This window comes from Sciurus carolinensis, chromosome 9 (genome assembly GCF_902686445.1).
Source record: "Sciurus carolinensis chromosome 9, mSciCar1.2, whole genome shotgun sequence".
NCBI lineage: Eukaryota > Metazoa > Chordata > Mammalia > Rodentia > Sciuridae > Sciurus > Sciurus carolinensis.
Window position 1 is genome coordinate 14,313,869 of NC_062221.1, and position 144,179 is coordinate 14,458,047.

A 144,179-nucleotide genomic window follows, 5' to 3' on the forward strand; every position below is an offset into this window, starting at 1 on the left:
TGTGTTTTTAAAAGCAAATAATATGAGTCTTAATAAACTTTTAAAATCACATGGGAAGATCAATGTCTTTCTTATGAGTCTCAACAACAACAACAGAATGATCAGTGTTAGAAACCCAACTCTTCAGTAAGGATATGAACTCATCATCAGCTATAAACTAGGGAAAGAAAACACCATTGCATATTTTTGTTCAAATAGTTTTCTATCTATTTAGGCATGCTTAATACTTTGTGCTTTTTATTTTAAAATTCAAAAACTTTGTTTAGTCCTAAGAATGAAGTATTTTCTGGTTATGAAGACTCTAAACCATTACCCAAATTGAATTGCACAATATTTTCACTTTAGAATGTCAAACTATGACTTTTTAATAAACTATCATCTAAAACACTTAGGCTATTGGATAGCTTATTCTTGAAATGTGTGCAAGATAAACAATCATTTATTTTCCTCTTTGCTGGTCTAAAGAAAATTTTATTGAGTCGAGGGTGTAAGTTTTAGAATATAATGCAACTTGCCAAATTCTGTAATCCCTTCTTAAAAAAATGTAATACGGGGTGTGGTGCCTTTGGAGAACTCTTCAAAATTTGTAGTTTATGGTGTTTTTTTGCCTTCACTTTTTAAAAATGCTAAGATAATTTGAACTCTGCAGGGAAGTTCTGATTACTAGTGTAAGCTCTTGGGTTTTCCCATCATTAAAAGTCAGGTTACTTTCTGCAACCAGTTTTTAGCTATTTTTTTGTCCCAAGTGTTTATATTCTTAACATAATAAACTCATCTTTAGAAATGAAATCTTGACAAGTTTTACTCTAATGCTTACTTTTTTTCTTAAAGAGTGAAAATAATTTAGAGGGAACTGCCGAAATCAGGCATGAAAATTAAATTATATCTCCCATGGGTGATGTGATTGTTGAAAATCTCAATTCGTCCGTTCTGTTCTTGCTATTCTTTTATTAATTCCCGATTATTGGGAAGCACTTACCAAAAATAAAGGTTTAAATTTTTGGTGTGTGTAATTAAATAAAGGAAAGCCTCGATTCCACAAGGCTAGAATTGTTCTTGGACAAACAAGTTCTCTGTAAAGCTTAACTCATCGATACTAAAGAAAGAAACTGGAAAGCTTCTTTCCCAACTGTTGGATAAGCTCTTCTAAAAACAGAGAGATGCCAGCAGAGAAACACCATTTCCAGAACTTAACATGGGATGGTGAGATTAGATGATTGGGCTTCCGCCCTCGTTATTTGACATTTAATTCACTCGCAGATCGCTGGCTTGAAAAGGCATATTTAAATCCCCCCACAGAAGCCATCTCCCTCCTTATTTTCAAGACCAGGAAAAACAGAAGCATCTACTGAGCTTGTGTGTGTGTGTTTAAAGTAAAAGTCTGAGACCCGGAGTTGGAATTCGGTGGAGCGTCTTTACTGTCTCCTTGGATCTGGATGTTCGAAGGCGACAAAGCAGGGAACCCTAGATTTTGCAGCAACCAGCTAAGTCTAAAAATGATACTTTTTATTTAAAAGCAACTGTTGGGGGAACACTCCCCAAAGCAAACCACGACGCTCGCGCTGAGGCCGGTCCGTGGACGGGGGAGCCAGGCCCGCCTGGGTACCACTCGGTGCCCATCCTTGGGCCCGCGGTCCCGCGGTGGGTCCCGGGGCGCACGGGGCGGACGCCCGCCCGCCCGCGCGCCCCAGGGGAGGAGGCGGCTCTGCCCTCGGAGCCGCCCCTCCTGCCGCCGAGAACAAACGGGATATTCAGCAGTGGCCTGCGGCTGCCAGAGCAGCTCCTCAGGGGAAACGGAGCGTCGTCAGACGGCACCGCGAGCGCCTTTAAAAGCGCCCCGCCCGCCGGCCGCCGCGCACTCGGGGTACCTGGCCGCCCGCGGCGCGAGCGCGCAGCCGACACGGAGAGGGGCCGCGGGACGCCGGGGCGCGCGCGTGTCCATGCCCGCGGGGGTGTGAGCCCCGGCGGGTGCGAAGCGGGGTGCGCGCGGCGGGGTGGAGCCCGCGCGTCCACACCGGCCATGAGGGGCGCCGGCGCCTGGGCCCCGCTCTGCCTGCTGCTGGCCGCCGCCGCCCGGCCGGCCCGGCCGCAGCCCCCGGAGAGGTAACCTCCGCGCCCCCGCGCCCCCGCGCCGCGCTCGCCTCCCTGCGCCCGCCCTGCGCCCGCCCTGCGCCCAGGGGGCTCCGCAGCCGGCCCGCCACCACGTGGCGCGGGGCACCGACCTGCCTCTCCTCTCCGCGGGTGTCTGAGGGAGCGGAGGGAAGGACCAGGGCCCACTTAGGTGGCGTCTGCTTGACTGCTGTGTCCTTGCCCCGAGAGGCTTTGCCCAGAGATGGGAGCCCCAGGGGAAACCCGGGAGCCGCTCCCAACTGTTAACTCTTTGCCACCTTTTGGACGGCCCAGGACCCGAGCTGAGGGACCCAACCCACGCGTGGCCGGTGCTGGCACCTCCTCTTCCACCTCCATCAGCATCAGCCTTCCTTTTCAATGGGAGGCGCTGCCAAAGGTTTCCAGAAGAGGGGAGGAGACCTAGGCATGCCTCCAAATCTGGGAACGTCAAAACTTTCTTATTAACTAACTAAATAACTATTTAAATAATATTAACTGGCTATCCTTAAAACCTTGCACCTCACTCAACCTGGCTCTCACCACCTCTTCCACTCTCTCCAGTTTAGTTGATCCATTAACCATTTTCCTAGGAGACTTGCATGCACCCTGGAGGATCTGGTTTTATGTATGTACATATATTCCTAGGTAAATATATTCCTAGGTGATTCTGATGGAGACAGATGGCATTTGGACTGCGCGTTTGATCATGCTGTGATTTAAATATTCTGAGAGCTAGCAGCTTTCAGCTCTATTATCTAGTGCAAGCAAGTATTAAACAATATTAACTCTTGTCCATTTCTGTGCATCTTTCTGAGGTGGACTTTAGATTGTTAAACCATGTTTCAAATTAAGTGTTCTTTCCTCTTTTATTTTCACAGACCTGTTTTCACATGTGGCGGCATTCTTACTGGAGAGTCTGGATTTATTGGCAGTGAAGGTTTTCCTGGAGTGTACCCTCCAAATAGCAAATGTACTTGGAAAATCACAGTAAGCATTTTTAAAAAAGGTATTCTCTTGAAAGTGGGCATTGGAAGCAGAGCAAGGCAGTTGCTTTTTTCTTCTGGTGTGAGGATTTGGGTTAGAGGCAAATGCCTGAATAAATGAAATGCTGGATTTACTTCAACTATTTGGGAGATTTTTATTAAGAGATCTAGTGGTGTCCTGCATTAACGATTAGAAAGGGCTCAAGATAATGCTTGAAGGAATAAATTCTGAAAGCAGATGTGCTTCTGAGAACTTAGCCTGACTCAGTTGAGTTTTATGGATTCCTAATGAAGGCTATTTTCAGTCAAAGGTCTGTCTATTGACCTTTGGAAGTTAGTTATTCCTCATGCCTGCATAAACTCCCAGTGGGAAATAAAAGATCAAAGATAGTGCTATGACTACTTTATACCCACTAGGAAAAGAAAATAGAGGAGAAAAAAGAAAGAAAGAAAAAACACTTGATGTCCCTGGATCGAAGCCACCACTAAAAAGCAATTTAAGAGTAGAGAACAATAATAATTGGGGTTGGGGGGCTGGATAACAAGGCTGATATAATCATGGCTAGATTATGCTGAGTCAAGATAAGCAGCTGGATCTTAAGACAACTAGTGTTTTAAAAAGCGTATTTAGAGTCAGCTGGATTGTGTTACCTTTGTAGTCAGTGTGGCAGTGATTGCTATCTTCATTTTTGTTGTTGTTGGGGAGTTGTTTGGTAATTGAAAACACTGGTTCCCTGAGCGCTTCATTTAGTCAGGCTGTACTACCCACAGATTCTAATTGTAAGAAGTCGAGACCTCTGACTGTATAAGCTAGCATCTACTGGGCCAGGTAGTTAACAAGCATCATCTCACCGATCCTCAAAACCGCTCTAAGAAAGTATTATTATCCCCACTTTATAGATGGAGAAGCTGAGGCCTCAAACAATGATAGGAACTGACTTGAGCAAATGGCTTATGAGTCCTACTTTATGTAAAGTAAAACCTGTCCTGCAGTGAGGCATTCCCTCCAAGAAGGTCATTTGGCAGGCAGATCTGAGAGGTCCTCCTCCGGAATATAAAACTCAGCTCTTATGTGCATTCATGCCCTCCTATAAAATGTCAGCCATCTGATGAATTGGTACAGATTTCATTGTTTTTACAGCATATGGAGCCAGGAGAGAATAAGACATAAGATTAGCTTAGAAATATTGATGTTAGCATAAATATGAAATAAGTTTCTGAAACACTCATAAAAGTAACTTGTTTTTTTTTATTATAGCCTTGTTTTAATTGTAATTAAATGCTTGCAAGTTTAGAATGAACCAAGAAAATTAATAGCCCAGAGGCATCATGTGCCTAACAAGTCGAAATTCATGTTTGATCACGTGACTTGGGGAAGATTGCAGGACAGTGTTGGTGTGGCATGAAATGCTGACTGGGGGCGGTTGGAGGGCATCCAGGGAAGGTTTTCCTTGACAAAGGAGGGGTTTGCCTCTAGAAAGGCCCAGTGGCCTCCTTCTGTGTGGGGACACGGAAGTATATGGATGCTTCATTTGAATGTAATGCCAAGGTGAAAGCCATGAGCTTACTGGAGTCCTAGGCCAGAGGTCTGGCACTGGGGGTCCCCACAGATCAGGTACAAGCCACAAGCCACCTGGAGAGTCTAGTCGGAGAGATGAGTGATGATAAAGCAGGAAAGGAATTCATTCAGTATGGCCATGGGGGAGGAACAGGGGAGAGGGAGAGCATGCGTAGTCAAACAGACTTGGTTGACTGTGGCCTGGTGGGTCATTATCTCGGGTCTGGTTCTGTAGGGGTCTGTGGCACCAGGGAAATCTTTATTGCTTGAGGAGGCAATTTTGTTTCCTCGTGAGGTGATCTGCCTATGAGGCTGGCTCTTCCTGGAACCTGGGATAAGTCGAGGAGAAATGACTCAGGAAGAACAGGCCAGCCCAGCAAAGTGGAGTCAGTTAGGACTTCACTAAGGCCCCGATTTTAAAGGAGCCCATTTTACAAGCTCGGCATTGGCAGATCTCCCTGAATGCAGATTCTCCTCCCAGCCCTCATAAACCGTGTGACCAGCATTTCTCTTCTTTAATCTCAGGTTTATTGTAAAGACAGATCTATGCACCTAAATCCCTGAAACTCAGAGCCTGAGGCGGGGAAGATGTCTGATTTACCTCAAGAACAATGGAGGCGGTCCGTGTGGTGGGAACAGAAGGAAGAAGGGGGACAGTGGGAAGAGAAGAAGCAAAAAAATAAATATAAATAAATAAACAATAAAAGAGCAGAGCCCTGGAGACCAGAGTAGGGAGTTTGAATTTTGTTGTGAGTAGGAACCACGGGAGGACTTCAAGCAGAGGAATGAGATGATCTGATTGTAAAAGATCTTTCTGGTAGTTGTGTGGAGGTTGAATTACAGGGAGTTAAGAATGGAAACAGGGAGATGGATTGGGAAGGTGCCGAGGTGTCCAGGAGGAGGTGGTGGGGTGCATAGGATGGCGAGAAAGAAGATGAAGAAACTCGGAGACTTTTGCCTCCGTGCCTTCTCAGCAGATCTGCATGCTTGTTGGAGTGAGGCTGCAGCTGAGGGGCAGGTGCCCTGGTCGCAGCCCCCAGGGTGGCCGCCGTTCTGGACGTGGCTGGTGCTCTGCTAGGACCTGTCCAACCCAGTCTCTAGCTGAAGCTTCTAGTCCAGTCCATTTCCTGCCACTCCATCTACAAACCAAGAATAGAGTTCCCACTGGGTGAGTCAGTGTCACTTTTGTCAAAACGTCACAGAAGCCCTTCTGACACATTTCTAAGAGGTTTTTTTCCATCACACAGATGAGAAAATCTCAGAGTGGCCCTTGAACTTCGTGGCATGTGGTGGTGCACGCATGTAATCCCAGCTACTCAGGAGGCCGAGGCAGACGGATTGAGGCCAGTCTGGGCCATAGCAAGACCCTGCCTCAAAATAAAAAGCGTAAAGGGCTGGAGATGAAGCTCGGTGGTAGAGGGCGCCTGGGTTCAGTCCCTGGGACGGGAAAAGCACATACACACACGTGCACACACACCCAGAACCAGAATACTTCAGCTCCCGGAGGGGGAGAGACATAGGCTGTTTAAGCTCATCTGCCTCCCAAACATCTGCCTCCCTTTTGGTTCTTCCTGACGGTCCCTGTGTGCCAGCAGGTGGCCTTCCGCCACCAAGTGGTTTTCACTCTCCTGTGGTACCAGTGGAGAGTGTGGAAGTCTGATTTTAGCGTCTGCACTATGAGAAAAGTGAACCCCGGTGGTCACGGGCAGGCTTTCCAGCCACCATGTGGGGCTTTCTGGTGTGGAAGTGTAGCCTGCAGATTAGAAATTGAGATTTGCCCCCTTTTTTTAAAAAAACTTTTCCCCCTGTGAACCCAGGGCCTTGCACCCGCAAAACGCGTGCTCAGCCAGTGAGCTGCATCCCCAGCCCCTGGAATAGGACTTTAACGTTATTAGAGCAATTTCTTGGACAGCTGCACGATCGACATTGGCTGTTTAAAATTTAAATTAATGAAATAAAAGTTCATTTCCTCAATCCCACTCACTCAATTTCAAGTGCTCAGTAGCCACATGTGGATAGTGACCACCATCCTGGACCATATGTGATATGAATATCTCCATCATCCCCCGAAGTCACTTTGGGACAGTGCTAGAGGATTTTGAGGTTCCTTTTACCCACATAAATATCTGTTGAGCACGAAGTTGCTCCATGCCGTTCGGTTGTGCTTCTGCTTTGCAAATGGGGAAGCTGATACTTGCACTTTGTGGTTGTTGAAGTTGTGACTGAAACTTGTACCTGTTGACTCAGCTTTATGTTTCTGGTCACAAACTCTCAGTGACTTCGGTTAGTCTTGAGTTTCACTAATTAATTTTGCTGAGTGTATTCTTAAAAATGCATGACTATATATTTAATCAGAAAACATAAGAGTTAAGGAATAGTTAAGCATTTTGTAATCCATCGTGGGAGTGACATTTTGTAAGCTTCCTGTAGGCGCTGTCTTTTGGGACTGTAACCTAAAAGGCATTTGCATAATTTGTCCTTTATATATGAGGGAGTGGCAGGAAATGAGAGTGATGCGACAGCTAAAGTCCTTTGGAAAATGAGGACCCAGGCTTCTGAGAAAACTTGGAAGCCTGTAATCCCAGCGGCTCGGGAGGCTGGGGCAGGAGGATCACGAGTTCAAAACCAGCCTCAGCAAAGTGAGGTGCTAAGCAATTCAGTGAGAACTGTCTCTAAATAAAATACAAAATAGGGCTGGGGATGTGGCTCAATGGTTGAGTACCCCAGAGTTCAATCCCTGGTACCAAAAAAAAAAAAAAAAAAAAAAAAAGCAAGCAAGCTAGGGAAAGTCACCCTCACTGATTTAAAGATAAGAACTGCCAGAGCCGAGTCTTGCAGCAAGGCACGAAACTCCAAACGTGGACCTACCACCACCTGGACCCCTGTTGCCATGGTTCTCCTGCAAGATTGTGTGCCGAGGACAGTAAGAGATCCTAGGATCCTTAAAGGAAGCGGGCCGCTGGGCCCACGGCAACACAGGCCAGAAAGCTGTCCCTGAGCCTGCCAGCACAGTGCTGTAGACACAGGTGACAGATAGGAAGTGTGAGCCCACCCTGGGTGGGAGGTGAGAGAAAGCCCACCAGGCACCTTGCCTTCCTGGCTCCAGGCTCCCCGGGCGTCGAGAGCACCAGTCCATTATAGTTTCCTTACGGATCCACGCCAACTTGGCAGCTCACCAGGATTTCTGTTTCTTGATATTTTCATGTGTGACTTCTCCAATTTGTAGTTCCCATAGTAGAATTAGAGAGACATATTAATGATTTGACACAAATATGTTCCTTTAGAGAACACTAGACATTGACAATAACATATCTTTGTGGGCTCTATTTGGTATGGATGGCTAAGTGGCATGGGCTGAAATTTATTTACAGCAACTGCAAATTAGAGCAAATTTAAAGCCCAGAGCCTTCGAGGAACTCTGCTTGAACTGGTATATAGGAATTGTTATTTAAAGTTGGTTTCTGAACAATATAACAATAAATGTGTAAGGCAGTTGCTGTTATTATCTAACCAGAACAGCACCTGGTGTACAGAGATTAGTGAAAATAATTTCATTCTTAGATTTAAAGCTAAACATAGGGCTGGGAATATAGCTCAGTTGGCAGAGTGCTTGCCTTGCATGCACAAGGCCCTGGGTTCAATCCCCTGCACTGCAAAAAGAATAAAATAAAGCTGAGCATAATTTAAAAATCAGTTTTTAAAATGAGGTAAGCCATGTATGCAATTCTATTATTATATAGCATTACTGAAATTATAAGGTTTATATTTGTTATTTATAATCCCTTCTATATTTCCAAAAAGATTTTAAAAGTACTGAAATTAGCCAATTAATTCAGGTTTTCAAATTATTATTTTCAGCATAAACCTGACTTGAGAAAAATCAGCAAACACTTGAGCAATTTAAAATTTCATCTTGGGGCCCCACCTAGAAAACAAGTTTTCATCCTTTTGTCTCTGAAGTAAATAACTTGGGAGGATCAGGAAGTCTGACTAATCAGGGTTAAGAAGAAAGTTTGACAACGGATACAGTCTGTCCTGTTCAGGCCAAAAATACATCAATTCCTCCTTATTTAGCTACTGCAGGCAAAAGATGAAAAGCATAAACAGTCTTACATAGAAAGAACTTCAGATTCCCCAGTTATCATTTGATAACTACCTACTTTTTTATTCTGCTGGAATTTAATATACTTGTTATTATATAAAGCATAGTACTAAAATAATATTGTATGTTTTTTAGCATGCGTTCAAATACGTTGACTCAGTTAATTTCATTTGCATGCAATTCTCTGAGGTTGGCAAGACAAGCATTAATGTGCCCATGTCCCAGGTAGGGAAACTGAGGTCTCATACATTTGCATTTTGCCTAATATCATCATGTTTGTAAATAGTACGAAAAGACTTAGCCCAATATTTTCTGACTCAGTAATACAATTACATTTACACACTTATTTATCAAATATGTAGTCACCAAAATGTATTGAGTGCCTAGTATGTAGTAGGCATTGTGATGGGCCCTGAGATCAGGGAGCTTATAATTAATCTCCTAGGGAGTAAACAAGAATCAGTAACAACTGTGTGTGTGAATTATCTTGGTGTTCACCATAAGTAGTTTCATGTGTTGATTTGAAGTAGACCTTTGTAAGACTTTGTTCGACCTCACATGTGCCTTGGTATTTCTGAAAATGCCTGATAAACAATTATGTAAACCTGGCAGGGTGGCTCACACCTGTAATCCCAGCAGCTCAGGAGGCTGAGGCAGGAGGATCTGGAGTTCAGCGCCAGCCTCAGTGACTTAGCAAGGCCCTAAGCAGCTTAGCGAGACCTATCTCACAAAGTATAAAAAGGGCTGGGATGTGGCTCAGCGATTAAGTGCTTCTGGGTTCAATCCCCAGTACCAAAAAATAAAAGCAACTATAGAAAGGTATTTCTGTACCATTGCCCTGAGGGTAATTTTCTAACTTTATGTGTTAAAGTCATCATAGGAATCCATCCCCCAGAAGCCTGATTAAGTTTAAATGGCTTATTAAATTTAAATAGCATTCACATTTAATGGAAAGAACTCATAGATTAAAAATGGGAGTGGGATTTATGTCTTTGCAGTAACTTTGAACAGCTTCATGAGAAGAAAGCTAGCGGGGGGTGGCGGGGCGTGGGTTTGTGTCAAAATTGAAACAGTGACACCCTGGTAAGATCAGTGCTGGGTGTATAATTTGAGAAAACAAATAATGAATTGAGGCAGGAACTCAGCGTTTAAGTCACTTAATTATACCTGAGGGTATAGCAAGGGTTCTAAAATGACTGTAACTATGATTTGTCTGGTGTAACCATAGCAGGAGAGATAGGGGAATGGAATTTTGGCCTTAAACACGTATTTCCTGGCTTTAAACTGTACATAGGATTTAGAATTATATAGACTGAAATTCCTATCTTAACTTTTTTTTTTTTTAATAAATGAATGAATATATCTGTTTTATCAGCATGGTTATTTCAGCTGCCTGAATAGTAATTTGATCCAATGCTGAGTTGATGTCATTGATACTTAAGGAACATGACAATGAGTATAATTAACGTGTTGAGAATGTTTGCACATCCAAGCTTGAGAACCAGTATGAGTGGGACAAGAGCCTACAGCTCTTTTTTGTTTGTTTGTTTGAATGAGAGAATAAAGCCATGACCCTCAGGACCCATCAGCTACTCCTGTTAGGTTTCAGTGGAGAAGACACTGGAAGCATCCCTGCTCCCTGACTCCTCTGGGGAGCCTTGATCAGTAAGCAAGCAGGTGACATTTCCCCAGAGGGGCCTCTGTCCCCTTTTTCTCTTTGTTTACTTGTCTGCTTGCTTTTGAGGGCCTCTGGTCTTTGTTTTTGTTTTGTTTTCTTCTTGCTTTCTCATGTGGACCAAGTATGCTTTCATTGATTGAAAACCTGATGCTTTGTTAAGTATACTGATTTATGCTGCTTCCATTTTTAGTGCTGCATTCAGGCAGATAAACAAATAGATGAGAAAACTTGAAAATGAAGTCTTCCATTGGGGTTTTTTTTTTCCTTTACTTTTTTCTTTTTTTTCTGCAAGGGATTCTCTCTAACGATTATTCATGATCAAAAAACCCCCACTCTTTCCTGAAACACCACTGTCATGGCAGAATGCAAGGAGACACATCTTTAAAAGCAGTGTAAGTGGAGAAGGCATTTCATAGAGGTAAAGCCCTAGAAAGGATTTTCGTATGTATTATGAAAAAGGATGGCGAAATTACTTTCCCATTCCTTGCCTCACTCCAGAGTTGAGTTTACTGGGCACATTTGAATTGTTCCATACATCTGCAGTTTCCTTATAATCTTTCAGTAAAAAAAAAAAGGCAGTGTTCTCACTTGGTAGCTTTTTGCTGAAGACCAGTAAAATATTTAGAGGGGTCCTAATTCCAAGGCTGGGTTTTGTTCTGCTTAGACTTAGGAAGGGGTTCTGCTTAGTTAGGAAGGTGCCTCCGTGGACAACTGCTGTCCCAGGTTCCTTACACAGAGAAGCATTCTGGGTATGAAATCTTGTCCCTAGGTCCCGTGGAAAGGGGGATCATTACCCTCTACTTACACAGTCACATCTTGTCATTTCTCAGCTGTAAAAGCCGTGGCAAGGTTGCTCCTGGGTACCCTTGAATTTCTAACTCTAGGAACCTGGGAGGAGAGAAGGGGTTTCTTCAAATACATTATTTGTTAGCTCATGAGAGTTGGTGTGGCAGGTCTTGGAGAACCAACATAAACATCCAAAAATAAATGGAACACCCGCGGAGAGGTGGGGAGTTGGAATGAAAGCTGCCCAGAGCCCAAGCCCTGCCACTAAATACCCCTCGCTCTCACCGCCTCACCCCAAGGCACTCCCGGGCCCTGCACATAATCAGATAGTGTTTTCTAAAACGTGAAGGGAGGGAGAGACCCATGAGAAGAGGCACGTGGAAGCCAGAGGCAGTTTTACTGCCCAAGCTCCCAGGCGTGGTTGATAGGGACTTGATTGCTAGACACTGACCCAAAACCCCTGGTTTACTGTCACCTTCCTCTGAAGAAATCATAACTTATTAATTCACTACAACTGTAAAGTACCTACCTAAGATCAGGTGCCAGATTGAACCCAGAAACAGCAGTGATTGGAAACATCACAGCCCCAGATGATGGGGGAGGCGAGGAGCCTCTCAGTAGTCAGATATCCCAGAAATGACTCACGATGACCCAGGGGGACAGGGATCACCGTGGTGGAGGGTTGTACGTATGGCATTCCTTGGTGCTTAGAAGAATGGGCTTTGGAGAGTCACAGTGACATAAGTTTTAATCTCTGGCCACTTACTAAGTATGCGATGAAAGTTCTGGAACTTTCTGAAGTTGGTACCCTGGATATGGTGGTCCACCCTGCCCTGTGAGGTTGACGTGAGGATTGAAGTGAGCAGGAGGTGAAGGCCTCTGCACAGCGCTTGGTGGAGACAGGCACTCAGTAAATGGTGGTGCTGATGATTTTTTTAAACCTCTTTTCCAGGGCTGTAATGGGGACTGAGAGTGTGGCATTTGTGTAGAACTTGTCTGCGGGCCAGCTCGCTCAAGCCAGATGGTAATCCCTTTGGGGCATGGCGAGTTCCCCTTGAAAATACCCGTGGCTACTCACTGTGCCCTTTCTTCATTTAAACATGCGCTTTCATAAAGCTTTGTCCACAGAAGAGCTTCCAAACCCTCCCTGATGTACCCAGCCTCCTCCACCCCAGCACCTACGGAGGGCGCCTCTTGACTTTTGGAACCAGGGTGTTTAGAAGCAGACAAAGGATTTTTGGTTAAAAATTAGGGATCAGGCTGGGGATGTAGCTCACGGGTGGAGTGGTGCCGGGCATGCAGGAGGCCCTGGCTGCCATCCCCAGCACTGGAAAAGAAAGAAAAGAAAGAATGGAAATAACCTTATGGAGTTGGAGATTTTAATTCACCTTTGGAGTCCCAGATCCCCACAGTAGGCCCCTCTAGTGACACAGACTGAAGAACTTATGCATTCATTCCTGATGGAGACACGGCGGCTTGGTGGTTAAGAGTGCGGTTTCTGGAGTCGGCCTGCCTAGATCCAAATGCCAGCTCTACCTTGCGGGTGGTGAGTCTCTAAAGGTGACAGTCGGGGTGCCATATCTGGTTTTCTAGTGTCTCCCAGCGTTGACTCTAGGATGGCCCTGTGAAACAAACAGAATAAAGCAAAAAGGACAGTGGCTGACTCCCAGGACTAGAGCCTTCGAAAGCTTTCAGCGTCTGCCTTCGTTTCTCTGTTCCTTTTTTCTTTTCTTTTCTTTCTTTCTTTCTTTTTTTTTTTTTTATTCATTGCTGGGGATCAAACCCAGGTTCTTGCACTACACCTCCAGCCCTGCCTTAGTTTCTTAAAATGTGCGCTCTAGGGGAAGCCAGCTGCCATGGAGGGACTGCCATTCTGTGAGGAAGCTCAACTGGTTTCGTGGAGAGAGACGCCCAGGCAGCCGACAGCAGTTTCAGTCTTCTCAGCTGATTTGCAGACCTGTGAGTGAGGGAGTCATCTTGAAGGACCAGTACAGTTAGGCCTTCAGATGATGATGTCCTAGCTGCTAACAGAGAATCATTGTATGAGAGAAGTCCAGAACCCTCCAGCAAGGCCAGTGAACCATAAGAAATAAGAGTGCATCACTGTTTGAAGTCTCACAGATTGAGGTGTTTTGTTATGTGACTATTGCCAAGACAATTACTTCCTAGCAGTAGTACCTTGGGCTTTTTACTTTCCTTCTTGCTTCCTCGGTTTTCTCATCTATAAAATGTGGCTGACCCTACTCCCTACCTTCTAGGATTATGTTAGGTGTTACATTAGTTATTACAGGTATGTCATTAAGAGCAATACCTAGGGCATGGTAAATACTCAGAAAATAAATACTATCTATTCATGAAATATTCACAAGATACTTACTGTGCATCAGGCCCTGTTTTATATTCTGGGCATGTAGTTGTGTAGTCCCTCTGACAATGACATGAGCAAACAGAACCATGTTCAGATTTAATAGCAGTTTCTGAATGTTTACTTTCTAACGTGTAGAGGAGAACATTCTAGAACATTCTGAAGTGAAGTGCTCCTGTGCTTTCCGTGTTTATGTCCTGTTACTCAGTTGAGGTACAACTGTATATTATATTCCTTGCGTATGTAAGAGTTGGATGACTCAGTATTAATGTTGACTTTGAAACGTGATAATTTTATGTATAAAACCATTCGGGGTTGAACTTGCAAGTAGTTAAATAGCAAAATAAATCAACAGTTAATATTAATCAAAAGAGTATATTCTATTAACTTGTTAACTTTAGGAAAAATCTGATTTTCTTTTAGAGTCAACAAATGCTTATGATAGTGCAGCTGAATGATAGATATTATCATAATTTTGGTTTTTTTTTTTTTTTTTTTTCCTTTTTTGTGGTGCTGAGAATTGAACCCAGGGCCTTGTGCATGCAAGGCAAGCACTCTACCAGCTGAGCTATATCCCCAGCCCTATTATCATAATTTTAACATTTGTAGAATTGTTGAACCAGCATAGACCACTCAGTCATCTTTAGACTTGCATCTGTGTTTTAGATATTTCATTCCAAGCAGGTCATAAACCTTTTGGAAAAAGTACTCTTTTGAGGGGAATTTCTTACATTTTGTGAAGATGAATCAACAGTAGACTTCGTCATCATGTGGATGATGATGGTGGGCTCCGACTTGTGACTGTCCACCTTTGCCCAAGGTGCACATTCGGCGATCCTGGGTGAATGTGAAGGAGATGGCGTGGTAGCTTTGGGTTGTGGAGCTGGGCAACAAGAGCCAGGTTTTTTTTTTCTCTCCCTCTAGGGTTCTTCTGTAAACTGTGGTTAAGAAGAAGGTAGCACCCCTCCTGTGGGTGCACAGGAGGGACGTGGGCATGGAGACTGAGGGGATCAGGGGATGATATGTTTACCCGCACCAGCTCTTCTGGGCACATAGAAGACACTGGTGAACCAGGCAGACTCTTACCCTGGACGGGCCGCACATGCCTGGCTTGTACTCTGAGCAGCAAAGAGGAGCGAACCAGGGGAAAGCAGGAGAAGCTGAGGCCGCTGAGGGAAGAGTGGGCAGATCCCGCAGGGCCTTGCGGGCCATCGTGAGCGCAATAGAAAGTCTGTCCGTCACAGCCCCGTGGAAAACAGCACACTCAAAATACAGTGGTTCAAGGGTTAATCTGCAGAGCAACTTCCAAACAGGGCAGGAGGCCACAAGTGATTACATGGTGACAAGGGACTAATTGCAGCCAAGCTGTCAGCACTTCTGGCCCCCGAGGGAGATGGAGGGAGCTGTTACTAGAACCCAGGAGTCACCGCAAGGTGACCTCATAGGGAAAGAGCCTTGGCCTGACTTTCTGCCTGTTAGTGTCTTACTGGCGCTTCCGTGGCCGGAAGCAACTGGAAGACAGATGCTGATGCTGTTGTTCATTCATGGAGGTTAGCCCAGGAAGGGAGCAGGGTGGGATGGGAGGAGAGGGATCCAGAGGGACAATGGAATATAGAGGGCATGAGGAGGTTGTATCGGGGCCCTTCAGCAAAGTAGAACCAATAGTAGATACATACTCCTGTGCATAGCACACACGTGTATATTTAATATGCCCAAGTGTACATATATAATGAGCTTTATTTCAAGAAATTAATTCATGTGATTGTGGCGTTGTGGAGGCTGGGGTATGAAATGTGGAGGCCAGGCTGGGAACACTCAGTGAGAAGTGATGCTCAATTTCTTCTCCCTCAGGGAAACCCCAGGTTCCATTTGCCCCTCTGGACTCCCTTCCACCTGATTGGACAAGGCCCACCCACACTATTGAGGGTGATCACAGACGAATACCTGTGATTCCAGGGATTTGGGAAGCTGAGGCAGGAGGATCTCGGATTTGAGGCCAGTCTTAGCAACTTAACAAAACCCTGTCTCCAAATAAGGACTAAAAAGGGCTGGGAATGTAGCTCAGTGGTAAAGTATCTCTGGGTTTAGTCACTGGTTTCAAAAAAAAAAAAAAGTCAGTTGATGGAATACAAGATACCGTAGTCTACTTCAGGCTAGCCAAGTTCACATTTCAGATTTACCTGCACAACACTGGGTTTTAAGCAGAGGAGTGACATAATGTGGCTTGTATTTTAAAAGGATCACCCTGGATGCAGAGTTGAGAACAGATGATGGGGGGTAAGAGGGGATAGTAGTTGGGAGGCCATTGCTGTCACTGAGATGAGAGGGGATGGCGGGACCAGCACGGGAGCCGCGAAGGTGGTGAGGGGTGGTCAGTTGCTGGACATATTTTAAAATAGAGCCAATAAAAATTGTGGATGGGCAAAGTGCAGAGTGGAAGAGAATAAGAGGAGTCGGGGCTGCTGCAGAGCCTTGGGCCTGAGCAAACTGGAAGGATGGTCCTGTGGTCCCCTGTGCCCGGGGAGACCAGGGGCCTGGTTTGGGGTACAGGAAGCTGAGCAGTGCCCTGGACTGCAGGCGGTGATGTCGCCAGAGGGAAGAGGCAGCTGTAACTCTTTGCTTCTTTCTCTTGAGTCAGTGCTGTAGGAAATCACGAAAATCAGAAACGTGATCCAATGGCAGTTGATGAGTCTGTGACCCTAAGGTTCAAGAGCTGGGGGGCACTGTCCCACTGAGTTAGGTCTACTGACTGCTAAACAGGAAGTTTCTCGGGCAAGCTTTGCAATGAAGAATGATATATTGTGAGAAGAAAATGCTTCAATCATAGGTGACGTTAATGAAGACGTTTCTTCTGCTTCAAATGCACGCTCTAGTGTGTCACGGCAGGAAATCCTATTTCTTGTCCCACCTCTGTCTGTAATTCAGAGTCAAGATGTCACTACGTTCACCTTGAAAACAAGGAATTGGGCTTTTCTGAGGTTGAACAGAAAGGGCTTGGTGTGGAGGGTTTAGAGAGTTTCCAGCCTTGATGTTTTCTTCACTCCTCAGAGAAGTAAGTCAGTAACACCATGGGGATATTTTCAGACCACATCCAGATGTTGCAGCAAAATGTGAAAAATGCTTTCTAGAGATAACTCATACCAGAGACAGAATCAGGAATCCAAATACTGTTCTTGCCCAAACGGAAACTCACATCTTAAGATCTCAGTGTGACACATCCGTCAATCAGCCTGAAATTTCACAGAAGGTCGGAGTTCGTGAGGAAAAGGACCCACCACTTCTGGGTCCTTATTTGACTTGACTGTTCAGAACCCCGGAAGGAAGCCAGCAAACACTGCTGCCATTCTCCACATCTCATTACCGTGGGCTAGGACTTTTCGGCTTATAGCGGTGGAAAGTAAAAGATAAAACTGATTGCCTTTGAGACTGTTACCAAATGGATTGGCAAGTATGCCTCTTGCTCATGTGAACGTAGTACTGTGTTAATTTTAAGATAGTGTTGTGAATTTAATTTTGAATTTTAAAAATGGAGCCTAACATTGATGGACCGTGTATGTATCCATCCATGTCCATTAAGGGACCCCTGGAGGCTGAAAGTTTCAGAAACACTGTCTTAGACGATGCTGTTATAAAGGGGAGAAGCCCTGCTCAGCCTTTGGCCTTCCCTTAGAGCCCAGCATGTGACCTGACACATAGTAGGTACAGTACTTAATAAATATTAACTCATTAAAAAAATCGGTTAGCCTTCATGGGAGAAATGAGGAATACCACCGTTCCTTCTGTCCCCTGCCCTACCTTCAAGGGACTTGCATTCCTTTCAGAAGAGTTCACAGCCAGCTGTTGCATTTCTCAGGTTTATATACTTCGGTTTTCTCTGACATCTCAGGTACTTGTCTGTTTCTTTCTTTCTCTTTGGGGGGGTACTGGGACTGAACCTGGGGGTGCTCTACCACTGAGCTACGTCTCCAGCCCTTCCTGTCTTGCTCAGGGTCTTGCTTAGTTACAGAGGCTCCTCTCAAACTTGCCGATCTCCTACCCCAGCCTCCCTCATAACTGAGATTCAAGTGTCTGCCACCACATCAAGTACTTTTCTGAGCTGAAACCAAGGACACGAGTCGGGCCGGAGGTGTAGTCCATGATACAGTGCATGTTTAGCCTACCCAGGCCCTGGTTCCAACGCCAGTGTTGCACACATAAAGTCACCGTCCTCCATGACAGTGCTTTTGATCCTTTGTGAACCTATTGGATTAACTATTGGTCAATCCTTCCTTCCTTCCTTCCTTCCTTCCTTCCTTCCTTCCTTCCTTCCTTCCTCCCTCCCTCCCTCCCTCCCTCCCTTCATCCCTTCTTCCTTTCTTTCTTTGATGGGGATCAAACCCAGGGCCTTGTGCATGCTAGGCAAGTCCTCTGCACTGAGCTATATCCCCAGCCCAACCACATATGTTTTTTATATATGGAGTGACTGTTGATTAAGGAGGCAGTTGGTAAAACTAATAAGAATAAATTGGATGTGGCGTATAATAAATAACTGGGTTCTTATGATAGGTAACATGATAGACTATAACTGGAATTTTTTACAATTTGTTATACAGATGCATATACAGTTTCAAACTTCTCCTGACCAGTTTCAGGTTTGCAGTCATGTGAAGGGCACTTAACCAGTAGCTTTGCTGTGACAGGTAACACTTATAATTTTAACCGACAGTCATTGAGTGTTAATTAAGTGGCCGGCTCTGCTCTGAACTTGGTAGGCTGCTAGCTGTATGCTCATGCCCCCTGCACAGCACTGTTTTGACAGGCATACCTTCCTTACGTACAGTGGCATGCCCGGATCTTACATTTGCAGTTCACTGAGGCTGATGAGTGCATGCTCCAAACGGTGGAGAGCATTTCCAGAGCAGAATTGTCCCTTTTGCTCCTTCCCAACCCATTCATCCCTCCCTGTGAGGGGCAGACAGCGTAGATTAGTTTTTCCTGTTCTAGAACTTCCCAGAAGTGAGGTCCTCTAGAAAAGTATGTGCTACTTTATTTCTTGATCACTTTTATGCTCTGTGTTGCTTTTTGGTTTATCCATGTGCTTGCGGGTGCCAATAGTTTGTTCCTCCTGTCGCTGAGTACAATTCCATTGTGTGGCTGAGCCATAGATGGTTTAGGTGTTCTGTCGATAGGCATTTGTGTTTTTTCCAAATTTGAGCTGCTGTGAATAAATCTGCTATGAGCATTTTTTTGAAAGGTATTTTTATTCACACATACTTCTTTTTCTCCAGGAGTTTCTGAGTTGTGGGAAACATGCATGTTTTAACTTTTTGAGAAACTGCTGGTCCACGTGCCAAATTTATTGACCATTTTACACCCCCATCAGCAATGCCTGGAATTTCTGTTTGCTCCACATTCTGGAAATTTTTCTTGGTTCCCAGTGCCGGGGATGGAACCCAGGACCTTGTGCGTGCTAGGCGAGCACTCTACCGGTGCATTACACCCTGAACCTCATCAGACTTTTAAGTTTTAGCTGTTCTGATGGGTGTTTAGTGATATTGAATTGTGATCTTAGTTTGCATTTTCTTAATGATGGAGATTGGACTCTTTCATGTGCATATTATTCTTTGTGAAGTGCATGTTCTTTCATCTCTGTATTTATTGTCCTTTATCATTAATTGTAATTCATTTGTTCTGAATACAAGTTCCCTGTCAGATACACGTATAGCAAGTATTTTCTTCCCACCTGCAGTTTAGCTGTTCCTTTTCAATCATGTCTTTTGATTAGCAAAAGTTGAAAAAAAAAAAACCAAAAAACTTGGGGATTGAGCCTGGGGTACTTTATGACGCAGGCACAGCCCGAGTTCTTTCTTTCTTTATTTTTTTAATTTTGAGACAGGGTCTTACTAAATTGCCCAGGCTGATCTTGAACTTGCGATGCTCCTACCTCAGTCCCGTCACTGGGATTACAGGTGTGTGCCACCATCCCCAGCAAAATCTAAAATTTTTCGACATCAAGTTTACTAGTTTTTACCCGTGCAGTAGTGCTTTCTTGCCACCCAGGATTGCAAAGATATTCTTCTATGATCTTCTTCTAGAATATTTATCATTTCAGTTTTTCGATTATGTCTGTGATCCATCTCAAATTGACTTCCATATGGTATGAGAGAGTGACGTCACCATTCATATTTTTTATGTAGGTTTCCAGTTTTTTTATTTTTAACACTTTTTGGAAAGACTGTCCTTTCACCCATTGTCTTAGCCAGGGATCTCCAGGGAAACAGAGCCACTACTCCTACTAATTTATTATTATTGTAATTGATCCTATTTTATTTATTAATTGATTGATTGATCATGGGACCTGACTCACGCAGTTGTGTAGGCTGAGAAGTTCCACCCTTTTCTGCCTTCAGACTGGAGAACCAGGAAACCTGGGGGCCTAAGTCAGTCTGAACCTCAGGCCTGAGATCCAGGGGTTGCTGGTATAAGGCCCGGAGTTCCAGTGGAGAGCCAGGGCCCGTGTCCCAGTGCGGGAGAAAAGGAACGCTGTAGCCCACGGAGAGAGGCAGAATGTGCCCCGCTTGCCCCATTTTGTTCTGTTTGTATCCTTGCTGGGGTGGAGGATGCCAGCTTACGTGGGTGAGGGTGGATCTTCCAAACTCACTCTCCTGACTCAAATGCTGATCTTTTCCAGAACCACCCTAACAGTCACACCCAAAAATAATACTTTTCCAGCCCATGTGAGAATCCCTTAGCACCACCAAGCTGACACATAAAATGAACCATCACACTGGCTGAAGTGCTTTGATACGTTAGCCAAAAATTAATTGACCATATCAGTGTGTTTGGACTATTACATTCCATTGATCTATTCGCTTGTCCTATTTTTCTGCTGCTTACAGGGAGTCTTTTGGACATTGTTATTACAGTGATACTGAAGAACAAATTAAGTGAATCATATTCTTTAAAAGGGAAAAATTAAGCTGTAGATTAAAAGACCTGGGTTTATCTACATTTCCTTTCTTCCTACCCAGTCACATCAATTATTCAAAGCTCTTTGTACTTCCTTTGATTTTGCCAGCATAGTAATACAAGTTAACGTATTGACTACATAATATCTGTATTTGTAGTTCTTTATTAAGCTTCCCCATATATTTTTGGTGGTGGTGGTTTGTTTGGTTTTGTTTTTTCATGCAGGGATTGAGGCCAGGACCTCGTGCACACGAACATACACTCTACCACTGGGCTACGCCCCAGGCTCCAGGTGGTTTAGCTTTTGCTTTTTCATATTGTCCTCTGAGAAGCCCTCTGTCCTGATCAGGGTGTTGTTTCTTTTTATCTCTGTAGAAATTATGGCTGATCCAAAAATGAAAGTGAGAAGCAGTGTCCCTGGCTGGTGCAGTCTCTGGGAGATATTATCACCAGCTCGCTGCTGCTTTGTGTAGAGCACCTTCACTGAGCACACTGTTTGGGTGCCTGGCCTCATCCTCTGGCATAATTTGACTGTATAAAACCAGATTCGCAGTGTAGCTCAAATGCTCATCTTTATTACAAGTTAAGTTTTTTTTTTTTAATTTACTTTTATCTTTTAAGGACTTTCATTTCACTTGTGGTGCTGAGGATTGAACCCAGTGCCTCACATATGCCAGGCAAGCGCTCTACCACTGAGCCACGGCCCCAACCCCACAAGTTAAGTTTTGATGCTTTTCAATTTGTATTTGACAAGTGTGACAGGGTTGACAAAAAAAAAAAAAAAAAAAAAAAAAAAACTCAAGATTTGAACAGACATTTCACCAAAAATGATAAGTGAATGGGGAATAAGTGCATGAAGAGACGCTTAGCATTGTTAGTCAGTAGAGAAATGCAAACAAAGACCAGAGTGAGGTACCGTTTGACCCCACTAGATGACTATCATCAGAAAGACAGGTAATGGCAGGTGTTGGTTGTTGACTATGTGGAGGAATCGAAACTCTTGTTCACTGGGGGTAGGAATGTAAAATGACCCAGCCACTTTGGAAACGTTGCTTTCTTTTTTCTTTTCTTTTTCTTTTTCTTTTTTTTTTTTTTTTTGATTCATTGTATACAAATGGAGTACAACTATGGTTTCTCTGGTTGTACATGAAGTAGAGTCACACCATTTGCTTATTCATACATGTGCAGAGAGTAATGATATCTGTCTCATTCTGTTCTCTTTCCTTCCCCGCCCCCTCCCCACCCCTCATTCCCATCTACACAATCCATCCCTCTTCCATTCTTCCCTTACCTCCCCCGCCCCCATAATGTATCACCAACCACTTATCAGAGGAATCATTCGACTTTTGGCTTTTTGTGATTGGCTTATTTCACTTAGCATGGTACTCTCCAACTCCATCCATTTACCTGCTGGAGAAGTTTCTTTTGAAGTTAAACATTTACCATGTGAACCAAGAGTTGAGGGTGAGGTTAAGAACTGGAGTTATGCCTGAATGGCTTTGTAAGGGCAGATACCCTCCCAGGCTCCCTCCTCACCCCGGGCAGCAAGGAGCTGCCTTCCTTACGCCTCCCCTCTCTTCTTCCTCCATCCAGGTTATGCTTTCACTCTGGGAACCAGAGGGCTGTGGACTTGGGAAGTGCCAAGTCCAGAAGAGGCCAGGCCAGGGTGCAGCACTGAGGTTAGGGTAATTATATTAAAGTCTGTGTACGGGATGGCGAGAACCCTGTTCCTCCCGTGACAGCTGAAGCAAGGTCCGTGCCCTTCAGACAAGGCACCGAAGGATCTTAGAGAACGTGATCCATACCAGAGAAAGACCTCCATCCAGATACTGACATTTGGGAGGCCTTTTGTCTCCATCACACTGGTGACAAACCCTGCCCCAGAGATTCCTTAGCCTCCCTTCACTTCTGTCTAGGAATGGGCAGTTGGCAATTCCTAAACATTCAAGGAAAGCCTCTTACAGGCAGATCAGAGCCCTGAACAGACAGAAAACGAAAATTCCAAAGAAACAGAGAACTTTGCAAAGCAGAAGAAAATATCAAACGATTATCCTTCTTATCCTCAGAGAGATTTTAAAAAGGTATGATGTACATAAAACCAGGATGCTGAAGAAATAGACAGCAACATAGTAAACACTCTTGGAAATTCATAACTTGTTAGTAGCAACAAAAACTTAATAGACTAGAAGATAAATTTGAAGATGATAGAAAGTAGAAAAAAAGGAGAAGAATACTGAAGGGAAAAGATAAGAAAATTAGAGGATCTATCCAGGAAGTTCCAACTGAATTATGAGAGTTTCCAGAAAGAACAGAGATTATGGAAGGAGGGAATTACCAGAGAAATAACACTCAACCCAGTGAATGAAAAAAGACAAGGCATGTCTGTTAAATTTAAACAAGAAAATTCTACAAGCTTCTGGAGACTGGGAAATCATGTGGAAAGAACAGCATCAGCCTATGGGGAGCTAGAAGGGAGGAGAAAATGCCTTTGAAGTTCTGATGAAAAACATTTTAAATACAAAATTCTGTATCTCCCAAAGTGGCAGATTACTATGAGTACAGAAAAAGGCATTTTGAGATAACTCAAGATGGTAACATTTGATCTCCGTGCACCCTTTCCATGCACCCTTTGTAAGAAGACTGCAAGAGGATGAGCTCCAGCAAAATGAGGGAAGGAAGCAGGTTAAAAAAAAAAAAAAAGAAAGAAATAAGAGGCCCTGGTGGTTTCCTGAGTGAGTGATGAAGCCAAGTTCCAGCTTGCCAGTTGTGAGTAGCCAGTCCTGATGGGCAGGGACAGGGAAGGAAGATGGAGGGTGCCAGAGGCGATCTCCAAGGAGAACATGGAAACTGTAGGCCCGACCATAACTGAGAGGGGTGTTAGTGATGCATACACAGAAAACTAAGCAAACCTTAAAACGGGCAGTTATTAGCTCTAGGTAAAATGAAAAAAATTGTACAAGAAGCCCTAAGCAACTTAGCAAGACTTTGTCTCAAAAAATAAAAAGGACTGGGGATGTGACTTGGCAGTGGTTCAGACACCCCTGGGTTCAGTCCCTGGTTTAAAAAAAAAAGGGTACAAGAAATGTAACGGTTTAACTCAATAGTGAATGATATTTTTATGTGGTCATAGTAATGGAAATTCTAAATATTGATTTAACTAGAAATTTGATGAGGAAAAGGGGGAATAACAGGAAACACAAAGATCCAGATTAAAAAGGATAAATCCAGAAACGGCAGCACAGCCTATTATTAAGAAACAAAGAGATGGATTCCGGGGGGAATTAAAAAAACAACTGAAGAGTTAAATGGGTTGTCCTTGAGGAGTGGGTATCAGGAGTGGGAAGAGGGCGAGGACCATTATTTTCTAAGCCTTATGGTGCCGTTTAGGTTATACACTGTGGACGTTAACTTTTTATACGTAAGTTGGATTCTGAAGCAGGTTCAGTTCTCTCTTGTGGCAACCAGACGCCGCCCTGGAAACCCCACTTCTTTTGTTCAGGAGGACACGTGGGCTCACACGTGCCTCTTTCCTGTCACAAATGTGTTTATTACCTGACTGATTTCTCTCCTCCCAAAAGGGACAGGCTTTTTGTTTCTCATTCTTAGCAAAATATTAGTATGATCTTGTGCTCCTGATTCATTACAGATTTATCTGATGAAATTACAGATTACAGTATTAAGAATGCCAAGTTCAGTTTTTTTCCCTTGGGTCCTTGAATAGAAATCAGCCGTATCTTATAATAAAAGTTTTTGGAAGAAAAAAAATCAGACACACATCCTTAAGAAGACATGAGTGCTGCATGACAAAGTGACCCTTGCTAGCAAGAAGCTCCTGGCTTTGACTTTTGTTGCCTTAAGATTGCTGTCAGACAGCATGTACTAGTAGTTGAGGGTGGGGACACTTTTTCCCCAGAAATCTCTACAAGTCATGTTATTCTGTTCTGGATCAACTCATGTTGACAACTTTGGGAGAATTGAAGGAATGTCCTAAAATGACTTAAGGACTTTGTTCCAATTTTTTTTTTTTTTTTTTGGAAGATGTAGAGAAATTGGCTAGTTTTAATTTTTATGACCTATCTGCAGTCATGAAACACAACTAAAAGAAATTAGTATCCTTGCTTTAAAAAGATTACCATCCTGTATACATGGATTGAGGGACTGGCAAGGTTTTTGTTTGTTTGTTTTTTTGGTACAAGAGGTACTTAACCACTGAGCAACACCCCCAGCCCTTTTTATTTTTATTTTCTGAGACAGTATTTTGCTAAGTTGTTTAGAATCTTGCAAGGTTGCTGAGGCTGGCTTTGAACTCGAGATCCTCCTGCCTCAGCCTCCTGAGCCGCTGGGATTACAGGCATGCATCACCATGCCCAGGTGGAATTTAAGTTTTATCCTAGCTATGTTGGCAGCTGGTATTTAATGAATAATTGTTTACTGGAGGCCAGATAAGCGAATGACACAGAAAATCCTAAAATCGTTCATATCATACACCTGAGACCACAGTGTCTGAAACCAAGACAGGAAACTTCTTCATCTCCATCGTGGCCTTCCCTGCTCTTTCTGGATGCCTGGCCCCAGCTGCTTCAGTTACTCAGACACAGAGGAGTCCGCGGAACAGTCCCGCTACTGTGAGGCAGAGGACGAGCTGCAGGCCCCTGTGCCACCTGTGGGTGCCGGGGACTCTGGAGGAGCCAGAGGGAAGGAACGGTCTCCCCAGGTCTGGGCACTGGGAGGAGGGGTGGGGGAGGCCAGGTTCCTGACTTTGAAGTGGGGTTGAGAATCTGCGGTGGGAGAGTCCAGGCAAGGAGTGCAGGCGTGAGCTCACAGAGGTGGAAAGGAAGAGGGCCAGGCGCGCTTGGGTAGACAGTGGAGGGCCTCGGGCGATGAGACTCAGTGCCCGACTGGGGTGGGCGTTGAGCTCCGTTATCCTCAAGGGGTTGAAGCCTTTCTGTTACCCTTTTATCCTTTGTTCGTCCAGCAGTGATTCATTCATTTACCCGGGGGTGTTGGGATCCAGCTGGGCAGCTTCCAACAGTGGAGGAGAGGCCTAGATGCCCGAAGGCCTGGGCGGCCATATGTCCTCATTTGTCCTGGAACGTTCCAATATGTCCTTGCCATTTGGGCATCCCATGTGATTTTCCATTTGTCATGGATTTTTCATTGTTTTAAAGAGATATTACTCTGAGTAGTTGCGTTAGAATGACCCAGGATGTGTTGAGTGGAGCTTTACTTTGCATTTCCGTCTTCTGCATGGTCTCACTTCTGTCCTCTGCGTGGTCTCCTGTGGAAGTGTGGCAGGCATAGACGCAGTGCTGAGGGCTCTTTCCAACGTGGGGTTAAATGCAAAAGATAAGCAGTGAGAACTGGTCTCTCTCCCCACCCCTTCCTGACACAGGCAACACTTCTCAAGGACACGCAGCAGCTAGGCTTAGCTGCAAGGTGCAGCTAGTCCTTCTGGACTTGGGTGGCAGAGGGACAGTATTCAATGCTGCTGCTCCTGTTTGCCACTCGAGGTTCTAGCGCTGTGGCTGGAGCCGTGGCTGGTGAGACACATGAAGCCACCAGGGGACACTTGGCTGCTTTTGTGGGAAACATGGGAAAATATAGATTTGGCATAGATGCAGTGCATGCTGGAAAAAGGAAACTGTCCTGCTGGTGAACAGGTAGCCTGAATGCTCTCGCTAGAGTGTTTTCGAAATTTATTGCTTATTATAAACCGACAGCTCTTTATTTCATTCTTTGGCAGTGCTGTTTTATTTTGCAGGAAACCTTTTCAGGAGCAGGAGCTAAAAGGAAAGCTCATGTTGAATAACAAGTTAGGTAGTGAATTTCCTGCTCTCAAGAAAGTGCATGATGACTGTAGAACTTCCTCAAATCCACCACTTACATCCACGCGGATGTTCTAGTGACAATGTTAGGCCAAGCCCCTGTGGAAAGGAATGCTCCTCACTTCATGCCAGAACCCAGGCCCTAGCTCCTGGCTCGGCTGCCCATCTCCCCGGCCCGCCCGTGGTCGCCTGAGAGTTCCTGTTTCTCTGGTTCTGCTTTGTTCCTTCTCCTGTCCCATCTGAATTCCTCGTGGCAAACTTGAGATCAGTCGGCCTCACGGCCCTGCAAGGCCCGGCCACAGCTCGTCCCTCCTCTCTGACGCTTTCCTCTTTGCCCCGTGCAGCATTTGTAGGAGAGGCTCCTCTGTTTATTTCACGGCCTAGTCGGTCAAGACCCGTTTCTTAGCTCAGCTTAAGCAGCACTGGTGGCTGCTGGTTGCCTCTTGTCCAGCTCCCCAGACTCTGATAACAGTCGGGGTGATCCTGGTGGTGGTGTAGGGGTGAGTGTCTTTGCAGGAGCATCCGAAGTCCAGCATGGATGCTTTCGTTTGGATCTTGAATGTCCCCAAAGGCCATTGGACCCCAGCCCATGTGGCCATTGGAAGTGGTAGGACCTCGGGGAGATGCGGCCGAGTGTAAGGAAGTTAGGTCATTGGGAATGTGTCCTTGAAGGGAATGGTGAGACCCTCGCCTCTTCCCCGATCTCTCTTTCGTGTCCTGGTTGCCATGAGGTGTCCAGCTTTCTCTACCATGTACTCTCCACCGTGATGTAGTTTATTGTCAAGGGCCAAAAGCAATGGAGCCAGCCAACCATAGTCTGAAACCTCTGAAAACAGGAGCCCAAATAACTCTCCTCCTTTATCAGTTAACCATCTCAGGTATTTTGTCACAGTGGTGGAAAACTGACAAACACAGTGAACCTTGGTGATTGTGAATTTTCTCACCACTGTGATTGCTCCAAATTGTTTGTGTCCACTCTAAAGAGGTGCCTTGAACTGCATTCAGCTTGCCAAGTGTACTCCAGGCAGTCGAGGATTAGGCAAAGATGTCACCTCCCTGGCTGTTCACACCTTTTTTTAAAAAATATATATCTATATATATTTTTAGTTGTAGATGGACATAATAGCTTTATTTTATTTATTCATTTCAATGTGGTGCTGAGGATCGAACCCAGTGCCTCACACGTGCCAGGCAAGCCCTCTGCCACTGAGCCCCAGCCCCAGCCCTGTTCACACCTTTTTGATGGAACATCACATTGTTGATTTATATAAAACTTGTAGCACTGAAAATAGTAAAGTGACAGCTGTCTATCACAGAGGTGCTGGGTAAGAACAACTGGTGAACGTCACTCTCTGGGTCATTAACAGGGTACAAAGCTTCTCTAACAAACAAGCCCCTAACTCTCAGGGGCCTAACACAGTGCCTGCTTATTTCTTACTTACCTCACAGTCCTGTGCAGTCGGGTGCTGTCCAGGGCAGCTCTCCTTCCGTCAGAGCCCCTTCCCTGAGTGGCGCCTGCCGTCTCCTAGACCCTCCTGATGCTCCACCAAATCCTCTCCTTAGAGCAAACAGAGGACTCCGGAAGGACTGTTCTGTGGCTGTGCCTAGAGGTGGGACCTCCCTCCCTCCATTCTACCTTCTACTGACACAAACCCAGTCACGTGGCCCCAGCGAAGGAGGCAATGTTGACGTCTGTGGGCCCAGGAGAAGAAACGAGATTTGGGAGCATCTCCTTGGACTGCCACAGCCAGGTCACAGGAAACAGCCAGGTGCAAGTCCTGGGCTCTGCCACAGACTTGCTGGGTGGCCTTGGGCAAGTCACTGTAGCCGCTCTGAGCAGTTTCTTCTTCCCCATAAGAGTGCTAACAATGTTTGCCTGCACATTTAAGTGAGTTTACGTTCTTATATTAATGGATATACCAGCAGCAGGTGTGTGGCCTGCACCTTCTTTTTTTTAAGATTATAAAGATCCAGTCAATGAATAGTTTTCTGAGCATCTGTAACAGCCTCGCACTGGACCAGCTGGGGAAGTCTGCTCGCTGTAGCTTACATTCCAGTGATGAGATGACTAATAAGTTACTATAGAAACGACCTGTCTATGTGATGTGTGTGATAAGTGACTGAGTGACTCGTAGGCCTCTCTGAAGAGGTGACCCTTGAACTGAGACCTCGACAGTGAGGCAGAGCCATACACTTGAATATGAAGGAGAAGGGCGTACCAAGCGCAGGGACCAGACTGCAGAAGAACTGAGGCAGGAACCAGCGTGGTGGGTTCCTTAAACAGAGGAGTGGCCAGCTCGATAGCCGACTTGCTGAATGAGGGGGAAAGACGAGAGGTGGTCAGGGACCCCATCATGCGGGGCCTTCACTGCTCTGTGCCTCAGTTTCTGGGCTGATAATAACACCACCTGCCTACGGTTGCTAAAGTGAGTTCTATGAAGTATTGTGTGTATAGTGCTGAGAAAAATACCTGGCATCCGATCCACTGCATGTGAGCATTATAATTAAGATGGGAATCTTGTTCCAAGTGCCACGGGAAGGTCTTGGATGGTTTTCAGAAGGGCAGTATGACTGTATCTCCATGGGTGCCGGTGGCCTGGGCTTGACATGGATGAGGTTTCCTCCCTCCTTCCTGACATCAAACTGGTAAAAAAAAAAAAAAAAAAAAAAAAAAAATTCCTAACAATAAAAGAAAATGTTCATAATATTGTTTTTTTTCCCCTATTTTTCTTTTTGGTGCAGGGAATTGAACCCAGGGGTAGTTTTCCATTGAGGTACATTCCCAGCCCTTTTTATTTTTATTTTTTTATTTTGAGACAGGGTCTTGCAAAGTTGCTGAGGCTGGCCTTGAACTTGAGGTCCTCCTGCCTCAGCCTCCCAACTTGCTGGGATTACAGGTGTGCACCCCACACCTGGCTCATAATATCACATACTATTTCCACTAATTACATGTTTTGTTTTCTAAACATGTACAACATTTCTCTTAAATAGGCTAGTATTAAAGTGTACACATGAACAAGTCCTTGTAAGCTTCTGAGTGGCCCTCCTCTTGAAAGAAGCCAAATATTTATGCATAATCTGTATATAAATTTTTCTGGCTTACATTTGGGGGGCGATGCATACAAGGTGACCCTGAGCTTGGGGGCCTCTTTAGCATCCTATAAATAAACTGTGGGCTGTATTTTAGAGCATGAGTTACCAAAGTTCTGTTTGTAGAAAAGGGAAATCTTAGAAGATTAAAACAATGGCTTTTAAAAAAAAATTAGATGTGCTGCAAAAACAGATCTTTTTGCTCAAAGTAGTAACTAACAGGTTGGGAGAAGAAAAGCTACAGATCCAAGGAGCCTTCCCATTTCTGCAGCAAGTTCTTCCCCCTCAAAACAACGCTCGCCTCCTGTTTCCATTTAGCTCATAGTATCCTGGAAGTGCAAACCCTCAGCTTAAAACGCAGTTCCCCAGTTTGCTGGCAGGAGCCCCAGCCTGGAGAGACTTGGCACCTGGGTCGGTGACGGTCAGGTCATCCCAGGGGCCGTGGGTGAGCTGAGGTCACTGCTGCAGTGCTAGGCTTTGGCCTCCATGAGCCAGCTGTTGATAGGAAAGGACCTGACAGGAGACTGTTTTCCTACAGGCAGATATTGAATCCCCGGTCAATACCATCTCCCCAAACAGTCGCTTCATTTAATCGCCACCCAAAAAGGTTGCTCCTTGAGTTTTTGTGTTGAGTGTTAGCAGTTACAGAAGATTTGAAATATAAAGTTTCCAGGACGCTTTGTGTCTTGTTTTGGTGAAGAATGACAGAGAGGAGAGTGGCTTGCTGGAGCTGGGCTGTGGGCAGGGTAGGAAGGGCAAGAGCTGGGGAGCCGCGGGAGGGCCTGTCCAGGGTGGTACAGGGCAGCTGGGTTCGCTTGGTGCCTAGTGGAGTCGTTTGTGTAACGAGTGTCTTTGATGTTCAGTCTCTTCTTGGGGCTGTGCGCTGTGCCAGAGGTCAGGGTCGCCACAGGGAGCCATGCAGGGGGGCCCTTTGCCTCCTGGAGCGCCATCTTTATCACAGTGGGTGAGTGGGCTGGGCCTTCCCAGGCTCAGAGGCCTGGCAGGTGGGCTGCCAACTGGGCAGAGCCCACTTGAGGGGCTGAAGGGCGTCTGGGAATGTCTCCCAGAAGGCACGACCGTGGAACTGAGACCCTAAGCACAAGTGGGGGGAGGTGGGCACACCCTCCTGGTGAAGGGCAGAGCTTGCGAAGGTCCTGTGTATTTTAATTTTAATTTTTTCTTTCCCCTTTTCTTTTCTTCCTCATCCAGAAAATTCAAAGATGCTCAGCTTGTAGAAAACTGTGTACAACTATTTAATTTTTAGAACATTGAAAAACACAGCTGCATGTTTTGCACCTATACATATCCATGTGTATGAGCTGTTTTGAGTGGCAGGGAAGGACACCCAGCCAGTTGGTGACTGTGGTTTCTCTGAGAAAGGAGGAAGAAATGAGGCCTGGGACGAGGACAAAGGACACCTCTTTTTTTTTTTTTGTGGTGCTGGGGATTGAACCCGGGGCCTTGTGCACACAAGGCAAGCACTCTACCAACTGAGCTATATCCCCAGAGCCCAGGAAACCTCATTTTTTTCTGAAACATTTTATTTATTTTATTAAAGGAGACTAAAAATGTGTTGACAAAATTTTAACAGAAGTCAATTCTGGGTGGCTCTGGATGTTATATTATTCGATGTATCTTTCTGTACTTTTAAGAATATCCTTATCAAAGAAAAATCAAGAATATAGACTACATTCTTCAAGTGGAAAGCTGTCTTCAAGAACAAGCTTTCCAAAGTCCTTTCGAATGGCAGTCAGGAACTCTTTCCAAAGTTTGCATCACAGGACTTGAGATGCAGTTTGATGCTCCTATAAAAAGAATCTTGGGACTGGGGCTGTAGCTCAGTGGCAAAGCGTTTGCATGACAGGTGTGAGGCACTGAGTTCGATCCTTAGCATCACATAAAATAAAATAAAGGCATGCTATCCATCTACAACAAAACATTTTTTTAAAATATGAACCTTCACTGCGCATATAAAAAATGAAGGGCAGACACTGTATTGTATTGAAAAGATTCACAGCAGTGTGTTTTCATTTATAATATAATTTCTTTTTGGCCTTCAATATAGGATGACATCTCTGGTTACTGTAGATCCACACTGGTACAGATCACCTCTGTACCAGTTGTTGTTGGAATAACAAATGTACAAAATTGCAGTGAGGTAATGCAGTTTCTATTGCTGAACATATTTGTGATTCATTTCTAGAGAAACCTCAGTTTTTCATGGAAATGAGAGCAGGTAAAGAACTTTGGGGAATGAGTAATTTACCCCATTGGAATAAAGGCCCGTGGTCCATTTCAGCAATGACTACAAGTCAGAATCCACAGAATTCCCTGTTGTATGGTTCAGATATGAGGTCTGCCCCAAAAGCTCATGTGTGGGTCAATGTAAGAACATTAAGAGGTGAAATGATTACGAGCACTATAACTTAATTGGTGGATTAATCCACTTATATGGATTAACTGGGTGGCAAGGGTAGGCAGGTAGGGTATTGCTGGAGGAGGTGGGTCACAGGGGATGTGGCTTTGGGGTTTGTACTTTGTCCCTGGTGAGTGAAGCTTGTTCCGTCTTCCTGGCTGCGAGGTCCTGAGCTGCTTCTCTCTGCCATGCCCTTCCGCCATGATGTTCTGCCTCACCTTGGGCCCCGAGCAATTAAGTCAACTGACTGTGGACTGAACCTCTGAAACTGTGAGCCCCAAATAAACTAATCCTCCTGTACCTTGTTGGTCACAGTGGAGAAAAGCTGACTAAAACACCTGGGCACCATCTAAGAATGGAGAACTGCCAGTGGAACCTGCCGCCCTGCCTGCCTGGTTGTCATCTGAAGGCCCAGGGTGGTCGTCCTCCTCATTCTTGCAGATTTCAGCCCCTGGATCAGTCCCTGCCTTCCATACTCTTCCTTTTGTGACTCTCGGTGGTTTCAGTGTCTGGATGCTCCTCGCCGGCCCCTCCTCTGGTGAACTTGCCTTCCGTCCTTCCTCACCTCTCCGCTCCTCTCCCATTTTATCCTCACGTCCTAACAGTCCAGACTCCTCTGTCCTCATCAGTTTCTTTGGCATCTAACAGATTAGGTCCCGTGGTCTGCCTCCAGGGTCACTCCCTGGCCTCTGCCCTCTGCTTTCCTGCCCCTCCCTTCCTTCCCCTCCTCCCTGCTCCACGGTCTTGGTCTCAGTGTGTGACTTTGGAGGGTGCCCAGCTGCTCAGCTCTGTTTTTTTTTTTTTTTGGTACCAGGGACTGAACCCAGGGGCGCTTACCCTCTGAGCCACATCCCCAGCCTGTTTTTATTTTATTTTTGCTGCCTTTCTTTTCACAGGCCTTCTCTGGTCCCAGACTCCCGCGGGCTCTCTCCCATCTGCACTTGCTGCTGATGACCTTGTTTCCTTTTCACCAAGAAAACAAAAGCAGTGTGTGTGTGGAGGGGACAATCCATATGCTCTCACCCCTCACCCATCCAGGCCTCCTGGCCCAGCCCACCTTGCCTGCGCCTCCTCCCGCCCTGAGCCTGTCGCCCAGCGCCCTCCCCTCGGCACGCAGACTCCGCTCCTAAGCACATCCCACCGCAGGCCCCGTGAATCTGCCCACCTCTCCTTCCAGCCTCCCTCCTCTCTCTGGACAGCAACACCCCTTCAAACGCTTGTTTGTTGGGGGGTCTTCTCCCCCCACTTTCTCTCAGTCCTCTTATCAGGCTTTGTCTCTATGGTGCCACCAGATCAGCTTGTGAGAGCCAGAAGTCACCTCTGGTTGCTGACCTCCTCGCCTCTGAACCCACTGGTCTTTCTTGCACTTCTGCAGCCGCAGGCCTCCCTAGCTGGGCCTCAGTTCTGCAGCGCCCCCCTCTGGCTTCCCCTGCTCTCTGGCTCTGCCTAATCTCTCAGACCTGAGGACACCACACTCTTCCCAGCTGTACCCCCAATCTCTTCCCTTTTTATCTCCATTCACTCTGGGGGTAGATTTCTCCAGGTTCCCTGGCTGGGAACTACCCTCTGTACTTTGGCACCAGGCCTCATTATTCATGCAACCATAAACCAGATGAGTTTAGCCCACGCCTATGATCCCAGTGGCTCCAGAGGCTGAGACAGGAGGATCATGAGTTCAAAGCCAGCCTCAGCAACAGCTCAGCAACTCAGTGAGACCCTGACTCTGAACAAAAATTAAAAAATAGGACTGGGGGTATGGCCCAGTGTCCGAGTGCCCGAGTTCAATCCCCAGTACTAAAAAAACCAAAAAACAAAAAAAAAAAAAGATGAGTTTCAAATATTTTCCATGGCCAGGATTTTTTTCAGTGATTGCTGGGGAACTTTCTGGTCTTTCAGCTTTTAGATGTGGCATTGCATTTTGATAGATTTGTGGTCACTGGATAGAGGTTACATGCAAAACAACAAACTAGGGCCCTACAGCAGGGAGCTCTCTTTACAGCTCAGGTGCTTTTCTGCTGTCAGCTTCTAGGCGGTGACTTTGGAGCTTCTGATATTTGCATCCTTAAGAGAAGCTTTTAGCCATTAAAATGCACCATGGCAAAGCCTTTTAATACTCAGGTATAGTTTGCACCTTGGTGTGCATGCGGACGTGTGTGTGTGTGTGTGTGTGTGTGTGTGTGTGTGTGAGAGAGAGAGAGAGAGAGAGAGGGGGAGAGAGAGAGAGAGGGAGAGAGAGAGAGAGAGAGCAAATAGTGCTGGAAACTCTTCCTCTTATTATAGGAAAAACAAATTCCTTGCTCTGGACTCAGGGGCGCAGGAAGCTGTGCTGGTGGTAACAGGGCCTCTGTGCCCTGAGTCTCGGTTACCTTAGACCTTAGGTGACTGGAAACCGGTCAGTCTGGGTTGTAAGTGTGGTTTCTTTAATCACTGCTCTTCGTCCTGTCTCCGGCAAGTTTCTCCAGAATGAGGTTCTTGCGCTCTTCAGTGGAGACGTCATCTCCTCGAAAGGGTGACACAGACGTGATCATGGCTCTCTGAGCAACGGGAAGGAAGACAGGACAAAGTGTTACCACCGGGGAAGGGATGGCACTTCCATAACCTGAGAACCCTACCTGTGCTTTCCTAGCTATTTAGTTTGGTTCTTCTTTGTTTTTGTAGCCGCCTTTTTCTTCCTACTGAGAGAACAAGGAAGGAAGGAAGCATCCAAAGAATTACATGGGGGAGATTATGTGAAGAAAATCTTATGACAAAGTGAAAGATGATCTTCATAGTCACTAGTGCACTATATTTCAAGTCTCCCTCATCTGTAAAATTTTCACCTGGACAACAAATAAAAATTTCATAAAACTCACTAACTTGAAGAAGAGATGATTCTGTAATTACTCAGTTAATTTAATGAATACAAATGTTGATCCAGATTATCAGGACCCAAGTGAATTATGGGTTGATTAACTGTATGACTGCCAGATCAGCCTTACCTGTGAACTCCATGGAAACACTCTAGATGTTGAAATTATCCTTTTGTAACATTTGTAAGAAATTACATTTCAGATGCCTCTTTCCCACGCAGTGTGTCTGGGGGACGTGGCATTTTAGAGTATTCAGATATGAGCTGGGGCCAGTCAGAAGGGCAATGACTTATCAGTTAGACTGACCCAATATTTTTCAGCTTTGTGGAGATAAATTGTTAAAAGTATAAGAGTGTGTGCCCCAGTGAATCTGGGAATTGCCAAAAAAGAATAAGTATGTGCATTTTATTAAAAATGCTGTATGCTAGGAAACTTCAGATTTGGGAGAAGAGAAAGCATCCTCTGGGTGCTGGACAGGGGACCCAGGACCTGGGCATGTGGGGCAGGTACCCTGCCCCCACGCCGTACCCCAGGTCTGTGCTGGGGTGCTGGCGAAGGCCTCAGCCTCCTTTCATGACCGTCCTCCACTGGGCCCCTCTCTCCGCAGGTTCCGGAGGGAAAAGTCGTTGTTCTTAACTTCCGATTCATCGACCTCGAGAGCGACAACCTGTGCCGCTATGACTTTGTGGACGTGTACAACGGCCACGCCAACGGCCAGCGCATCGGGCGCTTCTGCGGCACCTTCCGGCCCGGAGCCCTGGTGTCCAGCGGCAACAAGATGATGGTGCAGATGATTTCCGATGCCAACACAGCTGGCAATGGCTTCATGGCCATGTTCTCTGCTGCCGAGCCAAATGAAAGAGGTATCATTCCCACCCGATGGCAATAACGACGGTAACAGTGGCTCACGGTGACTGAATGCCCGCAAGCGTCAGGCATCGTTCTTGGCACCGTATAAATGTTTATTCTTTATTATTTTTTTTAGGTGGACACAGTACCTTTATTTTATTTTATGTGGTGCAGAGGATCGAACCCAGGGCCTCACGCATGCTAGGCGGGCACTCTACCGCTGAGCCACAGCCCAGCCCCCGTGTTTATTCTTTATCTAAAGCTTAAGAGCAGTTCAAACAGAGAGCTCAGGAATGCCACTAAACATCAAGACACCATTAACAAACCACCTTCTTAAAAGCCTGTATACATTCTTGTAAAAATTCCAGTGTAGAAATCCGTGGAGTGAAATGTGAAGCCTTCTCCTCTGCTCACATAGAGATGCGCAAACACACCCCTTCCCCCCCAGGACCCCCTCCAGAAGTAGCCATGCCGGTGGTGTCCATCTCTTTCGGTGGGTTTGTTTGTGTACTTTTATAACAGCCTGTTAAGAACCTGTGATCGTCTGTTCACATTACTTTGTGTCTTGGGATATTTTCATGTCCGTCCGTGTGGAACGTCCAAGGGTAAACTCCTGAAATTCGCTGTGGCAGGTGAGCTTTAGCACATGTCCAGCCTTTCACCTGAGGCCACTCCTGGGTCCAGGTTGAGCATCAGAGGGTCTAATCGAGGGTTGACAGCAGCCAGACCGTTGGGGATCCTCGCGGGGAGCTGCAGGAGGTATGAAGTATATGTGCAAGATCCACCCCAATCATTGACAGCTCGGCTCTCCTAAGTCGGGGAGAACCCGGTCGGCCTTGCCCGGAAGTGGAAGATGAAGAAATGAATGGAGATTACGGCTGCCACCCACTGTCGGGGAGACAGACTTTGTCTCCAGCCAAGTTAAATACCTGCTACAGCAAAACTCACTTTCATAGAAGCAGCACAGAATCTAGAGTATATCATTGATAATGTCCAGCATCTGTCAGGTCATGAATTAGGAAAAGTGTGTGCACATTCAGGAAAAAGAGCAGTCCATAAAAAAGACCCAAAATGAAGCAGATGTCACCAGTAGCGAATAAGCTCTTGAAAGAGCTATTATAAATTTGCTTCAGGCCTTAAAGGGAAATATATGTAGAATAAACAGAAACAGAAATTGTAAAAAAATAAATAAATAAATAAAAAATAAAGTGATAATTCTAGAACTAGAAGATATATAGAATTCAACATTTTAAATTTTACCTGGTGGGCTGAAAAGTAGATGGGAGATGGCAGAAAAAGAGTCAGTGAACTTAAATGAAAATATCCAAGCCGAAGCACCAGGAGGAAAAAATGGAAGAAAAAGATCCCCTGAGACCACATCAAGGATCTTAACTATCTGCTATTTTTGTTCCAGAAGAAGTGATAATACTGCATGAAAAAACTGAAGAAATAATGCTTTCTTTCTAAGTTTAGTGAAAGAACAGCAATCGATAGAGCCAAGAAGGTCAAAAAGTCTAAATGGAATCAATGAAAATGGAGCACATCTAGTCACATCATAATTAAATTGCAGAAATCTAAAGTCTTAATCAGATAAAGCTGAAAGACATAAAACACAACAGCACGGAAGATGGCTGTCTGTCTTTCTCTCTTTGAGACATAGACTCAATATGTTGCCCAGGATGGCCTTGAACTTGTGAATCTCCTGCCTCAGCCTCCTAAGTCTCTGGGCTCCCAGGTGTGTGCTGCTGTACCTGGCAGGCCTTTCTCCTCATCAGAAGCAAAGGAGGCCAGAAAGCCATGTTACCACGTCCCCGAAGGGCTAGAATAAAACCCAGATTCAGGGACTAGCCTTCGACAGTGGAAGTGAAACAGAAGCACTTTTAGATGAACACTACAAACATCTGAAAGACGTTTCCTACTCCTGCCATGAGAAATGGTGAAGGCAGTTCCCCAGGTTGGGGAAATGACCCCATGGCATAACCTGAAGTAATGGAAGGCATGACTGTCCTTGGAAATGTTTCATATAAAAGGCTACGTATTCTTTCTTTAAATTTCTTTATGTGGTTGAAACAAAAAAATTAACCCTATATTATGGAACATATAATGCATAATGTTCTATGTTTGCAACCAAAGGATGGTGAGAGAGAGCAACACTTATGTACTCACACACACATAGTATGTGAAGAAGTACGATATTTCTCCAAGTAGACTGTTGTAAATTAAATATGCATATCGTGATCTCAATAATACTCATTAAAGATGCAAGAGTTACAGCTAAAAGCCAAAAAATTAAAGATACTAAAGTTATTATAACTTAAATAAATCTGGAAGGAAGAAAAAGTTGGAATGAAGGGGGCGAGAGAAATAGGAAATGGCACACACTGCTCAGGACTTTTTTTTTTTTTTTTTTTTTGGCGGTGCTGAGGATTGAACCCAGGGCCTTGTACTTGCGAGGCAGGCACTCTACCAACTGAGCTATCTCCCCAGCCCCGCTGCTCAGGACTTTAGATATAAAGCAGTAAACACTCCAGTTAGAAGACAGCAATTGTTAGAATGGATTCAAAAGCAAGACCCAACTATTTGTTGTCTACAAGAAAGCACTTAAAATATAAAGACCAAATAGATCAAAAATAAAAGGATGAAAAAATATCATGCATTTCATTAAAATTAAAACTAATGCTTATAAAAAGACAGTTACGAATGTGAATAGACATCCTACAGAATGAGAGAAAATATTCACAAAAAATATGATAATTTGAATCCAGAATATATAAAGAACTCGTACAACTCAATAATAAAAAGGATAAAAATCTCAAAGATAAAAATGGGCAAAACATTTGAACATACATTTCACAAAGGAAGATATAAATAGCCCTTAAGTACCTGAAAAATTGCTTTGTATCATTAGTCATCAGGAAAATGCAAATGAAGGAGAGACCATCACTTACCCGCCGTGTTGGTGGCAAGGATGTGAAACAACCTGTGTGTCACACCTGAAGAGGTATACGGTGATTCAGACCCTTGGGGAAAGTTCAGGAGTTTTTTACGAAGCTGACCATCTGCATTTACTCCTGGCCTGGCAGCTGCACTTCTGGATACTTGTGCAAGAGAAATGAAAATAAAATAATCTTAGTGGCCTCATTCATAATAGCCTAAACTAGAAGCAACCCAGATAAGCATCAACAGAAAAATGGGCAAATGAATCGTAGTGTTTCCTTTACAGTGGAATATTACTCAAGAATGTAAAGGAACGAACTGCTAATGTAGCAGCAGGCAGTGAATTCTGGTATGCAGGAGAAGCCCCACCAGAACACACCCTAGCTGACTTCACTTGTATGGGGCTCTATGATAAAATTAAGGTAGAGTTTTTCAGTAAAGTGGTGTGAGGAATTGACAGGTTGGAAGGAGACACCAAAATTTCATGAGAAATTAATTCTATGTTATCATAGGACTGTGGCTTACACAGGTACATCCATTTTCCAATCATGTGTAACTATGATTCTTGCATTTTAAAGTATGTGAATTTATCTCCCCTATGAAGTAACAGTAATAAAAACAATGCAGCAGGTGGTGGGGGTTGGGCAACAGCACAGATGGAATAGCGGAAGGATAACAGTTGTTGAATTTAGGCGCTGGCTGTATGGGAGGTCATTCCATTAACTATTCATTTTGTATATGCTTAAAATTTTCCAGTAATTAAAAGTCTTAGAAATCACTCCAAACTCAATCTTACAATATGTTTTCTTAAATTTATATACCCATTTTAAGAATGATTACCTCTGCTGTGTCAGGATGGAGACAGAAACAGTGGCAGAGCACATGCGAAAACATCCGTTGGGGCCTGGGTCAATCTCTAAGACCACCAAAAAAAAAAAAAAAAAAAGAATGATTATCTGTGTCAAAAAAAAAATTGTTACAGTATGTAAATTCTTTTAGGTTAAACTCAGTTTTTATTTGTTAATTAAATTCAAGTGAAATTAAATTTTAAATTTTGTATTAAAGTAACTTTCTAAAATTGCCTCTGCCAACCCATCAGTATATCAGATGTTTGAAATAATGATTGTCAGTACTCATTGTGGTTAGTGTAGGGAGTGGGATTTGGGGTAATTTTTTTTTTTACTTTCTCTGTATTGCTGAGAGTTTTTAGAAACATGCATTGCTTTTACAAATAAGAATTATTCTTAAAAATTATTAAAAATATACATGTACACACACACATACGGCACATATAGTTTTCTAGTAATGATGGTTGTGTATGTCCATTAATTAAAATTTTGTCCCTGGACATTTAATGAATACCAATACCTTGAAGGGTCTTAGACGTCCTGAGAGTCTTTGAGCTAGAAGCTTCCTGAATGAGTACACATGCCCAAATGTTTTCTCTTCATTCATCCAAAAAAAGAAGGAAAAAAGAAAGAAAGAAAGGAAAGAAGCACAGCATAGCCCTGCCTCCGGCCCTTCCCTGTCTTGTGCTGGGCTGTCAGGTGACGAATCTTTCCGCCTGCCTGCCTGTGTGTGCAGCAGATGATCTCTGTGACCTTTTTCTTAAGAGAACATTGGAGAGCTCTGCCATTGCCTTGGTCTACTGTCCTGTCACCTGGCATCCTACAGTCCCGACTCCACGTGGCCGCATCGCTGGGACCCACCTTAGGACGTAAACTTACGTTTTGCTTCTGTTTCTTTCCGTGTCTGATGACTTCAGGAGACCAGTATTGTGGAGGACGGCTTGAAAGGCCTGCGGGCTCTTTTAAAACCCCCAACTGGCCCGACCGGGATTACCCTGCAGGAGTCACCTGTGTGTGGCACATCATAGCCCCGAAGAACCAGGTGAGGCCCCTGAAAATGCGCGGAAGGTGTGCGTCTGTGGGTTGCCTGGACAGTGAGGCCCCCGGGAGCCTCTGGTCTGGATCTAAGGACATGGCGGGGGGAAGGTATTTTTTCACGTGGAGATGGAGGCCAGAATTCTCCTTTGCGCTATTTCACTTCCAAAGTCCTGGTTTTAGTTTCCATAACTAGGATTTTCAAAAAGTTTGTAAAATGCTGGTGCTAGTCCTGTCCCACAGAAGGCTGTTCTGAGCCTGTGTCGTGAGCACAGCGGCCGCTGGGAGTTTGAAACCCCGGAACACGTGCTCTCAGGGCTCTGGTTCTCACCAGGCAAACCCAGCCGGTCCTGATGCTGGCCACCCTAGTCAGCAGGACAGACGGTCCCTGAGCTTCCCGGACAGGAAAGCCAGGGAAAGCCGGAAAGCCTGAAAGCTGACCACTTCATCTCTGCACAGAACCAGATGCCATGGCGAAAGCTGGTCTGTTGTTTAAATTAAAATGTGTGCAAGTTCTCCACAAAAACTTCATTTATGGCTTAAAAACCATCAGTGGAGAAGGTCTGGTTTTGCAGTCCTTATTAGTCCGTGGTTGTGTGAATTTTTGCCCTTTCTCAGAACCACTTTCAGATATTAATTGCGAGACAGAACCTGGCACAGGAATGGATGAAAATTTGTTAAATTTCAAAAATAACTTGATAAAAATTATTATTATTACAAACACTATCATAGACTTTCATCCAGACACAATGAGTGAGCATTGTGATTTTTCTCAAAACAACTTTTCTAAACTGATCTTTCATGTAGTTTGTACACATATTATTTGCCATGTATTTATTTTTTAAAATGGACAACTATCAGGCCAATATGCCATGCAAGTCATTGATTTGAGCACACACACAGAAATATACACACAAACACACACATACACACTGTAGTCATAATCCTCAAACTCAGTTTTATTTTTTAGAAGAAAAACAGTCATTTATTTAAAAATGGAACAGGCTCAAAGTCTATCTGAATGGTTTACAGTTTAAGATAACATTTAAAATTACATTTCTGAAACATTTGAGCCCTTTGTAATTCTTGAAATTATATTGGTCATTCTTTTCTGGGTGACATTTGTAAATCCGACCCAATCTTTCAACTTAATTCACTTGAAGATTACAATTCAGCCTCTCTCTTCCATGATTCTTTAATGTCTGAGTTTGAGTTTTGTTAATGTGACTTTTGACCTCAGCCAGAGAGTTTTCCATCATTATTGTAGCATTTGAAACCACGGGCAGCTCTGTACAAAAGAGAAAAATAGAGTGGGAAAATTAAATCCTCAGTAATTTGTATGCAAGTCTGTGGTTTTTCTACTGCAGAATTGCCTCCACCTTCTCTCATGACTTTCTCCTTTATCTTCGTATTTATTTACTTATTTTAAATCTTCTCTTCATAAGTTTTTTTTTTTTTGTACCACGGATTGAACCCAGGGGTGCTCAACCACTGAGCCACATCCCCAGCCCTTTTGTATTTTATTTAGAGACAGAGTCTCATTGAGTTGCCGAGGGCCTCCCTAAGTTGCTGAGGCTGACTTTGAACTCACCATCTTCCTGCCTCAGCCTCTGGAGACGCAGAGATTACAGGCATGTGCCAGAGTTTTTATGTGACTAATTTCTAAGTAGAGAGAAATCAGCTACTTTTTAAATGGAAAGCATAATTGTTGGTGAGAAATCCCTGGACCCACATAGGAAATACTTTAAAACAATTTAAAGTAGCTTAAATTAGGAATAAACCATTATTCTCCCATTATGGATGCTGATTTTTTTATGGTAGGTAAATTTGTAGGTATGTGGCAATTATATTCCAAGCCAAAATTTACCTTTGTGTTCATCTGTGATATTGTTTTCATCTTCACCCAGATTATTATGTATGATCTTCTTTATCTAATAGAAATTAATGCCCATTAATAGGAATTAATTTCCACTATCTTCCCAGAGGGTGAAGGACAGGGTTGCTGTCCACCTGCTGCCCAGCCAGAGTGGACACCGGCTGTCTGAGTGCCAGGGGTGTTAGTGAGCTCCATGAGATTTCCCTGGATTCACACATTGGAGGTGCTCTCCAACAATCTGCTTGTCCAGGGAACCATTGATCACCTATTAAATCAAAATTTCCCGTTCACTCGAATAACTCAACACTATTCTTGGCAGTAGAGCAGAATAATGAAGACACTGTAGAATCCTAGTGACTCTGTGCATGGATGCAGCCTCTTCAAAGGCCCGTCGCATCCTAGGGAGGCTGTGCTTGGGGTCCTCACATTTCAGACACACTTCAGAAAGACCTTCCCGTCAACTTCCTCTTCCCTGAATCGCTGATCCTAAAACTTGACTCGCTTCTGTGTGATGAGAACATCAGCCTCCTCCTCTCAGGGAGAACAGCTGCGTCTGCTCCTGTCACCCCACACGCACCCTGACACGCCTGGCGCAGGGGACATACTCCAGATAGTAATTGTGATTCCTGTTCGTTTTCTTTGAGAGAAGAATGAATATAGTTGGAATATGGTCCCGTTTCCCACTCGGACACACACCCAATTATCCAATTAGTCTTTATTTTCCTCACTTTTCTCTTCCCTCCCCCCCAGATTTCTTGAGGTACAGTTGACAAATAAAAAATGTGTCTAGGGGCTGGGGCTGGGTTCAGTGGTAGAGCGCTTGCCTCGCACGTGGGAGGTACTGGGTCTGATCAGCAGCAGCACATAAAAAAATTAAAATTGTGTCCATCTACAACTAAAAAAATTTTTTTAAATATCTTTTTACTGTATATAGCATGATGTTTTGATAAACGTGTGCATTGTGAAATGATCACCCCAGTGAGGCTAATTAACATACCTATCAGCTCACATAGCTATCCGTGTGTGTGCGCGCGCGCACGTGCAGTGAGAACATTGAAGATCCATGCTTGAAATTTTCAGGTATGCCGCACGTTGCTCACTGTAGTTATCATGCTGTAGAACACATCTCCAGAAGCAATGGTGGCCTGAATTTGTGTTGCTAGAGTCAGATGGTGTGGCAGGCTTTTGTAGCTGGAAGTGAACAGAGCTCTTATTACGACCAGGGTTGATCTGGGTTTGAGATTATCATTTATCATGATTAACAATGAAAACAAAAAAGTACCATGGTTCTGTTAACTCAATAAGAAACATGGAAACAAGAATCATTAATTTTTTAAAGCTTTTTTAGTTGTTGATGGACCTTCCTTTTATTTATTTATGTGGTGCTGAGACTCGAACCCAGTGCCTCACCCATGCTAGGCAGGCGCTCTGCCGCTGAGCCACTACCCCTGCCTGAAACAACAGTTATTTAAACAGAATCAGTGCTCTTATTTACAAAGAGAAATCATGGTATTCTACAGACCTGGGAAATGGAAAAATTCCACTTGAGTTTATTCAACAATAACGCCATTTTGACTCTGCTCATGTTGTGCTTCCTCTAAAGCTGATAGAATTGAAGTTTGAAAAGTTCGACGTGGAGCGAGATAACTACTGCCGATATGATTACGTGGCTGTGTTTAATGGTGGGGAAGTCAACGACGCCAAAAGGATCGGAAAGTACTGTGGAGACAGTCCCCCTGCGTAAGTGGCCCCTATTTGTGTCATTAATATTTTCCTAACTGTGAAATTTTTTTTGTTAATTAAATTTCCCAATTACATTTATTTTCTGGAAGAGTTTAGGCTGCTGCTGTTAACACTTTCTTGGGTTCCGTAATTCTTGGAGTTCCTTCTGGTGTCACTAAGAGAGAATAGCCACCCCAGACCTGAGGGGACACAGGGAGACTGTATCGAGGCCTTGACGCCCAGGTGGATAAAGGAAGCCGAATGGGTGACGCTCCAGGGTCAGACCCTGAGCCAGCCACCTGGGGGTACTAGTGCCCTGCAAAGGTGAGCTCAGGCATGGGGGATGGGAAATGGTGAGAAGCACACAGGGCTCAGTTTTGGGGGTCCAGGCAAGAAGACCTGGAAGTTGATGACAAAAAAGGGCGAATGTAGCTGATCAGGAACCTATCCTGGACCACCGGAGCCTTGCGCCTTCTCCTCACGCGGTTGCCCAAATGGACAAGCTCGGACCAGTGGAGAAGACTGCAGCCAGCAGCCAGAGAAAATAGGTTCTTCTCAAGCACAAATGGACACAGGAGAAAGAAGCCACACCTACCAAAGAATTAAAGGTACTTGACGGACAGTTCCGTTTTCCTACCCAAGGGGTAAAACCACCAAGCCCAGGTGGTTTTCATCCATGAGTTCTAACCGACATTTGAGAAATTGGAATTTTCAACACTACACTGATTCTTGTAGAGAAAAATAAGCATTGTTCCACAATTAACTTTATAAGTCAAGTGTAAACTTGACATCAAAAGGTAGGGATAGGATGAGAGAAGAATATTAGAGCTCACTCTCACTTATGAATATGATGAAAAGTGAATTCTAAAAGAAAAATATTAGCAAGATAACTATAGCAATGTTTGAGAACAGACTCTGTGACTAGCAATTCAGGGTTGGTTTGCATTTAGAAAACCTTTTAAATTTAGTTGTATACATTACCAAATCAGAGTGTGACTTGCAGATTTAATTTTTATTTGTTGGAAATATTTTACTAAAAATAACTTTTCTTAATAACTTGAATTTAAAAGTTTGTATTTTTAAAAAAGACTTCTAAAGGATCAAAAATATTAAATACCCAAGAATAAACATAAAAAATTTTTCTTTGTGCAAGGCCTTAATAGAGAAAATGACAAATCCTTACTAAAAGATATTTTAAAAGACCTAAGTAAATGGACTCTGTACAGAGCTCATGAATAGGAAAACTTTATCACTTACAACGTTGAAATTGGTTTTCATTAAGCCTGGCAGTCGGGTACTAAAGAGTGGCAAGGGGGATACACAGTGGCAAGGGTGTAGGTGGTGGCGACAGAATTGCGTTCTGAAAGAGAAAAGCCTGGCAAGAGGGCTGGCTGTGCCCCGTGGGGAGGCATACGAAAGCAACTTGAGCAAGAGGACAAACGGACTAAAGAAACAACAAAGAAAGGCCGGACACACATCCACGTGTATCCACAGATCCTGTGCATCACAGAGAACCGCAGGCCAGCGGGGGAAGGAGGGTGGGGCCGGGCGCAGTGGCGCAGGCCTGTAACCCAGCCGCTCAGAGGCTGAGGCAGGAGGCTCTCTAGTTCAAAGCCAGCCTCAGCAACTTAGAGAGGTCCTCAGCAACTCAGTGAGACCCTGACTCTAAATAAAATATATTTTTAAAAAGGGCTGGGGATGTGGCTCAGTGGTTAAGCATCTTTTTCCTGGTACGAAAGAGAGAGAGAAAGAAAAAGAGAGAAGGGTAGAGGTAGGTAGGTAGAGAGAAAGAAAGAAAGAAAGAAAGAAAGAGGAGAGAAAAAGAAAGGGTGGAAATCATTAACTCATGAAATATGAAATTATACTCATGTATAAAACATAAAAATCAACAGCAGGTGAATTGACAGTGTAAAAAAACAAATGAGAATTTCAGTTCATCAAAATACATTATAAAGGGAGAGAAGAGAAGGCATGAATGGACTCAAATTTTCTTTTTTTTAGTTGTTGATAGAACTTTTTATTTATTTATATGCAGTGCTGAGAATCGAACCCAGTGCCTCACTCATGCTAGGCAAGCGCTCTGCCACTGAGCCACAACCCCAGCCCTGACTCAAATTTTTGGAACATGCATTTTTGACAGAGTCCTGGGTTCCAGAACATACCAAAAGAATTTTAAAACAAGGAAAAGACAACTCAATAGAAAAAATGGGCAGAAGATATGAAAAGGTATTCCCAAAAGAGGAAAGCTGCACGGTGAATAAACCTTTGAAGAGTGTAAATTGGCATAACCGCTTTGAGAATCAGCTTGGCATTACCCGATGGAGTTGAAAATGAGCGAACGCTGGTGACCTAGCACATGGCAGATACCTGCCCTCCTGGCGTCCAGTTAGATGGTCTGCCCACGTGCACCACGAGGCACATACAAGGATGTTCTCAGCAATTTTGTGTACAGTGTTCCCGGGCGGGAATGGAGAGAATGTTTAACTGTGTTCTGCTACACAGTTCATAGCGTCAAAATCAGGGGATAAACCTCACAGCTACAATGATGAGGTTGGAAAAAAGCCCAGGAAAATAAAACTCCACTGGTTCTTCTATTTGATATGTAAAAATGTGGAAACCCGTACAATACACTGTCGAGTGATGCATATGTGTGTGATGAACAGAAAAAAAAAAACAAGGAAATGATAAACACAATTCAGGCTAGTGGCTCTTCTCCGAGGGTGGGCGGGGAGGCAGGGAGGCCGGGAGGCCGTCGCTGAGCCTCGCTCGTCCCTGAGGAGTGTGACGGGTGCAGCTTGACTGCTGGCCCACCAGCTAACGCTCTACTAAGAATTTTTTTCCATAATCAGAATACTTCTGGGGAAGGGCAGAAAATGACAAAACTTGTTTTCTCCTGTTAAAATGAGAAAACTTGTTTTCTCCTGTGAAAACTGTGACGAGGAGGAGCGCTTACTGAGGTGGGCTTACTCGGGTCTGGCTCAGTGTACTACGGGTGCCATCGAATTAATCCAGAAACATTTATATATGTTACACCCTTGCCAGGTGCTGGGGGCCACGTGGGTACCAGAACATGGAGATAAGTAGCAGGAAGGAATCAAAGACAACTAGGTAGATTGGCAAAGGAACGTCCCGATGGAGTCTTTTGGCCCAGCCTGGGCATGTGACCAGAGGAAGCTCTTTGGAGGAGACAGTGCCTCTAGAAGGAAGAAGGAGTTGGACTAGTCGGAGGCAGAGGGGTGGGCGGCCTCGTTGCAGGCAGAGGCAGCTGTCAAGAAAGACCCACAGGGAGATGGAGGCTGCTTCTGGAAATAAGCCTGGCCTTGGGGCTCGAGAGACGAGGCAGGAGGGGTGCACGGGTTCCTGGTCCTGCAGAGGCGGGAGCCCTCCAGCTGCATTTGGACGGCGGTGGCGTGCCCAGGGGCTCTGGACTCCTCTCCTAGACAAGACGCGAGAGGAGGCTCGTTTCGAGTTGTCTCTGGTCCGGGTAAAGCTGAGGAGGGGAGACGAGGAGAAGGATGTGGGCCAGGACGCGTTTGGGACGCAGTGGTTGCCGGCTGCAGTAATTGAAGGCAGGAAAGGGTTTGGAATGACGAGCTGGAGACAGCTGACAGGACTGACTGTGTGCCACTGAGCCGGCAGCCCGGTCACTCGCGTTTGCCAGTGCAGCGTGACCTCCGGGAGACCTCACCTGGCCTCCCGAGCTCACCGCGACACGGATCAGCAGGTGCAGCTCTGGCCCTGGATGTGGGATGGCACCGTGATGCTGTCCCACTTAGACAAAGCCCAGTGGAAAACGCGGTCTTCGATACTGAAATGCTCCTCCATGAGAAAACTCAATTTCCGATACAGTGCCCCCAAGACAGTCCAGAGGAAGGCGGCGGGACTAAGTACAGCCTCCCGAGGAGGCCGGCCTGAGCGCGTGCGCGCTGCCTCGGCCGCTTCTCGTGCTTTCTGTGACCAGTCCAACACCATGCACCTGTGCTTCCTGGGACTAGGTGAGAATCACGTTCCGCGCACTGTTTTGATTTGTTGAACGGAATGTGTTCTTCACAAGCAGGTTAGAGTATTTCCGTTAAAGGCTTGGACGCCAGAAACATTATTTAAGTTACCTTACAAACTTTGGGGGCTAGAAATATAAATGTAGGCCATGAAACTCAGTTTTATGTTTGTCCCATCCTTTGGCTCAGGTTATTATTCAAGATGGAAAAGACTCTGCAGTTTTTCTAACTGGTTGGTTCAAGTACAGATCTACCCACTCAATAGCTGGGTGGCGGGGTGTGGGGAGAGTCGCTTCATTAATTTTTTCCATGATGCCTAAGAAGTGACTTGACTGAGAAGGCACCTCAGAAAAGAAGTTGCGTCAGCTCAGTGACTAATTCAATTAAACAACTTGCTTAATCTTTTTCTGCTTCTGGATTAGTTTTTACATAGAAGTAATCAAGCCAGGCACGCTGGTGCACACCTGTAGTCCCAGAGGCTCAGGAGGCTGAGGAAGGAGGATCGTGAGTTCAAAGCCAGCCTCAGCAACAAAGTGAGGTGCTAAGCAACTCAGTGAGACCTTGTCCCTCAATAAAATATTTTAAATGGGCTGGGATATGGCTCAGTGGTTAAGCCCCTCTGGGTTCAATTCCTTGTACCCCCCCAAAAAGAAGTAATCAAACATTTTTTTTTTTTGGTGCTGGGGATTGAACCCAGGGCCTTGTGCTTATAAGGCAAGCACTCTACCAACTGAGCTATCTCCCCAGCCCCCAAACATTTTTATTATTATTTAAAAAATAATAGCAAATCTTAAATGAAACTGCTATCTTGTATAATGTAATGATCCCCTAAGATTTCAGAGAGCTTTTGGACTTCAGTTATCATCTGTACCAGATCTTTAGTACCAACTAACCAGCAAGCTCCTACTATCAAGTGTTCTTAGTGGTGTCGTTGGTAACCGCGAGAAGAGAGTAATCACTTTCTCTTTTTCTTAGGAGCATTTCCTAATGGGGATTATAAGTAGAAATGTCTCCATTTCGGGCATGCATTAGAACTCCCATTAAAAATGAAACAGAAATGCCTCTAAACCCTGCGTGGCTTGCCTTTTTTATCCCAGAGTGATCAGCCCCCTGAGATAATCCCTCTGGCTGTGTCTGTATCGGGAGTGGGAATTTGTTCATCAGATTTGTCCATCAGATTCTCTGTGGCCAGCATCTGGCTCCCCAAGCTGGCTCGAACCCACGGTGTTAGTTAAAAAAACCTGCCCTGTTGCCGAGTAGGCAAACCCTGAGGTGCCTGTGACAGCCAGACACGGCCTCAGAGTTCACACTGGTCCTAGAGTCTACCATTGTCTCTGTAGAATCACTGGATCCTGGGTTCAAATCCTGATTCCGACATAACTGCTACAGGACGTTGGGCCAATCACTGGAACTCTCTGCACTTCAACTAACTATTCCAAAAGAAGGGGTAGTAACAGGGTGGTGCAGAGATGGGTTGCGAGGTGCCCAGTGCTGAGCTGAGCCAGCACTGGAGATGCTGAGTGGCTGTGTTAACATTTAGCATATTGAGACTTGACCTTTTTAATGTCTTAGCTTTTAGGTGTAAATCAATGGCCAATCTATTCTTAAAAATTAATGGGGGCTGGGGAGATAGCTCAGTCGGTAGAGTGCTTGCCTTATAAGCACAAGGCTCTGGGTTCGATCCCCAGCACCAAAAAAAAAAAAAAAAAAAAAAAAATTAATGGACAGCTAGAAAATCTTATATTTTCAGAGGGGTACCACTTAAACCTTAATATATATGTATGTGTAAACATGTTTTCTTTTTTTAGACCAATTGTATCTGAGAGAAATGAACTTCTTATTCAGTTTTTATCAGACTTAAGTTTAACTGCAGATGGATTTATTGGTCACTACAAATTCAGGCCCAAAAAATTGCCCACAACAACAGCAGCACCTATTACCACCACGTTCCCCGTAACCATGGGTAAGTTTTTCTGTTTGGAAGTTTCATGCAAAAACCTTAGGAGTATGAAAATAATTCTTTTGGAGTAGAAAAACATAAGAAAAAGATACTGGAAACTAAAATAATTGACAAGGATGAAAACTTATGTAAGAAAATAACATTATTAACCAATAGCTTTAAACCCTCATCTAAGAAAATGGCGACCACATAGAGTTACTAAGGAAGCCTATTGTATGCACAGAACTTCCCTTGTTGGCATTTATGAAAGTGTGGTTTTCTTTCTTTTTTTTATTCAAAACATTTTAACACATAATCATACATATACGTGCAATACAGTGTGATATTTGCTGTGGTATATAATGTGCAATGGTCAGGGTAATTAATTAGCATTTCTATTTCCTTAAACAAGTATCATTACTTTGTGTTGGAAAACTTTGAACTCACCTCTTCTAGTTCTTTATGAGATATGTAACTGCTGTGAACTAGTCACCGCACTGTGCTGTGGGATGCTAGACCTTATTCCCATCTCACTGTAAGTTGGTATCCCTCAGCTGACCTTCCTCTATCCCCTCTCTCCTATCTTTCTATGAGTTTTTTTTTTTTCTCACTACATAAAATCGTATTTTAGGTTAAAGTTCTTTCTATTCCTGACAATTTTCACATCTACAAATTTTGATTGCGGATTTTTTGCTTCTCAGCAAAATGTCATATAAATTACATTTTTTTCAAATTGGAGTGAATCAAACAAATATTCAACATATTTCAGAAGCTGACTGGGAAATCTATCTGGTCTGGGACATAGCCTAAGAAACGGAGAGGCAGGAGTAGGTCCCCGTCTATAGTCTCTACATCCTGCAGGCTCCACTCACTGGAATCTCAGGATTCAGATTAAATATACAGATCCAGGAGCAGAGGAAAAGGGGGGAAGCCTTAAGGTCTCAAATAGGCTGGAATAAGCCAGCTTTGTTGCCTCCATATTCTGCACCCACCCTGGGTCCGGCTGACCTGAGCAGACGGTCACTTTCAGGCCCGGTTTCTCTGGGAACTCCTCCAGGGGCCACCTTGTGGCCTGACTGCGCACTGCCTGGTGTTACTTTAGTTACTGCTCCAGCTGGGCTCAGCAGGCCTGGCGTTCTTGCTCTTTTCATTGCTCATTGAAAAGAAAAGGTGGTTCTCAATCCTAAACTTTCTCTGAAATTTCAAACATAATTATCTCCTAGACATTGTGAGACTCCTGGGCATTTAAATGAAAGCATATCAAATTCATTTTTATCACTGTTTTCTGCCTCTAAATGCTTCTCTACCTGTTTTCCAAGCATACGCGCGTCACCAGCAGCCACATTGTCTTCCTTTGTCTTACTTTATGATATAACTCTGCCGCCCCCACAGGCCCTGTCATTGTGCCATTAAATTTACTTTTCCCAGCTGTGCTGTCCAATATGGCAGCCATGACGAAGCACTTGAAACATGACCAGTGACACCCGAAACTAAAGGTTTTATTTGTTTGTTTTTTGTTTTTTTAAATTTATTTTTATTGTAAACAAATGGGATACATGTTGTTTCTGTTTGTACATGGAGTAACAGCATACCATTTGCATAATCATACATTTACATAGGGAAATGATGTTTGATTCATTCTGTTATTTTTTCCTTCACCCCCACCCTTCCCACCCTTTTCCCTCTATACAGTCCCTCCTTCCTCCATTCTTGCCCCCCTCCCACCCCCCATTATGTGTCATCATCCGCTTATCAATGAGATCATTTGTCTTTTGGGTTTTTGAGATTGGCTTATCTCACTTAGCATGATATTCTTCAATTTCATCCATTTGCCTGCAAATGCCATAATTTTATTCTTTATAGCTGAGTAATATTCCATTGTATATATATACACCACAGTTTCTTTTTTTTTTTTTTTTGGGTGCTGGGGATCGAACCCAGGGCCTTATGCTTACAAGGCAAGCACTCTACCGACTGAGCTATCTCCCCAGCCCCACACCACAGTTTCTTTATCCATTCATCAATTGAAGGACATCTAGGTTGGTTCTACAGTCTGGCTATTGTGAATTGAGCAGCTATGAACATTGATGTGGCTGTATCTCTGTAATATGCTGATTTTAAGTCCTTTTGGTATAGGCCGAGGAGTGGGATAGCTGGGTCAAATGGTAGGTCCATTCCAAGTTTTCTAAGGAATCGCCACACTGCTTTTCAGAGTGGCTGCACTAATTTGCAGCCCCACCAGCAATGTATGAGTGTACCTTTCCCCCCACATCCTCTCCAACACCTATTGTTGCTTGTGTTCTTGATAATCGCCATTCTAATTGGGGTGAGATGGAATCTCAGTGTACTTTTGATTTGCATTTCTCTTATCACTAAAGATGGTGAACATTTTTTCATATGTTTGTTGATTGCTTGTAGATCTTCTGTGAAGTGTCTGTTCATTTCCTTAGCCCATTTGTTGATTGGGTTATTTGTATTCTTGGTGTAGAGTTTTTTGAGTTCTTTATATATTCTGGAAATTAGTGCTCTATCTGAAGTATGAGTGGCAAAGATATTCTCCACTCTGTAGGCTCTCTCTTCACATTGCTGATAGGGAAACTAAAGTTTTGATTTGATTTTAGTTATTTTAATTTGAAAGCCTCTCAAGGCTAATGACAATCATCCTGGGCAACCCAGCTCCCCTTTAGAGCTTTATTTTCAGGCCCTGCCCTCTCTCTCTGTAAGCTCTGGGTATTTTGGTTTTAATCCTAGTGTGGGGGGAAAGCTGTGGGTGGGTTTAAGCCAAGTTCAAGATGAGCTTTGCATGTTATAAAGATCACTGTAGCCACTGCGGGATGAATGGATCGTAGGAATCAAGAGGATGAACAGGTTCTCTGGTTGTCCAGATGAACTGTGCGAAGACAAAAACAGAGATAGTCAAGAGGCGAATGGGAGATGGTGACAGGCCTTGGTGGTAGGAGGTGTCAAATGGCACCTGAGCCTCTGGTTTGTACAACTGAGGCATCATGCAGAGGCCAGAGAACGGGGTTTGAGGTGGGGACAGACAGTCTGCACCCTGGTTGGGTTTGAGGTGTCTGTGAGACACTCATGTGAAGATGTCATGCAGTCAGACTTACGGACCTCTGACGAGGAGCCATTTAAGCAGTAGATTTACAATAAGAGTCATCGACAGGTGACACAATAATCAAGAATGAGAATCCTAGGAAGAGTTTGCAAAAGGAGGAGAAGAGTGGGGAGTCAGCCTCTAGGGACTCCACCTTTTTAAAGAGGAGGATGTGCAAGCAGAGAGACTGACAGGGAGTGGCCAGGGAGGAGGGTGGGGAGGCAGAGGCACTGTCGTGGACAGTGAGTCACATGTTGATGAAATTCCATCTCGTGGCGGGGAGGCGCCTGGAGGCCCTGCGAGCATTTTGTAAGTGGGGCCGTGCGGCAGGAGCCAGACAGAAGGAACCCAGGAGCTCGTGAAGCAAGGAAGTTGAGACAGTAAGTTCCAGCAACTCACTGCAGTTTGCCCTAAAGGAGCCAGAGAAGCCTTGAGAGTTGACCCTGTTGACGGTGATGGTGATAACGACATTTACCGGTGACAAGTTCTGCTCCCTCTAATGTTGAAGTGTGAACACTAGAGAAGCAGCCAAGGCAAGCAGATTAAGCAGGTCTTATTTAAAGGTAATAATACAGACTTCCCCTTGGAGAGAGAAGGGGCCCATAGCTGATGTTCTAAAGTCCCAAGAAGTAAGCGCACTCTCCATCTTTTATAGTTAAGGTCTCTTTTGTTCTCCAGTTCTCTCCCCCTTATCTCTCCTTCCTGTGACTAGGCCTGGATTTGCAGGTGGGATGGGGCAGGGGGAGGGCCAAAGTGGTTTGGCCAGGCAAGGGCCCAGGGGGCATTAATTCACAGCTCCTTGCCTGTAGTCCCTGACAAGGGCAGGTGAATTTGGTAATCAATGGGCTCTGGAGATCCTTGACATTCCATTCTCCCAGGGGCAGTCTCCAACTTCCAGAGGCAGATGGCTTTCATGGCTTCATTTCCTCAATTTGACCCGATCCCTTATTTCTACACTAACTGCCTGTCCCCAATTCTGGCTTCAATGGGAGGGAGCAGCGAAGAAGGAGAACATAAAGGCAGGCGAAGGAATAGATTGAGAAGGAAGCTTTCTATAAATGAGGGAGGGTCTGACTCGAGAGGACCCACAAAGCCATGCCAGACCCGAGAGGGGCAACCTCCCCTCAGAGGAAGGAGAGAGAAGGCTCAGATAAAGAGGACTCAGGGATTTGTTGACGATCTGGAGGGTGCTTTTTGCTGTGACTTCTGTCCTCTCTGGCAAATAGACAAGGTCACCTGTTGAAAAGGAGGTGATCCGTGAGAGAGTGGAGACTGGCGAAGGCCCATCTGCGCGCTCAGCCGTCCGGGCGGCTCTCCTGCAGCATTCCACAGGGCCGAAGGATGAAGGGAGGGGAGTCGGGGGCTGTCAAGGAGTGTGGCACCAGTGGACTGTGGAAACCAAACCGGATAGCTCAGCAGCAAAGGCAGGCCAGGGTTGGCGAGAGAGAATCCGAGGGCTGTAGCCAGCATCCATAGACAGGGAAGAAGGTTGCCAAGAAATGATCAGATACACAAGCTTGAAAGGGAAGAGGCCACACTGGATAGCAGGGTATCTAAATTTGAGAGGCTGGCAATGCGTGACTTCAGCACACGCATCTGGAACTGAGTGTTTGCGATGGAGAAGGAGCAGGGCGGAGGTCCTTATTGTGGATGAGGACAGGGGACTGAGGGATCATCTGTGGGGAGGGTGGGCCACCAGGTTGCAGGGGCACATGGAGAGGAAGGCTCAGAGCCCACGGCCAAGTCTGAGAGAGGTGGTAGGTGACTGTAAGACGAGGTGGGTGGCGTGACTTAAAGGCAGGAGAAGCTGGGACCCCCCAGAGGGTGATAAGGAGCAGCACGGGAGACCCACCCACGCCCAGATGTTCTGAGGCTAAGGAGCCGGTTTCCCAGGGATGCTCTCTTTCACTGGTAATGCTCTTTGTTAGTAGAGTACAAATTAAGAATGAATAAATAATAAATTCACAGAGGAGTCAGAAGAACATATTGGAAGGGCAATATTACATTTGCAGAAGTTTATCCAACAAGCACAATTCTGTTGTTTTTTGCAATTCTGTTTTGTTCTTCATAGCATATTGTCACACATAAACCAATAATTAGCACATATTTTTAAAACATTTTAAAGCTAATAATGGGGATTCCCTGTTTTCATTTGGTCAACCCAGGGTTTCTCAGCCTTGGCACTATTTCCATTCTGGACCAGATAATTCCCTGTTGTGTGTGTGGGTCCCACCGGAGGGTGTTTAGCACCATTCACTAGATGCCATTAGCACCCCCGAGTTATGACAACCAGAATGTCTCCAGATATTGACATGTGACAGGTGAGAACCACTGTGTTTATCTATCTAGTTCTACTTTTAAATTTGCTTCTCAGTTCTTAAGATCCGAATACCCAATTCCAGGCTCAAAATAAATATTTAGTGAGCACTTGCATCTTATTACAGGCATAACACTTTACACATGAGCAGCATTTCTAAAACCTTGTACCCCTCCCATTTAGGTGATTGCTTTTTAGTGCACCAATAAAGCTCCTTCCATTCCCAGGGGAACACTGTAGGATTCCTTTTGTAAAATGAAGAATTAAGCTGTATTTTATGAGTTCCAATTTGTTTTGCCAGGTTTTTCTAAGCAGGGCACACACAGAGTGTATCTATTTTGGGTTATAGTAGTGTTAGTTTTATATCAAGGAAGAAGGGAACAGAGCTAAATTTGGGTTATCTTTGATCTCAGGCTTAAAATTCAGTACAGGGTATTGAGTTGCCCTGAGGAGATGAGAGTAGCATGAAGAATTTCTTCTGCACGGTTTATAATTATTCCATGGCAATGACAGATCAGTGACTCAGGGAGAGAAATGGTTATTTTAAATGGAGATTCAGATGTAAACCTCCAATTACCCTTGAGTTCATTTTCCTGACTCTTATGTCTTTCTTCTTTGAATTAAGGTTTAAAACCCACTGTGGCTCTGTGTCAACAAAAGTGTAGACGGTCGGGGACTCTGGAGAGCAATTATTGTTCAAGCAACTTTGGTAAGAAATGTTTTTTTAAAAAATTCTTTTCCCTTTAATCAGAAACTTGAAACTGCACGCTTACCCTCCAGGGACTTCCCATGAACTCAACGGTGAAGGCCAGTGGTACTGTTCATCTACCCAGGAAAATGTTTTCTTATACGCGAGCGCGTGTTGACTTGTGCTACTCAAACTGTTAGATTTTACAGGTGAGAAAAATAAGCATTCAGAAAATGTGCTTTTTTTCCCTCACAAGTATATAATTGGACTCTTGGTTTGTGTCATGGCCATCCTCTGTGTTGTGGCTGAGTATTTCTGGAAAGACCAGAGCACTCTCTTCCCTCACATACTTTGCACATACCAGGTATTTTTTTCACACATCTGTAATTCAAGTTAAGAACATCAGAAACACAGCTAAGCTGATATTCATCAGCTGGCTTCTCTCAGAAGACATTCAAGTATTTCCTCTGTAGTGCGCTTCCAAAGTACCAAATTACGATGTGGAAATCTGAAGTCCATTGGAAACTCTTCTGGAACCTGAGGAGATAGTATTTAGTAATGACTTGGAGTTTCTAAGAGTTTTTCCCATCTGTGAAAACTACTTAGGAGCAAGATACTAAATTTGGCTATATTGGTTATTTTAAAAGGCAGCTTAAAAGAAAACATTTAGGAAGCTTTATCAAGAAAAGAGAGTTGGGGCTGGGGTTGTGGCTGGGTTCGATCCTCAGCACCACATCAAAATAAATAAATAAAATAAAGGTATTATGTCCATGTACAACAAAAAAAGTGTTAAAGAAAAGAAAGTTGCTACAGCCTGAATTGTTTTCCCAAAACAAAGAGTCTCCCCAGACTTGCCTTGCCTTTTCTGGTGCCTTAAAGTGGTAACGGTCTGCAGCCCAGATGGGCTATATGGGAACGAAGGGATGAAGATACTGAAGAGCCTGGGTCCTAAATCTGGTTGCACTGTGCCTGCTGAGATTCAAGTAACGGCACTAAAACAAAAACAAAATAGCACCAGGTGTCATTTCTACCATATCTAGGTTAGTCCTCTGTAGGAGGTGGTTCAGGAAATTGTCCTCCCTGTGCCTTGGAAACCACCTGTTACACTTGGTTACAGATTGACATTTTGCAGTGACCACTCATCACCAGGAATCAATCAGAGGAAGGCATGATAAGAATCCCCGTCCTAGGTGCTTGGTGCACTACATAAGCACCAGGAAGTGCTCACTTTGTCCCCAAGGGGCCATGTCAGCTCAACTTAGCCCACTGATGGTGATCTGTGTGGCACAGTGACTGAATGTTGTGATTAGTGGTCCAGGTGTTCTTAGCCAGGGTGGGCGACATCCCCTGGGGCAGTTTTGGTTGTCACAATAGCTGGGGAGGCTACTGTTTTTTTTTTTTCCAGGCAGGGACACAGCTGGTAAAAGTATCACTCAGTGCCCTATGCCACAAGGAATTGTCCCCTTAACTCCTAAAATGCCAACTGCATCCCTCGAGAAAGTGTCTTTCTCTGTGTGGCTCAGAAGAGAAACTTTTCTCTCGAATCACAATGGAAAAAATGGAGTTCTATATAATGAAAAGCAACTGACTTGTGCTAGAATTATTTTTACTTTATTTTTGTTTTGTTTTTAGAGCAAGAAAGTTTTAAGTTGTACCTCAGTTTTATACTTTGTTAAATGAGATAAATAGGGTAAGTAAGAAAGAGAAAATGAAAGACCCAGATAAAGACAGACTTACTGATAATTGGGAGAGCGATGGGGCTCCATGGGATGTACAGAAGTTCCAGGAGGGAGGATAGCTGTGGGGAGACATGGCAGGTGTCACCCACAGACACACCCCGCTGTCTCAGACCCCCTCCTCTTAGCATGGTATCCTCTAGTCATGGTCTCGTCGAGCATTCACAAGCAGAGGCCATGAGCATGTCCTTTATTTGGCAATTGATCTACATGTTGGATAAAACATTTTAGAGTCCCCATCTCAGTAGACTGCTGTGTATTTGGGTTTCTCTCCTAGTTGCCACCACCTAACAACCAGGGTAACATTGTATGGCCCTTTTTTACCACCTGAATTTTGGCGGCAAATACAGAATCCAGTTCGAGAGTTCAGCGAGGGCCTCTTCTTTAACATCAAAATATTCCATCTCTGAAACTTAGAAGAATGCAGAACTGCTTTCCATTCCGCTTGCATTTGCCTTCAGTGTCGTGGTCCTTCACGATGTCTCCTTCTGCAGTGTTAGCCGGCACCGTTATCACAACCGTCACTCGAGGTGGGAGTCTGCATGCCACAGTCTCAATCATCAACATCTACAAAGAGGGAAGCCTGGCCATCCAGCAGGCGGGCAAGAACATGAGCGCCAAGGTCATCGTGGTCTGCAAGCAGTGCCCGCTCCTCAGAAGAGGTGAGGAGGGAGAGAAGCGCCGGCTTTCTTCCAGGGCGCTCGGAGGCAGAGAAGGAAAGGAGAGAGCCTCTCTGAGCGAGTCGTGGATCTTTCCAGGCCTGGCTGGTGTAGGGAAGTAAAATCAGGGCTAATATATGTCCACACCTGGTAGAGAAGGAAGTCTTTGGGACCAGGCAGAATTGGGCTGTCATCCCAATCCTTATAACCGGTGGAAGGAGATGAGGTGGTGGAAATAAGGAGTGAGTCTGAGGAGCATCTGAATTTGAATCAACAGAGAACAGATATGGAGAGAGTAGTTCAGGGGAGAGAGATTTTAGACGACTGCACTTTAGGTGCCAATACTACATTTACAGGGAAGAATCTAGCCAGCAACGGGAAATGCAAATTGAACTTCAGCAGAGAGAGGTATATTGGGGCTACACTTAAAGATCTGGGGATCATTTGTACAGATAAGGACCATTAAATGCATGGATAGGAATGAATTTATTGAGAGAAATTATGGAAAAAGAAAAGTTACACCAGAGGTAGAGGCACATGACCTTAAAGACTTTAAACCAATTTAAAATTTAGTTCTTTGATTTATAAATAATATATGTTTCACAGTTTTAAAATTTTTAAAATAAATAGAGAGGCATATAAGATAAAAAGTGAAGCCCCTTCCCTTTCCCCAGAGGTACTATAAAAAGTTCCTGACAGAATGTTTTCATCTCTATAAAGCATGAGCTCCCACACTTACATGAATGGGATCCTCCTATACAATTTCTACTGTAACTTTTCCTCACAAAAAGTAGCCAGCCACACCAATGTATAAAAAAAAAAAAAAAAACCAGTATAACAAAGAGTACTTCTTAAGTACTTTTATATACCTAATTTTTTGCAAGGGACTATTTCAGTGCAAGCATGTGAACCATCTGCTTTCAAGAACTTTCCATAGTATCTTTACATAACTGCACAGAGAACTCTTTCCTTGGAGCGGTAGTGACATCTGGTAGGTACTGTGACATACCATGATTTCTGAGCCTAATCCCAACTTAACCCTTTCCTCAGTCTTGTCATATACTTCTTCCACAACCAAACCACCCCTCCGTGCTGTGGCCTTCCCCCACAATATTCACTTCAGGGAAGCCTCACTGTGTTCGGATTGTTCACAAGAGGCAGGAGGTTGGCAGCCTCTCCTTGAGTTGACATCTGCAGAAAAAATAGCAGAGGCTCTATAAACCATGATGTTTCTTGCCAGAAGAGCCAGGAATAGCAGATAATGCACAACCAGATTCTGTAAGGTCTCCTAATGCTGCTGACAGTCCAGCCTTGAGCTGCCCAGCCTACCAAGTTAGGTAGTCAATTAGTTAGGTAGTTAGTTAGTTCTCTTTTATATACAGGGGAGAAGAGTGGACTAAGGGGGAGGGACTAGGCACCTCCTGGTGACACTTTTTCACAGGACTCTGAATCTTAGTTCAACTGAAGCATCTCAGCTGAGGCCCCCGTCTGGAACTAACTGAGCTGGACTCATCAATGTATTTAAAAAATAGGATAACAAATAAAAGTACTTTTTAGTACCTGTTTTTTGCAAGGCACTGTCTGAATGCAAGAAGCATATGAACCATCTGTGCTCTCAGGAAGTTTACACAGTAGATTCATGTTTGACACCAACAGAAGAGAGTGGATCACTAGTTGCCAAATGCCAGAGAAATCCAGACACATTATGGGACTATGAGAGGCCACCTGAAGAAGGCCCATCACGAAACACCAGAGGCCCTTTGAGAAAGGAGAAGCTTTCATGTTAACCTAGTACATTGCTCATAGTAGGCCTTAGGGAACTACACCAGGCCTGCAGCACCTTCATACAGGGTCTTCGTGTTAGCAGAGCTAGAAGATGTTACTATTGAATCTAGACTTTTGCTAATGAGAGTCTTAAGCTAGATTTTATCCTAGAAAGAATAAGGGTATATCATTTTATAGGAAAGAACTTTATCCAGAGGTAAGTTTTAGTCTAAGTTGTTTCAGAGAACACACATAAAGAAAACAATTTATTTTTGTATTTTCTTTCTTTAGGTCTAAACTACATTATTATGGGCCAAGTAGGTGAAGATGGGAGAGGCAAAATCATGCCAAACAGCTTTATCATGATGTTCAAGACCAAGAATCAGAAGCTTCTGAATGCCTTAAAGAACAAGCAATGTTAACAGTGAACTGCATCTACTTAAGCTGCACTCTGTCGTTGCCTTTGAAAGATCTTTTTTCCCTAAGTAGAAAAAGAAAAAAAAAAAACCAGCCATACATTTAACTGAACATTCTGAAACAGGGGACCAACCAACTCTTCACAGGACGTAGGTGTGAGGCCTCCAAAGCTGCTGAAGGAAGTTCAGAGCTGTACCGAGGAGCAGAGATCTGAGGACCTGTGACTTGGCACGGTGACAGGAAGCTGCAGGCATCAAACATTGACAGCTTGGAAGCAGTTTATGTATACATCTTGTAAAAGGATATTTTAGAATTGAATTGTGTGAAGATACAAAAAAGATTTTATAGTGCAATATTTATAGTGATGTTTGTTTTACCTTCAAGCATTTGCTGAAGTGTTACATTCTTCTCTTGCATTTTCAAATCAATGCTTAATAAAACATTTAAAAATGATGACACAGCAGCCATTAATGTTGTTCTTATAAAAAGTGGGACAGTTAAAAAATCCCCTTCGAGCAATAAGAATATTATTTACATATGTTTGTCTTTGTATTAGTTTACACTTTGTTAAAATAGTTAAGCATTCTGAGAATTTTAGGAACTAAATGGATCAAATAATGTCAATAGACTATAATTTCTCTCTGCAGAAGCAGAGAATATTAGAGCTGGAATGGTGTCTCTCAGGCATCTAGTCCAAACTCTTTCATTCTATAAATGGAACAGAAGCGCAGGTGTAGTCAGTGGCTCACCCAGGGCACACATCTCCCAAGAGACAAAGCAGTCATTGCGAAGTCTTAATTCCAAACCCAGTGCCCTCGCTGCTGCAGCAGAAAGCCCTTTTAGCCTGATTTGAAGCATTTAGATACCAGATTCTAGTACTTGGGCTAGTATCTGCTAGCATAAATTGGTCTTTTACAGAGCTTGAAATTAGAAATGAGCCTGATCTCCTTACCTGTTCACACCCAGGTAGCTGGACCAGGCAGAACCAGCTAAGATGCATTCTGCCATTGCTTTTTAAAAATTTATTTTCACTTAGTAGTCCAAGAACTGTGAAAGGCCTCCCATCATTCACACAGCTGCTTAAAATGTAGCTATACCTGAGGTGGATGTGACAACCAGTCTTCCAGGAAGTGCTGGTCAGGATATGGAGGTGGGGACAGTCATTGTCCAAGAGGGTAGAAGGAGCATTAGTGATGAACAAAGACTTGGGTCACAGAGACTCCCATGGTAGAAGCAAAGTTTTAGAAATAAGGGAAAATATTATTTTGGGTGAAAACAATAATTACCAGCCCTGGGGGGTAACTGGACATTTAAATGACAGCAAAATATAAGTTAAAAATAAGAATCCCTATTTTGGCAGAAGTAAGCAATGCCTATGAACTGGCTGCCAGGGTTGGAAGCTGTTCCTAAGCTCTCACACTGAGATGCCCATCAACTCCTGACTCATCCACTGAGGAAGTAGGTGAGCTAGAGAACCCAGCAGACAGCTGAGTGGTTGCTTCACTGGCTAGGGCCACCTTCTAGAAAAACACCTCTTCCAGTCAGGATGTAACCATGAACTCCAATGGATTCCAGCCTTCCTTTTGAGAATACCTGTTATTTCCTTTCAGATTACTTGTTAGGGGACTTTGGAGTGATTACTTAAGATTCTGTTTTCTCTCCCATCTTCACAGGATCTTTGTACTGATGCATCACAGGCAGCAGGTTTAAAGGTACTGGATTCCCGCATTGCCAGCAGAGACTGTGTTGGGTCTCTGAGTGGGGCTGAGGTACAGTAGGGTAAAAACTTAGAGAAGTAATCCAAACTCTTCATCCCCCCATTGACATCTTTGACACAAGACTTACAACTGGTTAGGGAATCGTGGTTAAAAGTATGGCCCTGGTTTGTTGTTCGTGTTTCAACCCTGAGACCAAAATACCTGACAAGAACAACTGAGAGGAGGAAAAGGTTATTTTGGCTCCCTGTTTCAGAGGCTGAGTTCATGGTCAGCAGAATCCATTGCTCTGGGCCTGAGTGAGGTAGACCATCATAGCAGGAGGGCATGATGGAGGAAAGCTGCTCAGCTCGTGGCAGATGGGAGAGGGGGAGCAAGGAGCCAGGGACAAAATATTAATTCCCAAGAGCATGCCCCCAGTGATGTACTTTCTCCAGCCACACCTGTCCATGGTTACCACCCCGTACAGTAGTCCTTTCAAACTGTTAATCCATCAAATGAATTAACCTGCTGATTAGGTTACAGTTCTCATATCTGATCATTTCGCCTCTGAACAATATCTATCATGTAAGACTACTGGGTGACACCTTATATCCAAACCCTAAAACTCGTCTTTTGATTCAATCACTCAAAACAGAGATGATCAAGCTGTATAGTAAAGCTGTTCTTTCTGGTCCAACATCCATTCCATAACTTCTGATATGAAGTCATTTATTTTGACTGCACTTCAATTTCTTTAGTTATAAATTGAGGAAGTGAAATGAGATGCTTTCTGGGGTTCCAAAGTTATTTTCTATTAGGAATTCTTTTTAAAATTTTGTGTTATGATTACACACAATAGCAGGATTCATTGTGCTCTAGCTATATATGCAAATACCATAACTGGTCACTTTCATTACTGAAGTATCTCCCATTCCTCTCCTCCTTCCTCCCTAGTCTTCTTCCTCTACTAGTCTCCCTTCTATTTTTATGAGATCCCTTTTTTCTTCCTTTTTTTTTTTTCTGTCTAGTTTCCACATATGAGAGAAAACATATGACCCTTGACTTTCTGAGATTGGCTTATTTCACTTAAAATGATGTTCTCCAGTCCCAAAAACATGGGTCATTTTACAAATCTGCCTATCACCCTTGCACAGAAGCCATGCTAATCTTGTCTATATTGTTCCAATTTTATTATACATGCTGCCAAAGCAAGCATTTGTTTTTATTTTAATATATTTATATTTTGGAAATCAAATACATACACATGAAGAATGAATAGGTGACCAGACTGATATATCACAAAATGTTTCAGATTTATAAATAATACTCATGTGTTTCAGGAGGGTCTCGATAGCTCAATTTTAATCCTTTGACATCAATTTGATTCCTAAAACAAAAATAACAAGAATTATACAAATTTCCCAAGTCTTTCAACCGTAGTTGAAGGAAACTTACCTTTTTTTCCCCTTGAGGTAGGGCAGTGCTACCAACATCCAATGATACTTTCTGGACTACTGAAATGATGTGAACTAATGATGAAAATCTTTTTTAAAGTCCTAAAAAAAAGTTATTAATCAGAAAACTCTCATGTGAGTTAAGTAACATTAATCAGAGACTCCTTTTGCTTGAATTCATGGACATGTTTGTGTAAATGCAAACAAACAAAAAAAATTTTACTGAAGTATTCTAAATCATTTATATTAAGAGAGAAGGATAAAAATATTAATTTAGGACCTTGATAACTCAAATATTTACACTAACATATTTAGGGTAATCAAAAAAGATTATAAATATAGTATGAAATTTTAAAACTAGCAGAGGGGAAAAACATTAATGAAGAGAAATAGGAAAAATGCAAGAAAACATGATGGTGCAATACAATGTATCAATAATTTTAGTAAAACAGTTAAAACACAAAAGTAAAAAGTCAAAGGCAGACTAGATTAGGGGGAAAAAAGTCCAACTATAAGCTATTTGAAGGAGACATCTAAAACAGAAAAACTGAGAGGGGATAGAAAAAAACTTCACGAGGAAAACATTAATACTAGAAAACAATAGACTTTAAGAGGGTTATAAAGAGATACAACAATTCTAAACCTGTATGCAGCTAATTATAGCCTTTAAAACATATCTGATATTATATAAATGGAAAATGTCAAGTTCATCATCATAGTGGAGGATTTTAACATTTCTCTCAGTAATTGACAGGTTTAAAAGAAAACAGTGATATAGAAGTTTTGAGCCAGTTATGCAAAAAGTTATGCATAAAACAACAGATTTACCTAACACACATAAAGAACAATACCAAAAGCACATTATTCTTCAGCACATATGGAACAATTTCAAAACTTGCCCACAAACTTGCATCACAAAGCAAGTTCCAACAAATTTCAAAGGACTAGTATTATGAAGATAACTTTCAACAACATTGAAGAATGAGAGGTTAATTTTTTTAAAAAAGTAACCACTAACAAAAAAAAAACAAGAAAAATCCTTTACTAGACCTTGATAAATGTGTTTTTAAATAACTCATGTGAAAAAGAAACCAAAATGGAAAACACAAAATATTAAAAACTGAACAGTAATAGAAATACTGCATTTTTAAAATGTATGGAATGCAGATTCAAGAGCACTTTATTACCATGTGAGTGACACAAATTGGGAAGTTAGCAAAAGAAAAACAGAATAAAATTATTTATCTACAGCAGTGCTAGGGATTGAACCCAGGGCTCACACGTGCGTGGCAGACAAGCCCTCTTCCACTGAGCTATACCCTGAGTCCTACAGTGAACCTACAAAAAGTAGGGAGAAATAGCATAGCGTACAGGCTTGTTTCAGCATTCATTTGGAAACCTTGAGTTTGCTCATCTGTGAAATGAGGAAGATGAATGGAATCCTTCTGGGATCCCTTATGGTCTCAACATATTTCCAGGTCCTTTATACCTCAAATCATATAGGCTAAAAAGTAGCATAGAAATGAAATTAACCAGAGCACAGAATTTTAAGTATGTTACCCCGAGAATATTTACACATATAAATAATACTCACATAAATAATGTTTAAATTTCCTTTCAACAATTCTGTGCCATAACATTGAAGCTGAGTATACAGGAGAGAATAAGAGAATGATTCCTTTCCATGCTTAGTTTACCTTTACAGCTTTAAGAAAAAAAAGGAAAACCTGTAATAAAACAAACATAGAAAATTGGTGTTTGCAATTTGCACTTAAATATTTAATGGGGGAAATAAAATATGGAACTGAATTACCTCACATAATTTGTTCAATTTCTGAATGAGTTACTGAGGTAGCCTGTGCGTTCTTCTCAAGATTCTTTTGAAATAGTATCTGACAGTTTTAATATTTTCCAATGAGAATAATCTTGCCCAAAATTAAAAGATGAATTAAATAAAAATTTTAATGGAGAAAGGGAGACAGAGAGATATCCTGATGGTTGGTAATAGGATGAAGAAAATGGAGCTTACCTGTAATTTATTTGATTGGCCTGGAGTTCTTTTTTTTAAACATACATTTACCTCCTACACAAACCTGCTGTTTTACCTCTTGTATTACTGTAATTTAATCGTCATCAGAATTCATGTCTCTCTTAAAGATGGTTATTTTTAAAGCATGTAACTTAGCACATAAAATGTTTCCTAATTTTTGTTTGGTATATCTGAAGTGTTTATCTCAGAATGCAGGTAGGAGGAGCAGGAGGGGAAAAAACAATGTCAAACTATCAAACGAAAGAGAAACACTTTATGGAAAATTCTACTAAGTATATCTTCCAGAAATAGTATGTTTACAAAAGGGGCAGCAAAGCCAGAAAGCTAACAAATTAACTCACAAAGGAGAAATTTAGAGCAGCCATTATTCCTGTGCTATTAATATTTCCTTAGTATGATTCTGAATAATTAGACCCAGTTGGTTTATTCCCCAGGGACTAGCACCTCAGTCTATTTGGTATTTCATAAATATATGTTCTGAGAAAAACAACTTAAAACAGTTTAAGGAATCAAAAAAAGCTTCCTTTGGCAGTAAAGGATTGTATTTATTAGTAAGGAGATGAAGGACAGTTCCAGTTTTATCATTTTTCTAGAAAGACCAAACAACAGTAGTGGGTTATGTGTGTCCTTCAACCAATTAATAATAACCTCTAGTTGCTTCTAGGAATAATGTTAATCTGAATGAAATGAAATCTGAACACATTACCATATGATCAAACATACTGGTCTTCATTGGGGTAGCATGGGAGGTAAAATCAGTCTACACTTTCAGTTATTAAAATATAATGACATTGCTGAGGGAAACTATAAAATCTATAAAACATTGCTGAGAGTAACTAAGGAAGGCCTAAATAAATGGAGAGTTGCATCATGTTGATGGACTAGAGAACAATATTGTTAAAATGTCAATTCTTCCAAAAGTGTATCTGTAGACAGGAGATATATTTCTTTTTTTGATAGAGATTGAGAAAAAATTCCTTTTTTGTGTGTGTGTGAAAAATCAGAGACCCTACAAAACAAAAATAATTTTTAAAATGTACTTCATGCAAGCATTTATTACTGGTTTATACCACGGTGTTGCTAGTGATGGGTACTGGCTTACATATTGCTTTCTTTTGGAGTAGTAATGAATTAAAAGATTCCACTGTATTTTCTTATCTCTTTAATATATTATGGCATTATGTTTTATATTTTCTCATCAGATTTATTAATGAGTTGTGCATGCAATCTTCTTTCCACCAGACACTGTCAGCCAATAATCCAATTTCAATTCCTATAGTTTTATCTTTTCCAGTACTGTTATGGAATTGCCCAGTATATAACCTTTGTGAATGGCTTCCTTCACTCACTTTTTAAAATTCATGTATGTTATTGCATATATCTGTAGTTTGTTCCTGTGGTGGCATTATAATGTATTAACCTAGCTAGGCCTAATTATGTTTCCCAGAATTCACTTCCTTCCTGATATGCTTCTAGTTAGGATGGGTCACAAGAGACACCTTAGTGTGACATCTGGAGAGCAGAGATAAAGCAGCACCTTTTCTGTTTTTTATGCAGATGCTTCTGTACCTCACACACGTGGTAACTTACCCACTAGCTCACCTTGCTGACGTGGGCAGTAGCCAGGCTTATAGATCTTCCGTCTTTCCTCGGATCCTACTTCACCTCTGACTCCCGAACCAACTGTGTTTTAGCAACACACTTCCAAAGGCAGGGGGCAAAGCAGTTCTGTCATAGGATACCAATTCATCAGGTTAGAGACAAGAGAAGTGCCATAGGTCTCAAACCACCTTCAAGGGTTCCTGCTTGTCATTGCCCCCTCCTTTACATCTGTCTATCCTTCCTGCCTGCCTACCCCATGAACTTCCAGCGCCAGCATTACATGCAAAAAATAGCCTCACAGAGACTGCTTCTCAAATTCAACTGTAACATCAAATTTTTATAAACAAATCACTACACACACACGCCTGCCAAGTATCCTAGAAGCTCTGTTTCTCTGACTGAACTCTGATACAATTCCTTTTCACTGCCAAGTAGATTTCCATTGTATGGATATACAATTTTTTAATCCACTCATAGCTGAGAAACATTTAGTTGTTTTCAGTTTGGGATCATGAAGAAAGCTTTTATGAACATTCACATACAGGTCCTTGTGGGGACATATTGTTTCAAAATATGGTATTTATAAATATAAGAGGAAACAGCTAACAGAATCAGATGTGACTGCCACGATATGATCGCCCACCGCCCACGGGGACAATCACAACGTGTACGCTCTTTTTGAGCACAGGAACCAAAAAGCCGCTTTATTCCACAAGTCTCAGACTTATATTGAGAATATCAGCCTATCAGAGAGTAGACTACCAGGAAAGTCAGCCTATCAAGGAACAGTCTCCAGGCAGATACCAGGATCGCCTCATGTACAACAGCCAATCAGAGTTACTTCCTAAAACTTGTTTACGAGTGCAGCTGTTTGGCAAGCTGCCAGGCGCCATCTTAGAGATCAGGGCACGGTGTGGCTCTGGGGCCCTCAGAGCCCGCCCCTGACATCTCCCCCTTATTCTTTAAATAAAGAAAAGATGACTTGGGACCATGCCTGTCTTAGGTTGTCCATGGCAAATTACATCCTTACCCGTCATTGGAATTCTGACCTCCAGGCGTCAGAACCCTGTCTTAGGTTGGTATGCATTTCCACGGATCTTACCCATCTTTGACTACTGGTCCAGCATGCTTAGCCATACTTGGGGGGATGTGCCTGTCTCAATGGCTGTCAAAGCCTGTACTATAGCCCGTTGATGACATCGGGCATCTTGGCGAGCTCTGATTTGGCTGCGTATAACATAGGCTATCCCTAAGCAGATAATAATCAGAACAGCTACTGTTACAACCCACTGTTTTGTCAATCCCAGGGCTTTAGATAACAAAGAGAACATCTCGGATACCAATGCAACTTGAACCCTGGTGGCACTGACTCTGAGTATTTCAGCTCGTAGCTGACTGGTTAAATTATCAAACGTAGATGACCAATTGCCAGTAAGGTAGACAGAGAGATTTTTAGATAACATAGCCGCAGAGCTAAGGTTATTATAAGCAATAGGGGTGACACACACTGCTCTTAAAGGATAAACACATCCCAGTCCCAAAAGTTCTTGCAAGATATCCACTTGTTCTTGTAGTAAGTCCACTCTTTGATTTACAAGGAGTATGCCTGCTGTTAGATGTTGGTTTAGGGTCTCTTTAGTCTGTAAGGCTGCAGCTGTATTTTCGGTCAAGTGATTGTTGTTGCTGTCTGTATGGTTGTGTCAATGCTGCTGCTGCAGAGGCTGCAATGGCAGTGATCACAGCTGCTGTGATGCCAAAATCTCTTCTGTTTCTTGATAGTAACACTGGCAGTTCTGTATCTGTAACAGAGACTGGGACTGGTAGGAAGGTAGGAATACGCATTAAGACTGCCCGTGAAAACCTGGAAGCATTCCAACATTGAGAGAGATAGCATAAATCTGAAGTACAATTGAGAGAAGCGGTTGTTTCGTTAGTTCAGAAACATAAAAGGGGGAAACACACAAACTGGGGTAGGTGGAAAGGTACATAATTGAACTGTTCCTCCTAAGAGACTGAAAAGAGGTTGTAAGTTAGTTCAAGGGGGGAAAGGCTACGAGCATCATGGTCATCAGGAGTATGTTCAACATCTTCATTTTGTTGGTCTGAGTTACTTGTTGGTAGCATTGGCACTGGTCGAGTTAGTCGCTCAGGAACCCAGATAGGCGATGTTTTGTCCTGTGGAAACACACAAACCGAGCCACGGCTCCAGTAAAGCACCGGGTCCGGGCCATTCCATTGTCCTGTAAGAACATCCTTCCATTTTACCGTCACTCTATCATGTTGTTATGATTGCCATGTCTCTCAGCGGCAGAGTGACCCTCATTATCCAGAGTTAAAAAATTTAAATTAAAGAGGCAAAGAGAAAGTTTATCTTTAGGGGACCTGAAGGTCTCCCCTATTCCCCCTTTTTGTTTATAAAAGGTCCTTGTGGGTTATAAGGTATACCTGTGGTTAGAGTTATTTCAAATTTAGTGAGAAATTGGTTCTTACCAAATTTAGTTTTTAAAGAAAAACTTAGACTCTATAATGTAGTACAATACTCTAACAGTTGCTTAACCATAATTGTATAAACCCCTATTTTTAAGACTAATTGTTCTAAAGAATAAAACTTAATAGACACAAAGTTAAGAGTAAATTAGTGTTTCTAAGAAATCCTTGTTATTTTACCATGTCATTTTACCATATAGATTAAACGTTGGTTTATATTAGAACATTAGTATTTCACCTTAGGAAAAACCTTAAAAAGCTTTAAATGTTTCACATACATACAACCAACTTAGTTACATGCAAACCTGTTGAAACTTGCCCTTTACTTACGTAGACTTTCTTAGCACTTACTTAGACCCTCATTTATTTCATCACACAAGCACTTTCTTACCCAGAAACATTTCCTTTTCCCTTTTATTAAATATATTTCCATACCCAGAACCTTTTATTTTCTCTTTCCTATTTGTTGACCCCTTTTTGTTCACATTCTGAAACAACTCTTATGAAATTTCTGAATTTAGATAAATTACTCTATTTTAACAAGATTAAATATTTTGTTATTTATAGTACTCTAATTGAAACACAGTTGAAACTTTTGGGACCCTCTGTATATAGAATTGCACTTGTTAGGCCATAACTCTTAGTAACCTTGTTTTTAGTTTAGTGATGACACAAAACAATTTTCTGTACAAACACATTTGAGTAATCCCATGCATGTCAATTCTAATTCACTTATTTTCTTAAAAAAAAACCAAGATATTAGACAAGTGTCCTGAACAGTATTTGTCAGCTTTTTCTTGTTGGAGGAAAGTCCTAGAAAAATTGATGTTAGACATTTTATAAACATCAACATTATATTAGTTTGACCACCTAGAGACTTGCAAGTTATTTTCAAGACATTTTACTTCTATTCGTTTACCCAATTTAAATTGAACCTTTTTAAATCACGTGAATTAAAAGTATCTGGATCCACTTTTAAATTTTAATTTTAGGAGCGCTCAGTTTTGATACAGACAAAACATGACATCAGACAGCACAACATACACATAACACAAAATCAAAGGCCTTGAAACTTTATAGGTGAATCTCCATTGCAATGTAAGAGATGTTCAAAAACTCTAGTTGAGTAAAAAAAAAATAGAACTGATCAAAAAAGTCATGAGCTCAAAAAAAATGTAGAATTCAAAAAAACAAGAGTCTTGGAAAAATGAAGCGGCTGTTAAGTACTTTAGTAAAGCACCATAAAATTTACTTTTGCTGGAGTTCACATAAGACTTTTTGCTCTTTTTTTTTTTTTTTTGGGTTTGAGACAGGTCTCCTACTGAGCCTTCGGGCTTTCTCTATTTACATTTCAATGTAAGCCTTGACTGAGATTTGGATCTGAAAGGGGATAAGATGTTCCAGCAGAAACTTGATGCCTAGGGCATTTTAACCCTTAATCCTGGTTAGTAATCAATTCAGGTTTGGACGCAGAAAATTGTGAAACAATTATCTCCCAATATTTGTGGGGACTGGGGCTACTATATCATACTCCTTACTAGGACATGCCACTGATGGTTGGGCTGGTTTGTTTACTATGTGGCAAGTTTCTGGAAGGAGATGCAACGGGAGGAGCTGGCGGTTCTTTAGGTGGCGGCTCTTTGGGGAGAAACTTGGAGCCCCCGTTGGGAGGTCCTGGAGAGAAGCAGGCCTTAAGGGCGGATAACATAGGGCAGACTCCTAATGGGGGACCCTCCCCTAAACTGATTTCCCTCTTCCTAACAAGTTGTTCCTCACACCCAGTTTCATTTTCCTTGTCTGTCTCTGATCTTATTGACGCCCTTTCTGATGCTTTAGACCTTTCCTCTTTTATTTCCTCCAAAACCTCTTCCCCTTGTTTTATGGCCTCTCTGCATTTGGTTCGGGCTGTTTTAGTTTCAAGAGGACTTCCATTGGCCCAGAGCAAATCCTTTAAGGGACCTTCCATGTGCATTCGTGACATTTCAGTGCCCATATTTCTCTATTAAACTAACAATGCAAAGCACTTTAACTAGCAAAACAGAAGCGAAAGCACTTACAAACACTCAATCTCCGTCGCTTATCCCGCGAACATTAACTCCGTCACTTTTCCCGCGAACTTTAACTTGCCGCTTTTCCCGTAAGGGTTGTTGCATACGAACTTTTGATATTTAAGACCCCATCTTGTACAATGTAAGCCGCGTTCCGCATGCTTATCTAGTACTTGAACCGCCTTTCACTTAGTTCACCATTTTTGGACCTCTTTCCTCTTAGTCCACTGTTTTACTTTCCTTTTTGGACCGCTTTCCGCTTAGTCCGGACTACGCGAACGTTAAGGCTGCCTTTCACTTGTTTATTTTTGACTTTTTTTTTTTTTTTATTGTAAACAAATGGGATACATGTTGTTTCTCTGTTTGTACATGGCATAAAGGCATACCATTTGTGTATTCATAAATTTACATAGGGTAATGTTGTTTGATTCATTCTGTTATTTTTTTCCCCTTCCCCCCTACCCCTCCCACCCCTCTTTTCCCTCTATACAGTCCTTCCTTCCTCCATTCTTGCCCCCCTCCCTAACCCTAACTCTAACCCTAACACTAACCCCTCCCACCCTCCATTATGTGTCATCATCCACTTATTAGCGATATCATTCGTCCATTGGTTTTTTTGAGATTGGCTTATCTCACTTAGCATGATATTCTCCAGTTTCATCCATTTGCCTGCAAATGCCATACTTCTATCATTCTTTATGGCTGAATAATATTCCATTGTATATATATACCACATTTTCTTTATCCATTCATCAAATGAAGGACATCTAGGTTGGTTCCACAATCTGGCTATTGTGAACTGAGCAGCTATGAACATTGATATGGCTGTATCTCTGTAATATGCTGATTTTAAGTCCTTTGGGTATAGGCCAAGGAGTGGGATAGCTGGGTCAAATGGTGGTTCCATTCCAAGTTTTCTAAGGAGTCTCCACACTGCTTTCCAGAGTGGCTGCACTAATTTGCAGCCCTACCAGCAATGTATGAGTGTACCTTTCTCCCCACATCCTCGCCAACACCTGTTGTTGCTTGTATTCTTGATAATCGCCATTCTAATTGGGGTGAGATGGAATCTTAGGGTAGTTTTGATTTGCATTTCTCTTATTACTAGAGATGTTGAACATTTTTCCATGTTTGTTGATTGCTTGTATATCTTCTTCTGTGAAGTCTCTATTCATTTCCTTAGCCCATTTGTCAATTGGATTATTTGCATTCTTGGTGTAGAGTTTTTTGAGTTCTTTAAAGATTCTGGAAATTAGCGCTCTATCTGAAGTATGATTGGCAAAGATTTTCTCCCACTCTGTAGGCTCTTTCTTCCCATTGCTGATAGTTTCCTTTGCTGAGAGAAAGCTTTTTAGTTTGAATCTATCCCAGTTATTAATTCTTGCTTTTATTTCTTGTGCTATGGGAGTCCTGTTGAGGAAGTCTGGTCCTAAGCCAACAAGTTGAAGATTTGGACCTACTTTTTCTTCTATGAGATGCAAGGTCTCTGGTCTGATTCTGAGATCCTTAATCCATTTTGAGTTTAGTTTTGTGCATGGTGAGAGATATGGGTTTAGTTTCATTCTGTTGCATATGGATTTCCAATTCTCCCAGCACCATTTGTTGAAGAGACTATCTTTTCTCCATTGCATATTTTGGGCCCCTTTGTCTAGTATGAGAAAATTGTATTTATTTGGGTTTGTGTCCATGTCCTCTATTCTGTACCATTGATCCACCTTTCTATTTTGGTACCATGCCGTTTTTGTTACTATTGCTTTGTAGTAGAGTTGAAGATCTGGTATTGCGATACCCCCTGCTTCACTCTTTCTGCCAAGGATTGCTTTAGCTATTCTGGGTTTTTTATTCTTCCAGATGAATTTCATAATTTCTTGCTCCATTTCTGTAAGGTACATCATTGGGATTTTAATTGGAATTGCATTGAATCTGTATAGCACTTTTGGTAGTATGGCCATTTTGACAATATTAATTCTTCCTATCCAAGAACATGGGAGATCTTTCCATCTTCTAAGGTTTTCTTTAATTTCTTTCTTTAGTGTTCTGTAGTTCTCATTGTAGAGGTCTTTCACCTCTTTTGTGAGATTGATTCCCAAGTATTTTATTTTTTTCGAAGCTATTGTAAATGGGGTAGTTTTCCTGATTTCTCTTTCTGAAGATTCATTGCTTATGTATAAAAATGCCTTAGATTTATGTGCATTGATCTTATATCCCGCTACTTTACTGAATTCACTTATGAGATCTAAAAGTTTTCTGGTGGAATTTCCTGGTTCCTCTAAGTATACAATCATATCATCAGCAAATAGGGATAGTTCGAGTTCTTCTTTTCCTATTCGTATCCCTTTAATTTCTTTGGTCTGTCTAATTGCTCTGGCTAGAGTTTCAAGGACGATATTGAATAGAAGTGGTGAAAGAGGGCATCCCTGCCTTGTTCCAGTTTTTAGAGGGAATGCTTTCAGTTTTTCACCATTTAGAATGATATTAGCCATGGGCTTAGCGTAGATGGCCTTTACAATGTTAAGGAATGTTTCCACTATCCCAATTTTCTGCATCTATTGAAATAATCATGTGATTCTTGACTTTAAGTCTATTGATATGGTGAATTACATTTATTGATTTCCTGATGTTGAACCAACCTTGCATCCCTGGGATGAAACCCACTTGATCATGGTGCACTATCTTTTTAATATGTTTTTGTATGCGATTTGCTAAAATTTTGTTGAGAATTTTTGCGTCGATGTTCCTTAAGGATATTGGTCTGAAATTTTCTTTCCTCGATGTGTCTCTGTCTGGTTTAGGTATCAGGGTAATATTGGCTTCATAGAATGAGTTTGGGAGGGTTCCCTCCTCTTCTATTTTATGGAATACTTTGAGAAGTATTGGAATGAGCTCTTCTTTAAAGGTTTTGTAGAACTCGGCTGAGAACCCATCTGGTCCTGGACTTTTCTTTGTTGGTAGGCTATTGATGACTTCTTCTATTTCATTACTTGAAATTGGTCTATTTAAATTGTGTATGTCCTCCTCGTTCAGTTTAGGCAATTCATATGTCTCTAGAAACCTGTTGATGTCTTCAAAATTTTCTATTTTGTTGGAGTATAGATTTTCAAAATAGCTTCTAATTATGTTTTGTATTTCAGTCGTGTCTGTTGTGATATTTCCTTGTTCATTCCGAATTTTAGTGATTTGGGTTTTCTCTCGTCTTCTCTTTGTTAGTGTGGCTAAAGGTTTATCAATTTTGTTTATTTTTTCGAAGAACCAACTATTTATTTTGTCAATTTTTTGTATTGTTTCTTTTGTTTCAATTTCGTTGATTTCAGCTCTGAGTTTAACTATTTCCTGTCTTCTACTACTTTTGGTGTTGGTCTGTTCTTCTTTTTCTAGGGCTTTGAGCTGTAGTGTTAGGTCGTTTATTTTTTGAGTTTTACTTCTTTTATTAAATGCGCTCCATGAAATAAATCTTCCTCTAAGTACTGCTTTCATAGTGTCCCAGAGATTTTGATATGATGTTTCTTTGTTCTCGTTTACCTAAGAATTTTTTAATTTCCTTCCTAACATCTTCTGTTATCCATTCATCATACCATATCGTTTAATCTCCAGGTGTTGGAGTAGTTTCTGTTTTTTACTCTTTCATTTATTTCTAACTTCAATCCATTATGATCTGATAGAATACAAGGTAGTGTCTCTATCTTCTTGTATTTGCTGACATTAGCTTTGTGGCATAATATATGGTCTATTTTAGAGAAGGATCCATGTGCTGCTGAGAAGAAAGTGTATTCGCTCTTGGTTGGATGGTATATTCTATAAATGTCTGTTAAGTCTAAATTATTGATTGTGTTATTGAGATCTATGGTTTCTTTGTTCAATTTTTGTTTGGAAGATCTGTCCAGTGGTGAGAGAGGTGTGTTAAAATCACCTAGTATTATTGTGTTATGGTCTATTTGGTTTCTAAAATTGAGAAGGATTTGTTTAACATACATGGATGAGCCACTGTTTGGGGCATACATGTTTATGATTGTTATATCTTGCTGATTTATGCTTCCCTTAAGCAGTATGAAATGTCCTTCTTTATCCCTTCTGACTAACATTGGCTTGAAGTCCACATTATCTGAAATGAGGATGGATACTCCAGCTTTTTTGCTGAGTCCATGTGCATGGTATGTTTTTCCCCATCCTTTCACCTTTAGTCTATGGGTATCTCTTTCTATGAGGTGAGTCTCTTGCAGGCAACATATTGTTGGATCTTTCTTTTTAATCCAATCTGCCAGTCTATGTCTTTTGATTGATGAATTCAGGCCATTAACATTCAGGGTTATTATTGAGATATGATTTGTATTCCCGGTCATTTGGCTCATATTTAAAATTTTATTTATTTATTTATTTATTTATTTATTTATTTTTTGACACATCTTGGTTCCTCCTTTATTTGACAGTTCCTTTAGGGTAATTCCTCCCTTTGCTGATATGCTTCTTTGTTTTTTATCATTCCTCATGAAATATTTTGCTGAGAATGTTCTGTAATGCTGGCTTTCTTTTTGTAAATTCTTTTAGCTTTTGTTTATCATGGAATGATTTTATTTCATCGTCAAATTTGAAGGTAAGTTTTGCTGGGTATAAGATTCTTGGTTGGCATCCATTTTCTTTCAGAGCTTGAAAAATGTTGTTCCAGGCCCTTCTAGCTTTTAGGGTCTGGATTGAAAAATCTGCTGATATCTGTATTGGTTTCCCCCTGAATGTAATTTGGTTCTTTTCTCTCACAGCCTTTAAAATTCTGTCTTTATTTTGTATGTTAGGTATTTTCATTATAATGTGCCTTGGTGTGGGTCTGTTGTAATTTTGTGTATTTGGAGTCCTATAAGCCTCTTGGACTTGATTTTCCATTTCATTCTTCAGATTTGGGAAATTTTCTGATATTATTTCATTGAATAGATTATTCATTCCTTTGGTTTGTTTCTCTAAGCCTTCCTCAATCCCAATAATTCTCAAATTTGGCCTTTTCATGATATCCCATAGTTCTTGGAGATTCTGTTCATGATTTCTTACCATCTTCTCTGTTTGTTCAACTTTGCTTTCGAGGTTAAATATTTTGTCTTCAATATCTGAAGTTCTGTCTTCCAGGTGTTCTATCCTATTGGTTATGCTTTCTATGGAGTTCTTAATTTGGTTTATTGTTTCCTTCATTTCAAGGATTTCTGTTTGGTTTTTTTTTAATATCTCTAACTCTTTATTGAAATGATCTTTTGCTTCCTGTATTTGCTCTTTTAACTGTCGATTGGTGCTATCATTCAATGCCTGCATTTGCTCTTTCATCTCATCATTCAATGCCTGCATTTGCTCTTTCATCTCATCATTCAATGCCTGCATTTGCTCTTTCATCTCATCGTTTGCTTCTCTGATCATTTTAATTATGTACATTCTGAACTCCCTTTCTGTCATTTCTTCTGCCATGCTGTCGTTGGATTTTATTGATGTAACATCTAGATTTGTTTGGGGCATTTTCTTCCCTTGTTTTCTCATATTGTTCAGGAATCAGTGGGTCATTAAGATATTGCAGATTTCCTCTATCGACTTATAATGTCCCTGAAGATTGCTAGTATATCCCCTCTTATCCTACAGTAGCCTGAAGTCTTGGAGGAAGTTGATAATGCAGAGCTCCATGAAGAAGCTGCCTCTCTAGGGGTGGTGACCCTCAGGTGGCATATATTCCCTGCTAGTGGGCAGAGGTGCCTCCACTTGTTGACCAATGGTCATCCAACGGGGAACTAGGGTGCAGGCTGAGGCAAGTCCTGTTTGTGCCTGTGTCTCTGGTTTTACCATCCCTGTGGGAAAACCTCACCTGGCAGGGAAGACTCACTCGGTGGGGATGTCTTGCTGATCAGTTCCCCTCCTAGAGGTTCCCCTCAATCTACAACTACCGCCTGGGCTGGGCTGTCTTCCTCTGCAACGTTCCCAGGGGCCCGGACCTACCTCCTAGGCCTGGGAGCCTCACCCTTCGCAGGCGAGTCTCCTTAGGCTCCCTCTCCCAGAAAATCTGCCCGCAGTCCTGGAAACTTCGCTCCGCTCCTAGGCGTGTCTAGGTGCGGCTCTTCCAGGAAGAAGCCACCTAGCTCCTGGGACCCTGCTCTGCATCTAATTGCCTGGCTATGTGGCCCCTCCTCTGAGCCGCCACCTGGAGCCCTGTACAATAGCTCTGATACCCAGAGACCCGCCACACACCTCCTCCTCCGAACAGCGGCCGGGTTTCCGACGCAGTCACTAGGAGCCCAAGCAATTCACTTCGCGTCTCCTCCTCCCGCCAACCTCCTGTTTCTCCCTCCTCCTCCTCGAGGTAGCCCCCCGGGTGTTCAGGAGCAGTGGCTCTGAGACCAAGTGACCCACCACGCTCCTCCTCCAGGCAGGCCACCGGTGTTCAGGAGCGGTAGCTTCTAGTCCAATCAACTCACTACTCGCCTCCTCCTCTGGCAACTGCCTGTGGCTCTGATGCAGTCACTCCTAGACCAAGTGACCCGCCGCGCTCCTCCTCCAGACAGGCCACTGGTGTTCAGGAGCAGTCGTTCTGAGTTCAAACAGCTCGCCACGCAGCTCCTCCTCTGGCAACCGCCCGCAGCTCCAATGCAGTCACTCCCAGACCAAGCGACCCACCTCGCTCCTCCTACAGGCAGGCCACCGGTGTTCTGGAGCGGTCATTCTGAGTTCAAACAGCTCGCCACGCAGCTCCTCCTCTGGCAACTGCCTGTGGCTCTCATTCAGTCACTCCTAGGTCAAGCGACCCGCCGCGCTCCTCCTCTTCCTCCGGGCAACCTCCTGGTGCTCAGGAGCGCTCGCTCGAGTTCAAACAGCTCGCCACGCAGTTCCTCCTCTGGCAACCGCCTGCGGCTCCGATGCAGTCACTCCCAGACCAAGCGACCTGCCGCGCCTCTCCTCTTCCTCCGGGCAGACCCCCGGTGCTCAGAAGCGGTTGCTCTGGGTCCAAACAGCTCACCACGCAGCTCCTCCTCAGGCAGCCGCCCGGAGCCCCAGTGGTTCTCCCAGTCCAAGCGCTGTGCTGAGCCGCCTCCTCTACGATGATCCCAGTTGTCCGTGTTTACCGGTCCAGTGGGGGGAGGAGCGTCTCGCCGAGCAACTCTACTTCACAAAGTTCCCTGCGTTCTGGGGCTACCGCCCCATCCGGGACGCCTCCCCAATGGGAGAGACTCACCCAGCGGCTTTGAGTTGGTCCCAAGTCTCTCACTATCTCCTCTTTTGAATCTTGAGTCCTGGAGCAACGTGAAATGCAGCCGCCCCCTAGTCCGCCATCTTGAAACCTTATTTTTGACCTTTTTATAACCAGTTTAACTCGTTAAAATTTTAGAATATCTTACCTTGTTTTCTTACTTATCCTTGTAAAGTTTTCATTCCCTGGTTTCGGCACCACTTATGATCGCCCACCGTCCGCGGGGACAAGCACAATGCGTACGCTCTTCTTGAGCACAGGAACCAAAAAGCCGCTTTATTCCACAAGTCTCAGACTTATATTGAGAACATCAGCCTATCAGAGAGTAGACTACCAGGAAAGTCAGCCTATCAAGGAACAGTCTCCAGGCAGATACCAGGATCGCCTCACATACAACAGCCAACCAGAGTTACTTCCTTAAACTTCTTTACGAGTGCAGCTATGTTTGGCAAGCTGCCAGGCGCCATCTTAGAGATCAGGGCACGGTGCGGCTCTGGGGCCCTCAGAGCCTGCCCCTGACACACGAGAGATGGGAAAGGGTACAAAGAGGGTCTAAGGTTGATGTTTTACATATTAGTCCTTTGTTACAATGATTTTTAAAAACCAACACCACTGAATTTTACATTATAAAAAATAAATCTTATGGTATGTGAATTATATCTCAATTTTAAAAAGTATAATAGACTCTCATTTTATGCTTTAAAGTCAAGTTTTATTCACCTTTTTTCTATACTCATTCAAAATACACCTCATAAGTAATTCATGCATGCAGTAGGCACTCTATAAATATTTTAATTTAATAATAAGGTGTTTTTAGAATGACTAAAAATCCTGATGTAAAATTCCAATTGGGAAGTGCATAATCCCATCGTAGACAAAATATAACTTTACAATAAACATTTTTATAAGAATTTGCCCCAAAGAGGGAACACTTAAAATTTTGAAATTAAAAAATAAAAATTAAAAAGAGAAACATAACACTAACATATTTAGACAATGATCCCTGGATCGGTGGTGCTTATAGACCCAGGGCTACCTGCACCCTGTGGCCTTAAGACCATCTAACATTCAGTGAAGGAGAGAATTATATACCTAATACCTTCTTAACTGGAAATGCTGCAAGAATATATAAGCTACATCCTATGAAAAAATTCTATCTACATCCTTCATGTGAACATAGAAAAAAATTTAAATACACATTTTATTCTTGAATTAAAAAAACAAAGCTTTTCATCTTAAGCAGCAAGAATAATCCACAAATAAGCATGAAGTCACTTGAATAGAAGCTATGTTAAATCTGTGGAAAATACTTTGGGAGATAAGCTCAAGAACCTTAATTCAAATATAAAACAAATCCTTTCATTAAAGGATCTTCCATTGTTTTACAAAACCAAAAAGCTATGACTATACAAGATAAAGATGTATCTTCTATTTCATGACTATTCACTCTGACTTGAAAAAAATTATAGCACTATCTTGGTAAAGGAAAATTAAAAGCACCCAAATAATTCGAGAAATAACTGTGTGAACTTATAAACATAAACAAATACCCTATGGCTAAAAAATAAAAATGTTTACTGTTTTCAAAAATGACATAATTCTATAAAAATCTAAACAGACTACACAATACATGGAAATATATATGTATATAATATTAAGTGAAAAAAAATTAAAAAATGATTATAACCATGTAAAAGTAAATATATTACAAAAACAAAAACTGAAGTGAATTTAAATTGACAGTCATAAATAGATTCAAATATTCATTAGGGTTTTTTTCTTTGTTGCTTAAGATAGCAAAATAAAAAAAATAGACTTATTTTTAGATAAAACTCTATTCCTAAACAATAAATACTGAACTATATTTATGAACTAAAACAGAGGTTTTAAAAATCATAATGTCTATATTTCAAGTGTATCTTATGGTAGGAGATAAGCCCACATTAGCTGATCTTCACTTTTACAAAACTTTCTGGGCAATGTGTCTATAACTACTCTTCTTGCTCATAAAAAGTAACATTTTAAAAGCACTGTCCAATTAAGAAAATCAAATTGCATGCTAACAAAAATCTATCTACTTAATCTGTTTTGCTCCTGCAAAAAGCCACTGACAGATTTTAAAAAACTAATTCTGTATACATATATTACATAACACATATTTATGCTATAAATATTTTAAAGGATGGCTTTTACATAATTGTTTATTTCAATATATATCTTATTAATTTAATTGCAAGTTATGTAAATACAGTCTTTCAGATTTGTTATTGAAAATTATTCTCTACAAGATTTAGAAAATGGCTAATTTCTTGGATAAAACATAGCATATTTAGAAGTCCGAAAGCCAAGCAAATCTCTTATTTCATTTCGAAATTTTGACAGATCTTGGCGCAGTTCATTGAGATTTTCCACAGTTGCCTGATCTGTACTTTGCATCTTCTGTCTCATGGAAGTCAAGTAACGATGCACTAAGCAGCACATCACTTTTTGGTAGTTTTCATCCCTCTTTTGTTTCAAATTTCTCCATTCCTTCAAAACACACAATAATATGGTAACCAATAAAATGCAGGGAAAAAAAATACATATAACTATTTACAGTGATGAGGATGGAACCCAGAGCCTTGTACAGGCTAGGCCAGCACTCTATGACTGAACAGGACCCCAGCTCCAGAAACAATGTTTAAATGAGGTGGATTTGTAAAGAAGATTCACAGATCTTTCAATACTTTTTTATATAACTGTTTGACATGAAGTGGTACAAAACAATGTTTAACACTTGTTTAAAACAATTAAAGATCTGCATATTTGTTTTATTCACTCTTCACTATGCTCACCTTGATTTTAAAAAATGGCATTAGGAATTCTCAATTTATAGCAGGGATTAGTGAACTATGACTCTCAGGCCAAATGTGGCCTCATTTCTGTTTTTTATAGTATGTGACCTAAGAATGGTTTACACAGATGAACATTTGCAATTAATTTTATGATAGGCAACTCTCTAATCTTGAACTTTCAGTACAATTTTATCCCTACCAAAGGGAATCACATTCTTTTATGTTAGTATTCATTTATTACAAAGATTATTATTCAATTATTATATTTTTAATTTCATCAATAAAGATTGGTGGCAATATTTTTCTCTTGTCATACTACTATTTATATAATATCTTATAATAATATCATTTTATATAATATATAATATCTTCCATATTGGCTTACAAAATGTGAAATATTTTCTCTCTAGCCTTTTACTGGAAAATTCAGCCAAATCCTGGTTTATAAGAAACATGTACTGAATTATTAATATATTGAATAACTTTCAAGAAGAACCAAATAGCAACATAGAATTTTTAGTAATTGCCAATTTCAGTTGTTTCTTAAAGCATGAATATGCAATATAGTCAATACAGGAGCTGCCTCTAGTAGTCATTTTTTAAATCCACAGTGAAAGAATAGGTGTTCTAAATTATTTTCTATATTTACAAACTATGAGATGAGACTTCACATGCTGAGAAAATTTGAAAACTAAGGAAATCTTGCTTCTATCTCTCACTCTGAAATATTTACCAAGTTCTTACTTCATATTAGATACTATGCTGTGTATTAGGGATACAACATGGGATAAAACAAACTAGTCATAGGCCCTTAAGGAACTCACAGATTTATGTTTTAAGAAACATCCAATATTAGGGATTGCTAAAACTTCTTTGTTGCAAATCAAATTTTACTTTCTTACCTTTAAACTGTTTTGCCGTTTGACCTTGCCTTTTGATGTATGAGAACAAATCCACTTACTGAGGCTACTAATCAAATAGCAAATAGTCTTTGGAGAAGGAATGATGTTGAAAGGTGGGGGTAATGTACATTTGTCATCAAAGTAGCTAAGCCACAACTTTGCTCGAGCAAACTTCCATTCTTTGTCTTCATGATTCTGTAAGAGACAAATGAAAAGCAATATAGATGAGTATACACACACACACACACACACACTCCCTCCATGGCAGAAGGGGTAAGGGAAGATGTTCTTTAAAACCGTCAAAATGTTTCCACACCATGTAGATAAAAATTGGTCCAAGGCTTGCAATTTTTATACATTACATTTTTAAAATCTATATTTAATTTTAAATACTATTTCTGAATTCTATAATCTTTGGTTACTTTATTACACATATTTAGTATGATCTGAAGATAATATAAAGTTTTAAAAGAAAGAACACTTACTGCTATCAACTGAAAGCTTTTATGAAGCATTGCTACCAGCAGCTTCGTAAGCACAATCACAACTACCACATTGTATGTACCAACGATAACGGCTCCAACAAAGGACTGCAATTCTTCTCCATAGCTAAATCTTGTGACAAAGATTGCCACATGTGCTAAGGAGAAAATATACCAGAACAAAGCAAAGCAAGTGCCAATGAACCTGTAACGACAATTACATTTCTGTTTAAAAGGCAAGTAAATAAATTGGGAAAATGAATATGTATATTGAAATTACAGAAATATACATTAATAATCCTTACATAATACTTTATAGAAATAAATGAGGTTGATTTCCCATAGTACATCTTATTTTTTAATTTATTTTTATTTTTAGTTGTAGATGGACATAATAGCTTTATTTTATTTATTTTTATGTGGTGCTGAGGATCGAACCCAGTACCTCACACATGTGCCAGGCAAGTAATCTACCACTGAGCTACAACCCTAGCCCCAGTTGTGTCTTATTAAACAAGGACATGGACTTAAAAGAAGATATATAATTCCTAACTATTTAATCTTTTGCAGTCTGTCTAGTTTCAACCCAGAAGCCTATTTGATATCTAGTCAGATTTTGCTACCCTTCTGCTAAAAACTTCAAATGGCGCTCACTCTCAAATCCTTACAAGGGCCAACAAGGTCCTACATAGTCCCTATTACTTTTAGGTCTCATCACTGGCAATTCCCCCCAATTCACCACATTCCACCTGCACTGGATGATGGAACTGTCACTGAACATGCCAGCCATGCTTCCGTTTCTGGGCATTTGCCTGTGCGGTTACCTCTGTCTGTGAATGCTCTTCTCCAAACAACTTCACGGCATCTTCTACCAACGTTAGCTCTTTACTTGATTATCAACTCTTCTGGGGTACTCTGTAGCGCCCTATCAAATCTCTCTCACATGCATATATACTTCACCCAAGTTTTACTTGTCTTTTTAACCCTTATCATTATGTAACATGCTATATATTTTATCTTTTTAGTGCCTGTATCACCTCACTAGAATGTAAACTCCATTAGGGTAGTTTTTTCATGAACACATATTCATTAATCTTATTCTTTAAATAAGAGGACACCCAAAGTAACAAATTGTTATTACATTACAGGAACACACAGATGTGCAATTCCACACCCTTTCTTCATTATTTTATTTAAGAATGAGGCAAGGGCCAGGCACAGTAGCACACAACCGTAATCCCAGTGGCTTGGGAGGCTGAGAAAGGATGAGCATGAATTCAAAGCCAGCCTCAGAAATTTAGCAAGGCCCTAAGGAACTCAGTGAGACTCTATCTCTAAATAAAATATTAAAAAGAGGGCTGGGCATGTGAATCAGTTATGCATCTGGGTTCAATTCCTAGCACCAAAAAAAAAAAAAAGGGAAGGCATTCTGTCTACTTCATGACTGGTTGTTTCACTCCTTACGATTCATTAGAGTTGAAAAAAACCTTGTTCATAAGTTATAATGATTCTCAATTCTAACGAAAGTGTTTAAAAAGTGAGAGAATATTTGGTTGTAACAATAACTGAGAGTTGCTATCGACATTGAATTCTTAAGAGAGCAGAGCTGCTGAACATCTTGCATATATGATGGACAAAAGAACTGCCCCCAAAACGTCAAGAGTTGCTGTGTTCAGGAAGAGTGTCATACAGAAGACAAGTGTAGCAACTTGGACCTACTAGTTCAGATTCTCTATGTAAAATAACTGCAAATGATTCATGAAAAATGAGTATTTGTTAAAGTTTATAAAAAGAAATTTCTTAAGAAAAACTTAAGCTCCATTTCTGTAGCCTCTAATTCATTTACTAAAAAGAGAAATACATTTACTAAAAATTCTAAAAAAATCACTCACGAATGGAAGGTATCATTGCTTTGCTGTTCACAGAAGATGCCCACACAGTCTTTCTGTTCTTTTGGAGTATAGCCTTTATCATAGAGCTGTGTCAGTCCAATTGTGAAAGAAAACAAAACAAGAAGGAACATTCCGAGAAATTTTCCAAAATCTTGTAACATCTGTCCCATTGAAATCTGTAGAATGTATTACATAGGTGTTTAGTAAAATTACCAGAGCAACTAGAAATTAATATTGAATTACCCAGCAATAAAGGAAGACAAAACATGATCCACAGGCAATCTCTTTTATTTCATTTGGTTGAGATAGTCCAGCACTTTGAAAACAAAAAAAACCCCCCAGCTAACCAAAAGGCATTCTAATCATGACAACGATGTGAGCGTTGGATGGCACAGTCCCTGAACCAGAACCAGGTCTGCAGAGGACGCTGCTGCTATGGAGGTAGAGGTAGAGACAAGGAAAAATTTTAAAGGTCTAACCTGCAAGGGATACAAGGAATATGCCCTAATTGAATCCAAAAGGGAATAAATGCTTCTATTTAAATAGCTTCTTAAAGTTTGCAAATATAAAATCATTATGACACAAAGTATTGAATCTGATTTTTGCAACCAATTCTAAGCCAATTTCTAAAGAACAACATTTCCTCCCTCAGGTCTGCAGTGATTCCTTTTTGCTGACAAGATCAACTTACTTTCACTTCGGTTCTATTATAAGAAAGAATGTGTGTAAGCCAAATGGGAGTGTCCAGTATTAATAATGAATATTAAATAAATATCTTTTGTGATTTACACATATATAGGGCATCTGGGAGTTTTAATCAAGCCTAATTTCATTCTCCTTTATACTCCTTCCACATCTGGGGATCAGGTACAATAAATCGTAGTGTCTAAATTGGAATTACAAATGGGGGTGGGGAATTTGACAGTACTTTTTTGACCCAGCAATACTACCCCTAAGAAAGTAGCCAATAGGAATTTAAAAAATGCATGTACAAACAATAATTTTCAATGGAGTATTGTTAAAGGTAGCAAAAAAAATTGGAACATTCCAAATATTGTTTTTAAAAACGAACATGTGCTGGCCTAAAAAGTTACATAAAAAACATTAAATCAAAAATAGTTCATAGAACATTTTATAGTTGTATACACAAAAGTTCCCACTGCTATATTTTTAAAGAACGGATTCAGTGTATGGTTTAATATGCATAGGAAATTTCTGGAAGTTTACCCAAGACATTGTTAAAAATGTTCATAGAAGGCAGGACTAAGGGTATAGAAAAAAGGCAGACTTTCTCACTTTATATTCCCTTTGAGTTTTCTTTACTACATGCTTTTGTTACTTTTAAGACAGAAATACTAGTGTTTAAAAATAACTCTTGCTCAAATTTAACTAAATGTATTTAAAAAACCAAATCCAGCTTTGAATAAAATTAATTGACCCAGGCCTGACAACACAGCACATGCCTCCTGCCAATGATACAAAATGGCTGCCACAGACAAGTGGCAGAGCTCTCCAGTCTACTAAATGAGCTAACTAAGCAGAGCTTTTAGGCACACCACAAGCTAGTAATCCAGATTCTGCAACAGTGACAATGCCATGTGGTGCTTTTCAAAGCATGCTTCCCTCACTTGGCTCCCCTGCAAAATTCTGACAGAAGTAGGGACTGTTTAGAATCAGAATATCAGCTCAAAATATATGAGAAAGAGAAGAAATACATTTCTCTCTTAAATGTAATTAATGACAGCTTTATTGGGTCGCCTTGAAAAAGAAAAACATTCATCCAGATTGTGAGTGCTAGAATTAATCTATAAATATATCTATACTGATAGAGACCTTAATAACTTATTCCAGTAAGAATACAGTAACTGCTTTTTATATCTACAGAAAAGAGTATCCTTGAAGAAAGCTAGACACTGTAAGCTTATAGGTAAATACAGTTTTCCAAAAGGGATTCTATATGATAATTTTAATTTCATATTAAATATGAAATTTTAGTAAAAAGTATGTTTTAAAAACATACTTAGTAAAAAGTATGCTTTAATTTAACATTAAAAAATTTTAAAGAATAAGTATAATCAATTTCTACATAAAGGTGAACAATATTGAATGACTTTTAAAAAGCATGATATTAGTTCTTGTATACCAAAGTATTACAGTGGATATCACTAAGGTGAATAACTGGCTTGAAAACTCACTTAGTATTCATGTGACAGGCAAACATAAAAACCAATAAATTTAGACTGAGAAATATTACAAAGTTTACACATTTATAAATGTGATAATCATGCTTTTAAAATATTTCCTTATTTAAAAATTATTTGACAGTTTTGAGGAATATAAAAATTGTAAAATGAAAAGGAAAAGATAATTAAAATTTCAATACTAAAATTTAGATAGGAGTTCATACTAGTACACACTGGAGGCTGAAGCAGGAGGATTATTTGAGCCCAGGAGTTCAAGGCTAGCCTGGGTATTACAGTGAGATTCCATCTCAAAACAAACAAAAACAAAAAGAATATTATGAAAACTACAGCCAACTACTGAGTTAATGTATCTTTAAAAATGATAGTATCAAATAGTACTCAGGTGATAAAACCATGTATTTTTATATTGATTGTGCATCATAAGATAAACATCCATCTGAAAAGAAAAAAATACTGAGGTTATTATAATGATCATATCTTTTGATCTATTAATACCATTTCTGGAGACTTATCCTTAGGAAATACTTTAATGGAGGCAAAAAACTTCATATATACAGAATTATGTAGAACTGTAAAAACGAGCTAAATTCCTTGAATTTTAAAGGTTGATATCATTAGGATTCACATCAAAGAATGATATCATTAGTTCACTAAATTATAAAAGTAGCTGACAAAAGGAAGCAATAATGACAACTTCTAGTCATTCTCCTTCCAGTCCTTCCAGAATAAAGTCATAATTATCTGTGTAAAATTTCTATCTACTCAATTTACCCATGTTCAAAAATTCTTTGCGTTAAGTGATAACATTTAAAATTCCTGGCACAGAGACCCTCAGAATCCAGCCCAGTCTTTTTCAGCCTCAGCTCCCTAACTCCAATGATCCACACATAATGAACATCCTGTCCTTCAAGTACACCACTCCGCACTTCTGCATGTTACTTTTCTTCTCTTCTTTGCCAGGGAAGCTTCTTTCCCTACAAGACTCATCAAATGCCACCTTCTCTCCAGAGCATTTCTGATTCCCTCCAGGTCCTCCCTCAGTCAAGCTTCCAAAGTAACTGTTTGTTATTTCTAAAACTGATTTTTTACTTTATATTAACATGTGTGTTTGTCTCCTTTACAGTCTTTTTACACACACACACACACACACACACACACACACACACACACTTAGTGGACACAATACCTTTATTTTGTTTATTTTTATGCGGTGCTAAGGCTCGAACCCAGTGCTTCATACATGCTAGGCAAGTGTTCTACCACTGAGCCACAGCCCCAACCCTTCTCCTTTACCATTCTTTAGGGGCAAGCACCATGTAAACTCCAGAGCCTGGCACATTAATTAAAATGTTGAACACATAATTACCTTTCATATACCTTTTATTTAATTATTTATGATCTTTCAAGAGCTATTGCATATTTCTTATCTCCCCTTTGAGGTGGGGAAAGCCAGAATTACCTCTATTGCTCCAAATGACAAAACTAAAGCTCAGAGAGATTGACTCAAATGCTCAGGAAAATACAACTAATAGAGGGCAGAATGGATTCCTGCTTCTAACTCGTTGCAAGCACTTTTCTACAACATCACTTTGTAGATTATCCTATCTCTCCATTACAAGTTTGGGGTTAGGTACAATTGGGAGGGATTTCATTCTCACATAATAGGTCCTGCACACCAAAAATTGTTGAATTAATATGTGAATGAATATCCAACAAAGATGTAATTGTTAATTAATCTGGTGAATTAATTAACACCCAGTTCTTCTAATACTGCGTGCTTGCCTTAGTTCCTGATCTATAAATAGAATAAAAGGGATAGTCAAAGATTGCATCAGATTTACCCAAATGCTATTTGTCACAATTCAACCCAATCTATTTAGTCAGTATCCCTAAGGGCAAGACCTGAGAATTTAGGTTAAACACTGTCCCCAGGTGATTTTGCAACCTGCCAGTTTGGGAACCCCTAGACTACATGAGCTCCAGCTCTGACATTTTATGTTTCTTTTTTTTTTTTCCTTTTTCTTTTTTTTTTTTTTTTGGTGCTGGGGATCAAACCCAGGGCCTTGTGCTTACATTTTATGCTTCTTAAAAGAAGATTCACTTCCAAGTATACCCTCAAATGCAAAGCACCTGAAATAGTTCTTAACTCATTAGAAACAGCAATAATATGTACATAAACTATTAAATCAATCTGATAATTATCCAATAAAACCAAATAACTCACTACATATAAAGTATGTACCCATATTTCAAGCACATTATTAACCTTCCAAAATTTCTTGGATTATTTCTCAGCTCTTCCATAGTCAACTAACTATAAAGGGAATAGAAGAATGGATCTAGTCACTTATGGAAAGTCCACAATGTGTCTGGTACTCTGTTATACATACTATACACACTAATTCATTTAATCCTCACAGAGAACACATACAGAAACAGGCTCACAGAGATTAAGCAACAGTGGATGACGAAGCAAGACTTTGAATCTAGCTGTCAGAATCCAGGGGGTGTTCATCTATTTTAGTATTAGTAACCCCAATAATTAGACCAAACAGAAATACAAAACATTTAGGGAAAAGCACTTTCAACTGTAAATGTCGAGGCCTACGGATGCATGCACAGATCTTTAAGGACCTCCTTTCTGCATTCTCATTTGCGAATCACCACTACTCCTTGCCTGAATCCACTGGGGACCCTCCTCAGAGAACGCTAATCAAAAAATGTGGGCCTTTAGTTGAACTCTCTGAAACTGCATGATATGGGACACATCCCTATGAAAGATACATTTCTACTTCTGGGAAAGAAATGGTCCTCTTTATCTTTGAAGAAGTTGGAAAGGAAGTTTGAGAAGGAAAAGGATTAATACTTGAGAAAGTTTATAAATAACCTTTTTTTCCCTCCTTAGTTTTTCCAGATGTGAGGCCTACAAGGGTGAGGTCAAGGCAGCCTGGAAAAGAAGCTGGAGGGGGAGATATGCTGCTTTTGAAAGAGCTGGTTATCACAGCACTGAAGAAAAGGAGATGATATTTTAGTGGGAAGGGGAGAAAAGGAAAAGGAAAGGAAAATGGGCCCAGCTGACCTTACGACTGTGGCACTTTACCACTCAGTCTTATCAAGTTGGATGATAAAGGAAAGTAGTAGGTTTCCCTTTGGATAGATCATGGACTCCAGCGTTTCTTCAATAGCAGGAGTAAAACTCCTAAGGGGTTGCTTTCTCTGAGTCTTGCTTCTTTCTCCATCCTTCTGGACCACATTCCACCCTACCACCTGCCAAATTCAGCTAGAACCTTCTCACTATTTGGCATCTGCAGCTGTCTTCAAAATAATTATATAGAAAATGATTACAGCAGAGAGCTTTATGAATCTAAGTACAGGATTTTCATCTTTCTGGGACTATACGTGATATTCAAAGACACCCACTTTCAGTGAATTTATTTGCAAAGAAAATTTTAGCTTGCTATAGGATTAAAGTTCTATTTTAAAGAATACTACAGCAGCTGCTAAAGTCACTGTAGCTACTATTTCTTGAGCATTTGGTGTAGGCCAAGTTCTGTTTGCACAGATGGTGGTATTTTTTTTTTCCTATTTAAAAGAATGAAAAGAGAAAGGGAGAGAAAATGAAAAATAAGAACAGAATCAATGCCACCATAATGTTGACTTTTTTTTTTTTTTAATTGGTACCAGGGACTGAACCAAGGGGTGCTTAACCACTGAACAACATCCCCAGCCCTTTTTAAATTTTATTTAGAGACAAGGTCTCGATAAGTTGTTTAGAGTCTTGCTAAGTTACTGAGGCTGGTTGTGAACTTGTGATCCTCCTGCCTCAGTCTCTGCGTCTGGCTAATTTGACATTTAGATTACGAGAATGCTCATAATCTTTGTGCTAGCAAGAAGACTACCAGTTGAGTGCAGTGGCGCATGTCTGTAATCCCAACAACTGGGGAGACAGGCAGGAGGATCACAAACTTGAGATAACAAATGAAAAGAGGATGGGCTGTAGTTCAATGGTATAGTACCCCAGGGTTGATCCCAGGTACTGAAAAAAGAACTTGCCAAAAGGATATGCTAATTTATTCTATTTGTCTTCCTAAATAAGATAAAGTAGTTCAGTGAATGTTGTTAAGATTCTCCTCTGCTTAGGTCTTTGGAGAAAAAAAAGTCAATGAAAGATAAAATATGCCCATCTTCTCTGGGAGGCTGACGGTTTTAGAAACATTTTTTTTTTCCTTTTTAACTGGTGGACAAGATTGAGAATGAAGCCCTTAAACCTCTACATCATGGCACAGCCTGACGTGTGATGGGCCAGTCACTATATTCCTAGTGCTTGGTACTTATTAAGCACTCAATAAATCTTTGTTAAATGAGGTACTGGCTGTAGTTGATATTACAGCCACCTCAGCAGGTCATATCTGGATTCCAAATCTTCTTCCTCCTCCGTATGGGAAGGAATCAGGGACCTAGTAGCAAGTAGAGTTGAGGAACAGGTGGAACCACGAACATCACGTCTTGGGTTCAAAGCACAGCACTGAGAGGAAGCATGTAGGATCTGAGGGGTCCTACCCTAGGATCAGGTGGGAAGGCAGCATGCTGTGTGCATGCCTTGTCCTTTCTTGTCTAATCACTCAATTCTGTGTTAAAGGCAGAACTGAAACATGTAGATATACTAGGAAGACCGTTGAAAAAACCCTCTAATAATGCATGCTCACAGATAGTTACAGATGTTACTACACAATAAAAGTTAAGGACTATTATTCTGTAGTACTAAAGCATGGTGAGGCAATTTAGCAAGTGGTTAAGACTGGCTTTAGGGTTGGGGATGCAGCTCTGTGGCGGAGGGCTTACTTAGCATGTACAAGGCCTTGGGTTCAATTCCCAGTGTTACAAACAAACACAAAAACAAACCTAAACATTGGTACTGGAGCTAGAATTCCAGTTCTGTTACTTATCAGCTCTATGTGACCTTGTCTCTATGCCTGTTTCTTTCTTTGTAAAATAGAAATAAAAGAGTATGCCTCAGAATTGCTGTAGGGATGAAATGAAGTAATAAATGTAAATAAGCATCTTAGATCTGTTTCTGGCACATAAGGGCTCAATAAATGTTTGCTGCTATTATTACTATTACCACATTATTTACAGATTCTATCTTCATGTTTTTTTTTTCCTTAAAAACATAAACATTATTGAGTTATGTCCAAATGTGGTTCTTATCTCTGCTGAAATGGAGTAGTAGTAGTATCCTTCATAAAAGCAGGACAGCCAACTTCAGGTTGGCCTCTGGAGTCAGAAAAATCAAGTTCAAGACTTGATTCTACCACTTACTAATTCTGTAAACTTTAGTTCCTCTAGACCTTACATTAACCATATGTGAAATGTAAATAAAGTTAACAAGAATAACAAGGATTGTGATGAGCCTTAATGAAGTGAAAAACACTTGGCACAGTGCCTGGCCCACACAACATACTAAATAAATGTGAGCTGACATTATCTTGCATGAGCAGCTACAGCATCAGTTAGGACATTTCCCATAGCTTTTCCTTATCTCTTATCGTTAGGCACTTGTTTCTTCTTAACCCCAGTGGACCACTTTTCCATTTCAATTGGCACACATTCCTTAAGTACTGCTATAACAAGGCAGTGAGTAAAGAGTAGAAAATGAAGATATACTCCCCACACTTAAGTAATTTTTAGTTTAGTAGGAACAACATAACTTTACAATTTAAGACAGCTATGTAGAATGTGCTCATTAGGACTTCAAAGCGTTCATACATAAGAATTTGCCATAGAACTGGAGACTATCATGCTAAGTGAAATAAGTCAATCCCAAAAAACCAAAGGCCAAATGTTCTCTCTGATATGTGAATGTTAACTCATAATGGGGGGGAGGGAGAATAAAAATTCATTGGATTAGACAAAGGGGAATGAAGGGAAGAAGAGAGGGGAAGGGAATAGGAAAGACAGTGGAATGAATCAGACCCAACTTTCCTACGTGCATATAAGAATACAGGACCAGTGTAACTCTACATCAAGAATGGGATCCTAATTAGAATAAGTCATACTCATGTATATATAATATGTCAAAATACACTCCACTGTTATGTGTATCTAAAAAGAACAAATTTAAAAAAGAAGTTCAAAGCATTAATTCATAGGATGGAGACATTCATTTTCATGAATAGTAGTAGAGGAACAGATTTCCTAATTGCTGGTGCACTAAAGCTGGCTCATGTTCCCTCTCCTGAACACTCTATAGGCCCCACATTGTCCGCACGTGCTAAAGGCTTAATTCCAGCATCACCTCTTCTGACAAGTCTTTTCTGAAGTCATAGACCAAAATAAATGCCCCTTCTCTGGGCTCTCTTTTATAGCACTTACCAGTTTAAATGCATACATTGGTTTGTCTGTCACACTCAACAGACCATGAGATCCTTAAGATGTGACTGTGGCTTATCTGTTTTAGAATTACTAGTGGAGTACCTACCAGGCACTCAGCAAATGTTTGTTAGATGAATAAATAAAATGCCAACAAGCAGAGGATGTGACAGGGACATTCCAAAAAGGGTAAGAACATAAAAAATGATATGGAAGTGGAAAAACACACTTGTGAGGTTAATGACTGGTCATGGCCTGGGTGAAAAAAAGATATTTCAGGAAGGGACAAGGAGATGAGTACAGTGAGAAATGACTAGAAAGTAAGTGGGGACAGACTATAGATGGCCACCTTCCAAAGGTGGTTCTGAGCTATAGGTCTACCTACAGTGTAAGTCACAAATTTTATGAATATAACCATGAAATGTCGACTACAAGCATAAAGGATTCAGTCTCTGCTGAACATATGATCATTTTATACATTTCACTCCAGTATAATTCTGTGACACTGATTTGCATGAGACAGTCCCAGTTTACAATTGTTGTACGAACTTAATAATTAATAGCACCCTTTTCTTTACCCAAGGAGTCTCCATTTGAATGCTGAACCTGCTCATTCAAACTAAAGGAGAGATCTGTATCCCCATTACAGGTTATAAAAGCAGTTAAAGTAAGTCTCTCAGCTTCTAAATCTGAGAAATGTAGAAAAAGCACATTAGTAAATGAAGATAAATTTAACAAAAAACTGCAGTAATCACATAAAAATATTATCTAATATGGCTGGTTCTATACTTGCAAAAAATGTTGCACTTTTGCTAAACGAGTTAACTGTTTCATTGTAGTTTCTTTTGCATTTCTTTCAGTTTCACATTCGTAACTGGATCACTCTATTATAACTGTGTTCCACACTTATAAAGAAGAAAATGAAAATAAAACTTACAAATTTTCTACATAAAGTTACATTAGAGTAGTTTGGCATTACTATGAAATAAAAATCTATCGTGTTAGCTGGGCATGGTGGCGCACTACTGTAATCCCAGGGTTTGGGAGGCTGATGCAGGAGAATTTCGAGTTCCAAGACAGCTTCAGCAACTTAGAGAGGTCCTAAGCAACTCAGAATCTATCTCTAAATAAAATACAAAAAAGGGCGGGGGATGTGGCTCAGTGGTTGAGTGCCCCAGGGTTCCATCCCTGGTACCCCCCACCAAAAAGACCCCAAAAAACTACCATGTTAATAAGACTACACTGGAAAATAAATGTCTTTATTCTTGTTTCTATAAGAATTGACATCACCAAGCCCTGAATTCTCATTCCCTGACAGACACACCAACACAACAGCAACACACAGATCAGGAACAAGGCAAGGATGTTCACTCTTTTTTTCTTAATATTTTTTTAGTTGTAGGCGTACACAATGCCTCTTTTTTATTTATTTTATGTGGTACTGAGGATCAAACCCAGCGCCTCACACATGCTAGGTGAGCGCATTACCACTGAGCTACCACCCCAGCCCTGGATGCTCACTCTTGACAAACCAGTTCAGCATAGTACTTGAAGTGTGACTGAAAACAATTAGGGAAGAAAAAGAAATAAAAGGCATATTGGAAAGTAAAAAGTAAAATTGTCTATGCTTGAAAAGGGCATGATCTTATGTATAGAAAACCACAAAGACTCCACAAACTGTCAGAACTAAGAAACGAATTCAATAAAATTCCAGGATACAAATTAAGTAAATAACAGTTGCATTTCTATTCACTAATAACCCAACTATCTGAAAAGGAAGTTAGGAAAACAAGCTCATTTATAATAGCATGAAAAAGAATAAAATAGTAATAAGCAAATAGAAAAGTAAAAGACTTGTGCACTAAAACTATACAACATTGATGAAAAAAATTAGATTTACAAATGGAATGGCATCCCATATCCCTGTATTAGAAAACATAATGTTGTTAAAATGTCCATTATAATGAAACTCAAGGACAAATTCAATGTGATTCCTATCAAAACCCAACAGCATTTTTTTCAAATATAGAAAAAAAATTCTAAAATTCATATGACGCCAAATAGATAATTCTGAGGGTGAAGAACAAAACTGAAAGCAACACATTTTCTGATTTCAATATATGCAAAGGTACAATAATTAAAACAGTAGGATACTGTAATAAAGACAGTAGACCAGACAGACATATAGATCAATGAAGCAGAACAGAGTCTAAAAATAAATCCATATATATCTACCAACCATGGTGCCAAGAATACACAATGGGGAAAAGGTAGTCTCTTCAGCAACCACTACTGGAAAAATTGAACATGTGCACCCAGAGAAGAGTGAAATCTGTCCCTTGTATCATACACAAAAATCAACTCAGAAGAGATTAAAGTCTTAAACATAAGACCTGAAACTATAAAATTTCTTGAAGAAAACATCTATGTTCATGAGGCTGGTTTTGGCAATGATTTCATGGCTACAACATCAAAAATACAGGCAACAAAAGCAAAAAGACATAGATGGCACAAGTTAAAACTATTCTGCACAGCAAAATAAACAATAGAGTTAAAGGTAACCTATGGAGTGGGAGAAAATATTTGAAATTATAAAGATAATAAAGGGTTAATTTCCAAAATACATGAAGAACTCATATAATTAAATAGCAAGACCAAACAAAACAAAAATAACCCAATTAAAAATGGGCTAAGGACTTGAATAGATATTTCTCAAAAGAAGATATACAAATGGTCAACAGGTATATGAAATGATGCTCGACATCAGTAACCAATGAGATATCACTGCACATCTGTAGGGATGTCTAGTATAAAAACATTAATAATACAAAAGACAAGTAGTAGTGAGGCTGTGGAGAAACAGGAACCCCTGAACACTGCTGGTGAGAAACAAAATGGTAGAGCAGTTATGAAAAATAGTATGGAGTTTCCTCAAAACATTAAAAATAAACTACCAGATGATGGAGCAATCCCACTTTGGGGCATTTATCCAAAAAAATTAAAATCAGCATCTGTAAGAGAGATTAGCAGTCCTCTGTTCACTGTAGTACTACTCAAGATAGCCCAAAAGTGGAAACAATCTAAATATCCAACACAAATTAGTGTGGTATGTACGTATACACACGCACACACACACACATACACAAATGGAATATTATTCAGCCTTAAAAAGAAAAGAAGTTTTGCAATATATACAACATGGATTAACTTGTTCAAATCAAGAAGTATAAAATTTCATTTTTGCAAGATGAACAAGCTCTAGAGATTTGCTATAAAACACTGTGCCTAAAGCTAACACTTCCTAAAGATAAAATTGTACATGAGTTTTGCTCTTATGGACATTTCAACAATATTATGTTCTCCAATCTGTTTATGGGATGTCTTTCCATCTGTTTGTGCCTTTAACTTTTTTCATGAATGTTTTGTAGTTTTCAGTGCACAAGTCTTTTACTTTCTATCTAACAAGTTTTGACATAAGTACATATCCATGGAATCATCACTACAATCACTATAGTAAATGCATCCATCAGTTTCCTTACACCCCTTTATATTTATGTATTTCTCAACAATTTAACATGAGTAAATGTTATTATAGTCCTATTTTTTGCACATGTATCACTGATGAAGTTTTTGAGCATCTTGTCTCCAAACCCATTTTTTCTGCAAGCCTTCTGGCTTTTTTTTTTGTTTGTTTGTTTTTTTGCGGTGCTGGGGATTTTAACCCAAGGCCGTGGGCTTGCGAGGCAAGCACCCTACCAACTGAGCTATATCCCCAGCCCGCCTTCTGGCTTTTATTGCACCATTTTTCTTAAGTTAAAAGTGATTTTTTTTAATGGTGTTAAAAAAATTTGTTATTAACATGTAGGAGAATGAAACTAGACCCTTACCTCTACCCTGCACAAAAAGCAACTTAAAATGGATCAAAGACCTAGGAAATTAGACCAGAAACTATGTAATTCCTAGAAGAAAACTTAAGGTCAATGCTCCAGCAAATAGGAACAGGCAATAACTTTCTCAATAGGACCCCTAAAGCTCAGGAAATAATGCCAAGAGTTAATAAACGAGATAGCATCAAATTAAAAAGCTTCTGCAAAGCAAAGGAGACAATCTGGAAGATGAAGAGAAAACCCAGAGAATGGGGAAAAAAATCTGATAGCTAGCTACTCTTCTGACAGAAGATTAATATCTAAAATATATAAAGAACTTGAAACACTTAACATCAAAAAAAAAAAAAAAAGAAAAAGAAAAAGAAAAACCCAAATAACCCAATCGATAAATGGGCAAAGGAACTGAACAGGCACTTCACAGAAGAAGAAATATGAATGACCAACAAATATATGAAAAAATGTTCAACATTATTAGCAATAAGGGAACTGCAAATCAAAACTACACTGAGATTTCATCTCACAGCAGACAGAATGGCAGTCATCAAGGACACAAACAATAAGGGGCCAGGGATGTGGCTCAGTGGCAGAGTGCTTGCCTGGCATGCATGAGGCATCAAGTTTGATTCTAGCACTGCAAAACAAACAAAAACCCAATAATACATGCTGGAGAGAATGTGAAGAAAAAGGGACACTTTCACAATGTTGGTGGGAATGTACATCAGTATAACCACTATGGAAATCAGTATGGAAATTCCTCAAAAGAGGAGTCATGGAACCACTGTATGAATCAACTACTAAGCTATACCACTCTGTTGGGAGCCTCGAATGAATTGTGAGCTTGTCTGCGCCATCTCTAAGCAGATGTGTGCCCCTTGGAGAACTCTCGGTGTTATCTCATGATCTGAGAGTGCTCCACTGCCTTGGCAACATCCTGCTCAAAGAAACTTCTGTGATACTGCAGAATTTATTGGTTCAGACAGTCCTAGGCTTCAGATGCAACTAGCTGGTGGTGGAAAGAGATACTGGTGTGCCCAACTAGCCTTGAGGTGCCAGTTGCCTGGGGGAGGAGGAATTACTGTGCAAGTGGTAGGTCTCCCAACAGGCCAGCTTCCCGGCAGCCCATGGCTTCTTGTTTGCCTTGAGGAAGCCTGCCTCATAATAAACTCTTTGATGTGTTTCACTATAAAGCATGCACGGGCTTTCTCCCTTTGTACCATCAGACCCATCAGGTCTTTTCCACCCGTCAAGCCTCCGCTTAAAATACATTTCTTGAGTCCTTCGTTTTTATTTCTTAATACTGTTTTTAAGTAGGCCCACACGTCCATATGGCTACTGATTTTCCTCCCTGTGCAGGTCATGGTGAGACCACTCCTCTGTATTTATCCTAAAGAATTAGTCATTGTGCTATAGTGACACCCATGTTTATAGCAGTACAATTTACAATAGACAAACTATGGAACCAGCCTAGGTATCCACCAATGGATGAATGGATAAAGAAAATGCAATGCTTATACACAATCAAGTTTTATTCAGTTATAAAGAAGAATGAAATTATGTCATTTGAAGGAAAATGGATGGAACTTGAAATCATTATGCTAAGTGAAATAAGCCAAACTCAGAAGGTCAGTGATCATATATTTTCTCTCATATGTAGAAGTTAGAGAGGAAAAAGGAAAAGAAAAGAGTAGGGATCTCATAAAAATTAAAGGTAGATCAGTAGAGGAAAGGGATCAGGGGTGGGAGTAAGGAAGGGAACAGGGAAATGCTGGAGGGAAAAACATTTTGGAAGTAGTCAGAAAGTAATTGCAAATATTTGGCCATTTATGGAGGGAGAAAATTTATTTCCTACCTCATTCATTTACTGAACAAGTATGTAGTGAGATTCTATGAATAACAAACATTGATTTTACTAGGAGCTGGGGGCGGATCCTTGAGTAAAGGACATGGTTCCTACTCTTAAGAGTTTGTTAAATTTTCTCCAACTTTCAATAAATGTTATGAGTTATGAAAAAAACAACTAATGCCATGACAACAGTTATGATTTGCTGAGGCTCACTGTATACCAAGTACTCTGTTCATTATTTCACCTAAAATATTTATAACCGATAATGCTGTAAGAAGTTTAATACTAATAATAATTAATGATAATTTATGCCTATATTACAAATTAATGGAGAGAGGTTCAGAGAAGTTAAATAATTTTTTGGTTATCATACAGCAGGCAAATAGGGGAAGTAAGATTTGCATTCATTTTTCTTTTCTCAGGGTCAAGATTTTTTCATACGAAGTAAACTCAATTTACATTATTACAGATTATATACTACAAGTAGAATGATAAGCTTAATGATGTACTGATGTTAACTTCCAGTAAAATTTTAAAGAAATATCAGTAAATAATGTTGTATTATCAACTTTGTGGGGTATAAGGTTGTAAAAATTTAATATTATTTTAATTAGTGTTTGTAAAAAGAGCCCTAACAAATTTTGGAAATTTTTATATTAAAAGATTTTTAAATAGATTTTTAGGGGGGGAAAGTGATTTTTAATGTTGTCATAACTTAAAAATCTTAAGTGGGTAAATATTTGAGTATCTTACCACAATAAGACTTTAAAAAAAAAAAAGAAGAATTCTTTAGGTAAAAGATTAAAAATGTGACTCTAATTCACTATCTATTTTTCCTTTTTTCTAACTAACCCAAATCTTGAATTTTTTGAGGCAATATCTCAACTAAAATTACTCACATTCTCAGACTTTCTTCTAGCCACAAACAGCCATGTTATAAATTCTGGTCAATGAGATATAAGAAGTATCTGACATAGCTCCAGGGAAAGCAACTGATTTTTGATAAGAAGGGAAAGAGAGCTGGTTCCAAGTTCTCTGCCTGTTTTTGTTTTTTGTTGTTGTTGTTGTTGTTCTTTTTAGATATATATAACAGTAAAGTGTATTTTGACTATTATACATACATGGAATATAACTTATTCTAATTAGGATCCCATTCTTGTGGTTGTACATAATGTAAAGTTTCACTGGTAGTACATTCATATATGAAGATAGGAAAGTTATGTCAGATTATTTCCTCTGTCTTTCCTATTCCTTATCCCCCCACCCTTCCTTTCAGTCCCCTTTGTCTAATCCACTGAACTTCTATTTTTCCCCTCCCATCTTGTTGTATATTAGCATCTGCATATCAAAAAGAACATTCAAACTTTGGTTTTTTGGGATTAGCTTCTTTCACTTAGCATGACAGTCTCCAGATCCACCCATTTACTGACAAATGCCATAATTTCTTTCTTATTTATGGCTGAGTAAAGAAAGGTTCATTGTGTGTGTGTGTGTGTGTGTGTGTTTCTTTATCCAGTCATCTGTTGAAGGGCATCTAGGTTGGTTCCGTGGCTTAGCTATTGTGAATTGAGCTGCTATACACATTCATGTGGCTGTTACTGAAGTATGCTGATTTTAAGTTCTTTGGGTATATACCAAGGAGAGGGATAACTGGGACAAATGGTGGTTCCATTCCAAATTTTCTAAGGAATCTCTTTACTGCTTTCCAGAGGGGTTGCACCAATCTGCGGTACCACCAGCAAATGTATGAGTGTTCCTTTTCACCCACATCCTCGCCAACATTTGTTATTACTTGTATTCTTGATTGATGTCATTCTGACTGGAGTGAGATGGAATCTCAGTGTAGTTTTAATTTGCATGTCTCTAATTGCTAGAGATGCTGAACATTTTTTCATATATTTGTTGACCATTTTATTTGTAATTTCTTCCTGTGTGAAGTGCTATTTAGTTCTTTTACCCATTTGTTGATTGGGTTATTTGGTTTTTTTTGGTATTAAGTTGAGTTCTTTATATATTCTGGAGAATAATGCTCTGAGGCACAAGTGGCAAAGGTCTTCCCCCATTCTACAGGCTCTCTCTTCATGCTCTTCATTGTTTCCTTTGCTGTGAAGAAGCTTTTTATTTTGATACCATCCCATTTATTGATTGTTGATTTTACTTCTTGCACTTTAGGAGTCATACTGAGGAAGTTGGTACCTAGGCTGATATGATGGCAAGTTGGGCCTACATTTTCTTCTAGTAGGCACAGGGTCTCTGGTCTAATGCCTAAGTCCCTGATCTATTTTGAGTTGAGTTTTGTGCAGGGTGAGAGGGAGGGGTTCAATTTCATTATGCTACACATGGACTTTCAGTTTTCCCAGCACCATTTGTTGAAGAGGATGCTTTTTCTCCAATCTATATTTATGGTGCCTTTGTTTAGTATGAGATAACTGTATTTATGTGGGTTTGTCTCTGTGTCTTCTATTCTGTTCCATTGGTCTTCATGTCTGTTTTGGTACAAATACCATGCTGTTTTTGTTACTACAGCTCTGTAGTATAGTTTAAGGTCTGGTATTCTGATGCCTCCTGCTTCACTTTCCTCACCAAGGATTGCTTTGGCTATTCTGGGCCTCTTATTTGTCAAAATGAATTTCATGACTGCTTTTTTTCTATTTTCATGAAAAACAGTGCTTTTGGTTGTCTACCTGTTTTAATCAGCTTTTTTGTTGTTGTGACCGAAAGCCCTGACAAGACAAATTTGTGGCAGAAAAGTTTATTTTGAGGCTCATGATTTCAGAGTTCTCAGTCCACACATGGCCAATTCCATTGTTGTGGCTTTTAGGGGAGGCAGAACATCATGGTTGAAGGGGGTGGTGAAAGCACTTCAGGACATGGAACCAGGAAGCAGAGAGAGACAGCTTCCTTCACCACAGACAAAATATAAACCCCAAAGGCATGCCCTCAGCCACCCATCTCCTCCAGCCACACCCTACCACTCTACAGCTACCACCCAGTTAATCCCTATCAGGGGATTAATGCACTGATTAAGCTAAGACTCTCATAACCCAATCATTTTACCTCTAAACTCTCTAGCACTGATTCATACATGAGCTTTGGGGGGACACTTCTTATCTAAACTATAACACTGTCTTTGACTCTGCAAGTTTTTCCTTTTTCCTGCTAGATGCTTAAAATTGTTTTATAAATACTGCAGACTGGCTTAATTTTAGGACATAAATTGCATTTATATTTGTGCTTATTTGTAGGAAACTAACATAAATAAAATAAAAACAATCTACAAGTAACTCAAAAATTGACTCATTTTCTTCTTTACTAACCCCTCCCAAATAAACAAAAACCAACCAGCTTTAGGAGGTAGACTTGACATACAATAAACCATATATATTTAAATGTAAAGTCTGGTAAATTTTCGCCTATGTATATAATCAAGAGTTTGTCACCATGATCACTAGAATAAGCATATTCATCTATGAGTTTCCTCATACCCCTTTGTATGTATGTATTTCTTAACAACTTAACATGTGTGCTATTTCAGTCCTCTTTTGTGTGTATATCAGTGATGAAGTTTTTGAATAGTCTCTCCAAACTCATTTTTTCCACAATCTTTGTGACTCTTCTCAGACCATTTTGCTTAGTACAGTAATGTTTAGGAACACACATATTGCATTATAGCAGAATTTTTTATATTCTGGTTACATCACTGATAATATTATATTATTCCTTATCAGATATATGCTTTGTGAAATTTGCCTCCCAGATTGTGACTTGTCCTTTTATTCCCTCAATAGTGTTGTTTAGGCAGATGGACACCAGAGACCATGCCCACCCCCAGCCCCCACCACAGATGGATGCTGGAGACCAACCACTCTCACGCGGACTTGGGTGCACCTGGCTGCAGCTCCCTAGATTCTTTGGAGGCTGGTGCAGACATTTTGAATTATTCCTGAGGGCATGGCCACCATCATTGGAGGGGCAGGTCCCTTCTTGAGACACCTACAGGAGACTGGAGGCCCTTTGACAGATACTACACTCACATCAAGATACTGTGGACTGGGAGGTTTGAGTGGTAGATGACTGTGAACCATAGATTTTGTTTTGTTTTGTTTTTAATTTTTAATTTCTTTTTTTTTTTTTTTTCCTTTTATTTACCTATTCCCTTGGAGTCTCTTTCTCCATTTTCTCATGGTAAAGACCAACTTCTTTGGATCCCCCCTTCACTCTTCCTTGATCAGGTACCTCTATTTACTCACTTACGTTCTACACCCCTTCCCATTCTCTTCATCCACCACTAGTAATACTGTAGGATAATAATCAAACTCATCCTGCTTATTACAATAATGTTAAAGTCTTTATAGGGGTTATCTGGTTTATGGCTGCATATTGTTTATATAGGAAGCTGCTAATATTGGTCTCCCCCTCAAAGGAGAGATACTGGAAACCTGCAGGGTCACAATAAGCCTGCCAGGAGAAATTTCAATACCTCAGAGATCTTTACTGCTAGAGGGGAACATACAGAAACAGTATGAAAAACAGAGGAAGATAATGTCCCTAACAAACCAAGATGCTATTTTGATAGGATCCAAGGACAGCATGGCAACAAAATTGACAGAAAAAGAGTTTAGAATCTGCATAATTATAATGATCCATGAAACAAAAGATGAGGTAAGACAGCAAATGCAGGCAATGCATGATCAGTCCAATAAACAGTTAAAAGAGCAAATGCAGGAAGCAAAAGAGCAACTTCAGTAAAGAGAAAGAGATTCTGAAAAAAAAAAAAAAACTTGAAATGAAACAATTAACCAAATTAAAAACTCAATAGAAAGCATCACCAACAGAATAGATCTCATGGAAGACAGAATCTCAGACGATGAACACAAAATATTTAATCCTGAAAATAAAGTTGACCAAACTGAGAAAATGGTAAGAAATCATGAACAGAAACTCTAAGAATTATGGGATATCATGAAAAGACCAAATTAAGAATTATTGGAATTGAGGAAAGCACAGAGATACAAACCAGAGGAATGAACAAACTGTTCAACAAAATAATATCAGAAAATTTCCCAAACCTGAAAAATGAAATGGAAAATCAAATACCAGAGGCTTACAGAACACCAAATGCACAAAATTACAATAGATCCACACCAAGGCACATTATAATGAAAATACCTCACATACAAAATAAAGATAGGATTTTAAAGGCTGTGAGAGAAAAGTTTCAGATTACTTACAAGGGGAAACAAAATCAGCACATTTCTTAGCCCAGACTCTAAAAGCAAGAAGGGCCTAGAACAATACATTTCAAGCTCTGAAAGAACATGGATTCCAACCAAGAATCCTATACCCAGCAAAACTAACCTTCAGACTTGACGATGAAATAAAATCTTTCTACAATAAACAAAAGTTAAAAGAATTTACAAATAGAAGGCCTACACTACAGAACATTCTCAGCAAAATATTTCATAAGGAGGTAGTAAAAAACAACAATACAAGTCAGCAAAGGGAGGAAATACCCTAAAGGAAAAACCAATCAAAGGAGAAACCAAGTCAAGTTAAAAACCAAAAATAAGCCAAAATGACCAGGAATATAAATCATATCATAATAATAACCCTGAATGTTAATGGCCTAAACTCATTAATCAAAAGACACAGACTAGCAGATTGGATTTAAAAAAAGACCCAACAATATGCTGCCTTCAAGAGACTCATCTCATAGAAAAAGACACCCACAGACTAAAGGTGAAAGGATGGGGAAAAACACACATGCACATGAACTCAGTAAAAAAGCAGGGTTCTCCATTCTCATATCAGATAAAGTAGATTTCAAACCTAAGTTAGTCAGAAGGGATAAAGAAGGACATTTCATACTGCTCCAGGGAACCATAAACCAGTAAGACATAATGATTTTAAATATTTATGCCCCAAACAATGGAGCATCTATGTACATCAAACAAACCCTTCTCAATTTTAAGAATCAAATAGACCAAAACACAATAATAGTGACTTTAACACACTGCTCTCACCACTGGCTAGATCATCCTCCAAACAAAAACTGAACAAAGAAACTACAGAACTAAATAATACAATCAATGATATAGACATAACAGACATATACAGAGTATTTCATCCATCATCGAGTGAATATACTTTCTTCTCAGTCGCTCATGGATCCTTCTCCAAAATAGAATATATGTTATGCCACAAAGAAGCCATTAGTAAATACAAAAAACTAGAGATACTATCTTGTATTCTATCAGACCATAATGGAATGCAATTAGAAATCAATGATAAAATAAAAAACAAAAAATATTTCTGGAGACTAAATAATATGCTATTGAGTGATGCAATGATATCAGAAGACATCAGGGAAGAAATAAAAAAAATTCTTAGAGGTAAATGAGAACAATGACACAACATATCAAAATCTCTGGGACACTCTGAAAGCAGTACTAAGAGGAAAGTTTACTGCGTTAACCTCATACATTAAAAAAATAAAAAGTCAACAACTAAATGACCTAACATTACATCTTAAAGCCCTAGAAAAAGAACAGATCAACACCAAAAATAAAAGACAGGAAATAATTATAATTAGAGCTAAAATCAATGAAATTGAAACAAGAGAAACAATTTCATTGAATGTTTTTCAGGTCTTTTGCATGGTATTGTTTTGCTATAATTAATAATTGTTTGTATCAATTATTGAGAGGAGTATTAAATTTCTGACAATAATTGTGGATTTATGTATTTCTTCTTACTGGGCATGTAAGTATTTAGAATTATGTTCTCTTAATTGAAGTTTTATCATGAAATAATCTGTTTTCTGGCCTTTGCTCTGACCTCTACAGGGTCTGCTATTAACAGATTAGCTTAATTTTTTCTCTTGATTAGTGTCATCACAATATATTTCTTGTCTTTTTCTTTTTAATGCCTGTTGTGTTTTTCAGGTAAACAGCATATTTTTGGGTCTGCTTTTTTTATCCCATGTATCAATCTTTGCCTTTTGACTGGGGTGGCTAGACTATTTATATTTAATGTGGTAAATTGATATGGTTAGATTCAACTTCATGATGTCATGTTGTATCCTCTTTATCCCTTCTGTTCTTTTGTCTTTTTCCTGTTTTTCTGTCTTTTTTTGTATTTTTTTTATGATTCCATTTTATGTCCTCTGTTGGTTTATTAACTGTAACTCTGTTTTACTGTACAAGTCTAATGAAAATCAGGGTTTCCTACATATTTTTTCACATGCCTGTTTAGAGAAAGTAATTATGCCTTGAAAATATCTTCTCTAAAAATATAAAAGGCAATATAAATTATTAACAAATTTTTTTCTTTTTTTCTTTTGGTGATGGTGCTGAGGACTGAACCCAGGGCCTTATGCAAGCTAGGAAAGCACTCTTTAACAACAGTGCTGTATCCCCAGTCCACTATCAACAAATTTTAACTAAGGAAAAATGAACATTGTTCAGATTTTCAGAATCATAAGAGAGCATGTTGGAGGCTGTGTATGAAGTGTGGGTTTGGTCTGAGTCATCCTAAGGCATGGGGTAGGGTGGTGGGGGGCTTTTCTAAGAACTCCTGGTGTGAATCCACCAGTTGCAGATTGCTGGGATTAGAGTTGACACCCTGTCTTAGCTCACAGTCCTAGGTTCAAGTGTAGGTCCTGGAGGTGGGCATAACCTCCCTAGCCCCAAACAACTTGTTTTTCCCATCTTTATCCTGTTTTCCTCAAGAAGCCTGCCACACTGAAACCTCTTGACATATTTCCCTTTAACTAAAGATTTTGGGGCCTTTTTCCTTGTTCAGTTCCAGTTCCTATCAGGGCTGGAAGACCCATCAGGACCCCACTTTGAAAACTATTTTCTGCCTATTGTATTTTGTTCCTTTTGATTATTTTCAGACTTTTTATATGCCCAGTCAGTTCATACCTCCAAACAGAAATCTGCTTTGCATGGGTGTTGGTAACCTTGACAATAGCAGATTTATACCTACCTAAAAAGAGTTAATTACTACACTCTGTGGGGTAAATTGAACCAATTGTGAGTACTTTCTTTGATGCAAAGAGGCAGAGTTTAGCCTTGGATTCTCACAAAATCATTTGGTGTTGGACAAATCACATACCATATCAAAACCTCAATTTCTTCAACAATATATTATCAAGTACAAAGCTGGACTACATAATCTCAATGAATTTTTGAGCTCTAATACTATTTTCTAGCTTACTACATTTACTATTCATGAAACAAAAGTTTAAAAAAGTATTTTAAAATAGAGCTGACATATTTTCAAAATCATTACTATGGTTATTTGTTTTCACTGGACCTCTCCTAATAAACTAAAATGCTTACAACTTTAAATGTGAGATTCATTTTGGTAAAAACCAGTTTTTATATTACTCTACTGTTGTCTGAAATAAAACCATATCTTAAACACATCTGTGTCTATGGAGTGAAGGGAGGAGGCCAATAAATCACAGCTTAATAAAGGTCTGAATTCCTGAAAGCAAAGGATTATTTTTGAGCCAGAAGCAAAGTAGATAAACATGGTATATACCTCTAATTACTAATTATTTTCAAAAGCAAAGTTTAGTTTTAACATCATGAGAGAACAATGCTCCAGTGGGTAAGTAGAAAGATGTAATAATAATAAAATCTAACAAGTGTTCTTTAAGAAATTTAATTTACCTGTAATGGACCCAAGATAGAGCTGGTTGTATACATAAAAAAGAGCCGTAGATAACTCAGAACATTTGCAAATGCAAAAAGCCCTTCTGCCACAAGTGTAGGATGGAATGCATCCCAGTCCTTCCGATCAGCAAAATCATGAAACTAGGGTTAGGAAAAAAAGTTGAATGTAAATAGCACTCTCGATTTAGGAAAATAAAAACAAATATTCAGAAATTTCTGAAAGAAAACTATTTTAATTATGTCTCCCTGTGGGGAATCTCCATTTACGTTTTATAGTTTTTTCTTTTTTAATAGAAATAATGTTTTAATAAAAGATTTCCATGTATGCAAGGCAATATCAGTTATGCCATTTAAAGAGATATTCCTAGAAATTTTTAGGTTTTAAAAAAATTAAACAATTAAAAAAATTTTCATTAAACTTTTTAATGCAATAAACATTTAATTTTCTTAAAGTCCACAACATAAAGTTTAAGCATAAATGCTGTCAATTAATTAATTATATCAAATTAACCTCATCCTTTGACTCGGATTGTAGAATGAACCATAGAAGTCCCCCTGCCTGCTGTTTTTAATTTAAAAAGAAGAAAGTATATTATTGTACCTAGAGAGTGTCCACATGTCCCAGCTGCATGGGATAGTCTGAGATTATATGCCTGATTTCTTGGCATAATTATGAATAGAGACTCCTCTATCATTTTCAAAATGTTCTTTTTGGACAATAAATTATAGGACTAATGAGATCAGTCTAAAACATAATGCCATTCAATCTCTTTTATCTTATCTTACACAGATAAATTAAACTATTTATCTAGGTAGCACCAATTTTTATATTCTTCGTAGTCATTGAATATACCTCACCAATATGTTGCATACTACTGGTTAATTAAAGGAACAGAATTTTTTTTTGGGGGGGGGGCGGTGCCGTGAATTGAACTCAGGGGCACTTGACCACTGAGTCACATCCTCAGGCCTATTTTTATTTTATTTAGAGATAGGGTTTCACTGAGTTGCTTAGTGCCTCACTTTTGCTGAGGCTGGCTTTGAACTCACCATCCTCCTGCCTCAGCCTCCCAAGCCACTGGGATTACAGACAAGCACCACCTTACCCAGCTAAAGGAATTGAATTTTTTTATAAAGTAAATTCATAAAAGAAAGTCACTTTACTTATTCTATAATCAATAAATTGGTCAAAAAGCAGAAAGTATTATATATTTTAGTTGCTTAAATATGCTATCCCAGAAAAAATTCTAAACTTAGGGTTTAAATAAACATAGTTAACATAAAATCTATTACCTTTTCTGGCCTTGGGAGAGTGTAAATCTTGACAAAAGTAAAATTGTAAGATGTCTACAAAGTTAGATTTTTGTCTAATTCTGAATAAAAATATATAGTCATCAGAAAAATTATTAAATTTATATTACTTTTTAAGCTGCAAAAGATGACAGTCATTATTTGGAATGTGTAAAATACTATATGATGAATTCCATTAAGATACACACTCATGTTGATATAAAGATATCAAATACTTATCATTTAAAATTACTACTTTGTGGTCTTATATTTTAAGTATATACAGGTTAATGAGCTAAATGAACCTAGCTCTGATACAAAAAACTGGCATTTCTTAGAAAGAAAATCCCTATGTGAACCTGGATTTAAATCCAATCTTGGTTTCTTTTTGTGTGGTCTTAGATATGCTATTTAATAACTCTGAGCTTCATTTTTCTTCTTTGAAAAATGGGGATAAGAACTTTTGTCTCATAGAATCTCTATTGAGGATAAAATGAGATAAAGTATATCAAATATCAACTGTGGTACCTACCCGATAGAAGGTAACATCCTTTAAAGGTACATCCTTTAAACTATCAAAAAAATAGGAAACTATAAGTTTTAAAATGAAAACATACCAAAGATACAGTCCTTTGAAACTCTGAGTTACACAATTATATATTTTAGGTGTTTTTGAATTAAACTTCAATTGAAATAGTAAATAGTCACCTTATTGTGAGCAACCACTTTGAGAGCAAAGGTTGCCAAATAAAGGGAATTCATGACAAAACTGAGTTGATTACGAGATTCTTCTAAAAAGTCTTCCAACCCTTCATACCAGAGTCTTTTAATGTCGGACCAAATCATCCCTAAAAAAAGAAGAAAAAAAATCAGATTACACTTTCTTAATTTAATAGTAAGCTAAATAATACTTTAAGAGTCAAAATATTAAATAAATAAACTTGGGCTACCTATATCCTTATTCAGAAGAAAACAAGAAAAGAAAAATAAGAACTTTTAGTGAAAAGTTCCTCAAATAGGCAAGAAAATAAACTTAGGTTTCATACGCCTTGAAGAAAATAACCTTAGTTGCATCTTTGCCAGGGGGGAGTCTAAGTGATGTGAAGCAAGCTAAAAATAAATTGATATTAAAAACACATAAGACACCCTACCCCAAAGATTCAGTCCCTGATCCTTTTCATTTTTTTAAAAATATTCTTTTTAGTTATAGACAGACACAATACTTTTATTTATTTATTTGTATGTGGTGCTGAAGATCAAACTTAGTGCCTCACATGTACCAGGCAAGTGCTCTACCACTGAGCAACAACCCCAGCCCCTGCTTTTCACTTCTGACAAACTCACTTTATGAGCTCATCCACTCTACTGCTTTAAATACCATTTATATGGCAAAGATCTAAAATTTTTATATTTACACTCAACTAATAATTACATAATAATTTATATTCTTATAACTTATGGATAGGTACTTGGCTACTCTACATCTCCAATGGGAGATGTGTCCAAACTGAACTCCTACTCTGTCCCCAAATTTGCTGCATTTGCAGATTTCTCCATCTCAGTTAATGGAAACTCCATCCTTCTAGTTGCTCAATCCAAATGTCCTTGAATCATCCCTGATTCCTGTATTTCTTTTAAATTCCATATTCAAGGCAAAAGCAAATCCTGTTGGCTTTACTTTCAAACTATATTTGGATCTAACCTTTCTCACAACCACTTCAACTTTAAGCCAACATCTTCCATTGCCTAGGTTACTGGTCTCCCTGCTTCTACCTTATCTCCCCAAAATCTATTCTCACTATGGCAACCAGAGCAATTATTTTTAAATGCAAGTGTTACTCTGTTCCCCAAAATCCTTTTGATAGCTCCCAGAGGAGAAAGGATCAACAGAATATCCAAATTCTTTCTCCATGGGAACATACCCTTGGGTTACCATCCACTAAAGTGTTTCCTTGGAAACAAACTATGTTAAGAAAAATATGGAAGGTCAGCTTTGTTCAACACCGTTACAAAAATTAGTATCGATTGGGCAACTGCATTTGGACTGGGAGAATCAGGAGACGAACTCCCAGACCATGAAGGTATACATGGCCAGGACTCTATGAAAGTTTCTTATCTTCTCTGTATGATATCTCTCAATTCAGAGTATGCATATATTGGGAGTTATACTCTTAGACTTCATAAGATACACTTTCTATTGAATTTGAGGTTTTCCTAGTGGGGTAATCTACACAACCAACATGGCCTTCTCCTATACAGTGGAGCTGGGAAACACCCTGAGTCTTTTATAAGCACTCCCACACCAGAGACCAGTAATATAACCCAGGATAATTTTATGGTATATTCCTTCATCAAGACATTCTGAAGGAGATTATAAAGTAACAGAAAAATAGAATAGTACAGTATAACATATGGGTGGAGATTAAATTAAGTCAATCAAAATCATTGTCTAGCTAAACAGCAGGCAGGATAATTTCCTTGAGAAATACATGAAACATCCTTGAAAACCTCTGTTCATGTAGTACTGATATTTCATATAGAAACATTTAAAATATTCTCCAATATGATAGGAAAAACACTTAAAAAATTCATTTGGATATGCTTTTACTCAAAATGAGTAGGTAAAAACTAACAATGTTAAAAGAAGTCTGGCAGGTAACATTTTATTAATTCAAACATTATCTTCTTTTATTTGGGGAAGGAGTAGGAGATGCAAGCTTTCTGAGAATCAATCATATTCAACATTTATCTAGGACTAGGAGTTAAGGAGCAAAAAATTATTAAATAAAAAACTATGTCCATACTTTCTTTTTTAAAAACATATTTTTAATTGTAGATGGACACGGTACTTATTTATTTTAATTTTATGTGGTGCTGAGGACAGAACCCAGTGCCTCATACAGGCTAGGCAAGCGCTCTACTTCTGAGCTACAACCCCAGCCTCATGTCCGTACTTTAGAGCTCAAATTATTGTCTAATCCTAGTTTCTGATGTACAGTAGTATATAAAACTTAATTCATAAGTGATCTTCAAGCAAAACACTTATATTTAAACTTTAGACACATTTCTCTTAATGTTAAAACACTAAGCCAAGAAAGATGCTTACAGAAATACTTATTTCAACAAAATGCAATATTATACCTAAATGGAACTCCTGACAAAAGGTACAACATGATTTGGAGAAGACATTTGATCAGAAAAGGCAAGCATATGAAAGACTAATGAGGACCCCATCAGGTAGCTCTCCTGTGTAACACTCCCCACCATAATAAAGCTGATATACTTGATATATTTCATTTTTCTATGTTGGACTGAAAAGAACCAAATAAGTATAAACTATTATAAGCAATGCAATCACTATTCAATCAATGTTTTACACTTTGGGGGTGCATTTTGTTTTTGTATTTTAGAATTAGTAAATAGTATTAACAAACAGCAATCCCAGTCATCTTGGGATTTCTCAAGGTGTGATCTTAGGTTCTCTCATCTTTTCATTTTATGCTTTTTCCTGAAGTGTCTATTCATGCTCACAATTTCATACAATTCCTATAATGCAGACATTCACACATTTATAATTTCAAGCTTGAACTTCCTCTTGAGCTCCATACCATGATATCTAATTGTCTGCCTTGAAATCTCTCTTGGATATCTTAAAGGCTTTTCAAATACAACATATCCAAAACTACAAAGATCTTTCACAAATCACCAAACCTAGTACTCTTCTAAAATATTTAAAATACCTTAAAATCCCTTAATCCCCTTTCCCTCACACCTCTTACACACTAGTTGTAATCGATTAGTTGTAAACACCACTGCACTTGGACCAGCCGCACCTCTTAGATACTCTTGTGTTCCCATGTTCTATTGGCTTTGCTTTGTACATATCTCTCAATCGGTTCCCCTCTCTCTTCTTCATCACAATCACCTAATTCCTGGGAATTATCAATTCCTACCTGGATTACTGCAACAAACTCCTAAATAGTATCCATTTATCTACTGTTGCCATAGCCCTATCTTCTTAACCCACACTATTCTTCACATTATAGCCAGAATGATCTTTTCAAAAAACAAAACTGATCATGTCACTTGCCTACTTAAAACCTTTCATGATCTTTCATCATTTTTATTATAAGGTCAAAATTACTTAACCTGCCCTATGATGCTGTGTATGGTCTAGTATAACATGTAGTTATATATATATAGTATAAGTTTCATCTTGAATCGTGCTTTTCTTATTTTCACTCTTCCAGGAATATTACCCTTTAGTCAGTCCCTTCTTTGTATCATGCTCTCTCCTGCCACTGTGCTTCTGAATGTGCTTTAACCTTAGCCTAGAATACCTTTCTCTTCCAATTCTCCTAGATTATTCATTTGTTTTGACTTAGAGCTTAGCTCCTTTTTTTAACTTCCTTAAAATACCTTTTACAACCTCCTTGAGTAGGTGAAATACCCCTGTAATATGCTTGTTCTCCTAGCATCATGACTTTTACTTAATAGCAAGTAATTCATTTGTGATTTTTCATTTATCTCCATGATTCTCAAATTACTGTTGTTGTGGCCACTGTTGCAATTCTTTGCCTTAATTAGATCATAACTTTATGAGTACAGGAGCCATACCTGCTTCTGCCTATACTTGGACAAATTAGTACCAAAGTTTTTTAAAAAATACATTTCTATAGTAGCTGTTCTGTAATGTTTAAAAATAAAAGATTAAGGAAAAGAATATTATTAACATTCTGTGATACATTAATAAATCGTTTGCTTTTTCCCTATCTTGCTTTTTATAACTTAACTCTTTTTTTTGAAGACCTAAGAAATAGAAACAGGAAACAAATACATAAAAATTGGTCATCATGAGTAAGAACTTACTATACTTGTGGTTTGAAATAATAAAACAAACAAAAGAGTGACTTTAGAAAACCAGGCAAACTATTCCTACACTAATTCACTTAAAACAGGTTTGGATCTGTATATTTTAGGAAGCCCACAGTGATCTTTCAAAGCAGAAGTTTTTTGTTGGGAAAAGTAAAACATTTTCATAAGTTTTACTAGTTTAACTTATATTCATTCCTTTAGTGAGGGAGAAGTTGGTTAGAAAAGGAATCACAATTGTGTGCATATGTGTACACATAAAATGTTACCATATAAATGCATTCTACTGTCATGTACAACTAATTAGAATGAAACAAAAAAGTTTAAATGTTACTGAAAACAAGGCTTAGAAGGAAATAGCTATAATGTTACCATGATTATGAAAACAAGCAATAGCAGCAGCAATATTTATGCTATCTGAACAACAGTAAAAATCTGAGTTTAGTCAGGTATTTTGTTTGTTTGTTTTAGATGTTGACAGACCTTTATTTTATTCATTTATTTTGTGTGGTGCTGAGGATTGAACCCAGTGCCTCGCACTTGCTAGGCAAGTGCTCTACCATTCTACCACTGAGCCACAACCCTAGCCCCGAAGTCAGTTTTTTTTTCCACTGTTAAGATAAACTTTAATTTGATTCTTATACAGACTTTATTAAACTGAATCTTAACTTATAAGACCCCAAAATTCTTTCTTACTACTACTTAAGCAAAAGGTTATAGATAGAGGGTACAAAATTTCATTTCTTTAAGACTAAGGAACATACAATAATTTTTTCAGAATTAATTTAATGGAGAGTTTCTAAGAGATGCCTTGTAAACTAGTATTTTTCTACCTAATAAATACATAAACAAAATTTACATTGAAAGATATACACAATTCAATATAGAACTATACATATGGTGAAGTATAAATTATTTCTTAAATTAAAACATTAAATTTTTAAGAAAATTCCAAAAATATAGGAAACAGGAAAATGCTAATGAAAAGGAATTTCTCTTTGACTTAAAGTTTAGATTTATATCATTTTTACTTCATCTACCTAATTTTAAATTTTAACACATTCATGGGCTGGATACTACTAAAAGTGAAATTGATTGAAATCAAGTTACTTTAAATTTGCTGATTTTCAAATTAAAACCTTAATACATGAAAATTATTTTTAGGGCTGAAGGAACACTAAAAGTGGACATTGTAAAATAGTTTCTCATATTATTTCAGACAAACTGAAAAGGACATATTCAATAATTGAAACAACAATGCAGAGATCAAAAGATAAATATAATCAGTATTATATATCATACAAAAGACTAGATTTTAATATCCTTTTACTTTACAGCAAGAAGTAGGACAGGTGGGAAATGCTGGAGTTAAAAACTAGATTGAATATACAAAGAGAAATAAAGAAAATGTCTTTAAAAGACCACTATCTGTTTAAGTAATGTGGTTCTACCTCAACTCTCCATCCTTCCACAAAAAAAAAAGAGAGAGAGAAAAAAGGCAAGGGTAGTAAATGACCTGCACAAAATCATTTAAGTTACTTATTATACAATACCTATACATATTTTTCAGAAAGTAAAAATGTCTTATTCTTTTAAACCTATAATTCTAAGCAGATCTGGTTTTCATTACAAATAAATGATTTCTTGAATGAGAGACCCTGTTGAATCTAAATTTAAGTAATATTTCTATAATAGAGATAAAATAAGATGTAAGTACAAAAGTTTGTAATGGGAAAACTAATGAAATTTAGTTCAGAAACAGAAAATTCATAAAATGTGTAAAATATAAAATGTTGTTTTAAAATACCCAAGGAAAATTCATATTCTTAATCAAAACAGCATTCATTTATTTTAAAAAGATTTTCTATATTAACAATTATGAACAATGTTACAGTCTGAAAATAAAGAATTTTTAACTTTCACCTATTAAGTAATATTAAATTATATCATCAAGTTCATTAACATTTATCTTCAAAGAAGTGTTACTTAAATCTTCAATGATCATGGAAATGTTCAAATTCTTGCTGCATGAATTGTATAAAATTACAAACTGAATTCAATGTTCATAATGCCATCACACAAGGGAGAATTAATGGGCTAAATAAAGGAAAATCTTTTGAACTAACTTGATACTCACCAATAATCCACAGTATAAGAAGATAGTCTATTCTTTCAAGGGCTGGCCCCATTGTGTTTTTCTTATCCTCATTGTAGACGAGAGAGTACAGATTTAATAACAGCAAGAATGTGAAATATGATGCTCCATGAATAATAAATTTCATAAAAGGTGTATGAATGATTCTGCCAAATTGAGATTTGGGAGCTATCAAATAACACAGTGACAAAACTGGCCAAAAGATGCCAACTGTCAAAACAGTCATTATCTTCTTACAGGTAGGTTTACGTCGGTAACCTGACATCTGTCCAAACCAAACAGTGTTCAGGAACTGTTGGCAGTTAGACTGGGAGACAAACTGAAAAGGACATACACAGACATAAAAAAAAAAAAAAATGCAAAACGAAACCTTTAAATACTAACTGATTAACTGATATTCAAAATTCAAAGTCTTAATAATAGTTTAAAAATCAACTCTATACAATAAACATAGGATTTTTTTTCTTTTCTTCTTACAACTAATAAAAGAGTGCACAGGTTAAGAGCATAGACTCTGGAGCCAGATTACTTAGATTCAAATCCAGGCTCTGCCACTTACTAAGTGCCCTTGAGCAAGTTTTTAAACCTCTCTAAGCCTCAAATTTCTCATCTCTAATGTTCCGATAATAGTAGCTACTCATACATTTATAAAGATTCCACATAAAGCTCTTAGAATAGTGCTTTGTTTATAGCATGCACTATTGTATTAGCATACTGAGCTATTCTGTCACATTTAAAGACTCTTATGAGACTATAAGCTTTTATAAACCTTTATAAAGACTCAATGTTCACAAAATTTAAAAAAGTTAATATGAACAATCTGTAGAAAGAGATACCAGTAATGTTTGAATCTCTTCATTATAGATAACCTAATGATTTTAGTTACAAGAAACTAAGATGTCAAGATAACAATAGTCTACATACTACATCTATTCGTGCTCCATGAAAACACTGAGAATGTCTTAAAATGTATCAACAATACCCTTAACCCTGCTTAAAACTGAATTGCATGTGAGAAGAAAAGGGAAGATATTGCCAAATAAGAAAATTTTAGTTGAAGTACAGAAATTTACCAAACTTTACAAAGTTTCCTAGTTTACAATTCATTCATAGTATTTTTCCAATATAATGCTCATGTTGTAAAGTATAACTTAAGTGTCCTGGTAACTCTGTATACAAAAATTGATTAGGTTTGAGATTATCAAAGTAAAGCACAAACAGATGATCATATTATTATTTGGGTAATCTAAAATAATATTTGGTTAATCTTCTGTCTTAAAAAGATTTATCTTGAGATAGAATATAACTTGTAGAATATAACACTGTAATAAAAAATGAATTGGACAATTTTGTTTATTGTGCTTATGAAAAAATATTCTAAAAACTATACTTATTTTTAGCAATTAAGTCTTGCTTGATTCTAGTGTTCCTGAAAATCTTAATTTGTTCCTCAGGGTAAAAATACATGGGAAACAGTTTTTCTTCCCATTAACCACCCTATGTTGTAATATCCCAAACTCAGTGGTTTTGCCTTTCCCCCAAATGTCAAAACAAACTCAGGAGTGATTACTATTCTTACCACTCCTTTATGTAACAATAATTTAATTAGCAGTGATATTAAATAATATCTGGAAGAACAACATTTCAATTACAAATGTTCTAATAAGTCTAAGGTGGTTCTGAAACATGGACACAGATTCTGGTACTCCTGTCATCAAGAGGTGTTGGGCAGAGGAAAGGGTCACTATTCTCTATCCTTCAATTTGATAAGCTTGTGATTGATTGCTCTACCACCAGATTCTAGCAGAAGTGATGCTATGTGACAAAGGTAAGTGTTTAACGACCAAGTTTCTTTCAGATTGTATGCTAGAAAACTTGCTCTTGGAGTCATAAACTACTCTATAAAAAGTCCTGCTGCACTGAATTCGCCAACCTCTGAAGAAGTTCAGGCTACATACAGAGGCTGCAGGAAGGCATTCCAGTTAGCAGTCAGATGCTTTCAGGACCACCTCATCACAACCTGCTCTCTGTATGGCCATGTTCCTCCCAGGTTCTACTTTGAATTCTCAGGTGCTCTAGGCTCTGTAGACTCAACTAGCTAAGTGCCCAGTCTACTTAGAGTTCACTATTCTAAGTCCTTGACTGCTGACTGGACACAGATATGTGAGTGAAGAAGCCAACACAACTCATTTGTACTAGCACTCATTAGAACTGACTTTCCTTTTCAAGCTGCATGGGTGCACTGTTGAAGGGTAAACGTAAATCTATGCTGACCCAAATTTTTACACTTACTTTTTTTTTTTTTTCCATTAAATGTTCCACCTTGAGTAACTTAAGAGTAGTAGGAAAATTAAAGAATTTTAAGCCAAAGTTCTAGATAAGCAATACATTATCTACGTAATCTTAAAGCAAACCTTGTTAAATTCCCATATCCATTTCTGAAGTCAGAAAGCTATTGTTTTAAACTCTATAGCATGTACAACCACAGGAATGGGATCCTAATTAGAGTAAGTTATACTCCATGTATGCATAACATGTCAAAATACACTCTACTGTCATGTATACCTAAAAGAACAAATAATAAAAAAATTTAAAAATTTTTAAAAAACTACCGTTTTTGTCTTTTTAACTTCCATTTTTTCTTGTAGGTGGTACTGGGGATTGAACCCAGGGCCTCCCAACTCATGCCAGGCAGGCAATCTACCTCTGAGCTACAACTCCAGTTTTTTTTTGTTTTTTGTTTTCAGTACCAAGGATTGAACCCAGGGGCATTTACCATTGAGCTACACCCCCAGCCCTTTTTATTTTAATTTTTAAATTTTGAGACAGGGTCTTTCTAAGTTGCTTAGGGCTTCTCAATAAGTTGTTGAGACTTTGAACTTGCGATTCTCCTGCCTCAGCGTCCCAAGAGGCCAGGATTATAGGCATGTACCACCAAGCCTGGCTATCTAAAAGCTATTGTGAAGGTCAAATTTTCAACCACAACAATAAAAAGTTCTGCTCTTAGTACCAAAGGTCTTGACTTCTTGCCTTTGGCCATCATTTAATTTAGGATCCTTTTTTTTTTTTTTTTTTAAATAAAATAGTCTTTTTTTTTTTTTAAATAATTTTTAGTTGTAGATGGACACAATATCTTTATTTAATTTATTTATTTTTATGTGGTGCTGAGAATTGGATCCAGTGCCTCACACATGCCAGGCAAATGCTGTACCACTGAGCCCAACCCCAACCTAGATCTATTTTTGTAATAATATAAATTTCATAGGCAATTTTACTCTGATGTCTATGTTGACAATGAAAATGAATCTTAGAAGTGATACCTTAAAAGTATCATTTATCAACATCCCATACTATCAACTAGATATCACCATCTACATATAAATACCATTGTTTAGTGAGTACCTCAAGAAATAAAATTTAAAATGCATACCTTCATTCTTCAAGTTCCTGAATCATGTGTATGTGTGTGTATGGGGAGTAGAAATGGGATTTCCCTTAATAGGAAGGGATGATGCCAGAAGAGTCAGATTCAACTTAGTTATATCATGCGCCTCTCCACCTTTAGGTTTCACAATGAATTACAAATAAGAAGAATCAGGAAACATAATATCGATACTTTATTTTTAAATAGAAATCACTACTACTATAGAAAGGGCTACTTATAACCCATTCAATAAGACAAACCTGTAACAGACAAAACACAGGTGGAAACTTCACTATAAAAGTTTACCTGTATAGTTACTAGTTAGTAAAACATTAAAATCAGCAACCATATTATTTTAAGTAATATAAATTATTAAAAATAATAGTAACTATTATTTATTACTGGTTTAATACTAGTACTTGCTGTGTTAAACCCTTTAAATACACATTCTTAGTTAATTATTAAAACTAAAGCTCAGACAGATTCAATAACTTTCCCAAGGACACACAATTTTATGAAACAGAAGTAGGATATTAACCCAGATATGCTGCTCCAAAGCCTCTGCTCTAAGACACTATACAATGGTGAAGAAAATAATTTAAATATATCACAGAAATCCTCATACCTCCTTTTGGTTATATTTGATTGCAAGTTTTAGACGACTTAAATTCATTCTTTCTTCTAGTAGTCCCCGTTTGTCAAGAGGTTCATCACTAGATGTGTGGTTTAGGATAACTTCCAACTCACGTGAATTCCGGGCTTGTGCAAGCAAATCTTTAGCAAACATTTTGCACTGACGGGCTAGTTCCTCATAATCATTCCTAAAAAATGCATTAGTCTATTATCAGAAATGTCACTTTCATCTTCTAGTTAAACTATACTCTCTAGAAAAAAATCTGAAGTCTTTCTTTTTCTGACAGTTGAATGACCCTACTGCTACACAAATTCTCTAGTGCTTTGGGGAAAACTGTAACACAATCATGTTCCCTGTGTTCATACTGATAATCTTAGATGAACACAATGTTTCCTTATAAATATATATTGATATTCCTGTAAATTCTAATAATATTCATCTACCAGTGTCCACTTAATTCATTTGTCCTATTCTCTTTAAATTTGGTTAAATTTTCCTTTTATATTATTCATATAAATACAAATAACATTTTAATGTCACCAATATTATTAAAATAATTTTAAAAAGAATTTTTCAGTAGTCTACATTTATGTTACTTCTAATATTAAAAATTCTTTTGATTTGTATTTAAAGTGTTTACTTGAATGAAATTAGAAAGATTAAAGTTTACTTACTAAAGAACTTACTTTCAGAATCACTATTGCTTGAACCTTACTTCTCTTTGAATTGCTTATTAAAGGCAGTTCTAAGTTTGTAAGAAGCAAAGTTTTATTACATAATAATTTTCAAAATTATCAGTTAAACTTATGTCTAAGTTTAATAACAATTTAAGATTTAAGAATTAGATTAGAAATAAATAATTATGAGCCAGGAACATGAGGTTGAACTTAATAAATAATTTTTATTCAGTTTTTCCCCCCAGGAGAAAGGAAGAAAAAAAAGACTTTCCATTTTTTTTAGTCTTTCTACACATTGGAATTTTCTATGAACTGGCTGCATAAAATTATAACTCAAAGACTAAAAACTTCTTTTTCTTAGAGGTTAACAGTTCTCACATTCTTTGTATTTACTATATAAACTGAGAACAGGCAATTGGATTTCTTTAACACATGAGTTAGGAACCTAATTGCAGATGGAACATTCATCAGAAAAGTACAGTATTACAAAGCTATCGCTTCATTACATAAACACTTTGATAGAACACTATATTCAAAGGTAAATTAATACATTATATCAATCTAATTTGCTAAACATCTAGATTATTGAAAGAAAAATAAGTGGCTATATAGTTAAGATGGAAATACAATAGACTAGAAGCAAGGAGTTCAAAGTTCTAGCTAAAACTTTACTTCTACTTTTAAATGCTAATGTTAGTAAGCCATCTAGTCTTTATACATCTCTTGTGGATAAAAACACTGGATTAATGTAAAAGTTCTATGATCTCTTCCAAATCTAACTTTATTACTCTGATTATAGCATAATCACAGCAGTTGTTCCAAATCCTTTTTGGAATGAACAGAATAAATTCTACTTCATATTGTGACTCAGAACTCAAAATATGAAATTGTAATTGAAAATTATTCATATTTAAAATAATTTATAAGTAGTCTCATATGCTAATACTTAAAAGTAGCAAAAATTTAATTTTAAACATCTTGAGTTAATCAAAATACTACTTTGTCCTATCAAATTTAAATAAAATTTAATGTATCCAAATAAAAGTAAAAAAAATTTTAAACTTATTAACAGGTATTTTTATAAGTCTTTGGAACTCAAAACTATCAATAACACACTATATACTGCTGCTGTTAAGGCTAAAAAAGACTGCAAGTTTCTTATTGCCCTTTCAGTATGTGAAAATTTGAACTTTCCCAATACCATCTAGTTGCTGGCGGGGTGCTACATAAGACAAGGGGATCCAATAGGAGATGGAAATAAAAGATAAGTGGGTTTAGGCATAAATTTCTGTAAAAACCTTGCAATAGGAGCTAGTTCAATTTCTCCTTTTTCAAATGGTACTAGGATACTCTGCCATAAAGGAAAATCTCGAAGCTCTCCTTAGGGGAATAAGGGTGGTTAAAGAGTAGAAGAGGGCAGATGGGGAAGGAATAACTTAAATAAAATAGCACCAGGATCTGTTCCTTTCAGGGAAAAGGAAAATTCCAAGTAAAAGGTATCAAGGTTTGGTCATCTAGAATCAAATGTAAAAAATGTAAGTAAATATAAATTATAATTTGGTCTATGAAGAACTTCAAGCTGAATATTTTGCAACAAAAGACATTATACAATTTAAAATTTCCATTCATTCCCACCTAAATTCCACCTCCACAAGGCTTAGTTCTTTTAAATCAGCACTAAGTTCAAATGCTCTTAGAATTGGATCCTCCTCTGTTAACATTATTAGAGCTGGACTGGCCAAGCATCGATAAATATCAAGACGAAACCTGTGAAAACATATGATTCCATAATGTAAAAAAAATTATTATATATATATATGTTTAGAGTTATAGCCTATAGTTTTTTTTAATTAGTAAAGTACTATATAATCAATAGAAAATACCTATAAAAAATACTTTTTATAAGATAACATCCATAAAAGAAAAAAGACTTTAAATATTTTGACATACAAATACTGAAAAACTTTCTATTATTGCCTTTATGGAAATTGTTTTACTATCTCTTTCTATAGACTCAAAGTTTTGCATTGTTCAATCCAATTTAATTAAAGTAAATCTCTATCCAGATGGGGTGGTGAACACATGCAATCCCAATGGCTCAGGGGGCTGTGGCAGGAGGAATAAAAGTTCAAAGCCAGCCTCAACAACTTAGGGAGAGCCTACACAACTTACTGAGACCCTGTCTCAAAATAAAAAAATGAAAGGGGCTGGGAGTGTGGCTCTGTGGTTAAGTGCCCCTGTGTTCAATACCCAGTTCCAAAAAAAGGAAAAAGAAAAAGAAAAAAAGTAAATTTCTATTCTTGAACCCAATATAATTTTACATAAAATATACTAATAATGAATGTTTGCTATGATGTGGACTTTATGATCATTAAATTTTTCCTTTCTTAGTAAAAAAACTTCTTCAATATGCTAGCTATATGTAAAAGATGACTCTCGTTAAATCAGGTTATGATTTTGAAAGATGCTTCAAATCTTAAAATTGAAATTAATTATTTATACATAATTTCCAGCTGATGAAAAGCATTCCCTTAACCCTGTGTAAATTAAAAATCTTCACATTTCAATCCTTAAATAGAAAATAAACCAGAGAAAATTCACTGTAATTTAGGTATAAATAATTCTTACTTAATAAATTTAGCAGATGTGATATAATGCATACTTTCCTTTTAAATATAATTGTAAATCTAATAATACTTGTTATTTTAAAAAGTAAGCAATTTGGAAAGGACAATCTCCAATCTTCCTCCTTCCACTAACTCTATACTTCAAAGACACTTTACAGAGTCCTTCCCAATATATTCAATTAATACACAAATATATATAATGATACATAATATATAAAGGAACAACCAACCTGCTTTTTAAAAATATATCATCTCATTCTCTCCTATAAGTGGGTGGTTTTCCATTTGATGGAAGGCCACTGAATTTTGTTATAGTTTAGATCTGGAATATCCCCAGAAGGCTCATGTGTTTAAGGTTTGATCCCCAGCTGGTTGTGCTATTTTAGGAGGTAAGGCCTAGTTGGAAGAAGTGAGTCCCTGGGAAGGTGCCTTTGAAGGGTATATTTTGTCCCTGGGCCATCTCTTTCTTCCTCATTGTTTCCAGCCACCATGAGATGAGCAGCTTTACTCCACAACATGATGTTTTGCTTTACCAAGGACCCAGAAACTACAGAACCAAATGAAATGAACAGAAACCTCTGAAACAGGGTGAGCCAAAACAAGTCCTTCCTTTTTTAAACTGATTTTCTCAGGTGTTTTGTCACAGCAAAGGAAAATTGACTAACATAGGTTTTCGAATGAACATTTAGGTTGCTTTTAACTTTTTTCTGCTATAAAAATGCAGCAATTAATAATCTTTAGTGGGGCTGGGGTTGTGGCTCAGTGGTACAGTGCTCGCCTGACATGTGTGACGCCCAGGGTTCGATACTCAGCACCACATATAAATAAATAAGAAATCCCTTGACAACTAAAAAAATTTTTAAAAAATAATCTTTAGTTCCTATATCTTTCACACACTTTAAATTGCTGGGCAAAATGGAATGTGTATTTTAAATTCTTATAGATGCTTCTTCCTAAGTAGTAATAATGAGAGCTCACTTACCCCCACATTTTCATTAATACTGGATATTATCAATATTTTAAGTCTTTGCCAACTTAATAGAAAATAGGATCTTACACTCGGTTTAAATTGAATTTCTTTAGAAGAGTCTTCTTTTATGTTTAAAATCAGTTTATGTTCCTTCCTCTGAAAACTGCTTGTTCATATTGTTTGACCTATTTTTATGATGATTGTTCACCTTTTTAAAAAAGTTAGTTCTTTTCCTAAAACAGACTTTTGCATTAACTAAATTTACCATGTCTCAAGTTACACTAAGGATTAATGAGAAAATGAACAGGAATAATGACTTCCAATAATGGTGGAATAAAGGTACTGGTAATCAATTATAGTTATAATGAAGCACCACTGTGTGGAAAGCATTTAGATGTAATCTCACAAATAATGAAGCTGCCTCACTTTATAAATGCTATCAGAAATTTATAAAATCTACCATTTCATCATTTGGTATTCAAAACACCATCCAAAGTATCGTAGTATGAAGAGGTCAGTGATTCCCCTACACACACACACACACACACACACACACACACACACACACACGCGCGCGCGTGTGCAGAGGCACAAAAAAGTTATTTCCCCAAAACCATTTCAGATCAGGAATGATGGTGGGTCGGAGACTTGCACAGAGTTGCTACAATATATTATCTAAAATGTCCCATTTCTAACCAAATATTAAGAGACAAGTAAAGAAACAAGAAATTACAGTTCATAGCCCAGGGGTGGGGGGAAGCAGGCAAAACAAACTAACGATAAGAGTGATCTGATGCCAGACTTAACAGAAAAAGACTTCAAAGTAGCCAATATAAGTATGTTCACAGTAGTAAAGGAAAGCTTGATTACAGAACTAAAGGAAGATATAAGATAGTGTGGCATTAAATAGATATAAATTATGAAAAAGAACAAAATGAAAATTATATAATTGGAAAATATAATTACTGAAATAGAAATTCACTAGAAGAGCTTTTATGAGTTGAATTTTATTTCTCCAAAATTCACAAGTTGATATCCTATCCACCAGTACTTTAAAATGTGCCTTTGTTTGAAGATGGGATTTTAAAAGAGGAAATCAAGTTAAAATGGAGACATTATAATATGCCTAAAACTAATCTGACTAGTGTCTCAAACATGGAATACATTATGTGAACAGTAAGATAGCCATTTACAAGCCAAGAAGAAAGGTCTAGAACAGATTCTTCCTCCATACCCCTCATAAGGAACCAGCCTTGACAATAACTTCATTTCTGGCTTCTAAGTCCTAGGGTTGTAAAAAAATGTATTTCAGTTGTACCCTGTTATGACAGTCCTAAATAACTAAAATAGAGTTCAACAACAGAACTGGCAGAAAAGTGTACAAACTTAAAGATACACAGGTACAGATTATGCAGGCTAAAACATGGGAAGAAGACTTAAGAAAAAGGAACACTGCCTCAGAGAGATGTAGAACATAGGCCTATGGGGGCCATTCAACATCCAAACTATAGCACCATCCAACAATGACAGATTATACATTATTCTCAAGTACACATGGAAGATTCTGCAGGACAGACCATAAGCTAAGCCACAGAAAGAACAGAAAAATATGAAGTTATGTTTTTCAACCTTAATGAGATGAAATTAAAAATCATTAACAAGGGAAGTTATAGGAAACTCACAAATATGCAATTTAAACAACACACCCTTAAATAACCAACAGGACAAAGAAGAAATCAAAAGAGAAATTAAAAAATAAGATGAACACAAAGATACAATATATCAAAAATTATATTTAAAATTATTAAATTCAGCTTAAGCATGCTTAGAGAACTTTTAACTATAAATGTCTATATTAAGAAAGAATAAAATTCTCATATCATTAATATAATCTTCTAAACTATCTACTAAGGCACTGGAAAAAGAAAAGGAAAGGGAATGAGAATCCTTTGTGAGTTAATAAAAATGTTCTGACTGTGATGATAAATGTACCTACCTACTGAAATACCACAACCAACTAAATTACATATTTTAAAATAAGTGAATTTAATGGCATGTGAATTTTATTTCAATAAAACTCAAAAAGTGAGGATGAAATAAAGATTTTCCCAGATAAACAATGTTAAGAGAATTTTTAGATAACAGACTTACCCTACAAGAAATGCTGAAGGTGGGACTTGGAATGTAACTTAGTGGTAGGGCACTTGCCTAGCAAGTGCAAGGCCCTGGGTTCAATCCTCATCAAAAGAAGGAAAAGGAAAAGGAAGAAAAAGGAAAAGGAAAAAGGAAAAGGAAAAGAAAGGAAAGGAAAAGAAAAGAAAAGCTAAAGCTGAAAGCAAATGGTTATCAGATGGTAAAATGGATCCACAGGAAGAAATGAAGAGAACACAATACAGTAATTATGTATAAAAAGATAAAAGGCTACATTTTTTTCCATTTCTCTTCTCTTGCATTTTTAAAGATGCAATTATTTACAGCAACAATTATAACATTGCATTGTTGTGTTTATAATAAATTTACATGTAATATATATGAAATCATAGCCAGTTATATTTTAAGTGAATATTAAACTGAAATAAATTGTAATATATGAAAGATGCATGCTGTGATTTCTAAAAGAAAAGATTTTTAACAAGTTAAAAAAACACTGGGAGCTGGGGACATAGCTCAGTTGGTAGAATGCTTGCATTGCAGGCACAAGGTCCTGGGTTCAATTCCCAGTACCAGGCACACACAAAACAATTTTTTAAACACAAAAAATTTTTCAAAACACTGGAAATGAAAAAGGTACACTAAAATTTTTTGAACACAAACACAGTAGAGGAACAAAAAGGCCTGGGAAATACAGAAAACAAATGGCAAATTGAAAAAATGAATTAATCATATCAAAAATTACATTATATGTGAGTAAACTAAACAATCCAAAGGCAAAAACTTTCAGAGAGGACAAAATCAAGATTCAACACTGTTCAAAAAATATGCACTTTTAATTACAAAAAAACACAAACAAGTTGAAAGCAGGGGCTGGAAAGAGTAACATGCAGTCAGTATCCACAAGAGAGTGAGTAGTTAACAATATTAAAAGGAAAATATAGCAACTACAAATGTATATGCTCCCATCAACAAAGTCTCAAAGTACACAAAGCAAAAACAGAATTGAAAGCAGAAAGATAATTCAGCAATTATAGTTTGAGATTTTAATACGCTTTTCCCAGAAACTCATAGAACAACTAGAGAGAAAACCCATAGGGATAAAGATTCCTGGAACAGTATGAAACAATGCTGTCAAATTGGATTTTTTTTTTTGGGTGGGGGGGCAGTGACCAGAATTGAACTCAGGGGCACTTAACCACTGAGCCACATCCCCAGTCCTTTTATTATTTTGAGACGGGGTCCTGCTAAATTGCTAAGGCTGGTGTTAAATTTACAATCCTCCTGCCTCAGCCTCCTGAGCCACTGGGATTACAGGCATCTACCATTGTGCTGGGCTTCAAATTGGAACTTATAGAACACTTACCCCAAAAAGCAAAATACGTATTAGCCCAAGAGTACATATAACATTTTCTATGTTAGATCACATGCTTGACCATAAAACTAGTCTTAACATATTAAAAAGGAATGAAATCATACATTCTCTAAATTGAGAAAAGTTTTCATAGCTATGACACCAAAAGCATAAGTGACCAAAAAGTGTGTGGGGGGAGGGAAGAGGCAGCTCAACCAAACTCTATCCAAATTTAAAACTTATTCTTCAAAACACATCAGAAAACTGAAAACCACAAAGAAAATATATGCAAATTATATATCTGATGAGGTAATACTTATATCTGGAATATATAGAGTCCTTAACAACTCAGCAAGGTAAAGGCAGATAATCAACTAAAAACTGGGAAAAGGACCTGTCTCCAATGAAGATTTACATATGATCAATAAGCCACTAAAGGATGCTATTTAGATAAAATATCCAGAACAAGCACAATCATAGGAACAAATAGATTTTGTGACTTTCAGGGGTGGGGAAAGCTACCACTAACAGGTATGGGGTTTCATTTTGAAATGATAAAATGTTCCAGAATTAGATAAAAGTGACCTAATTTTAGGATACATGTAAATATCCCCCAAACAGAATTGTATACTTTAAAAGGGTGAACTTTATGGTTTATGAATTATTATCTGTGTTTGTGGTATTAGGGATTAAACCAAGGGCCTCATGCACTGAGCTACACCCCCAGCCCTCTTTTTATATTTTATTTTGAGACAGGGTCTCATTAAGTGTTGCAGGTTGGTCTAGAACTTGTGATCTTCCTGCCTCAGCTTTCTGAGTAACTGGAATTATAGCTTCCATCACAATGCTCAGCCTCAACAAAGGTGTTATTAAAAAAATTAATCTATGCTCTTCAACCACAACAGAATTAAAGAAGTTACCAGGAGAAAGAAATCTGGGAAATATTCAACTATATGAAAGTAAGGACTTCTTTTTCCTTGTGGCACTGGGGATTTAACCCAATGGCACTCTACCACTAAGCTACATACCCAGCTCTTTTTAAAAATTCTATTTATTTTTATTTTTTTATTTTAGGGTACCAATAAATTGCCAAGCTTGCCTCCCCAGCGGATGGAATAACAGGTTGCTACACCCAGTAAACAGTATATTTTAAAATAACCCACTGGTCAAAAGAATGAGAAGACAAGCTACAGCACTCTCACTTTATCCATGTGGTGTAAGTTCTACTATGCCTGAAAACACCAAGAGTACTAAACCTAAACAGATGGTCCTAAACTTACAATACTTCATTTTATAATTTTTATTTTTGAATTTATAATGGTGAGAGTGTTATGCATTCAGCAGAAAACATTTCAAATTTTTAATTTTGATTTTTCTCAGGCTAGTAATATGGGTATGATACTATCCCACTATGCTGGGCAGCAGCTAGAAACTGCAGCTCCCAGTAAGACATGTGATCACAGCTTCCAGTAAGATATGTGATCATATGGTTTCTCCATATAAGATAGGTTTTGGTTAGATTATTTTTACTCCTCTAGGTTAATGTATGTCTTCTGAGCATTGGGTTAGGCTAAGCTATAATGTTTGGTAAATTAGGTATATTAAAAGCATTTATAATACAAAATATTTTCAATTTACAGTGGATTTACCAGTACCTAACAGAATCATAAATGGAGAAATGTATATATGTACTGCTTTTTCCTACATATACACACCAACATTAAAGTTTAACTTATAAATTAGGCACAGTAAAGATATTAACAATATCTAAATATAACAACTATAACAATACATTGTCATAAAAGTTTTTTAAAACATGAATTATTTCTTTCTGTAGTTTTCCACTTAGTATTTTCAGATCATGGTTGACTGCAGGTAACTGAAACCATGGAAAGCAAAACCACAGACAGGGAGGACTACTGTTCTTTCAAACAACATATCTGATAAAGAATTCTTACCTAAAGTACATACAGAACTTTTAAAACTCAACGAGAAAATTAAAAACTCAATTTAAAAACAGACAAAAGATCTAAACAGACACCTCACCAAAAAAGATAGTACAGATGGCAAAAAAAGCACATAAAAAATGCACATCACACATCACAAGAAAATTACAAATTTAAACTAACGATAAGCTACTATCATACGACCTGTTAAATTGGCTAAAATCTATAACACTGCAGTACTGAATGCTGGTGCAGATGTGTAGCAATAAGAACCCTCATTCATCACTGGCTGGAATGCTAAATGGTGTAGCCACTATGGAAAACAGTTTGGCAGTTTCTTACAAAACTGAACAGGCAATTAACCACATGATCCAACAATCATGCTTCTAGATATCTACCTAATGAGCTCGAAACTTAGGTTGACATAAGAACATGTAGTGGTTTTGATCATAATTGTCAAAACTTAAAATCAATCAAGATGTCCTTCAATAGGTGAGTGGATAAATGGTGGTACACCCAAACAATGGGACATCATTCAGCACTAGTAAGAAATGTGCTAAACCATGAAAAGATGTGAAGAAAAATTTTTTTTGAGGATCTTTTTTTTTCTATTGTAAGCAAATGGGATACATGTTGTTTCTCTGTTTGTACATGGAGTAAAGGCATACCATTTGTGTAATAATAAATTTACATAGGGTAATGTTGTTTGATTCATTCTGTTATTTTTTCCCTTCCCCCCACCCCTCCCACCTCTTTTCCCTCTATACAGTCCTTCCTTCCTCCATTCTTGGCCCCCTCCCTAACCCTAACTCTAACCCTAACACTAACCCCTCCCACCCCCCATTATGTGTCATCATCCACTTATCAGCGAGATCATTCGTCCTTTGGTTTTTTGAGATTGGCTTATCTCACTTAGCATGATATTCTCCAATTTAGATGTGAAGAAATTTTAAATGTATATTATTAAGTGAAAGACATAAAGGATGAATACTGCTTGATTTTAATTACATGGCATTTTGGAAAAAGGTGTAAGTTAGGAGACAGTAAAAAGATTAGTAGTGGTTGCTGGGGGCTTGGAAGAAGGCGGGGTAAAAGGTAACAGGGAATTTTTAGAGTAGTGAAACTACTCTCTATGATACCATTAGGTGGATATATGCCCTTACACATTTGCCAAAACCCAAAGAATGTATAGCACTAAGAGTAAACCCTAATGTAAACTACACACTTTGGCTGATGTATCAATGTTGGTTCATCTATTATAACAAATATAATAGATGGGGATGTAGTTCAATGTTAGAGGACTTGCCTGGCATATGTGAGGCCCTGGTTTGAATCCCAGCACCACACAAAGAAAAAAAGATAGAACATTGTAACAAATTTATGACACCAGTAAAGAATGCTGATGGTAGGTAATAACTGGGGGTAGGGGTGGTATATAGGAATTCTACCTTCTGAAGAATTTTGCTGTGAAGTTTGTTAAAACTTCCCTAAAAAAAAAAAAAAAAAAAAAAAAAAAAAAAAAAAAAAAAAAGTCCATTAATTAAAGAAAAATAAAAACACTCGAGTCAAAGAAGAAATCATATGGGAAACAGAAAATATCTTGAACACACTTACATCAGAAAGGAAAGAAGCTCAAAAAATAAATAAGCTAAGGTTCTAACTGAAGAACCTAGAGATACAAGACCAAATCAAATTCAGTGTTAATAGAAATAATGACGTTCCTAGTAGAACAAAATAAAAACTGAAAAACAATAGAGAACATGATAAAACTAATGTTGTCACTTAGAAAAATCAATAAAATTGAGAAGATTAGAGATTAGCTGCAAAAGAACAGAATAAATACTTTAGGCTTTGAGGTCTATCTTGTATATATAGCAATGACTCAACTCTCCTGTGCATAAACAAATAGGTATAGCCATATTTTTAATTTATTTTTTTAGTTGTAGATGGACACAATAACTTTATCTTACTTATTTATTTATTTTTATGTAGTGCTGAGGATTGAACCCAGTGCCTCACATGTGTCGGGTAAGCATTCTACCACTGAGTCACAACCTCAGCCATAGGTAAAGACATATTCTAATAAAACTTTATTTATAAAAAAAGTTGGAAGGCTGGATTTTGCCCCAGTACCACAGTTTAACAAACTCTACACTAGACAGACAACAAGAAAGAGAAAGAGAAAGAGAGGCAGAGGGAGAAGGATAGAGATAGAGACAGAATGAACATAGATATCTGGAATAAAAAGGATATCATGAAATGAAGAAAGCTTCCAGAAATGAAGAAGTTTATAAGGGATTATGATCATCTATATTCCAAATTAGACAACACAGATGAAATGGACAATTTCCTAGAACATAACAAATCACTGAAATGGATTTGAGGATAAGCAGAAAATGTAAATAATCCTATTTTAAGGAAATTATCTTAAAAAATAATTAAAAATCAGCTTGCAAAGAGTCTATATCCAGATAACAACTTATTATTTCTAACAAACATTTAAGAAAGAATGATAATCATAAATATAATCTTTCAGAAAATAAAGGAAGTGAGAATACTTTAAAGCTCATTTTCTGAACCCACTGTTACCCTAATAACAAAGTCTGATAAAGACATCCCAGGAAAACAAAGCTATAGAACAATCTCCTTTGTGAACATAAAACACAAAAAATATTTAACATATTAGCAAACTGAATTCAGTAACACATGCAAAGGATTATTATCACAACCAAGTAGGATTTATTGAAGGAATGCAAGGTCAGTTTAACATCTGACATCAATTACTATAATATAACATATTAATAGAATAAAGAACAAAACCTATATATTCATTTTAACAGACACAGGAAAAGCCTTTGACCAAAATCCAGAGATAATTCATGATGAAAGCTCTCAACAAACAAAAAATAGAAAGGAATTTCCTCATTCTCATAAAAGATATCCATGATAACTTTACTGCTAACATCATACTTTTTTATTGGTATACATTAATTATATAGAATAGTGAGTTTGATTTTGATATATTCATACATGTATATAATATAACTTGATCAATTTTACTCCTATACCTCTCCTCCTCCCAATTCCTTTTCTTTACCCTAATGGTCTCCTGTATCCTTTCATAGCTTTTTTTTTTTTTTGACCTCTAGCTTTTGCATGAGAGAAAAGATAAAATGCTTGTCTGTCTTTCTAATTCTGGCTTATTTCACTTAATATGATTCTCTACAATTCCATCCATTTTCTTGCAAATGACATAATTTTGTTCTTTATGGCTAAGTAAAACTCCATTGTACATTCATACCACATTTTAAAAAATCATTCATCTGTTGACAAAGATCTAGTCTGACTCTATAAGTTGACCATTGTGAATTGTATCACAATAAACATGGGTATGCATGTATCTTCAAAGTATGCGTCCTTCAATTTTTTTAGATAATTACCAAGGAGTGGCATAGTTAGATCACATGGTAGTTCTATTTTAGTTTTTTGAAGTACCTCCATACTGATTTCCACAGTGGTTATACCAATTTACATTCTCACCAACAGTTTATAATCACCCCCCTGGTCCTCCATCCTCACCAGCATTTCTTGTTATTTGTATTCTTGATGATTATCATTCTGACTGGGATGAGATAGAATCTCAATGTAGTTTGGATTTGCATTTGTCTGATGACTAAAGGCACTGAACTTTTTTTTCATATAATTGTTGGTCATTTGTACCCCTTTTGAGAAGTGTGTTCAGTTATCTGTGGTGGATTTTTTTGTGTGGGTATATGTGTGTGTGTTGAGTTTTTTGAGTTCTTTATATATTCTGATTACTAATCCTCTATCATAAAAGTAGATGGCAAAGGTGTCTCCATTCTGCAGGCTATCTTCACACTGTTGTTTCCTTTGCTGTGCAGAAGTTTTTCAATTTGATGCCATCTTATTTATTGATGCGTGCTTGCTATCATTTCCTGAGCAATATGCCTACACTAACATCATGGTTAATGGTAAAAAACTGAATTATTTTCCCCTAAAGTACAGAACAAGATAAGGATGTTCACTCTTACCTATCTATTCAACATTATAATGGAGGTTCTAGCCACTGCAATAAGGCAAAATAAATTAAGGCTTAAAGATTGGGGGGGTGGGGAGAAGCAGGGGCTGGGAATATAGCATGCACAAGGCCCTGGGTTCAATCCCCAGCACCACGAAATAAATAAATAAATAAATAAATAAATAAATAAAATAAGAAGTAAAGGTATCTCTAGTCACAGCCTATATGAGCTTATATGAAGAAAATCCTTAAGAATTACCAAAAAAGCAAACAAACCTACATATTAGAACTAATAGATGAGTTTAGCAAGATTTTTGACAGAGTATAAAAATCAATAAACAAAAAGTCTTTGATTTCTATATTTGAGCTATGGGAACAATCTGGAAAAGGAAATTAAGAAAACAATTCATACAAAGTAGTATTGAAAAGAAGAAAATGCTTAAAAATAAATTGCAAAAAAAAAAAAGGGAAAGAAACTCAAAGTTTATACACTGGAGACTATAATATATTGCTGGGAGGAATTAAAGAATATCTATTAAATAGATATACTATCTTCATGGTTTAGATGATTCAATGCTATTAAAATGGTGTTTCTCCCCAAATATATACAATGTAATCCCTCTTAAAACCAGGTGTTTTTATAAAACCTAAAAACTGATTTTAAACTTTATTTTAAAATGAAAAAGATATAGAATAGACAAAAATGGAAAAGATAAAAGTGGAGGACTACACTGCTTGATCTAACAATTTATTATTTATTTTTTTGTGTGTCAGGTATTTTATTGACTCATTTAATTCTCATAATCACCCTTTCAGGCAAATGCAATAAAACAATCCCTGTTTTACAGAAATCTGCAGAAAAGTTTGAGTGTCCTTCCAGAGGTTACAGAGCTAGTTCAGGTGGAGGTGGGATTTGAACCTACCTATAGACCTCTAGCACTAGAACGTGCTACTTTATCAATGGCCCCTAAGATGGAAAACATTCAGCATTAAGGAAGATATCAGGAAGAAAATAGCCTACTCTTCTGTATTGCTGAGGTGAGGAATGCTACTATAACTCCCTTCTAAAAAAGAATCTAGGAACACTGGTCAATAGTTTTGATTCCTGCAATTCCAAGTCTAACAACTTATCCTAAGGACATAATCAACACAACCAGATGTTGTTGAACCATATGTTGATTTAACAATTTACAATAAGGTAATATGTAACCATAAACCCCATCATTATGTATAAGGCACCAATAAAAAAGTTTGGAAAAAATAAACTTTACAATAAGGACACAATAATTACCAGAGTGATATTGGTGTAAACACAGATGTATAGATGAGTGGATCAGAATAAAGTCTAGAAATAAAACCACATGAATCTACTCAAATGATTTCCTAAGATACGAAGAAAATTCAAAAGAAGGAAAGTGGTCTTTTCAATAAGTAGTGCTGTAGTAAATGGTGGGATATTATAAAAAATAAAAAAAACCTTATATCCTTATTTCATATACTCAAAAATTAATTCAAAATAAATCATATAATTAACTGTAAATCCTAAAACTATAAACGTTTAGAAGAAAACTAGTGAAAATCTTAGTGACCTTGAGTTAGGCAAATATTTCATAACTATGATAGTGAAAATATATTTCACAAAAGAAAAATAGACATCAAAATGAAAACTTCTGCTCCTCAAAAGATGCCATAAAGAAAATGAGGGGCTGGGGATATAACTCAGTTGGTAGACTGCTTGCCTTGTAAGCACAAGGCCGTGGGTTCAATCCCCAACACCAAAAAAAAAAAAAAAAAAAAAAAAAAAAAGAAAGAAAGAAAGAAAGAAAAAGAAAAAGAAAAAAAGATGTGTCCAGAGTACAGAAAGAATTCTTACAACTCAATAACAAGAAGACAAACAACCCAACCAAAAAATGACCTAAATATTTGAATAGAAGATAAGCTAACTAAAAATAAGCACATAAGATGCTTGACATCATCAGACATAAGGATATGCAAATTAAAATCACAAGGAGAAACTACTGCATAGGTATTCACTAAATGGCTAAGATAAAAAAGACTAACAATAGCAAGTGTCAGTGAGTATACAGCAGCATTAGAATCATCAACATATTTGCCAGTAAGAATGTAAATGGTACATTTTCAAAAAGTTTGACAGTTCCTTAAAAAGTTAAACATAAATTCTACTCCAAGTTATCTACACAACAGAAATAAAAATATGTCCACACATAAACCTGTATGTGAATGTTCATTGCCAAAAATTGGAAATAACTCAAATGTTGATTAACTAATGAACAGATAAACAAAAGGCAGGTCATTACCAACCCTTAAAAATAACTATTGTTATAGGCAATAGTATGGATGAACCTCAAAAACATTTTACATAAAAGAAGACAGAGATGTAAGTCAACATTTTGTATGATTCTATTTCTATATAATTTCTAGAATAAGAAAAACTATACGAATATAAAGTATAGGGAGAAAGGACTGACCATACATGGGCATGAGAAAACTTTTTCCAGTGATGAAAATGTTACAATATTAGGTTGTGATGGTAGTTACTCAAAAGTATACATATATACTACAGATCAACAATCTCCACATTTTTTTTTCAATTAGGGATCTTTTTTTTTATTGTAAACAAATGGGGTACAACTTGTTTCTCTGTACATGAAGTAGTGGTATACCATTTGTGTAATCATACATTTACATAGGGTAATGATGTTTGATTCATTCTGTTATTATTTATTTTTCCTTCCTCCCCACCCCTCCCATGCCTCTTTTCCCTCTGTACAGTTCCTCCTTCCTCCATTCCTGCCTCCCTCCCACCCCCCATTATGTATCATCATCCGCTTATCAGCGAGATCATTCGTCCTTTGGTTTTTTGAGATTGGCTTATTTCACTTAGCATGATATCTTCTAATTTCATCCATTTGCCTGCAAATGCCATAATTTTATTATTCTTTATGGCTGAGTAATATTCCATTGTATATTTATACCACAGTTTCTTTATCCATTCATCAACTAAGGGGCATCTAGGTTGGTTCCACAATCTGGCTATTGTGAATTGAGCAGCTATAAACACTGATGTGGCTGCATCAGTGTAATATGCTAATTTTAAGTCCTTTGGGTATAGGCCAAGGAGTGGGATAGCTGGGTCAAATGGTGGTTCCATTCCAAGTTTTCTAAGGAATCTCCACACTGCTTTCCAGAGTGGCTGCACTAATTTGCAGTCCCACCAGCAATGTATGAGTGTACCTTTTTTCCCCACATCATCACCAACACCTATTGTTGCTTGTATTCTTGATAATCGCCATTCTAATTGGGGTGAACAATCTCCACATCTTAAAGAAGATTGTTTTTTAAGGCCCTATGAAGTTAGACAATTATATTCTATGTAACTTTCTGGAGTGCTGGTTTTATCCACACAATATATGAATATGGAAAGATGTAATTCTGTTAAGTCCAAAGTACTTTTAAAACAGTAATTCATATGGTTCAATCTAAATATTTTGGCAAACATGAAAAGAATTAGAGTAGATGAGGCAAGATTAATAACATGTAGGCAACTGAATGACAAAGGAGAGCAAACCTGAATTTAACCTGTATAAGCAGAAATTCTAACATGTAATTGATGGTCACTGACAGACTATGGTTTCTAATTTAACACTATAATTAAGAGTCACATTTCTAACTCATAGGAATATGAATCATTAAGGAGCAGATAGAGGACAACAAATTGCTAATAGTCATTAGTTCTAGAAAGAAGAGAACTGAAACTGGTCAAGAGACTTCTGCTCAATATTAAAGCAGGAATTTTTTTTTATAAAAATTTAAGGATTTATTCATATATTACTTGTATAAATAAAATATTTTTTAAAAAAGATAAAACACTAGAAGCAAAGTTCCCATATATGAGGCATATGTGAAGATTATTTTGTCTTTGAAACAGATTTTAAACAAAATTATTGTAAAATCCAGTTGCAAGTATATGATCTGACATGAGCTCTTTTTATTTTATTTTGAAACAGGGTCTTGCTAAGTTGCCCGGGATGGCCTTGAACTTGGAATCCTCCTGCCTTTCCTCCTGAGTAGCTGTGACTACAAGCATACACCACTATGCCCAACTCAATTTAAGATTTTATAAGAACAAACAATACGTCTCTTTAGAGATTCTAGAAATATAGAAGCATTATTTTATAGTATCTAAATCTTACAAACTGCTATCCAGTCTCATAACCAAATCACTATTTTTGGAGGTTCCTATAATTCCATTTATCCAATATTCCCTCATCATCATCACTGACATTTATTGACGTCTATGTCATATATATATGTCACCATGGCACCATCTCTCTCTTAACTCACTTCCTTGCTACTATGCCAGAAGAATTCCATAACCTAAGATCACTCTAGCCTAAAGAGTTCGCCATGCCAACATCCTACTCTCTTGTTAGATATCTAGCCTTGTTTTACAAATTCACTTGCCTTCAGGGAAAAAATATGAATAAATCTGAGGATACATGGGGCTTACCAGCATTCAAATTCAAAATTACAAAAAATACTGTTGAATTTAAACAAAGCACTCTGCAAATTAAATTTAAGTGGTAACCTGTTACTTTGCTCTCCTTCCTAATTTCAATATTTCTCGTTTTAAAAAAAAAGTTTTGCTTGCCTTTAATGAAGATTTCATATTTTCTCTTAAACTTATTTTCAATTTCAACATATATCAACTACTGAGATTAAAACTAAATCATAACAAATATATTACTGAAAATATTTTTCTAAATTACAATGGTCCATTATCCTTCCCTACTTCATTTGGAAATACTGTCCATTGACATTATCACCTCGAACTATTATCTCTCATTTAAAATACAGTATTTTGCTGGGTACAGTGGTACATGCCTATAATCTCAGTGGCTCATGAGGCTAGGGCAGGAGGATGGCAAGTTCAAAGCCAGCCTCAGCAATTTAGTGAGGCCCTAAGCAACTTATTAAAACCCTGTCTCTAAATAAAATATAGAAAAGGGCTGCAGATGTGGTTCAGTGGTTACGCGCCCCTCGGTTCAATCCCCCATATCCCTAAAAAGAAAAAAAAAAAAAAAACAATATATTATAAATATAAATTGTCTCACTTTCTTATTACCAGTATATTGGCTCTTCAACTTCATAGAAATCTTTCCATTGCTTCTTTACTCATTTTGTTCACCACCTGTAAACAGTTCTATTTGAAAATTCCTGGAAATTATTTTACTCAGAGCCCTTTGCCATTTTCTATAACTGTTTCTTCAAAAATCAGTAATAAACTCCCTCAAAGTTTTCTGTTAACATTTTTTTGTAAAACAGATCTGAAAGTAGATAACATTTCTAGTTAAACCTCCGCAAATAAACTTAAATTGATTCCGAGAAAACTTTCTCAATTTATGGATTTGAGATTATCAATCCAACAGAGGCCTATTTTTTAAAATATTTTTTTAGTTGTTAATGGATCTTTATTTTATTTATTTATATGTGGTGCTGAGAATTTAACCCAGTGCCTCACACATGCTAGGCAAGTGCTCTACCACTGAGCTACAACCCCAGACCCAGAGGTCTATTTTTAAGGTAAAGAAGGAATGAGGTGAGAGGGTTTGCAGGTTTAAAGTTTATTTTGTATACAACAATCCTTAACTTAAAAAAGTTTGTCAATGAACTGCCTGGGACTTCCAGATCTATTTTGCAAAGTAGATGTTACACTTGACACTATATCAACTATATTTAATTATTATTTGCATATATGTATATGTGGTATAATAAGTTACTATAATTACATTTAATTATGTAAACACATATAATGACTAGTATCATTTTCCACTGCTATACCAGAATATCAGAGACTGGGTAATTTATAAAGAAAAGGGCTTTATTTTGGTTCATGAATCTGGAAGTCCAAAAGTATATCAGCTCAGCTCTGGTGAGGTTTCATGGAGGAAAGAAGCAGGTACATGCAGAAGAAAACACACATGTAAGAAAGGCTGAGAGGTGGATGCCAGGTCTGTTCCTGTAAGAACTAAGTCATTACTATAAGAACTTATCCAGTTTCAAGAGAACTAATCCAGTCTCTTGAAAAAGACATTAATCTATTAATGAGGACACTGACCTAATCACCTCTCAAAGGCACCACCAGCCCTGAACACTACCATTCAGGAATCAAATTCAGTGTGTTTTGGTAGGGGAATACTATACCTGAACAATAGCAAAGACTTACGCTGAAAATTAGTTCTAAAATCTAGTCCAGAACCATACGTCTTAGACATATCCATGTGTTTGATCTTGCTCAACCTGTACAAGACAGGTAGATACTTTTTTGATCAATTCCTTCTCCATTGTTCTTAATATTTGAATTGGAGAAATGGGAAAAGATGAATAGTGAAAAAATAAAGAACTGAATTTTTCTGAGGGGCATAACAGGTCAAATATTCAGCTAGATAAGAAATAGTTGTGATTTCTCTTTTTTTAAAAAAAATAAAATAAAATAGTGATAACTCTCTACTCCTTCCACAACCTGGATATTCTCTTGGACTAATAAATTACAACTCTAAAAAGCAAATAGCAAATAGCACCCCTACCCTCAAGAGTATGAGATAAACTTTATTCTTAATTTGAAGGATTTTCCCAATTATTTAGCATTTGGTAAAAATTTCTGAAAAATTCAGAACTCAGTGAGCAGCAGAGCTAGAAGTCTGGCTTCCATAAGTCACATTTCTTAAAAGCTGCATAAATTGAATACCAAAACACATAATAATGACAAATAACCCCAACATCATTGACATGTACCTTACTACAACACACATCTATTTACCAAAATCTTAATTTTCTAACCTGGAATGTCGGAGGCTGTCTTTTTTGTTTTTTGCAGAACACAATGTACATTCACAGCCAACTGCATGGGGCTTGGGTAGAGAAACATCCTGTTTTAGGAGCATTGTAAGAATCTCATAGTTGTTACGATGAGCAGCTAAAATGACAGGTGCGACATCCATAGTAGTGGAATACTCAGGATTCTGGATTCGTTCCATTAGTTTCTGAAAAACATTTTTATAAATGTCCAAAATTATTATTTGTGACTTCCAAAAAATTTATCTGAAGAATGAAATGAAAAAATAGGAAGGCACAAAGAACTTAGGAATTATTGTAAGGAATATGATAAACATTTTTCTTGGACTACATTTTTTTGAAACCTCAAAACTTAATTAATAAATGGAGTATAATCATAACAAAGTCGTCAGTAGGAAACAGTCACATAACTAGAGTTCTATTTTCTAAGAAAAAAGAAGTAAAGCTAACTAGAGAAATAACTTAGGAAAAAGTATTTAATTTTTACAAGACTATAGAACATGCATGACAAGGATAAAGGGTAAGAATTTTAGAAAAATAATATAATGAAAAAACAGAAATGTTAAAAACAGGTAGAGTACAAATGCAGGAGAAAAATTAAAAATTCCACCTCTATGACAAATCTTGTCACACTGATAGCATTGAAGCTAGTTGAAAAGGAATAGGAAGCATTCTTCATTTTGTGTAGTTCTTTACACATTTCCACTCATTACCTATACCACTTCCTATTGCAAATGCACAAAAAACACTATCAATCACAGCTACTATTTAATGAATCCTGGAACTATTAGCACTTTACATTAATCATCTCATTTAATCCTCATAGTAGCCTATAAAACTGAGCATAATTAATCCCCATGAAGAAACTGAGGCTCAGAGAAGTTAATGTGCCCAAGCCATACAACAGAGTGGCAGGGTACTGATCAGAATCCAGGTCTGTATTACTTAGGAGCCTGAGCTCCTTCTAATTCATGGGCCCATGGGCCTGGTGATGGCATGAAATGAGGAAAAAAATATTAGTAATCAAAGAATCAAGGTTAAATTAAAAGGTTGACTATTTTATGACTATTGTATATTCTTTCCAATACTTCTCACTTTTTCGCAGAGGTTTCCCTGAGAGCTGTTTGATCCAGGGGAAGCTGATCAAGTTCACATTTTGGTAATTTTTATTAACACTGTAAAAGTAGTGTACACTCATTATAAAATATCTGAAAAATATAGAAAAGCAGAAAGAAGAATAAAAATACCCATATTCCTTCTATCCAAATAACATTTTACAGTACAGTATTTCCTTCTAGTCCTTTCTTCATCACACGCCTTTTTAAAGGACATCTTTTGAATAATAATAGGTTATGTTAAACACCAGTAATTTAAAACCACGATTCTTAATATTTCAAAGATCAAGGACAATTTTAATAATCTTATAAAGCTATAGCCCAGGCTCTTCAAGGAAAAAAATTAATGTGCAGAATTTTGAATACAATTTAAGGAAGTTCATAGACTATGTTCAAGATATTTTGCTAATTTAAATAACACTATAACAAACATCTTTATGAAAACAGCTTTTTGCAAATTTAGGATTATCTCATTGACACAGACACCCCCACATGAAGTGGAATTATAGATCTAAACAGTTTTGACACTCCTAATGATTAATGTCACAGTTCTTTTAATAGCTTATATTACCAAAAATATTAAAAAGTATTCATTTTACTCACCAGTGCTGAGTATATTAGATAAATTCTAATTTATGAATGAAAAATATTATCATAAAATTTTAATTTCTTTTGCTTTGATTACTGGTAAATTTGAACACTTTCTGATATATTTAATCTGTTTTCCCCTCTTTTATTAATAGTTTGTGTAGATACTTCCCATTTACTTATTGGAGACTTCAAATTCATGAATTTAACCATTATGGAAAAACCTAAAATTAGCCATTTTCCCTCTTTCTGCATTGCTGGTCATAAAGAGAGAAAGTTATATTTAGTTCTAACAGAAAAATTCTAAGAGAAAAGTGACTCTCATGTTTCTTATTAAACACTTAACTATATGAAAAACACTATTAGACATGCATAAGATTAATATCCGTAAGTTCATTGTTCATAACATAATCTATATATTATCAAATAACCTGTATTTGAAAGGCAATTGTGAAAAAGACAATTTTGACAAGTAAAGAATACAGAATTAATTCATTGAAATGGTAAAATAAAGAATATAAAAATATTTATTATTACCTGTCTGGCAAAATATGGTCATTATATATGATCTTGCTATCACTGGTATTTGGATAAAGGTTGAATAACCTTCATTTGTTAGAGCAGACAGTGTTTTTTCACTGAAGCAGTGAGGACTGCCAACGTCATGCAACTCTAAGAATTAATTGGCAGCAGTAAAGGTGAAATACTACTAGTCAGGAGTTTCAATTTTTTAAAATATTTTTACTTGTAGATGCACACAATATCTTTATTTTATTTATTTTTATGCAGTGCTGAGGATCGAACCCAGTGCCTCACATGTGTGAGGCAAGTGCTCCACCACTGAGCTATAACCCCAGCCCAGGGGTTTCGACATTTAGTGCACTCCATTCTGCCACTCGAGAAAGGAAATGGGTTGAAAAGCTAGATGGAACAGGTAGACCCAAATATGATAGTAACTTCAAGATAAATGGCAGAAAATTCAATATGATTCCAGATATTTCTGATCCTTTAGATAGGGACTATAGTCTTAGTTATTTTTTCTTTATTCCTGTTGGTTTCTTACCACTACTTACACTAGATGGTACTATCCTCTGCAGAAAGTCAAACATTTTTGTTTTTATTAGGTGTTGTTTTATTTTTTGTGGTTCTGGAAATTGAACCCAGGGCCTTGTTCATGCCAGGCAAGCATTTACCACTGAGCTATACCACCAACCCAGAAAGTCAC

At 38.8% G+C, this 144,179-nt stretch overlaps 2 protein-coding genes and 1 non-coding gene across 9 annotated transcripts in view; 1 reads left to right on the plus strand and 2 right to left on the minus strand.

The window, feature by feature from the left end:
- The first annotated feature begins 1,421 nt into the window (after positions 1-1,421).
- On the plus strand, positions 1,422-60,733 carry Pcolce2 (procollagen C-endopeptidase enhancer 2). Of its 2 annotated transcripts, none has more exons than XM_047563072.1 (9): positions 1,422-1,483; positions 2,988-3,096; positions 35,317-35,572; positions 40,261-40,385; positions 43,858-43,994; positions 49,783-49,937; positions 55,959-56,042; positions 58,252-58,419; positions 60,472-60,733. In XM_047563072.1, the coding sequence occupies exons 1-9, from the start codon at positions 1,437-1,439 to the stop codon at positions 60,600-60,602; spliced, it is 1,212 nt and encodes a 403-aa protein (XP_047419028.1). In that variant the 5' UTR covers positions 1,422-1,436; the 3' UTR covers positions 60,603-60,733. The 2 variants fall into 2 exon arrangements, with proteins under 2 accessions (XP_047419028.1, XP_047419027.1); XM_047563071.1 differs by lacking the exon at positions 1,422-1,483 and adding an exon at positions 1,726-2,103.
- Positions 60,734-63,403: 2,670 nt separating this feature from the next.
- On the minus strand, positions 63,404-63,510 carry LOC124993904 (U6 spliceosomal RNA). The gene has a single exon (XR_007110416.1). It is a non-coding gene; the product is annotated as a U6 spliceosomal RNA (small nuclear RNA).
- A 16,104-nt stretch (positions 63,511-79,614) lies between these two features.
- Trpc1 (transient receptor potential cation channel subfamily C member 1) overlaps positions 79,615-144,179 on the minus strand; it is an 81,346-nt gene continuing 16,781 nt past the window's right edge. For 3 of the 6 annotated variants that reach the window (XM_047564762.1, XM_047564765.1, XM_047564767.1), the window contains 10 exons: positions 141,237-141,439; positions 122,924-123,055; positions 120,603-120,798; positions 116,536-116,872; positions 110,235-110,374; positions 108,234-108,377; positions 85,250-85,425; positions 83,361-83,562; positions 82,876-83,070; positions 79,618-81,668 (listed from right to left, as the gene is read on the minus strand). In XM_047564762.1, the coding sequence (XP_047420718.1) occupies positions 81,441-81,668; positions 82,876-83,070; positions 83,361-83,562; positions 85,250-85,425; positions 108,234-108,377; positions 110,235-110,374; positions 116,536-116,872; positions 120,603-120,798; positions 122,924-123,055; positions 141,237-141,439 (1,953 nt within the window). In that variant the 3' untranslated portion in view covers positions 79,618-81,440. Of the gene's footprint in view, positions 81,669-82,875; positions 83,071-83,360; positions 83,563-85,249; positions 85,426-108,233; positions 108,378-110,234; positions 110,375-116,535; positions 116,873-120,602; positions 120,799-122,923; positions 123,056-141,236; positions 141,440-142,346; positions 143,246-144,179 lie in introns of those variants that run through there. The other 3 variants (XM_047564764.1, XM_047564761.1, XM_047564763.1) reach the window with 3 other exon arrangements.

Coding starts and splice junctions, on each gene's coding strand:
- Pcolce2 (XM_047563071.1), top strand. CDS start 2,021: ATGAGGGGCGCCGGCGCCTGGGCCCCGCTCTGCCTGCTGCTGGCCGCC. Junction 2,104..2,987: donor CGGCCGCAGCCCCCGGAGAG/GTAACCTCCGCG, acceptor TTATTTTCACAG/ACCTGTTTTCACATGTGGCG. Junction 35,573..40,260: donor TGCCGAGCCAAATGAAAGAG/GTATCATTCCCA, acceptor TGATGACTTCAG/GAGACCAGTATTGTGGAGGA.